Source organism: Pyrus communis, chromosome 13, assembly GCF_963583255.1.
Source record: "Pyrus communis chromosome 13, drPyrComm1.1, whole genome shotgun sequence".
Taxonomy (NCBI): Eukaryota; Viridiplantae; Streptophyta; class Magnoliopsida; order Rosales; family Rosaceae; genus Pyrus; species Pyrus communis.
The window spans coordinates 20,625,336-20,766,180 of NC_084815.1; the positions used below are offsets into that span (position 1 = coordinate 20,625,336).

The 140,845-nt window shown below is 37.1% G+C and overlaps 16 protein-coding genes, 2 long non-coding RNA genes and 1 pseudogene across 29 annotated transcripts in view; 12 read left to right on the forward strand and 7 right to left on the reverse strand.

Moving 5' to 3' along the window:
* Positions 1-10,916: 10,916 nt before the first annotated feature.
* LOC137712451 (GRAS family protein RAD1-like) lies at positions 10,917-12,515 on the forward strand. Its single transcript, XM_068451521.1, has one exon. It carries the CDS (start codon positions 10,917-10,919, stop codon positions 12,513-12,515), a length of 1,599 nt encoding a protein of 532 aa, XP_068307622.1.
* A 2,668-nt stretch (positions 12,516-15,183) lies between these two features.
* Positions 15,184-17,229, forward strand: LOC137712091 (nucleoside diphosphate kinase 2, chloroplastic). Its single transcript, XM_068451236.1, has 7 exons — positions 15,184-15,438; positions 15,559-15,615; positions 15,889-15,975; positions 16,318-16,398; positions 16,522-16,634; positions 16,772-16,821; positions 16,922-17,229. The coding sequence occupies exons 1-7, from the start codon at positions 15,202-15,204 to the stop codon at positions 16,987-16,989; spliced, it is 693 nt and encodes a 230-aa protein (XP_068307337.1). The 5' UTR covers positions 15,184-15,201; the 3' UTR covers positions 16,990-17,229.
* A 1,607-nt stretch (positions 17,230-18,836) lies between these two features.
* Positions 18,837-31,245, reverse strand: LOC137712092 (uncharacterized). 10 transcript variants are annotated; one of them, XR_011065199.1, is made up of 12 exons: positions 30,825-31,245; positions 30,180-30,273; positions 29,716-29,869; positions 29,226-29,613; positions 28,868-29,055; positions 28,619-28,781; positions 27,489-28,479; positions 26,516-26,647; positions 25,557-25,723; positions 24,597-25,022; positions 24,155-24,217; positions 18,837-20,038 (listed from the first exon to the last, which is right to left on the reverse strand). It is a non-coding gene; the product is annotated as an uncharacterized lncRNA (long non-coding RNA). The 10 variants fall into 10 exon arrangements; XR_011065197.1 differs by lacking the exon at positions 18,837-20,038 and adding an exon at positions 21,919-23,598; XR_011065194.1 differs by lacking the exon at positions 18,837-20,038 and adding an exon at positions 23,617-23,938 and having other exon boundaries at positions 24,014-24,217.
* A 10,786-nt stretch (positions 31,246-42,031) lies between these two features.
* Positions 42,032-46,722, reverse strand: LOC137712332 (uncharacterized). The gene is made up of 6 exons (XM_068451430.1): positions 46,495-46,722; positions 44,020-44,043; positions 43,906-43,915; positions 42,924-43,303; positions 42,595-42,675; positions 42,032-42,481 (listed from the first exon to the last, which is right to left on the reverse strand). The coding sequence occupies exons 1-6, from the start codon at positions 46,720-46,722 to the stop codon at positions 42,032-42,034; spliced, it is 1,173 nt and encodes a 390-aa protein (XP_068307531.1).
* Positions 46,723-49,462: 2,740 nt separating this feature from the next.
* LOC137712795 (26S proteasome non-ATPase regulatory subunit 6 homolog) lies at positions 49,463-52,444 on the reverse strand. Its single transcript, XM_068451957.1, has 8 exons — positions 52,199-52,444; positions 51,977-52,091; positions 51,227-51,317; positions 50,971-51,116; positions 50,658-50,877; positions 50,428-50,536; positions 50,044-50,212; positions 49,463-49,899 (listed from the first exon to the last, which is right to left on the reverse strand). Exons 1-8 carry the CDS (start codon positions 52,332-52,334, stop codon positions 49,725-49,727), a joined length of 1,161 nt encoding a protein of 386 aa, XP_068308058.1. The 5' UTR covers positions 52,335-52,444; the 3' UTR covers positions 49,463-49,724.
* Positions 52,445-60,958: 8,514 nt separating this feature from the next.
* Positions 60,959-63,434, forward strand: LOC137713835 (probable ubiquitin-like-specific protease 2A). Its single transcript, XM_068453191.1, has 7 exons — positions 60,959-61,294; positions 61,817-62,102; positions 62,181-62,372; positions 62,466-62,597; positions 62,697-62,778; positions 62,855-62,965; positions 63,059-63,434. The coding sequence occupies exons 1-7, from the start codon at positions 61,159-61,161 to the stop codon at positions 63,128-63,130; spliced, it is 1,011 nt and encodes a 336-aa protein (XP_068309292.1). The 5' UTR covers positions 60,959-61,158; the 3' UTR covers positions 63,131-63,434.
* Positions 63,435-65,422: 1,988 nt separating this feature from the next.
* LOC137712333 (cytochrome P450 CYP82D47-like) lies at positions 65,423-67,164 on the forward strand. The gene is made up of 2 exons (XM_068451431.1): positions 65,423-66,397; positions 66,547-67,164. Exons 1-2 carry the CDS (start codon positions 65,423-65,425, stop codon positions 67,162-67,164), a joined length of 1,593 nt encoding a protein of 530 aa, XP_068307532.1.
* Positions 67,165-69,008: 1,844 nt separating this feature from the next.
* Positions 69,009-74,999, forward strand: LOC137712888 (uncharacterized). Its single transcript, XM_068452071.1, has 13 exons — positions 69,009-69,311; positions 69,494-69,522; positions 69,627-69,729; positions 70,086-70,257; positions 70,412-70,597; positions 70,808-70,962; positions 71,125-71,401; positions 71,750-71,964; positions 72,184-72,282; positions 72,366-72,895; positions 73,027-73,793; positions 74,039-74,237; positions 74,679-74,999. The coding sequence occupies exons 1-13, from the start codon at positions 69,143-69,145 to the stop codon at positions 74,841-74,843; spliced, it is 3,066 nt and encodes a 1,021-aa protein (XP_068308172.1). The 5' UTR covers positions 69,009-69,142; the 3' UTR covers positions 74,844-74,999.
* Positions 75,000-75,917: 918 nt separating this feature from the next.
* LOC137713129 (elongator complex protein 3) lies at positions 75,918-79,290 on the forward strand. The gene is made up of 9 exons (XM_068452389.1): positions 75,918-76,465; positions 76,693-76,762; positions 76,875-77,047; positions 77,192-77,366; positions 77,721-77,887; positions 78,057-78,276; positions 78,391-78,495; positions 78,720-78,872; positions 79,013-79,290. Exons 1-9 carry the CDS (start codon positions 75,993-75,995, stop codon positions 79,169-79,171), a joined length of 1,695 nt encoding a protein of 564 aa, XP_068308490.1. The 5' UTR covers positions 75,918-75,992; the 3' UTR covers positions 79,172-79,290.
* Positions 79,291-79,884: 594 nt separating this feature from the next.
* On the forward strand, positions 79,885-82,004 carry LOC137713274 (uncharacterized). The gene is made up of 2 exons (XM_068452562.1): positions 79,885-80,745; positions 80,830-82,004. The coding sequence occupies exons 1-2, from the start codon at positions 79,955-79,957 to the stop codon at positions 81,452-81,454; spliced, it is 1,416 nt and encodes a 471-aa protein (XP_068308663.1). The 5' UTR covers positions 79,885-79,954; the 3' UTR covers positions 81,455-82,004.
* LOC137713275 (uncharacterized) lies at positions 81,881-85,448 on the reverse strand. Of its 2 annotated transcripts, none has more exons than XM_068452564.1 (10): positions 85,234-85,448; positions 84,589-84,614; positions 84,339-84,417; positions 84,039-84,248; positions 83,219-83,341; positions 83,069-83,126; positions 82,846-82,919; positions 82,568-82,656; positions 82,416-82,491; positions 81,881-82,299 (listed from the first exon to the last, which is right to left on the reverse strand). In XM_068452564.1, the coding sequence occupies exons 1-9, from the start codon at positions 85,321-85,323 to the stop codon at positions 82,422-82,424; spliced, it is 819 nt and encodes a 272-aa protein (XP_068308665.1). In that variant the 5' UTR covers positions 85,324-85,448; the 3' UTR covers positions 81,881-82,299; positions 82,416-82,421. The 2 variants fall into 2 exon arrangements, with proteins under 2 accessions (XP_068308665.1, XP_068308666.1); XM_068452565.1 differs by having other exon boundaries at positions 82,386-82,491.
* A 1,609-nt stretch (positions 85,449-87,057) lies between these two features.
* LOC137713340 (uncharacterized) lies at positions 87,058-93,282 on the reverse strand (annotated as a pseudogene).
* Positions 93,283-93,369: 87 nt separating this feature from the next.
* LOC137713341 (uncharacterized) lies at positions 93,370-95,503 on the forward strand. Its single transcript, XR_011065297.1, has 2 exons — positions 93,370-93,506; positions 94,751-95,503. It is a non-coding gene; the product is annotated as an uncharacterized lncRNA (long non-coding RNA).
* Positions 95,504-106,137: 10,634 nt separating this feature from the next.
* LOC137712039 (adenine/guanine permease AZG2-like) lies at positions 106,138-107,959 on the forward strand. Of its 2 annotated transcripts, XM_068451187.1 has the most exons (2): positions 106,138-106,153; positions 106,193-107,959. In XM_068451187.1, the coding sequence occupies exons 1-2, from the start codon at positions 106,138-106,140 to the stop codon at positions 107,773-107,775; spliced, it is 1,599 nt and encodes a 532-aa protein (XP_068307288.1). In that variant the 3' UTR covers positions 107,776-107,959. The 2 variants fall into 2 exon arrangements, with proteins under 2 accessions (XP_068307288.1, XP_068307287.1); XM_068451186.1 differs by having other exon boundaries at positions 106,138-107,959.
* Positions 107,960-115,658: 7,699 nt separating this feature from the next.
* LOC137712334 (uncharacterized) lies at positions 115,659-116,391 on the forward strand. Its single transcript, XM_068451432.1, has 2 exons — positions 115,659-116,159; positions 116,281-116,391. Exons 1-2 carry the CDS (start codon positions 115,659-115,661, stop codon positions 116,389-116,391), a joined length of 612 nt encoding a protein of 203 aa, XP_068307533.1.
* A 1,114-nt stretch (positions 116,392-117,505) lies between these two features.
* On the forward strand, positions 117,506-120,087 carry LOC137713019 (E3 ubiquitin-protein ligase AIRP2-like). Its single transcript, XM_068452247.1, has 5 exons — positions 117,506-117,854; positions 118,656-118,818; positions 118,939-119,005; positions 119,320-119,548; positions 119,698-120,087. Exons 1-5 carry the CDS (start codon positions 117,763-117,765, stop codon positions 119,906-119,908), a joined length of 762 nt encoding a protein of 253 aa, XP_068308348.1. The 5' UTR covers positions 117,506-117,762; the 3' UTR covers positions 119,909-120,087.
* A 45-nt stretch (positions 120,088-120,132) lies between these two features.
* LOC137713018 (GDSL esterase/lipase At3g48460-like) lies at positions 120,133-122,412 on the reverse strand. Its single transcript, XM_068452246.1, has 2 exons — positions 121,738-122,412; positions 120,133-120,828 (listed from the first exon to the last, which is right to left on the reverse strand). Exons 1-2 carry the CDS (start codon positions 122,389-122,391, stop codon positions 120,322-120,324), a joined length of 1,161 nt encoding a protein of 386 aa, XP_068308347.1. The 5' UTR covers positions 122,392-122,412; the 3' UTR covers positions 120,133-120,321.
* Positions 122,413-126,786: 4,374 nt separating this feature from the next.
* Positions 126,787-129,513, reverse strand: LOC137713404 (probable phosphopantothenoylcysteine decarboxylase). Its single transcript, XM_068452697.1, has 3 exons — positions 129,339-129,513; positions 127,661-128,005; positions 126,787-127,441 (listed from the first exon to the last, which is right to left on the reverse strand). Exons 2-3 carry the CDS (start codon positions 128,000-128,002, stop codon positions 127,139-127,141), a joined length of 645 nt encoding a protein of 214 aa, XP_068308798.1. The 5' UTR covers positions 128,003-128,005; positions 129,339-129,513; the 3' UTR covers positions 126,787-127,138.
* Positions 129,514-140,431: 10,918 nt separating this feature from the next.
* LOC137712596 (callose synthase 10-like) overlaps positions 140,432-140,845 on the forward strand; it is a 23,535-nt gene continuing 23,121 nt past the window's right edge. Inside the window, exon 1 of the mRNA XM_068451694.1 lies at positions 140,432-140,845. This exon is cut by the window's right edge and continues 46 nt beyond it. Within this exon, the coding sequence (XP_068307795.1) occupies positions 140,699-140,845 (147 nt within the window). The 5' untranslated portion in view covers positions 140,432-140,698.

A 140,845-nucleotide genomic window follows, 5' to 3' on the forward strand; every position in this document is an offset into this window, starting at 1 on the left:
CGCCAAAAATATTATGCCACCTCATGCGGCCACCTCATGCGGTACCGAGGCTACATAAGGATGGGATAGTCTGTTATGAAAAACAAATCAAAAAGAGATTACTTAGCGTAGAGTTGGAGTAAACGAAATTTAAATTTCAAACAAGACAGGTAGACAAGCATTTTAAAGATAATTTCCCCTAGTTTTACTACTTGGACTCAAGATTGCCAATTCATGGTGATCAAAGAAAAAAAATTGCGTCTAAGTGGTTATCACTTTAGCTTATGAGTATGTGCTTCAAATCTGAATCCAGAATGGGTTTCTGTTACGTGAAGCGACTGGGGAGTAGTCATTAGTCATCATGTACGTACCATAAATGGAAAATAAAAAAATTACATTATACAACGGGAGCAAACTTATTCAACTGACGCAAGAGGCTTGTAACTCAAAGTTGTTAAGAACATTTGCTCTTACGATGTTCTATGTTCAATTTCGTTTTCATGACCCAGGACCACAAGGGGTGTAGCAACAAAGCAGTTTTAGTCCTTTAGATGATTGATCAGCACATGTTCTCCATGTAGTGCAGAACGCATGGGGCAGCTCTATCCCAAATTCTTTATTGATATAATATCAAATAACAAATAACGCATCTAGTGTTTACACATAAAAAAAATAAAATGTTTTTTATTTTTAATTAGTGTAGTAATATCGCTTGTACTAAAAAATTTATAAATTTAAGTTGCGTTTATTAGATAGAATTGATTCAGAGAGAATAACGTGCCATATTAAAAAAAATATTAAAAAAAGAAATAGATAACAACCTCTAATTTTGTCAAAGTAAAAGGTAGATAAATCACAGGAGGAAAATGTTATTCATTTAATTCTCACAAAAATAGTTGGATCATAAAGGCCAACTTTCCTTCGGAATTACTACATGCTTTACCTTCAACTTAGACAAAAGGTCATTTCCTCATTTCTCTTCTCTTTCCCAAATCTCTCTCCCACCATTTTGCATGCAACTTCGATGGCATTGCGCCTCCTACCCAGCAGGCCCGGCCCATGCTCAGCGTGGGCAGGACGATCGTTCGGGGCTCACAAAAAATTAGAGGCACCAAAATTATTAAGGTTATATATATTTTTATAAGAGTATAAATTTATAAAATTTGGTTTAGTGATAAAGAAATTTAATTAGAACTGGTGGTTTTGTTGTTTAAATGAATAAAGAGGTCTTAGGTTCAAAACACAGTGTGTGCTTATTTACATTCCAATTTTACAAATTTCTTTTCATAACAATATAAATTTATAAAATTTGGCTAAATGATCAAGAAGTTTAATTAGAAGCAATGGTTTTTGTTGTTTAAAATTAGCAAGAGGTCATAAGTTCGAAATGCTATGTGCATGTTTATTGTTTTCAATTTTTACAAATTTTTGTTTGGTTGTTAATTTATTTACTAGCTAGTAGCTATGTGGGTTGCTATTTTTAAATATATGTTCCAATTCAAGTCTAATCTTCAGAAAAAAAAATAATGCGTAGACTAAATTTTTAGACCAAATTTGCAAATAATATTACGTGTCATCAAAAGGTTTAATTTAGTGTTCATTCATTACTTATACATATCCTTAAAGACTCAAAAACATTAATATTTTTTTAGTCTTATATTGACGAGGTTAGTAAATAAGAAAAAATAACTCACAATTTATACAAAAACACTTTAAAAGTTCAGATGGAAAACAAACTCATATTCTATCTACTGAAGGCCTGAAGTTTTTTAGTTTCCTTCTCTTGATACAAAATAAATTAATTATTATGTATTTCTAAATTATTGAGTTTGAAGTGTTTTTTTTTTAAATATAATTTTATCGATATTTTACGTGTGAAAAAAAATATTTTTTTTATATGAAATGAGGGCACATTCTTTAACGTCGTCCCGGGCCTCAAAAATCTCTAAACCAGTCCTGCTACCCAGATCAAGGTCATATGCCCTTCAAGGTCTCTTCCTTGATTTGAGGCTGGATTCGGAGTTTGGGTTTGGATTCGGGGCTGTTGGTGGGTTGGACCCACCTGCTCTATTCCGTGGTGGAGATACTATCCCACTACTCGTATGATCCTGCCACCTTGTGAGGTCTGACGACGGCATTGCCTTGGCTGAGCAAATCTGGCGGCTGAACAACTGTACAAACTGCAAAACTTACAATAAATCATCAAGTTTCACACATATTTAGATGCAAACATAAAACAAAGATAGAAAACTTGATATATGGACTATCTCAACTACAATCACACAACTAGCACGAAACAAAACAATGAAAGTAGAAATAAAGGCAATCTTTAAAAAATTGATTGAAAATAATATAAAACCTACTGGATAAAACCAGAATAATGTTAAACAAAGTGACATCACAATTTTCATTATAACTTTAATATTTTTAGTTGTGCTAAAAACTTAATGGGCTAGTTTCATTAAAAAAAAAAAAATTTTTCTTACATTTTTTTTGTCTATTATATTAGATTCTACACTATACATACTGTTACAAACCCTTCCTAAGCTACAGCCCACCGTAACCCTTGATGTGGCTCCGCCAATGCTCATGAGGCAATCATATTTGACGTTTGCTCCACCACACGTGCCTTTCAAATATGGAGAGACCCTACCGCCTCCCTTAATGGTAGATATTGTGGATCCAACTAGAGTGGCAACATTGCAGATTGATTTGGCCAGAGTGTCATCCATTGGAATGAGCCGACCAGTGGTTCCCTTCTCAGATAGTGTTGTTTTGTCGTCTCGTCTAGCGAGTGTCGTGGTCACGTTTCTACAATGGCTAGACGTGGTCTCATTTTTCAATGATAATTTTGCGTGCTCTCTTTAAAATTGCCATGCATTTATTAATTACTCTACCCATGCTAATCATCTCTAATATAATTAGGGTGTGGTTGTTTCACCTTCTTAAGTGGGACTGGATTAGCTAGGATTATTGTCCCATATTTGGTATGCTTGGGGACTAACTTAAATGAGACTAGACCGGACTTGTGTGGACTCCAGACCTCTTTAGATTGTCCAAAATAGTCTCGTGCTGAACCATGGGATCCCGTGCTGAACCATGGGATTCCCAAGGACTACGATATGCCTTCTTCACTTTCCTCACTCGATGCCTCCTTCTTCGTCTTTCCTCATCTATCTCTGTCTCTACCTCTCTCTCTGCTAGATCAAGCTCGTTGGGAAATTAATTGATGAGTTCCTCTTGGCGGTTGCCTTGGGTGCGAATCTCAAACTGGATCGATTCTATAGTCTTGCGATTTCTTTGCTTGATCAAGCTCGGCTCTTCGATAACGGCCTTTAGCCGTCGATGTCTATCTTCAGCTGCATATTGATAAGTCTGGTTGTTCCCGTAGCTATAGGACTCAACCATTTAGTTTGTTTTAGTTTTAAATAAGTTCCTATTATCTAGGAAGACTTGTTCTACGTAGAACATTTCCCATGCACGTCACCTTCCGAGTAGTGTGGATCGTGAACTGGTTTTTAGGGTTTCTTGTTATTTCTGTAAAGGCTATATATTAGCCAAACCCTTTTTTTTAATGAGATAAGTCATTCCTCCAGATTGTTTGAGTTATTTGCAGCATTACTTTGAGTCTTTACAGTGTTGCTCTTGTATATTTTGTTTCTTGGTCTCAACAAACTGGTATCAGAGCCCCTCACTGGGGCCTGAGAACCGAAAAGCTGCAGCTTTTGAGTGACTTCCAAACACAAGAGAGAAAGAGAGGAAAATGAGTTCTGAAGGAAACTATGTGCAGGCGTCCATTCCACGTTTCGATGGTCATTATGATCATTGGAGCATGCTTATGGAAAATTTCCTTCGAAGCAAGGAGTATTGGAGTTTGATTGAAACTGGTTATGAAGAACCAGCAAAGGGGACACAACCCCTATCAGAAGCACGACAAAAAGAGTTTGATGCAATGAAACTCAAGGATCTCAAAGCCAAAAACTATCTTTTCCAAGCAATTGATAGAAGTATCCTAGAGACGATGTTGGAAAAGGACACATCCAAGAAAATCTGGGATTCCATGAAAACGAAATATGAAGGAAATGCACGAGTGAAGCGCTCAACTCTTCAAGCGCTACGAAGAGACTTTGAGACTCTTGAGATGAAGGTTGGTGAAACAATCACTAATTACTTTGCTAGAGTAATGACCGTAGCAAACAAAATGAGAGTCTATGGGGAGACTATGACTGATGTCACGATCTGTGAGAAAATCCTGCGATCTCTCACGGACAAATTCAATTATATAGTTTGTTCGATTGAGGAATCTAGGGATTTGGATGCAATCACCATTGATGAACTTCAAAGCTCGCTCACTGTACATGAGCAAAAATTTCACAGAAGCAGCAGTGTGGAGCAAGTTCTGAAAGTAACCACTGATGTCAGAACTGAGGGGAGTAGCAGCATTTATAGAGGACGAGGACGTGGAAGAAGCAATTATAGAGGACGAGGACGTGGAAGGGGAGGCCATGTGTTTAACAAAGACACTGTGGAATGCTACAAGTGTCATAATCTTGGACACTTCCAGTATGAATGTCCAAAGTGGGAAAAGGAGGCTAATTATGCAGATGTAACTGAAGAAGATGATATGTTGTTGATGGCATTTGTTGAGTTGCCTGAACAGACTGATGCTTGGTTCCTTGATTCAGGATGTTCCAATCATATGTGTGGCAGTCAAGGTATGTTCACGAATCTAGATGAAACTTTTGTCCATTCAGTCAAATTGGGAAACAATAGTAGAATGAATGTGGTTGGCAAAGGAAGTGTCAAGCTGTTTTTAAATGGAATTACACATATAGTCCATGAAGTGTACTATGTTCCAGAGCTCAAAAACAATCTCTTGAGCATAGGACAACTTCAAGAAAGAGGCCTGACTATATTGATTAAAGAGGGAGTTTGCAAAATATATCATCCAACTAAGGGTCTAATTATTCAGACTGAGATGAGTAGGAACAGGATGTTTATACTACGAGCTCAGACGCTAGTCTCTACAAATGTTCAACCAGCAAGATGTCTTCACACAAGCACACATGATCTTCCTTATCTTTGGCATCGAAGATACGGTCACCTAAGTCATAAAGGTTTGAGAATTCTACAACAAAAGAAGATGGTTCGTGGACTTCCCCAATTTCAAACCTCAAATACCACATGCACAGACTGCATTCAAGGCAAACAACATCGAACTGAGATGCCAACAAAAAGTACGTGGAGAGCAAGTCAACCTTTGGAGCTTATTCATGCAGACATATGTGGACCCATTTCTCCTACATCAAACAGTGGGAAAAGGTATACCTTATGCTTTATTGATGATTTTAGTCGTAAAACATGGGTGTACCTGTTAACAGCAAAGAGTGAGGCACTGCACTGCTTCCAGGATTTAAAGAAAATGGTGGAAAAGGAGAAAGGGTTGAGTATCAAGTGTCTACGAACAGATAGAGGAGGCGAATTCACCTCAACTGAGTTCGCTGATTTCTGCAAAGAGAATGGGATCAAGAGGCAGTTAACCACTGCCTACACGCCACAACAAAACGGGGTGGCTGAAAGAAAGAATCGAACCGTTATGAATATGGTTCGATCTATGCTGTCTGAGAAAAAACTTCCAAAAACACTATGGCCAGAGGCAGTGAACTGGGCTATCTATGTTCTGAATAGGTGTCCCACACTGGCAGTGAAGGATATCACTCCACAAGAGGCGTGGAGTGACATAAAACCCTCAGTTGAGCATCTTCGCGTTTTTGGAAGCTTAGCACATGTCCATGTTCCAGATGTCAAGCGAGGTAAACTAGATGATAAGAGTTTTCCTTGTATTTTATTGGGAGTTAGTGAGGAGTCCAAGGGATATAGATTATTTGATCCAATGGCTAAGAAAATTATTGTGAGCAGGGATGTTATCTTTGAGGAAGAAAAACAGTGGGATTGGGATGTGAGTTATGAGGGACAGATTATGATAGGTTTGGAATAGGGAGAAAATGAAGAAAATGGTGAGGGAGAAGAAGGGGTGAGAGAAAATGAAAATGGCAGTGAGGCTAGAGAAGAAAGAAATGTGGGTGAGAGCAGTGTAGGTGAGAGAAGTGAGAGCAGTGAAGAAACACAAGATGAACTTGGTGAGGATGAAGGGAGGGTTTATGAAGGAAGAGTAAGACGCCCTCCTTCTTACTTAAGTGACTATGTCACTGGAGAAGGGCTAAGTGAGGACGAAGCACACATGGTTCAAGTCGTGCCAACCGAAGATCCTATCCGCTTTGAAGAAGCAGTGAAAGAAGAGAAATGGAGACAAGCTATGGACAGTGAAATCAGCTCAATTGAGAAGAATAAAACATGGGCTTTAAGTGAATTGCCTACTGGAGCCAAACGGATTGGGGTCAAGTGGGTCTATAAGACCAAGTATAACGAACATGGAGAAATCAACAAGCACAAGGCACGTCTAGTAGCCAAAGGCTACTCACAGAAGCACGGCATAGACTACACAGAGGTATTTGCACCAGTGGCAAGGATGGACACGGTGAGAATGATCATTGCATTGGCAGCACAAAATGGTTGGAGGATTTTCCAGTTAGATGTCAAGTCAGCGTTTCTTCATGGAGAACTGAGTGAAGAGGTTTACGTTGAGCAACCAAGGGGTTACGAGAAGGAAGGTAAGGAGCACTTGGTCTATAGACTACACAAAGCTTTGTATGGTTTGAAACAGGCTCCACGAGCTTGGTTCAGTCGAATCGAGGCACACTTTATCAATGAGGGTTTTCAGAGGTGTGACAGTGAGCAAACCTTGTTCACAAAGAAGAATGGAGCAGGAAAGATCATCATTGTAAGTATTTACGTTGATGATTTAATTTTTACTGGTAATGATAAAGATATGATGGAGGAGTTCAAGAAGTCCATGATGAGAGAGTTTGACATGACTGATATGGGAAGCATGAGGTTCTTTCTCGGCATTGAAGTACTTCAAAGAACTGATGGTATTTTCATACATCAAAAAAAATATGCCCTGGAGGTTCTAAAGAGGTTTAGAATGTTGGAGAGTAATGAAGTGAGCAGCCCAATTGTCCCAGGTGTCAAGATCAGTAAGGATGAAAGTGGGATTGCTGTGGATGAGACATATTTTAAGCAAGTGGTGGGAAGCCTGATGTACCTCACTGCCACAAGACCAGACATGATGTTTGTCACCAGTCTTTTAAGCAGATTTATGGCAAAACCAACCGAGCTTCACATGCAAGCTGCAAAGAGAGCATTTCGATACTTAAAAGGGACAATGAATTATGGTATTCATTATAAGAAAAGTGGAGATGGTGGATTGCTTGCTTTTACAGATAGTGACTATGCAGGAGATGTGGAGGATAGGAAGAGCACAAGTGGTTATGTGTTCTTACTGAGCTCGGGTGCTGTGACATGGAGTTCAAAAAAACAACCTATTGTTACACTGTCCACTACAGAAGCTGAGTTTGTAGCAGCTGCAGTGTGTGCGTGTCAAGCAATATGGATGAAGAGAGTACTGAAAGAGCTTGATTACAGTAATGAGAAGTGTACTTTAATCAGATGTGATAACAGTTCAACCATTAAGTTGTCAAAGAATCCTGTGATGCACGGTCGTAGTAAGCACATTGATGTAAGATATCATTTCTTAAGGAATCTCACAAAGGAAGGGTCGATTGCTTTGATTCATTGTGGGAGCGAAGATCAGGTGGCAGACATAATGACCAAACCATTGAAGGTTGATGTTTTCCAGAGACTTAGAAGTATGCTAGGAGTCTGCGAGATTGCTGGTATAAACTAACTGTTTGATAACAGTAAGTTTAAGGGAGGGATTGATAAGTCTGGTTGTTCCCGTAGCTATAGGACTCAACCATTTAGTTTGTTTTAGTTTTAAATAAGTTCCTATTATCTAGGAAGACTTGTTCTACGTAGAACATTTCCCATGCACGTCACCTTCCGAGTAGTGTGGATCGTGAACTGGTTTTTAGGGTTTCTTGTTATTTCTGTAAAGGCTATATATTAGCCAAACCCTTTTTTTTAATGAGATAAGTCATTCCTCCAGATTGTTTGAGTTATTTGCAGCATTACTTTGAGTCTTTACAGTGTTGCTCTTGTATATTTTGTTTCTTGGTCTCAACACATATATGGCCATGGGTATAGGAATCTGAGGGCAAGAAGGATGGGGATTGGGTATGTTTAGGGTTCTGGGTACTTTTTATTTGTAATAATCAAAATATTTGAAAATTTGGAAATTGGGTCTTTAGCAGCGGAGGTCTATCTTCAGGATCAGGGTTAAGCCTTTTGTTATTGGAAATTTTGTAACTTCCAAATTGCTTATCTTCATGATCAGGGTTAAGCCTTTTGTTATTGGAAATTTTGTAACTTCCAAGTTGCTGAGGAACACCAGCAATTTGACGAAGGAGATATCCTCTTTCTTTAATCTATTAATTTTGTTATTCTTAATAGGAAAAAAAAATTAGAATATAATAATAATTTATTGTTAGTCCAGCTTTTTAGTCTGACACTGCAACAAACGTTTCACTGAGTTAGTCTAGCTTAATCTAATCTAAGCCAATCCAGGTTAGTCCCTGAGCTTAGTCCAGTCCGAGATAGTCCGGTGCAATAAACGCTCTCTTAACATTTTAACCCTTTCAATGTGACATTAAGCTAGGACAGGGAACAATGAAAAATGAAACTCCCAAGTCAATTTTCAATTAGATGGGTCAAAATCAAATGAACCAATAGAAATATATCCAGGCCTGATGATCAAAACACTGCCTCCCTGGAACCGCGTCATTCCCAGCTAGCCAAGAAATACACACACACAATTTTAACTTAATACATCGCTCTTAGTAAGAAACTGAACACCCAGAACCAACAAATTCAAATGAAGAGGGAAATTGATGTTTCTGCTCTATTACTTCTTTTGGGTCAATTTATGTTTGTAGTGTATTTATTTATAGATACAAACAAAGAAAATTACCATTGTCCAAATCGATATCATTTCTATTTCTATACAATTTATATTTTTATAAAGGTACTTAGTGGGTCTTTTTCATTGTTAATATATATATATATATAAGTATATAAACATATACATATTGAATAAGTTCATTGTTCGTATTTATTTGTAGTGAATCGATCCAAAGCAAATTTCTTTTGGTATGATTATTTTCTAGCATATTTAATTATATAAAAAAATATCTCATAAGTAATAATTTTATTGTGTTGTTGCTTAATCTTCAACAACAACAACCATCAAGCCTTATTCCCCTAATGTGATCGGTTGTATAAATTCTAGAACGCTACTACGCTGGGTTTTGCTCAAGTCTTCTGTCAGCTCCAAGTACTCTAAATCTTTTCATAAATTCTCTTTCCAAGTCTTCATAGGTCTTCACCTACCATTTTGCCCTAAGCCTCTGTCTTATGGTCGCATCTTCTAACCAGAGCATTTGTAAGTCTTCGGTTCACGTGTCCAAACCACCTTAATTGATTTTTTTCTCATTTTATCTTCAATTGCGACCACTCGTACTTTATCTCGAATATCCTCTCATTCTTATATAACCTTCCTGCTACATTTGCACAAAAGCTTGATCTATACAGCAGCTTCCCCTTATTCTAAATAACTTGACCAGGCAACATACGTACGTGCTAGCTGTTTTCAGTTTCTTGTTGCAAAATATGAAGCCCTTAGAATATGCTACACTGATCGCATCGATCGATGACGCAAGTTGTTATTATAAAAATGAAGAAAAATCCACAAATTATTTGTTTTATAATCGGAACATAATACAAGGATGCAACATATAGAAACGTAGAGGGCTCTATTGCGTCGCAATGCACCTCCATTTTTACATGCATCTGCTTGTTTCTTTCTCTTTGTGTTCATGAAAGCCGGCAAAAGAATAATTTAAAGAAAAATGCATGGGGGGAAGGCAGCTGGTCTGGTCTGCATGCTACAAAGTTCCACAATCCTCATTGAATTGTTCATAAATCGGCCTACAATTTGCCCTCACACATGCTTAAATTGTTCGTAATTGAGTACGTAAATACGTGGGGAAACGGAAATTCGAATCGGTGAATCGAAGACGATGAGAGTTGGAATGTACAATCGATGACAATAAAACTTAGAAAAAATCAGCACTCTAGGAATCATCAAAACCTAAGTACTGAAAAGGGCAGTAAGAAACAACCTTGTTTTCCGCAATAAAGAAACCTTAATTTACCCAAAAACATTGGAGAGGTGTAAAGCCGATTGGAGCACTTCCTCACCGACATGGAATCTAGATTGATGTATTTGAAATGACTCACAAAACAACTTGTTAAAGGATGTCTCGCATCGGAAACGTGAGGAACATCCCTCTTATATTGAATGATTACACTAATTGCATCAAGGCTTTTTATATAAAACCCAGCCCGCACTTATTGAATTACACAGGTGGTCAAGTTAGGGTCATTATTGATGTGCTTAGTATTGGACTGTTGGATGTCTCTTTAACTTTAAGACAGCTTATCTTTTGAGGAGTAAGAAAGATTAAAAGAGGTTCAATGGGCAGGATGCCCTATAGAATAAGACAATGCAAAAAATGACATAAACCCTAATAGGTGATTCGATTATGGATAAAGTACCTCCTAGGAGATGACAAATGTAAAATTCAAGATTATTCTAATGTGACATAGGCAAGCCTTGTCCTTGGAGAGGTCTATGAAAGTTTATTGATGATGTTTCTCATGATGTTTTGTGCAGGTACACACCATCTGTCCAAACTCTTCCCTTCTTTCGAGTTTTGTAATAATCTCCCTTGTTATCTCCAAATAACAAGGAAAGCTGGCTATTTAAGTCCTTGCTGCTTGGGATTAGGGTCTTTCAGAGCTTTGTTGAATATATTTTGAGAAAAAAAGGAGGGAGAAAAGAAGGGTACGTTCGAGAAATGGCACCGAGCCGAAACTTACTGCCTGAGGAGTACATGATCAATCATGAAAGGACTAATAAAATGAGTGTCCTTGATCTCAGTACTCACTCAGCTGCCTCAGCCATGACTTGCTATCCTTATCCACACACGCCCTTGCTGGAGGAGGGCGGTACAGCTTCTACCCCCCCTTACTCGGATGAAAGCGGAAACCATAAGAGGCTGAAATGGACTACAAGTATCTCCGACTCTATGTCAAGTCATAACAGTCTTTATAGTGGTGTAGGAAGCGGAGATAGTTGCATTACTGACATCAGCCTCAGTCGCCGAAGCAGCACGAATAGCTTGAATACCTTGCCAAGGCTTCATTTCCGGGACCATATTTGGACTTACACACAAAGGTACCTTGCAGCTGAAGCTGTTGAGGAGGCAGCGACAGTGATGTCCAATGCTGAGGGAAATGGAGAGGAGGAGGACGGAACTGCTGATGGGATGAGGCTTGTTCAGCTCCTAATTGCTTGTGCTGAAGCTGTTGCTTGTCGTGACAAGTCACATGCCTCTGCATTACTATATGAGCTTCGGGCCAATGCCTTGGTCTTTGGCTCTTCATTCCAGCGTGTGGCATCATGTTTTGTCCAAGGCCTTGCCAACCGCCTCGCTCTGGTTCAACCACTCGGGGCAGTAAGGTTCATTGGGTCCGCGATGAGCACAAAAGACTTTGCCTTGGACAAGAAGGAAGAGGCATTGCGCCTTGTTTATGAGATATGCCCCCACATTCAGTTTGGTCACTTTGTGGCCAATTCATCAATATTGGAAGCCTTTGAGGGAGAGAGTTTTGTTCATGTAGTAGACCTTGGGATGACCCTTGGTCTACCACATGGAGACCAGTGGCGAGGCTTGATCGAGAGCCTTGCCACACGCACAGACCAGCCGCCTACACGCCTTAGAATAACCGGTGTTGGCCTTTACGGTGACAGATTGCAAATCATTGGAGAAGAGCTCGAGGCCTATGCCGACAGCTTGGGAATAAATCTGGAGTTTTCTGTGGTGGAAAGCAACTTGGAAAACCTGCGTCCGGAGGACATTAAAATGTATGATGGTGAAGTCCTTGTTGTCAATAGCATTCTTCAGTTGCATTGTGTGGTGAAAGAAAGCAGAGGAGCTCTCAATTCTGTCCTGCAGATGGTCCATGAACTTTCGCCGAAAATCTTGGTTCTTGTGGAGCAAGACTCAAGCCACAATGGACCTTTTTTTTTGGGGAGGTTTATGGAGGCACTGCATTATTACTCTGCAATCTTTGACTCCCTAGATGCCATGCTGCCAAAATATGACACGAGGCGCGCGAAGATGGAGCAGTTCTACTTTGCTGAGGAGATTAAGAACATAATCAGCTGCGAGGGGCCGGCAAGGGTGGAGAGGCACGAGAGGGTTGATCAGTGGCGCCGGAGGATGAGCCGTGCAGGGTTTCAGGCTACGCCGTTTAAGATGCTGGCACAGGCAAAGCAGTGGCTTGGGAAGATCAAGGTCTGTGAGGGCTACACTATTCTGGAAGAGAAGGGTTGCTTGGTTCTTGGTTGGAAATCTAAGCCCATTGTTGCTGCCTCCTGCTGGAAATGCTAATCAAACATTTTTCGGGTCCGAAATCCCAGCTCAAAATTCAGTTAAAAAACCAGAAAAAAAAAATAAAAAAATCCCAACTCACATTTCACACCGATTCCAATAAAACAATTCCAGGGATCTTGGAAAGCAGATTTGGGTGACTACTTTGTCTTCTGTGTCATTGGCTGCAAAACTGTGTTGGAACAGTTAGAAAATAAGTGGGTTTGGCCTTGAATTTTGAGCTATTTTGGGTGATTAAATGATGGAATAAAGAGGAAATGGCCTCCTTGGTGTGCATATTTTAGGCTGAAATTAACATTATTTCAATTGTACCTAATAACAATTTCTTTCATTCTTTTTAATTAATGATCAAAGGTGACAATCTTAGTGATGGAAATTATGAAAGTTCCACACTGTCTCTCACAAAAAAGAGTCTAAAGCCAATCTCAACTTTCCACTGTAAAGAGTTAAGATTTTGTAGAACAATTCGCTTGATTATTAATTATGCATTGTCATTATGTTGAAGAACATACAATTTGCTGGTGCTCCACATAACTGTCTTCCTCATTTTGCAGAACTGTTTTTTTAGTACATCGATATTTTTACACTAAAAAAAGAGGGAGTTTGGCTTAGCCATACAATGTGTAACCTAATTTGATATCGAATAAGACCTTCCACTTTCAAGTGAAGAGAAACAGAAATCTGTACAAATAGAATCAATTACAAATAGAGACATCATACATACAGCAAAGTACGTTAAAACTTCAGTTGAATATACAAGTTAGAGTACTGTTCGGAATACCAAATTGTACTCAAAATGACGTAGCAATGTTTGATTAATTCCAATATGGTTCCAGGTTAAAAACCTTATGTATTACTAACAAATAAACTATTAACACAAATTCATAGATTATTTGGTGAACAAATTTGGTGACTGTAACATTATTGATACAACGTATTATTTAATTAAAAATGAAAATTCAAAGGTGTATGAGTTTCACAAAGGCTTCGCATTATTTGAAAGTAGGGGTGGGTTCAGTTTTATCTACTTTAGTTTTTTGTTTAAACCGGAAACTAAATCAAAACTACTATTTGGTTTGGTTCGGTTCATTTTTCTATTCGGTTTGATTTTTATTCAATTTTTTCGGTTCAATTTGGTTTCGACTTTGTTTTTTCTTCCTTTTAAAACACTAAGGTGCGTACAGAGGAGAGGCCATGAGGGAAGGTGAGGATTGAGGAGGAGCACAAAGTGAGAGAGTGCATGATGCATGAAAAAACCGAGGGTCTCTAAGAGGCAAGAGACAAGGATAGAACTTGGGGATCGCTCAAACAAGGGCAACGAAGTTTTCTCGACGTTAGTAATTGTGGATTCGCTTGATATGATCAAGTCTAACACTTAATTTAGAAAGGAGAAACAAATAACTTCGATTGCACTAAGCAAATATATTTTAATTCATTCAAGTCTCCCAAAATGTTTGTATTACATTATAATTTAAAGAGAGTAAAGATAAGGAAAAAATAGATGTTACAACTTCCAAAAAGACTCTCATCATAACCTAAATGGACTTAACAAATTTCCATGTAATTCAATGCACACAGCCATTATTATTCCAATTCCAATGCATATGAGCAATTTCCAAGTTGTATGCTTGCTCCCGCAGCAGTGCAAATGATTGAAAGTGGGGGAGGTGTCGCGGAGGAGAGTGAGGCATGGGAGGAAAACTTTGAACCACATTGTTTATTCATAGGATAAAGTAAAATGATAACGTTTAGATGTGTGTAGGTAAAACAATTTCGTTTTAAGGATTGTTTGGTTCAGTTTCCGAACTATTGAAACCGAAACAACAGATTTCAATTCGATTGGGGTATTCTAATTCAGTTTGGCTTTTTTCGATTTTTAAGCTTTGATTCAGTGTCCAGTTTGGATTTTTAAATTTCGGTTTTTTAAACCCATCCCTATTTGAAAGGCATATCCACAAGAGAAATTCTTTGGAGTAAATATAGTTTTTCCTTTGTTAAGACCATCTTCAACCATTGGGTTAAAACCTAAAATTTTAAATCCAAAAAATTTAGGTTTTAACTTAGAAGCATGTTTTCTACTCCAACCCTTCTGAGTTAAATTTTTAGTTTGAGATCATTAAAAAATAAATTTTGGATTTTTAAAGTAATTTTTTTAAAAAAGAATTATGTAGATTATCGTAATTTAATTTTATGAATATTTTAACATAAAAATATTTAGATTTCGATAAATATTGAAAAATCACTAAACTGATACCATGAAACTTATGAAACACTATGAAAGAATATGAAACACATACAACAATTTTTTTTTTAATTACTTTAGCCGTTGGATTTAAATTTGGATCATTAGATCTTTTTTTCTTTTACCATTGAATTTGATCATATTAAATTTTAATCGTTGAATTCAATGAATTTATAAATATAAAACTAAAAATATACACATACAGGATGGGCTAACCCACTAACCTAAGGGGAATTATAGTCTAAATTTATCGCAGAAATGAGTTCAGCTTAAAACTAATATTTACCCTGAAATAAGTTGAGATAGATTTGGAATCTAACCATTAACAAAAATAAATAGAGAAAGAAATTTAAAAAGTAAATTCCTCGTGCAAAAAAAATGCACTGTATAAACACGTGGAGAGAGAGAGGGAGGGACAGGGAAAGAGAGAAGCAGAGGGACAGAATGGAAACCGTGGCAGTGTTTGGCGGAGCAAGTCCAAGCTTTTCCTCATCCCTACAACGCAGAAGTACCTGCAGCAGCTTATCCTCTGCCGACCGCAACTCTAACCTACGCACCCGCCACCACCAACTATCCGCATTCCCTTCGAACCTCCATCTTTTCTCATATTTCGCAGCTCGTCCCCATGCCAAAACCCTCGCCAAACCTCGCATCTTTCTTCCCCACTTGGTTGCTTCACTGGTTTGCCTCCTACCCTCTTCGTATTTTTCAAAATTGTTGAAAACCCATTGTTTAATTTTCCATTTAGTAAAAACCCAATTGGAATTTTTGGGATTTTAATGGCGGCTTTGTGTTTTTCAGGAACAAGTTGATGAGACGTACATAATGGTGAAGCCTGATGGAGTTCAACGTGGCCTTGTAAGCTAATTTAATTCTCTAATCTTGTATTTTAGTTTGTTCAATTTTAAGGGTGATTGGTAGCTGGAAAACTTGGGGCAGTTATGAAATTATGAAATTTTCGAAGTTTTGATTGTGTTCTGAAATCTTCGCGTCTGGGATTTTGAAAAAACAAAAGCTTGAACTTTAATTTATTTCCATTAATTGACTGGGGAGGAGGAAGATCTCGGGTTTTCGATTTTAGCTTGGTGTTCTTAGTGTTAATATGTGCGATATGGGGTTGAATTGTTTTAGGTTGGAGAGATAATCTCAAGGTTTGAAAAGAAGGGATTTAAGCTGACTGGCTTGAAGCTCTTCCAGTGCCCCCAAGACTTGGCAGAGGTTCGTCTCTTTTCATTTTTGCCTTATAAAAAACCCGAAATAAGCTTTCAGACGGACATTGTGATATTCTAATAGTTCTGTGTGGTGACTTTTTAATGCACCTACTTGATGAATTAAGCAAGAGGGGAATTTCATAATAAGCAGCTTGGAACCGAAAAAGCTTTGAGTTGTTTAGCTCAAGGCATAGAGGGTTATGTAGTATGATTTATGCATTCTTTGCAATCATTCTTCAGATACACACAATTGTATCTCGTTTACAATGTTCAAGAGCATTATGTACTCATGGAAAAGTTGGTATAATTAGATTGTGTGCCCTTATGTGCGTGTGTTTTGTTGTTTCAGGAACATTATAAGGATCTCAAGGGAAAGTCGTTCTTCCCTAAATTGATCGAGTACATTGTATCTGGCCCTGTTGTGTGCATGGTATGAACAAGTAATCCTAATTCTCCTCTATTCTGTCTATGTCGCATGGAAATCAATGAATACGAGCTGTATTTTAGCTGTATTCTCGTACAACAATACTGACCATGACCTTGTGCTAGCAAGGCATGGGAGGGTGTTGGCGTTGTGGCAGCAGCACGTAAGTTGATTGGGGCTACAAATCCTCTACAAGCTGAACCTGGAACTATAAGAGGGGATCTTGCTGTTCAAACAGGAAGGTTGGGCTCTTTAACGTTTTGGTAGTTGAGTACTGATGTGTGCATTAAGCTGCATCAGGTTACAAGTAATTCTTTTATTTTCACCTGATGGCATGTGGATTCTAACTGGGCGAGATCATGTATGAAAATCTTGGCAGGAACGTGGTTCATGGGAGCGACAGCCCTGAAAACGGCAAGCGTGAAATAGGTAGGCTTGCTCTTCTTGCATCATTTACTCTTTGTGATGGATATTTCTCGTCTTGAACCCCTCCCGCTTTTCTTCCTCGTTCGCTATTTGAACTATGCAGCTCTCTGGTTCAAAGAAGGTGAATTATGTCAATGGACACCAGCTCAAGCACCATGGTTGAGGGAGTGATTTTCACCGAAATGATCAGTTCTGGCAACGGACGCAATTTTGAAAGAGTCTGCTGAACCGCTATATCTCTGTGTCGGTTATGTATGTGATCTTAGACGATTCAATAACCCGTCATAAATTATCATGTTAATCTGTGACTTTGAATCTTGAAGAATTTTTTTGTATTCCTTTGGCCGGTGTTGTACCTTAACATTCTTTCAAACTAAATGATGAATTACAATATGATTCCACATACATAAACATTATTCATCCCTCAATTGGGTATATAAAGTTACAACAATAAATCGGCTTCCAGGATCATACTTTCCGTTCTTCAACAAACAATATAGATAAAGACCACAACGGATCGCCGGTGCAAAATGAAGCAAGACATGAAATCCATCTATACGTGTCCATATCGTAAAATCCAACTCAGAGCATACATATTTGATTAGCAGGTAAAGAGTTCACACATTCCTGTTCCGATTGTTCTGTGCTGTTAAAAGATTGGCATCCACTAGAAGTCGGTGAAATAGTTGCATTCTCTGTCATCATCGCATCGCCAGAGAACGAGCAGCTAACCTCTTGAGCTCTCTTAAATTTCGAAAAAAGGTAGAGAACTGAAATGTTGGTGCCTTGTTGCTGTTTCGAGGTTCCTACAGAGTGACAATCACTGAAACTCGTCGAACTTCTTGGTGAGGAATTTTCCGTGTCTAGTGTCATAAACTCCTCCTGTGGATAGCTGGCGGCTTCAATACAACCCCGTGAAGTGCCAGCGGAAGAAGCACAATTTGCCTCTATCTTCATTGGCTCAGAATCGGGAGAGCGTGAAGTAGAACCGGTGGTATCTGTCTCCCCTACCTCATCAGAGCATGGACTTAAATTGCATTTAGAACCTAATTTGAGCTTCATGAGTGTAGCCTCTGCATCAATGAAAAGGGAAATTAATGACAACAATCGTGTTCGTGGCCTAGCAGATAGTTCCCCAAGTGAAATTTTGTTCCAAACAATACAGTAAGCATTCTTGCTTGCCCGAAAATGAGTGAACTTTACTGGACAAACTCCGAACCATTGATGAACTTGCTCCCCCGAAAAAGAAAATAAATCGAACTGAATCGCTGATGGGGGTGCGATTCACTGGGTTCCGCATACCCATCAGCGGATCTCAGACCAGTCACCCCAAAGATGTAAGTGAAGCAAATTATCAAACAGTTGGCAGGCCAAAATAAACGGTGCCCACAAGCAAGCACGACGGAAAATCCGTCGCCAAAACATTCAAATCCGGAGTTTTTTAGTGAAAATCAAAGCCCCAAGCCAAAACCCAAAAAAAAAAAAATTAAAAAAAAAAAATCATAAAAAGAAAGAGTAATAGAAGGATAAACAGTGATGTGTTACCGTAGATGGAGAGAGAATCGTCTTTGAGGATCTTGGAAGGCGGTCTCTCCAAGCTTTCCGCCGGACAGGAAGACGCTCTTATCTTCCCAAACATATCTCTCTCTCTCTCTCTCTCTCTCTGGATCGGGGTCTTTCACTTTGAGGAGAGACACAGGAAAGGGAAGGGCGCGGCAAAAACTGAGTTATGGAGGGAAGCGTTCTTTGAACTCTTTCATTTTGTGGCGGGCCTATTAGTGGCCTGCATTGACTGGGCCTGACCTTTGCATTTTTTTATTATTTTAAAACAAGAACATTGGCAGGTGGGAATCCGACATGACTTAAGATTTCTTATTTACAAGTAAATTATTTGCTTGTATTAGGTAGAGATGATGAATTTTTTTTTTTGTTTTAGAAGAAGATAAATCAAAGTAGAACTGTTTTTTTATAGTTTTATGATTTAGGTTAACTACGGTAGTGGTCCTTAAACTTATACTCGTGTTACATTTTGGTGTTTCAATTCAGTTTGTAAAGTACATAGCCTTTCCAATATTTGAGAGCTAATATGATCAAAATAGACAGAAGTGGGACATAATGACTCAACTGGGACACGTGACGCAATTGGAGGTCCAAAGACTTTACACAATTTCCTTTGATTCAATATGAGTATGAGAATCTATGTTGTAGCCGACTATTTGGATTCAAATTGGTGCAAAGAAGTTTAATAGAAAGAGGTTTTGAATTGTTCCAGATGTTTTAGGATTGAAACACGGTTTCCATTATAGTTTTTGCACTCATTGTTGGACAAGGATTTCTTGTCATTGTTCCACTTAGATTCTAATAGGAGAGACAAGCAGATTGAACGTATATATATAGTAAGCCTCTGCTCTCACAAAACACACACTCTATATTGAAACCAAAGACCTATTATTGATTTGGGCATTACGGTTTTGTCAGGGAGGAGCAGCTTTGCTTTAGAAGATGGGTAACTTCATCATCTTCGATTTCTACGGGAAAAATATTGCATTATTTTGAGGTCTTCTATAACTTCTTCTTAACTGCTTTTCCAGGTCAGTTTGGCTCTTATATTCATCGAGTTGTAGTTTTGATACTTGCTAGTATGATTTGTGGTTCATGAGCTTAATTTGTTGACTTATGTTTTTTGGTAAGTTTAGTCTTACACTTCACTTTTATCACCTCTCAATCTTGCTCGGTAAAGCACATCAGGTAAAATAATGTAAGATTCTACGGTGGGACTTGTGGCAAACCAGAAATTCCTCAAGAGTAGAAATACCTGTGCAATTGAGGCAGAGCCGAGAGGATCCACATCGAGTCTTCCAAACACTTCACCAACATTTCGAACCAAGTCCATCTCCAACATAAGTTGAACAGCATCAAATGGGGCTGCTGGAGGGTGTCACACAATGTACAAGCCTTTTCACACACGTTGCAACTAAGCTTAGGAAGTTTAGAAGCCTACAAAAGGGACTGCCGTAGAGGCAGCAAGGGTTCTTCTCTCCCAAATTCTCTGTAACAAGGCTCTTATGCCTCCCCAATGTAATATGTCTATGCATACTCAAATACACCACAATATACTACAATAGATGTAGTCCGATTATGGGTGAACTACTATAGTTCTGTGTGTAAAAAGCTTAGATTGCTCTCCGACTTAGACCCACTCGAAGTCCTTGTTTGCCGTCTAAAAAAGAACGTCAACAAGAAGTCAATAAAGCATGACATAAAAGAATGTGTAGATATCGAAATTTCAGTGAAATAAATGCTCATCAACACATTAAATTTCGACATGTCAAGGCTTACATAGCATGCAACATGTGTCTCACAAATTGTACACATGGCATGTGACTCATCAAAACTGAATGAGTCACTAAGGGTGTCATGTGACAACATTTGGCAAAAAATAATTAAAGAATTATCTTTATTAGTTCTTTAATTAATTTTAATTTAAATCAAACAAAATAATTAATGAAGTCAAATCACGAAACAAGTCTCAAATCAAGTCTTGGTTCCTTCATCAATTAATCAAGTCTACAATCAAGGCCGAATCCATCCGTAGGCAAAGCTTGGAAAGTCTATAACAATAAGGCTCTAAGACAAAGAAAATGGTCTAGAAAATTATTCCAACACCCAGACGCTGAAGCTCTCAAATTCCCAAACACTCAGAAAACTCTTTGCGTTCTTCGTCAAACCTTTGAAGAACCATCAAGCACCACCACACATGTTGATTCTTCCATCGCCACAAGCCAAAACCTTGCGACATCCGTTCATCCAAGATTAAATCATCTCGACCATTGGATTAACAATCCTATACACACACTTTTCAACTCCGGAGATCAAATCAAAGAATTCAAACATTCTAAATAGAGATTGTAAACCCTAATCTTTCATTAATACAATACAATTACTTTGTACACGTGTTCTTTGGTTTGTTGTAATAATTTCGTGTTTACAGGGTGAAAATCGAAAAATTAAAATAAAAGATTTAAATTCATATGCCTACTGCCCAGTCAAGAATCAGAGAACAAGAATTACATAAGAAGTAAACCCAAGCCTTAGGAACACAATATGATAAAATCCACCCCTCTTTTATATATCTTGCCTTCATTTCCACCACAAAAAATTAGGGAGTTTAACGAAAAGCCCATGGTACTGTTCACTTTAACGAAAAACCATATTTTTACACTAAAAAGTCAAACATGATACTATTCACTTTACCCTTTATTTTGTCCTTATCGTTAAAACTCAAAGTTTTCAAATCCTTTTTCATTAGTTTTCCTAAAAAATTAAGGGTAAATTGATGGTTTGATTAGGTAAATATGTGAGATTAAAATATTTATTGTACAAGTTACAATTACACTCAAATTTAAGGGGTACAAATGTATTTCCCCAAAAAATTAAACAAGTTCTTAGAAATTGAAAATGATTTTTTTTTTTTGAACTTTTTAGCCAAAATGATATCTGATATTTGTCTAACTCCTCATTTTATACCTGAGATTTGAAATCAATAGAAATGATTCTGAAAAATTGTCCACCATCAATCATTTTGATCCTTCAGTGAAAAATTATGTTAAATAAGGTTCAAAATAACAAAATTACCTTCAATTTGATAAACAGTGGGCCAAAATGATTTGACAAAAATCGAAAATATTTTTATCATTTTATCTTTATTTTATGGAGATTTTTCACGGAATGACCAAAATGATTAATTGTGGACAAACTCAGGGACCAATTATATCGATTTCAAATCTCAGGAATCATTTTGGCCAAAAATCCTTCTTTTGAAAAAAAAAAATTCTATTTAAGTTAAATAGAGGAACAGAGTGACCTAGTGGTAAGGATGTGGATTGCAGCTCCCCAATAAACAAAAAAATGTGAGAAGTCCTAGATTTGATGCTTTGAGCTGGTGAGTTTGCTTGACTGTGACCATAGGTACAGTGAAATTTCACATAACCTCTCCGGGGCCAGAAGGGGAGAACAAACGTGGCTTGACACCAGTTGTCTCCCTTTTAAAAGGAATAAAAATAAAAAACAAAAAAAGAAAACAAAAAAAAGAGTAAAGTTAACTGGAAGATCAATGGAAGGGAGGGGGCAACAGTACAAAACCACCTCTCAGGCCAAAAACTAATCAGTCTTCCAAGGCAATCTCTGGATAACAATGGCTTATCTAAACACACCGATGAAGACACACACAGAGCACACGGATATGCCAAGTCAGCCCATTTGCCCTGATAAGGAAGGGTTTCGGCACAAGCATCAAGAGTGCATGAAAGAACACATGGCTGATAATGTTCATTCTCATCAGCATACTCTCTTTCTGAAGGAATTTAGAGGAGACACCGGTATTATATTTTTTTAAATAGATGGGTTTTTTGTTATTGATGATTTTCCGGGCATTAACTTATCAGATCTCATCTTTTGTTCAGATCCTTCCAAGAAGCTTCCATCTCCACGCACGCCTTCGCGTAGCGAACCTGAGGTGAGCTTTGGATTTCATTTCCAAGAAAAATTCTTTTATGCAGTTATTTTGTCGGTATGGATTTTGGTAACAAATTCTTTTTATTTTTTGTTTTCAGCCCGAGAGTCCCAAGATTTTGGAAGAGATACGTGGGGATCCAAACCCCTGGTCTCCACCACCTTGCAGGACTCCAAAGTCGCCAAATGGCTATGCTGATTCCCCCACGTATTGGGAGGTTTCTGACAATGCTGATTCCCCCAAGAATTGGGAGGATTATGACTTCAAGATGAAGAACACACCTTAATTTCCACCGGATTGATACCCCTTCACTCTCCCAGACTGATGGGGTTTCTTGGTTTGTTGTTGCTTACTACTTACCTTTATGTTGATCTAAGACTCAATTCTGAAAAAATAGACAGATCTCCATATTCTGTATGATTCTTGGTTTGTTGTTCAGAAAATAAAAAAGACAAATCTCTAAATTCTGTATGTTTCTTGGTTTGTTGTTGATTATTACTTTGAAAGCCTTTTAGCAGATCCAAGACTCAATTCTGAAAAAGAGAAGACAAATCTCTAAATTCTGTAATAACCGATGCCCACAGAGATGACCATAACTGAACTTTATCCCAAAGGTCCTCCCTTCTGACTTCATAGTCCTAAAAAATCAGCATGTTTCTTTCCTTCCAAAAGATAGCTGAAAATATACAGCCCCATAAGACCTTGGTTTTCTTCCCCTTTCCTGGTAATTTATGTTTCCCTACCATAAAAGAACAACAATCCCCCAACTGATACCATACTCCATAAAAAGAACAACTTCAACCATAGATTTGAAGCCACCGGACAGTGAGGAAACAAATGATCAACATACTCTGATCTTTTCTGGCATAAAATGCACCAATCAGGTTGTACACATGAATTAGGTCTCCCTTTTTGGAGCATGCCACTAGTGTCAACTTCCCCTTCCCATAAACCTGAAAAACCCTATCTGCACCATTTTTGAGTAGGAAATGGCAAACAGATTTAACAGAGAAGCTTCCTCAAATGGCAGTTTGAGAGTCAGCTAAATGAGATCAGATTGATTCTTTTGGATTATTCAGGGTTGTGGATGAACTATAGGATCAAACTAATTTTTTGTCACCCCCAGCTGCCTCAGTCACTGCAGATATCAGGGAGTCTTCCTTGTCAGATTTTCTGTTGGACTAGAACTCTGATCTTTTAACCTATGAAATTTAGGCAGCTTATAGAGTTTTGTTGTTCATGTATTGAATCCCCAGCTGCCTCAGTCACTGCAGATATCAGGGAGTCTTCCTTGTCAGATTTTCTGTTGGACTAGAACTCTGATCTTTTAACCTATGAAATTTAGGCAGCTTATAGAGTTTTGTTGTTCATGTATTGAATCTGGATCCTTGTCCTTGTAACAACTTAATATTTTGATTTACTAACCAAAAAATATAAAACTACAATACAAAACTGATTCTCTGAGCACCCAGAAACCCATTGTTTGCAACAATCAGCAACCATAAAACATCATCACTACTTGGGGATAGTTACTTTTTCATTATAAATCAAAATCAAAATGGTCGAGAGATTGAGTTAGAGTTCTTAAGTATCTAATCATTTGATGAACTCCACCAACTTCACATAAAATACATTAAAGTACCCATAAGATATCTTAGAGCAAAATTTTTTAGCATGTATGACCTCCACATACTTCACATAAAATATATTAAAGTACCCATAAGATATCTTACAGCAATTTCTGCATGTGAAAGATAAAACATAATCTTGCTAGTACCTTCAAAGGACTTATTATATTCAAAATGGACAACAGAGCATGCTTACCGTCAATTCCGGAGAAAGGATATCATTTTGAGGACACACCCCCAATTCCTTCCGAATCTCATCCTATACATTCAAATTAAACACAAAATATCAAACAAACATTGAACTGTTCCCAAAATTAACAAAGGTAAGCAGAAAGTAAACGGATAAGAAAGATATAAAAGAATGCCTTTGTTATAACATAGACATGTATACAGGAAGATACTTCAAAGTGGACTAAACTGTCCAGTTTTTATATCCCACTAAAGGATCATCCTTGCAAATGATTAGCTAGACTGGAAACTACTTAATCAATTATTGGACCAAATAAAATAAAGAACGGTCCTTCCAACTGTGAAATGATTATGGCAATAATCAAATAGTTAAAAAGATTTCAAGTTTGGCTTGTCCTTCTAAGGGGATTGTTGTCAAGGACTTGAAAATGGATGGTCACATCATTTACCATATTGCAGGGTAGGCCCTGTCAATGCCGTCCTCTTTTTCAAAATAAAAAGTGGACGTCCAGAGTCCTCCAAAGTGGACATTTAATGTGCCAACACTTCAAAGCTCAACAGCCTCCTTCTGGCCTGAACCCTACAATTTGTTGGCTAATGATTGGCCAGCTTCTCATGTCATATTCTTGTCACAGAGACAGTAATGTTCGTCAATCATGTTGTATGAGAGTCAGTCAGGGTTGAGTAAGAATGAGGACACACCCAAACTTTATTACCTTATTTTAGCACCGCTTAATGCTTGAGTGATGCTTGTAAAAGAGATATTACCATTTCTATGACAATATTCTTCCCAAAAACCAAAGCATCACCTGAAGTAGGGCGAAGGCGGCCAACAAGCATTGATATCGTTGTGCTTTTACCAGCTCCATTGTGTCCTTTCAGTTACAAAATCAGAAATCAATACAAACAAAATGATGCATCAAGTACAATAAAACTCCATTTATCTGTTTTCATTTTCTATTCAATGACAGTTATGAAATGACTATTTATAAGTTTCATTTGATATGTTCCACAGCTTCAGCTTAGAACTAGAACTGTTGCCTGCGCGTTGCCGCGGGGATGTCAAATAGATTATAAACACACTGCGTTGATGGATGCCCACTCGATCCTTTGAAAGCAAATTGGTTTTACAACACTAAAAATCTTGAACTCTAGCATTTTGTTCCAAAATTATTTGCGCACTCTAGAGATTCACTGAAGTTCTGGGTGTGAGGGTATTTGAATAAATATCGACTTCTTGATGTCCAAAACAACAAATTAATTATCCCATTTCATAAACTGAAATTTTTTTAAAACATGAGGAATAAAGAATTTGTATTGTTTATATGAAAATAGAAATACAAAGAACATTATTAACTACCCATTTTATTAGATAGTTTCCTCCAACTGCAATTGTTTAGATTTCTTACCAAAAACTTGCTTACTTCCATGCCGAAATCAGATCAAATCCCCACATGCAGCCTAACTGATTCTTCTCATACCTCACAGAGCATTTCTGGGACTTCTATGCCACATCTAAGAGATGAATTTATAGTTTCAACAGCCTTTGTTCGTCTGAAATATATCATTGGTCTGGCTGCAAGAAACCCCAACAAACAAAAAAACAAAAAAAATTAACAAACATATGTTGAATAATACTTCAAAACTTCAAAAGATAACAAAATGTTTCTAAAATCTTGGCAAAAATTGACTAAAGAACCAAGCAGAGGGCACCAACATATAAACCTCAGTAATCGAGCAACAAAATCACAAACCAAGGGATACATCTATTATAAGACACTCAACTATCTTTGAAGGAAAAGACTACATAACGTACTACCCCAAGCCTATAATTTTATATCACCTATAGTTACACATAAGAATCAGAATAAGCACCATAATCCAAAAAAACATGATTTCATCACGCTAGACATGCCAATGAAAACCCCTTTGCATCTACAAAATGCAAAAATTAACCTCTTTTGAGAAATGAAGGAAGAAAGACTATGGCTTACGCCAAGGAATACAATCATGTTTAACTCTAAATATTTGACATTAATGACACAAATCTAATCCCATATAACCAGACAGAAGCTAAACCCTACAGACTGAAGAGGGGGAAGATAAATCAACCATGCCCAAATGATTATATCATCTCCAGACTGAGAGTGAATTCAAAGCATGAAAGGGAAGTGAGTTCTTTGGTTCCCACATAGATCAAAGACAATTATGCACTTGATCATCACAAATGGGATCAAAAGGTCAAAATTCACCCCTCAAAATTTCAATGAACAAAACTAAGCAATGATGCAGGAAAATGATCAGAAGCTTGAGATATATAAAAAAAAAAATTAAATTAATTGACGATATCCCCTGATTTTACAGATACCTTGCATGTTGGGGAGCTCGAAGAGAGCATTTGAACCAAATTCTTTATAAGTTACAACTCCTTTTAAGTCTTCAAACTCTTTTCCTTAAGTTGCAAATTAGCCAAGGCTGCTTCCATCAATGTTCTAGTCTCCTGTAGAAGCAACACATGAGTTTTTCTAACTTCAAAAATAGAACCAACAGAGACAAACGTCTTGATAAGCATTCTGAGAAGAAACCATTATAGTATCTGTGTGTAGTATATGTATTTGTGGGTGTTTATCTCAGTCCACCATTTGTTTGTGCTATATGAGTATTTAGGAGTGTGAGTGCGTGTGTGTAGTTGCCAAAAAATTATGATTTTACTTTCAATGGATCGAATAAAAATTCATTCAAATATAACACCACTTGGTTTTGAGACTCCTAATATTGGCAAATAAAAACTGAAAAATAAAAATAAAACTAAAAAAAAAGACTTCTAGTATTCTCCCAATGTTAAGATTTAACATTCATTTTTGCTCGGCTTAATGATATTTTCTATCAATTGATCATTGGTCTAACGAATCTCCACATTCATTGCAACCCCTAAGGCAAACAACCCCTCCTGGCAAATACCAACACCCTAATAAACATGGCTTTAAATATTAATCTCATCTATGATATATTTGCCACTGTCATTGATAGAGAGATTAATAAAAGACCTCTCACAATGTTATTGTGTCATAGTAATAATTTTTATTACTTCTTTTATTGTAACCAAACTTTAAACCTTTTGGATTAGAAGGAACACAGGCAAATGAAAAAATAAGTTAATGCAAAATCTTTAACACATCAACTTGCAAAATATTTACAAAATACTAAGATCTATAACAAACAAAACAACGTCGAAACCAAAGCTACTAACTCCCAAAAAAATCAAAACTACATATAAGAAAAGGGAATTCAAGCTTAAAAAAATTAAATTAGGAAAAAGAGTTGGAGAAGCAACAACTGACATTATTTTCCAAGGCTTTTCAAGTTTGGCAATATAATGCATATGCTTCCCAGGAGCTTCAACTAAAGCTTGATAAATTGATGAAATGGATTGGAGCAAAAGTAATTTGAGTGCCTTCTTCTTCGTTCTGACTAGCAAAAAACAAATATACATATTTTAAGATTAGATATTACAAACTGATGTACAGATAATAATAGAATCAGTGTCAATTTCTCCATGTTATAGCAATAACTCATAACAAATCGTCAACAAATGAAATCAGTTTTAGTTTTTTTTGAATTAAAAAAGCCAAAGCACATTTTCAGAGAGTCCATTAGCCAGACAAAATCACAATAGCCAATAGCAGACATCCAGAAAAAGATGAAAACAAATAGAATCATTCAAATTTTGTATACTGTTAGTTTCTCAAGTAGCCTTTACATATTCACTCAGATTATGCATGTATTAGGGCGCTTTAAGCAGAATGGTAGTGTAGTATTCCAAATTTATTTTCAAACGATCACAAATGAATCTCCCACTATTCTACTTAAAACATCATTATTCTACTCAAAACTAAGTGAAAAATAGTTGTTTTTATAAAACATTGAAAAACATACGAACTCATGCCCAACTTTGATTAATCCAACATTAATGGCTGACTATTTCAACATTAAGAGTTGATAAGAGAACACTGGAAAACATATGAGCATGCCCACCTATTATCATATTTGAAATTGCAGCTGATTAATCTCACATAAATTCACATCAAAAGAACCCAGAAATTTAATGAAGAATTCTCCAAAACCCACAATTTAAACTAAAACCCACAAATTTAAATAAAAAACTCTATAAAATCATGAAAAATTTAATAAAATCCAAGTACATTAATCCCAAATTCAATCATACAAATCTTCACATCCAATAAGTCTAGAAGGCACCTAGCTTCCTTGCAAAATTGTATCTCTACAGGCCAAGGCTCAAATTTCCTTGCAGCCGCCTTAATTTGATAAGTCCTGATTCAAGCAGTCACACACACACACACACATATAAGTTGATGCGTTCACTGAGCATGAAACTACCAGAAATTATGATACCGATTGAACACGTTCGAGTAATGTCCGCGATTAAATAGTGAGCATGAAAATGACTAACCGGGTAACACAAACTGCTCAAATTTGGGGGGGAGGGGGGCTTGAATTTGAAGTACCAAGATGGAATCCGGCTTTCATACACGGTGAGCTCTAATGAGTAAACAGCACAGCATTTCCCCTTTTTACCGGCATAAACCTTATGCAGATTTCTTATTTGGATGCATCTACAAGTAGACAAAAATCGTAATGAAAAGAATAAATGAACTTGTTAAAAGAGAAATTCACAAACATTCAAATTAAACAGACCTACCTACGGTCAAGCTCTTGTTGTTTCATGTCATAGGTTACCGCTGCCACAGATGCTCTGGCATTATCTATCCCAGAAAACTTGCCTTCTTGCAATCCTTGTCATGGCTAAACTTCTGGACCAGAATTGCGAACGTGATGTTCCTTAATGAAGTTCCATGGATAACTAATTCCATTCTCCCTTGGAAGGACCTGATCACATAAGAAAAGTTTGAATTCAAACGGATTCTACACTACATTCAATCCTTTTTCTTTACCATCTAAAACATAGTCGAACATAATAGGTTGAAAATTAACAACTAATGGACTCAAATGCGACTCAAATTTGAGAAAAGAGAAATTAAGCAAATGGGACTTCTTACCAGTCTGGCCCCTTTCTCTTGATGGAATATAAACCTGAGCTCCAGCTTTGCTTGCGTTCTTCACCAGCGCTTGCCAGATGTATAACTCATTCCGCTCCAAAGGTAACGAGTCTTCTGTGTTTTAGAATCATTACGGGAATGAATTGAATATGTTGGTTGAGAATTGCTCGGGAATTCATTGATAGTTATTTTGCCAAGTTCTAGGATTGGGCTACTTTTCCTTTTTGTCGATCAAGCCGCTTTCCCTCATTCCACTTGTCCAACCTTCTTCACGAACTTGTACAATCAATGCCACAATGATAGCCAACTATATTATTGAAGAAATAAGGAAACGGGCAACTGTTTGACACCAGATATCCGGGGGTGTAGGAAGAGCAGCTGTGAGAAGCTGGAAAACCATCAAAAAAGGACGATTGTTCATAAAGGTTTCCACAGAAAGACCCCTTAGTTCTGGCAAGCGGATCAAAATTACAGGTACTTGGGAGCATACCGATGGAATGAACGAAATACAAACAGTTAACATAATATGGTTAACTTGATGAGCGAATTTGTTGATGTTGCACCCACGACGTATGGAACCATGAGAGATGGAATATCCCATCTTGCAGACCCATCATATAAAGACCTTCTATTATCTTCTGTTCCTGAAACATTACAAAGAAAAAGGGGTTGCAGTCCAAAAGATTTTGATCCAAAACATACAAATAAACATAAAGGATGAAGAATGACACTTTGGCCCAAAACATTAACAAAGATAAAATACATAAGTAAACGGAAACAATATGGTGACTAATGTAGATATACAAAACTTAAGGTATACATAAAATACACCCATCACAGTTTTTATGGTGGACGGGAACTCATCGTCAGTGTATTCATGACTTGGAAATGGAACTATTCAAATGTTTGATGGGCCGCAAAGCATCCATGGAAAGCTGAGAAAGGAAGGTTCACCAGAGGACAGCGATGCCGATGAAGGAAGTTCTAAATCTTTGGTGTCAGATTGTTGGGCCGCAAAAATAATAAAGGAATCCAGTACTTGCCAGAGCTGCAGTTGTACGAAAGCATTAGAAAAATAGACGTGTGAGCTCTAATGAGTTAACAGCATAGCATTTCCCCTTTTTACTGGCATAAACCTTATGCAGATTTCTTATTTGGATGATCAACAAGGAGACGAAAATCGTAATGAAAAGAATAAATTTGTAAAAGAGAAATTAACAAACATTCAAATAAAAACCTGCAGTGATAATAGTACTCTAAATTAGAACACATTGATAGAGGTTAAAATATCTTTGGTAGGGAATGGCCCAAATACAGAGCATTCAGCTAGACCTGGTTAAGTCTTGTATAACTTAGCAACAATACCTCTCACAAATAAGAGATTCTATAAAAACATCCATCTGGGTTTTTAATTTCTTTTTTTTCCCTTATTTCCCTTGAACATATGAAGTATTGCGAGAATATTGCTCAACATAAAACATCCCCTAAAATATACCTAGTACCACACATAGCTGCATCCAACACGCACTACATGCAAGCGTGGACACTATTCAAACATAAGCGCAATACAAGAATTAGCCAGAGTTTGTCAACACTTACGGCGGCGCTGGATGAATCTGCGGATCAACGTGCATCCTCACAGCTATTTAGAAATTCACTCATAACAGAAGCTAGAGGACAGTATTCGTGGACGGATGAGCGATTGGACCGCCTAGCGTCCTCACAGCTATTAACAACAACACTACCACCTTGGTTGCACGGCCAACGCACGGTCAAGACGCGAATTTGGACACCCCGGAGTCCGGACACGGTCGACGAAATTTCGCTAGGGTTTTCAGGCGGGAGGCAGATCCAGATTCGCTAGGCTCTTTCAAAAGTCATCATAAATCAGATCCACGATGACCTGTTCCGCCTACTCTAGCAAAGAGAAGCCGTCGGCGTCCTCTCAGATGAAGATGGGGAGGAGACGAGATGACGCGGGGCACACAAGGTTTCAAGAGGGGGACATTTGAAGAGCTTTTTCAATCCGCGGGGGGGTGGGGCGGGGGCGGGGGCGGGGGCGGGAGCGGGGGCGGGGTGTTCGATTGTAGGGACCATTTTTCCGAAAGTAAAGATGGGGAATTTTTAGAGGTTGAGTTGCTGGGGATAGGGACCATTTTTCCGAAAGTAAAGATGGGGAATTTTTAGAGGTTGAGTTGCTGGGGATAGGGACCATTTTTCCGAAAGTAAAGATGGGGAATTTTTAGAGGTTTGAGTTGCTGGGGGTGGGATTTTTAGAGGTTTGAGTTGCTGGGGGGATTTTTAAAGGTTTGAGTTGCTGGGGGTGGGATTTTTAAAGGTTTGAGTTGCTGGGGGTGGGATTTTTAAAGGTTTGAGTTGCTGGGGGTGGGGACCATTTTTCCGAAAGTAAAGATGGGGGATTTTTAGAGGTTTGAGTTGCTGGGGGTGGGATTTTTAAAGGTTTGAGTTGCTGGGGGGATTTTTAAAGGTTTGAGTTGCTCGGGGTGGGATTTTTAAAGGTTTGAGTTGCTGGGGGTGGGGACCATTTTTCCGAAAGTAAAGATGGGGGATTTTTAGAGGTTTGAGTTGCTGGGGGTGGGATTTTTAAAGGTTTGAGTTGCTGGGGGGATTTTTAAAGGTTTGAGTTGCTCGGGGTGGGATTTTTAAAGGTTTGAGTTGCTCGGGGTGGGATTTTTAAAGGTTTGAGTTGCTCGGGGTGGGATTTTTAAAGGTTTGAGTTGCTGGGGGTGGGGACCATTTTTCCGAAAGTAAAGATGGGGGATTTTTAGAGGTTTGAGTTGCTGGGGGTGGGATTTTTAAAGGTTTGAGTTGCTGGGGGCTGGCGGTGGGGACCATTTTTCCCAAAGTAAAGATGGGGGATTTAGAGGTTCAGTAGGTGGGGGTGGGACCATTCGCAAAGCAAAGATGGGGGAATTAGACCAACTCCAGGCTAAAAGCTAAATTACCTTTCAAAATTCTCCTCCAAACGCATTCTAATCCAAGAGAAAATTTTGAGCTAAATGCTAAACCAATGTCAAATTCTTTCCGAAATTTAGCCCAAAAATGGGGTGGACTCTACCCAATATTTATCAGAATTTAAATTTTTTTAGATTAAAATGTTCATAAAATTAATTTATGATAGTCTACATATTTATTTTTTTTTAAATTAATTTAACAAAAAAAAGCCTATATTCATTCTTTAATAATTCCGGAGTAAAATTTTAGGATAGAATAATTGGAGTAGAAAAACTATTTTTGGGCTAAAAACTAAATTTTTCGGACTAAGCATTAGAGATGGTCTTAGAGAGAGGGAATTATAGTGTGTGGGGTTCGGTTGCTGGGGGTGGGGACCATTCGCAAAGTCAAGATGGGGGTGAGGGACCATTTGCAGAGTAAAAAAAGTGGGGGGGGGGGGGGGGGGGGGGTGTGATAAAAAAATAAAAAATAAAAAGGAGTGGGGGAGGTCGTCTCTTTCTTGCTCCCCTCCCACTAAAACTCGGATACCCAGCAACAATCTTTGCAAGCTTGTCATCGCGACCAAATTATCCTCAGCAGAAGTTTGGGGATGAAGGAAAAGGCTTAGCGCGGACCTCGGACCTCGTAACCCTTCCCGTCTTCGACTCGCTGCCACCGACGATGATGGTGGACGAAGATCGGATCGGGCTCGAAGGAAAAGTGAAGCGGGCCCTATGATATGCCTATTGAAACGATTTGCTTCTTCCTCCTTATCCGTCTTCAAATTCTTCATCCATAGAGTTTGTCGAGTTTGTCCTTGAAATTTTTCCTAGATTCATTTTCGTCTTTTTTTTTTCTTTTCTATTCTTGGTTGTAAGCACCGCAAACAATAAAGATTATATTTTTGGTTTTCTGAAAATTTGATGGATTAATACTTCGGTACATGAGAAATATTTGCTTTTCTGGGTAATTTGATGGGATGTTGGCTTTTGGAGTTGCAGAAGAAGGAAAGTAATTGTGGGTGTACAATTCTGGGAATAGGTTGGGAGAAGAAGAGACTATGTGGCATTGCCTAATGGTGGTATTTACTAATCAAATACTGACGCGTGGAAATTTACTAATCAAATACTGACATGTGGATGAGTTACATGGAAACTCAAATGAAAGCAGTACTGTATTATATCTCCGAGAAAAAAAGAACGACAAGGAACCGAATTAAAATAAGGTGAGGAAGAGACAGAAAGTTTAATTTAATCTATCTATATATATAAAGTCGGAGGCGTCATGAACAGTGCAGCACAGAGATTTTTTGGACAAATTACCAATTTACTTTTGCATAATTTGAAATATGATTTTGGGTAGGTTTTGAATTTTTGTCAAAGTGGTGACATCAAAATTTTTGTCTCATGTGTAAAGAATAAAAAAAACATGAAAGGGAAGAGAGAAAATAATAAAATAATAAACAAATGACAAAGTTGATGGTGCCCACGTGATATAAAAAATGTCTTTCACATACGGATAATAATGTGATTAATAAACTGTCAAATGATTGTTTTTTTTTTTATGTAACAAACTATATTATCTACACTAAGGAGTGAGGGTGGGCTTAGCCTCACAACGGGTTAGAAATAATGTGATTTGATCAATTGTTTATTAAATATTATTTTCTCTATTTTTAAACACGTTCAAAACATCGTAAGAAACGTGTAATGCTAGTTATAAAAAAGATCTTTCGCACATGGATAATAATGTGATTAAATTAATTGTCAAATGATTTTTTTTAAACAAACGATATTATCTATACTAAGGGGAAGGGGTGAGCTTGGCCTCACAATGGTTAGCAATAATATTATTCAATCAATTGTTTATTAAATATTATTTTCTCTATTCTTAATGTAAATTCTATAGAGATTGATTTTATTATGTGAATTTAGCTGTTTTAATTGGTTTATAAGAGGTTACTTCTAACATGATCTAAAATGATTCATTTAATTCAAATATTTGACTTTCCTTTTGTCAATTTACACATATAAATACATTTAAAATATGTAAGTCGCGCATAGCACGCCATGATTCAAAAAATGCATTATGCATGCGCTGGCTAGTTTTGGCCTAATTAGATTAATAAGATTAAGGGCTGGTTTGGTATTGTTGTGCTTTGAAAAAAAGCTACTTCTGCTGTGCTGTGAGAATAAACAGCTGTGAAATAAAGTAGCAGAGTGTTTGGTAAACTTTTTTGTAAAAGTGCTTTTGAAAAGAAAAAAAGCAGTATTATAGTGTTTAGTAAACTTTTATGTAAAACAGATGTGAAAAAAAACCGGTTTTTCAAAGTTGGGTTTTGCAGCTTCTTATTTTTTGCTTTTTTTCACCCAAAATTGTGAAAAAAAACTGAAGCTGAATGTTTACCAAACACAAAAACAGCTCTCAGCTTTTTTCAGAATCACCTCAATACCAAACCAGGCCTAATAGTTGTCGTGGTGACAGGATAGTTGGAAGATAGTCCATGTGATAAAAAAAAAAATTAGAATTTAAGCCCTTATGGGGAAGTTTGTTAGGATTTTACCTAAAATCGAAAATTCCGTCAACTTTCTATTAATTATTAGCACGTGAGTCATACATATTACGCTAAAACGGAACTCTCCGTACACATATTGGACTAAAACGAAACTCTCTGTTAATTGTTAGCACGTGGGGCTGGCTCACGTGCTAATAATTAACTGAAAGTTTACATAATTTTTAATTTTGGGCATAAATTCTAACAAACTTTACCACATGAGCTTAAATCTTAATTTTTTTACCACATAGACTATCTTTCAACTACTCTGTCAATATAGGAACTATTAATCCAATTAAGCTTTTAATTTTTTTATTTCAACTTCCTCTTACTCTATTTTTTTCATTGTTTTTCTTAGAGGAAAACTGATGAAAATGACTTGAAAAGTTTTTGTTTTAATAAAAAACTATGTTATAAGTTTTGTTTAATGGATAGTATAAGGCCCATATTAAAATAATCCAACAAAAAATGGCCCAACTATAATAAATTATGATTTGTCGATTTTACCCCTAACGTTTTTAGGTTAAGTTCCAAATTTTTGTCGTTAATGGAGTTCATCGTTGTTTTGCAGACCTTCTTCTTTTTTTTTTGAAACAAAAATATAAATCCTCATTTTATTTAATATATATTTTGTATTATTTCGTTGAAATGTGATTGTCGTTATTATTCATAGTGTATTCGAGGTACTTTTTTTCAATTTTTCATCGTAAGTGGAGTTCATCTTTTGTTTCACCAGAAAATAAATTTGAGATCTGCATGTTATTCAATAATAACAACGGGTCACTATTTATGGACTGTAAAAATAAACTGTTTCTGAAATCTAAGTCACTGTTTCTAGAATCTTAGTCATTGTTTATGGATCCAAATGTAAGCTAGAAAAGAAATAGTGAAATTCACTGTATTTGGATTCAAAGTAAAATAAGCCTCATGTTTCTTAAATATAATCAACTGATACATTAAAGAAAATAAACAATCAAAGGTTAAAACATAGACTGTTTCTGGAACTAAGTCACTATTTCTAGAATCTAAGTCACTTTTTCTGGAATTTGAGTCACTGTTTCTGGAATTTAAGTCACTGTTTCTAGATTTTGATTATTTCTTTCCAGATACAGTGTTTCTTTGTGCACAGACAAAACAAACATTATATCTGATTTTTTTTTCCTTCTAAAAACAGTGTTATGTTTTGGGTTATCCAGAAATAGTTTTATGTTTTTGGTTTTTTTTTTTTTAGACACTTTTTCTTTGGTTTCTGCCATTAAACTTCTTTGAACTTGTTTCGGCGGCTTTGTTTCAATGAATGCTTCTTTTTTCAAATTTGATTTGAATTTTGATTTGGTTGTTTTTGAAATGAGGGAATTCAATTTGATAGGAAGATAAGGAATTATTATGGCGGTTTCGTGCTAATTCGTACGTGTTTAGCGAGTCCCCCATGTCATTTCTCTAACACAAAACTTTATTCATGTCTTTTTCTGAGGACAAGGATCGTGAGAACACTATTTTTCTTTACTATTTTTTTTAACCCTCACAAACTGCTAAGCAATAGTGGGCAATTTAAAAACACAAATATATATATATATATATATCTCTCTTTACCATATATGTAAAAAAGAAGTATAAAAGAAGGTTACAATACAAAGAAAATACAAATAAATAAATAAATAAACAAAATCCAAAAAGTATTGGAAAAGAAAACGGAAAATTGAAAAAAAATAAGCAAAACAAGTAGACGTGCTTAAGCCTCTCAAACTACTAAGCGGTAGTGGGCAATTTTCTCCCCCATAGATTAACACGATCTGAGTTAGGAGGTTCAACACTAACCACATGCATACCACTAGTATTTAGAGATGAATAATCAGAAGGAGGCTAATTTTGGTTTTCAAAAGTTCACTGTGTGGTTTCAGTTCATTCCAAACAGAAAAAGATCGACAAACTTAGTGATAGAAATTAGTAAAACATTGGAGCTTTCGGAAGAAATTCTAAAGATTTGTTCATCGGGTTAGTCAAAGTTCATTGGTGTGAACATAAATTAGTTAAAGATTTGTTCATCGGGTTAGTGATTTATCTATTCAGTTTTCGTTCTCTTCAACTTTTGTAAATTCGATCAAAGTTATTTATTCATCGAATTGGGTTTTCTGGAAATGTTCAATCTCTTTGTTTATAAAGGATATGATTTTGGCTGCAGTTTAAGTTCTTAGATGGATTTGACATTTCAAATCAACTTCTAACCTATTAACCTTGATGGAGGGGAGGGGCAGAGGATGAAGAAAATTTCGGGCAATGAACTTCGACTCTCTGATTCACTGCGGCAACAACATACCACCATCCTCCTTTGATTCCCATGTCACCAAAAGCATAAAACAAAATCGGTGTTTTGAAATTTTGATTAATTTTGTTGGATTAATGAATAATTTTGATTACTGTTTTTTGTGATTCACATGTTCTTTTTTTCGTTGTCTTCAAATTTTCATAAATCCAACTAAAGTTTTTAAAACACATCAATTCATGTTACTAAAAAAAAATTCTTGGTTTTTAATGGTTGTATAGATTCACTAGTTGTTGACCCATTCGTCGGGGCTCGAAGAAAAAGAGAGTTGTGAAAGTCTATTCTTGCCGTAAAAGTCCTGTTGGCAATGAGCCTTGAAGAAAAGGAAAAGTGAGAATAGCGGAATAGGTGGCTTTTGGCTTTTGGCACAGAGTTATTTCCAAAAATTTCCCCTAACCTTAGCATTGCCTCTTTGTGAATGTGTTTGCATTTTATGATATAAATTCCTATGTTATACATGCAAATAGTTATAAGACCATTTTTTCTATCTTAGTGTTTTTCAAAATCACTCATAATTATTTTGGTCCCAATTCTAAAACAGAAAAATGGCAAGAAAAGGGCTTTTTGCAAAAGCATAAGTACATACCAATTCGGTAGTGAATTCTCGTGATTCCTCCTGAGACCTTGATGAGATTATTGCTGGTGATCTAAAGATAGAAAGCTTAAATTAAGATGGACACAGCCTAACTAAAAATCCCACGGATCAAAAGTTTAACCCAAAAGTAATAACATAAATGTTTAGTAATAACAGAAATGTCACATGGCACTATTTGAGTAGTGGAGTTTATTAGTATAGTTAGAAGGGTATTATTGTAATTAGGATATATGAATATATAAGGGATTGTATAACTATTATTTCATCAAGTTCAGTTGTATACATTTTGTCTAATCAATCAATACAGTCTCTCTTGTTTCTCTCTACCAATTCTTTCTCTTTCTCTATACCAATTCTTCATTTTTTACAATGTAGTTAATATGGTATTAGAGCCACCAAGGCTCATGCCATGGATCTTGGTGGTCGATTCCTCTTCTATCCTTCTTCATTACTTTCTTTTGTTTCTGCGTATTTGATCGTTTATGCTTCCGTATTCATAGTTCTTATTTTTTGGTCTTTGGATTTTTCTTCCGAGGGTTTTGTGTTTAGTTTTGGGATTTTTCTGCTGTGAAAAGATCCAAGCATTTCCATGGAGAACAGGAATCAAGAACCTCAAATTTTCATATGGGTTTCACCGCAAATTTTGACTGGGGCTTCGAGCTTGAGCAAATTAAGCTGCTGGAGAAAGATTTCCCTAGAAGCGACATAGAGCTGCTTGATCTACGACTTCGATAGCTGAACCTGCTTCCCCAGCTTGGCCAGTCAGACCTCCGTGAGCCGCTTGATTATGTCTTCGAGCATGGCATCGTCTATCGCTCCCTGCTCTTGTGATGCCATTCGATTGGGTTCTCAGATCCTTCCTCGAATGGCCCGAATTTATCCTCGAAAGAAACCCTAGAAATCCCAACTGCGAAAAAGGGTTGGTCTAAGCTGCTATGGAGGGTCTCTTTGAATCAACCACTGCTGGATCTCAAAGCATCATGTTATGGCGGCTTCACCGATTCCAATCCTATATGTAATTGTATGTTGATGACCACTTTCATTGGCAAGATCGCAGATTTTGGTATGGTTCTCTGTTTCTTCCTTTCATAATGTTTCACTGAACTTGCACTGGATTTGGGTATGATTCTTGAAGTTCTTGGATTGGTGGTTGCTGTTCTTGGATTGGTGCTCTTGCTGTAATATTTGCTCGCTGTTGGAATCAGGTTGTTGCACGTAAGGTGTCTGTAATTTTGGGCCAATGAAATTTTATGCAGTGTTGGTGTGTTTGGGGTTTTCAGTATATGATTAAGGCTAATTGCAAGAAATGTTGAAAGTTGAAGAAATTTATGAAGATAAAGTTGGAATGTTGGTGATTCTTTCTGCTGTTCGTCTGGAAATTTATGGAGCTGCGAATTTCTGCAATTCTGTATCTGTGATCTGGAGAGGTTTGGTGATTGAAGAAGGAGTTGTTTTTGGGTATATTGTTTCTGGGTCTCAGGAGTGTCAATCTCCTTGGTTAATTTTTGGTGTTAGTCTTTGGAAAGATTAAGGAAGATCTCAGGAGTGTCATTCTCCTTGGTTAATTTTGGTGTTAGTAATTGGGAAGATTTAGGAAGTTATCAGGAGTGTCAATCTCCTTGGTTGATTTGGTTTCTTGGAGTGTCATTCTCCTTGGTTAATTTGGTTTCTTGGAGTGTCATTCTCCTTGGTTGATTTGGTGCCAATCTCTGTAAAGTTTTTTTTTTTTTTTTTTTTAGTTAGTTCAAGATATTTTTTGCTCCAACTCCTCTGGAGATGACAAAGACTTCAACATATTAGGATTAGAAACTGTATTGTGTAAAGCATTTTCAGTAGTAATATAAATTTCAGCAAGCCTCATGGATTGATCAATTGAGCTCTCAGAAATTCCTAGTGAAGAGTTAGGATTATATAAGGGTGTGGAGGGAAGAAGAGATTTCTTGTGGCGCAATTTTCGAGGGGAGATGCAGTTTTTGGCACCCGATGGGATTCATTTGTTTGGGGTTTTCTGCAATGTTCTTGAAGCATTGTAGACATCTTGGTCTTGCAGTTCTAGATCAATTTCAGAGCTCTAACTAGTTCAAACTTCACTTGGCTACACCAAATTCAGTTTGAGGGGGGGAGTAATAACATAAATGTTTAGTAATAACAGAAATATCACATGACACTATTTCAGTAGTGGAGTTTATTAATTTAGTTAGAAGGGTATTATTGTAATTAGGATATATGGATATATAAGGGATTGTATAGCTATTATTTCATCAAGTTCAGTTGTATACATTTTGTCTAATCAATCAATACAATTTCTCTTGTTTCTCGCTACCAATTCTTTTTCTTTCTGTATACCAATTCTTCATCTTTTACAATGTAGTTAATAAAAAGAACCCCCCATCTCTCTTATCAAATGAAACTTCGAAAGCAATTCAATGGTGGATAACAACCCATTTAAAATTGAACCCAAATTTTTTTACAGCTTCTGACATTTAAAAATGAACAAAACACAATCCATACATTATAACAAAAACTGACCAAGACCCACAAAATCAGCCAAAAGATACAAAATAGGGTAAAAAAGCTAAATCTGGAAAAGAAAAAAAAAAGGAGGGCTGCAAATAAAGTCGCAGGATTGATTTCCAGCAAGAAAACGGGTGTTAATAATGCAGAATCGCAAATAAAATTCTAGAGAGTTAGATGTTCTATTTGGCCAAGAATTTGGAGCTTCGGAGAGAAAGATATGCAAGGAAGTTAAAGTAGATGGAGTTCACGAAGGGTAGCTAAATCGGAGTTGGACGATAACTTCAAATGGAGAACGAAGGGTTTTTGGGAGAGAGAACAACAGAGAAGAAGGGAGAGAGAGCAAACGAAACCAAAACCATAGAGAACCCAAAACAAACGGAAGTCAAATTAGAGGAAAAGAAGGGAAAAGCAATAGAAGGAAAAACAGTGAACGAAGGGGAAGATGCCAGAACACGCTGCGATAGCCGATAGCTGGAGAGGAAGGGCCAAAACGCTTTTTCACTGTAGATAATTCAAAACAGAAAGCGGCCAGGACAACATTGTAAGGGCATCTTCGCTATTTTACTGCTCTAGAACAATACCAGATCAATTTGGGTTTTAGTGTATATAAATCTCTGCATATTAGACATTTTATAATATATTTTTTTCTTCTTAGAAATGGCAGGTGTCAGAAGTGCCCCCACCTCCACTAGTGAGCTTCTTGGGTATCAGATTGGGAGAAGAATTTTGCTTATTCTTTTATTGAGCAAACTGCAAATCCGTTGACTTCCTTTTCCTTTTCATGTGACTTCCTTATCTTTATGTAGTTGCTGCAGTTTGATTATTTTTATTAACGCGATAACGAAAAATCAATTTCAATTAAAATAAAGTTGAATTTTAAATCAAACAAATTTTGAAAAAGAATACCTTTGTTTTAATTTTCTCTCCAAAGTTTTATTATTTTATTTTAACTTATGCGAAAATAAATTGTTACAAAAACTAAGATTTGAATTTGTAAAATAAATAATTCAAGATTTGGATTTTGTAAATGAAAATTTATCAAGAACACTTACAATTTGACTAGTCTCTCAGCACGTGCTCATGCACATGCGAGAGGCATTTTTCGTCATGGGTGCTATGCACGACATGCAAGCGTGGACACTATTCAAACATCCCTTAAAATATACCTAGTACCATACATAACTGCATCCAACACGCGCACGACATGCAAGCGTGGACACTATTCAAACATAAACACAATACAAAAAATAGCCAGGGTTTGTCAACACTTACGGTGGCGCTGGATGAATTTGTGTATCAACACGCATCATCATAGCCAGCGGCAAAGCCAGGAATTTAAAACAATGGGGTCAAAAAATAGCTTTCAAAAATCGATATACTTTCATTTATAATTGTCAACGACATGTTCTCATATTTTGGAAATGTCGTATTACAACTTCATTATTAATAGAATCATATACCTCTTTCTCAATGTACACAACCAAACTATCATTCAACCATTGATCACCCATCCTATTACAATGTGGATTCTTCACCATTTTCATCACCGAAAAAGCTCTTTCAACTAAAGCAGTCGCAACATGTAAAATCAATACTAATTTCACTAGCAAGTACACCAAGGGATACTGTCTATCCCTCTTTGTCTCCACCAACTTTTGTGCAATGCTATTAATTCCTTTCAACGTAGAAAATTCATTATGCAAACGCTTATCAAAAATATAATTCTTCAGTTCATCTTCAAGAAGTGTGAGCTCCATATCAGAAAAATCTTTTGGATAAAATTGAGCAAGTCGAACTAACTTTTCAATGTCAAAAGCTGAGAATGAGTCATCTGGGCTTAAGTAGGCTACACAAAGAAGCAACTATGTACTTGTCTCATTAAAACGACTGTTCAACTCTTGAAGTTGCTTATCAATAACATCAATAAAGAGATCAACATGGTAGTGATGAAGGTTTGTCAAATTTTCAACTCTATGCCATGACCTCCCTTGAGCTACAAAGATATCATTCATATCAGGAATATCAATATCATGCTTGCCACAAAAAGAAGAAACTTTATCAAGACAAGCATCCCATCCATTATCCCTCATTGCTTGTAGTTGTTGCTTGCATGCTTTGACTAAAGCCATAGCACTCACTATATCGAGATCTTTCTTTTGCAATGCATGTGACAACACATTTGTGATTCCCAATATTTCTTTCATCAGAAAAAGACTAGAGACAAAATCAAAAGATTGCAAAAGATTCAACAAAATATCTGCTTCACCTCTTTGATCAAGACTTACACCATCATCTATAATCATCTCAAGCACCTTAATTACACAAGAGAACATATTAATCAAGCTTACCAAGATACCATAGTGTGAGCCCCAACATGTATCACTTGCACGTTTAAGACTAGTTTCTTGGTTCAAGCCTTGCCCACTTGGAAGCTCATAATTTTGAATAGCTTCCATAACTTTGGCTTATTGTCCTTTTCTAACCATGTCTTGACGTTTACATGATGCTCCGACAATAGTAACAACATTATTAACCAAGCAGAAAAAAGAGCCAATTTGAATATGATTTTTTGCCACGACTACAAGAGCAAGTTGAAGTTGATGTGCAAAGCAATGAATATAAAATGCATTTTCATTTTCTTTCAAAAGAAGTGTCTTAAGGCCATTAAACTCACCTTGCATATTGCTAGCCCCATCATAACTTTGTCCATCTAGATATGCTTAATCCATTTATAGAGAAGAACTGATCAATTGCCTCTTTAAGTGAAAAAGCGGTGGTATTAGGAACATGCTTTGTGCCCACAAATCTTTCAACTACTTGTTCGTTGGTATTCACATAGCGAAGTACAACTGCCATGTGCTCCTTGACTGATATATCACGCGATTCATCAACCAAAACAGAAAAGAAAGCATCATCACCAATATCAAACATGATAGCATTGGTGGTTTCACATGTTGCTGCATACACAAGATATTTTTGAATTTCAGGTGATGTTAACTTGAGATTTTCAGGAGCATTTTTAAACACCACATCTTTAATACCCTCATTATGATCTGCAAGAAACTTCAAAAGCTCAAGAAAATTACCCTTATTGCTTGAATCTTCACTTTCATCATGACCGCGAAAAGCAAGACCTTGTCGCAATAAAAAGCGAATGCAATCAAGTGATGCATTCAAACGAGTGCGATAATCAATACGTGCTTGATCCGACTACTTGTAGACAATTGTTTTAATATGTTGATTCTGAATCATTAAAGCTTCACAATGAAGCAAAGCTTGGTTGTGAGCACTATTAGGACCTCCAACATGAACTCGAAGTCGATATTTTTTATTCCAATTATGAAACCATTTGCTAGTAAAATTGTCATTACCTGCTTGCTCCGGAATTTCTAGCTTGAAGACATAACAGCTTCGACAAAAAACAGTATTTTTGGATATGCTATACTCCAACCAAGTAGGAAAGTCATCAAACCATTTCGGATTGAAACGGTGTTGTACTCTTGCAAATGACGTAAATGGAAATCAATGGGTTTGAGGTTGAATCAATTCCCTTTGCAAATAAGCTCTTCGGACTTGATCTCTAATATTTGGATCATATTCTAATATCCGGAGTCGAAGCCTAGGATCTCCTGGAAGATTTGCCAGTATACTTTCTATGTTATTTTCATTTGAACTTTCAGGAATATTCGTTGTAGAGAGTGAGAGGTTATCTTTGGTTGATTTTCTCTTAAAATACCTCTCCATAACTGTTTTAAATAATACCAAAAAGAGTTAACAACATAATATAAATTTGATCAAATTAACAGAAGCAGAGTTCACATAATCACAGACCAATACAAACCCTACAAACCTTAAGATAAACCCCACAATTAATCTGCAGAATCAGTTTGCAGTATCAATGTGCAGCATCAGTTTGTAGCATCACTCTACAACATCACTCTACAACGTCATTCTGCATAATCAGTTTCCTATATGCCATGTTGACTTCAAGTACTATATCAATTGAGCATAATTTATGGATTCTTTCAAGTTAGTGTTTTTAGTTGTTTATAAAATATATTAAGTCTAATACCCAGACCTCCTCATTCCCCAATCCATTCTATTATGCAATTCAGATTTCATTTTACATGTGATTGAATTTGTCTTATTCCTTTATTTTCCATTTGATTGCCTTATCTTTTTCCTGCTACAACTTCATCGTATGTTAAAATATTATATTATTATCATTCATTTTGGTTTAAAATTACAATACAGGAATTAACATGACTGAATTGATTCAATTTTTCTTATGATGGTTTCAAATTTCCCACCCCTCTTTCAATCAGATTCTCCCCTTTCCAAATTTAAAAACTCAAACAAATAAATAATGAAATTTCAAATTAGAGAAACTTACTAGAGGAAGGACGTCGAGCCGGAAGAATGCAACCTGGAGAACAAGAGAGATCGCTGGGCTGGAAGAACGCACCTAGAAAACAAGAGAGATCGCTGGGTTCTGGTGTGCGCTGGGTTCTGGTGTGGACTGGGTTCTGGGAAAAGTTACTTTTCTGATAGCGTGAGAAATGGGTTCTGGGAAAAGTCACTTTTCTGATAGAAGAAGGCAGGACTGGAAAATTGAAAGTTTATTAAAAGGGTCAAATATTTTTTTATTAAAGGCGTCAAATATTTTTTTAAAGGGATAACTTATAAATCTATTGGGGTCAAGGGAGCCCAATGCCCCCGCATTGGCTCCGCCATTGCTCACAATTATTAACAACAACATTACCACCTTGATTGCATGGTCAACGCACAGCTAAGACACCGGTTTGGACACCCCCGTGTAAACCTTTATATGTGGAACTGAAGTTAATAAACTAAATAATTGGACTACATGCTAATATGATGGATTAGTATTATAAACTGATAAGAACACATAACATTTACCTGCTGAGTTTGCCATAATGATCAAAAAGCAAGCAACGATAATGCTGATAAAACTAGGGTTTATAGTAGAAAGTTTACTGCATAAACTTATGGGGAATGTAGGTTGTGTTCTTCTTTTCCCGAGGACTCGAATAAGTTCTACATGCGATGGGGGAAGTATATATTGAACTGGTGTCCGAGAAGAGAGACCATGCAGCAATTTTGATTGCATAAAATCATAACTGCTCCACCCATCGTGGTAGTAGTTATATCACGATAGAAAGAGTTTGTAACCAACTCATTCTCCTGATTTTGTGTGGTAGTGATTTCCCTTAAGTTGTTTTATCATGATTAAAACACATATTGTAAGTCCATTAATAATACAAGTCCATTAGGTTTTCACAACATATACAATAATATGGTTTTGTTACAACTCACATATTGAAAAAACCTTACATTCTCCCACATGAGTGTAATTAAACCATATGCAAATTATGTTAAGAAAAAAAAGTGATCACTGACTTATATATACGAATTTCATAATCACTTTTTCACCCAAGTACCAACTTATTAGTTGAACTCAAGAAAACAGTATACAATCATTGTATAAGTACTCTAGAATCACAAACTAATCGAAGTTAGCACTGATGAAGTAAATCAGGGAACTTTAGTAGGGAGCTTCGATGGTACCAGCTATCCTCCCACATATGATTGTTCTCCTTTAATACATTTATGTACCCTTTAGCAGCTTTGCATTACCAAATATTTCATGAGTATCATGAAACAACAAAATATGCATTCTATAACTGATTTTTGTAGCTACTTCATAATTATGAATTCATTGTTATGAGTAAAAATACTATACCTTACTCCCACATTTAAACGTGATCAAGACATGCTTGTAGACCCATGCTCGTGACATGTCCTTGAAAGGATGTAGCTTGTAGAGCCTTCGTTAAAGGGTCTGCAATCATGCAGTAAGTGCTACGATGCTCTATCTTGATCACTTTCTCCTTTACTTTATCTTGTACCTTCAAATATTTGATATCCATTAACCTTGAAGCCTTTGATCTCATGTTATTCTTGCCAAAGAAGACTGCTACTGCATTGGCACAATATATCTTCAAAGGTCTTTCAATGCTTTTCACAACTTGCATTTCATAAGTTAAGTTTCTCAACCAATTACCTTGTTTCATTGTTTCAAAACAACCAATGTATTCTGATTCCATTGTTGAGACAGCTCGTGTACTCCTCTATGAGATTGCACTTCCACACATGATGAAAATGTAACCACTAGTTAACATTTTATCATCCACACAACCTCCCAAGTCAGCATTAGTGTAACATACAACTTCCAAATCCCCTACATGATGAAACCCTAACACATACTCTCGGGTTTTCTTCAAATACCTTAGTACTTTCTTACTTGCATTCCACTGTACCACACCAGGATTCGATTGAAACCTACCAAGTAACTCAATGCAAAAGCCAAGTCTGGCCTGGTGCAAACCTGTGGATATATTACACTGCTTACAAGCGAAGCAGAAGGTTTGTTCTTCATGTCTTCCATTTCAAAGTCTGTCACTGGACACTGAGCCAAAGAAAGCTTATCCCCTTTAGCTATAAGGACATCTCCACCACTACAATTGGACATGTTGAACCTCTTGATTACCTTGTCAATGTAGTTCTTTTGTGAAAGAACTATGGTGCCTTTGGATCGATCTCTCACAATTTCAATCCCTAAAACAAAGTGTGCCTCACCTTAATCCTTCATGTCAAAGCTGGTTGAAAGCATAGTTTTGGTTTCTGTGAGCAGTTGAACATTAGAACTTGCTAAGAGTATATCATCAACATATAACACCATGAAAATGAAACCTGATCTTGTTGTCTTCAAATAAAAGCAGTTGTTGATTTTATTCTCACTGAAACCACATGAAGTCACCACCTGATCAAACTTCTTGTACCACTACCTAGAAGCTTGCTTAAGTAAATATATAGACTTGTTAAGCTTACATACAAAACCTTCCTTCCCCATTTCAATGAATCCTTGTGGTTGTTTCATATAGATTGTTTCATCAAGACTGCCATTCAAGAAGGCAGTCTTAACATCCATCTGATGCAGCTCAAGGTTAAATTAAGTTGCAAGAGCAATAATGATCCTAAAAGAATCCTTGGTTGAAACTGTGGAAAAAGTCTTTGTGTAATCCAAGCCTTCCTTTTGTGTAAACCCCTTAGCTACTAATCGAGTCATGTGTCATTTAATGTTGCCCTTGGAATCTCTTTTAGTTTTGAAAACCCATTTGTTCCCTATTGGCTTCACATTATCAGTGCTTTCAACTAAGGTTCAAACTCCATTGTATGGCATCGAATTCAACTCTTTTTCCACAACAGCATACCAAAGTAAGGTATGTTAACTTTTCATTGCTTTTGTAAGGGTAGCAGGATCATCAACATCATCACCAAAATCATAATTAACTTCATTGAGATAAGTTACATAATCATTGGACAATGCATACTTTCTCATTTTGTGTGACTTTCTCAATTAAGTTGTTAGAAGGACACTTGTTGCAGGATTAGATGGTCCTACATTATGTTGGATTGTTGTTTCTTGCTGCACTAGAGGAGAACTAGTGACAAGAACAAAAATATTATCTTGTAAGGGAATTGGTGAATCACTTTGCTGAGTAATAGCTAGTTGAGGTTGTGAAAAAGAAGAGTTGGAGACAATCATTGTTGGCAAAGTCATCACAGCTGCTTCACTAATTGTTGATGATGGCTCTTGGTCCATTTCTTCAAATTCATAATTGTTTCTTGAGTGTGAATGAAGTGTGCTACAATCTTCCACAAACTTAGCATTGTTGCTTTCAAACCGAATTGAAACTAAGAACAATTTACAACAACTGAGCAATGAAAAGTATAGGGGTAACCTAACACTCCAAGCTCTTTGAAACTCTATATGTTGCCCCAAAGTTTCTTGTATCAACTAAACTTGTACAAATGCCCCCTACACCATGGGAATGGTGCACTAGGCAAACAACAACCGGATAAGCCGCGAAGCTCGTGTGAGTAACAATAATGCGACGTATGTGATAATATTAAAAACCAACCATCGATTTGGTTTATAAACATCAAATATAAGGTCATATTTTATGAAATCATAATCAAGTCATTGAAAATCCCGAATGAGTCACCCAGATATCCAACAGCTCGTTTGAAACAAACCACAAAAGCACACAACCATAAACTCATACAATGCAATGAAAAGTAGGGCTAAAGCGACACAGTTCGGCCGAAGCCTACATCTCTGAAGCTATCTCAATCCAAACTCAATCCAAAGAATCAACAACGCAATTAATCGGGTTCTGGACCACTCAACGAAACCATAATACCAAACAAGATTCCAGACCACTCAACGGAATCACGGAGTAGAAGGGATTCCGGACCTCTTAACGAAATTCGAGTAGATACGATTCCGGACCTCTCAACGGAATCGTTAAGTACAATGGATATCAGACCACCAAACGAAATCCAAGCTGGATACGATTCCGGACCACAAAACGAAATCGCGGAGCATGAGAGATTCTTCTCAACGGAATCCAAACAGAGCAGGGAACCAGACCACTCAACGGAACTACATACTAAAATTTCAAAACGATCCAACCATCGCAGCGTCGTTTGATAGAATATTCAAGTGGCACATTGTGTTACATTTGTTGAGATATTTGTGATTTCCCTGTACCCTCAGTATAACTACTGTTATATTATTATCCTTAACTTTTCATACTTATTTGTAGTATGATTTTAGAAACTATACGGTTTTACAGTGATGAGTTATTATGTTACAAAAAACAAAGATTTTAGTACATCTTTATTTTGCCCGCGCACACCTTCTATTTTGCGCTCGTCCAGAATTTAGTAGCTGGATTATTTGGCGAGCAATGAAGACTGGTCTAACATCCGCTTCAGTTAATGTTAGAAAATTATTTCCTGTTAGTTGTATGGATATCCATCCTAACAAGGATGGAAATATTCTTTTATTTACTGTACTTTTATCTAGGCTCAGACACTGCATGCATTGTTCGTAATAAGGATTCATCCAACAATGCACACTCTCACTCTTAATTTAATTTAGTTCTAGACTTTGGTTTTAATTTACTCGTACTTTTTACGCATCACTTGCTGTATTCTAGTAAATGACTATAATTTGCTATGGATTGTATTGGATTCGGTTACTTCTGTTGTATTGCATCTCTATTCTTGTATTGGTTCGGACTAGAATATATGTAATGTTGTTATATGCTATCATATGCTTGTGCATCTTTTATCGAATCCAACGACGCTTCAAACATTGAGAAATTAGGGGAAAAAAGCAATTAAACAAAGCAGGCAGCCGGTGTTCTAAGTTCTGGCACCGAGCCAGTTCAATAATTCCGCAGCAAGAGTCAAGAACGCCACGATTTTGCATCCACACTCAAAAAACTACGATGAATAACAATTAGAAGAGAAAAGGGGAAACTCGATACAGAGTACTTGAGTTCTACATAAATTTGGAGAAAAGGAGAAACACAACTTAGTTTCATCGAATGAGAAGTAAAAGACACGAGTTGCTATGCTCTGAAGTTCTTTGTGACCACGTTCCAAACGCAGAAAGCCTATCTACAGGTCAATGACACGAGATAGCTTCTGGATGCGGTTCAATAAGAAGTCCCCTTGTTTGATGGTTGCTTGGTACAGTGAATTCTTGGCATCCGGACGGTTAGTTTCTAGTACACCAGCAACTTTGTCAATCTTGCAATGAAGCTTCCCTGCCGCAATGAAACGAGACAACTCCCTGTATATAGTAGATATGTTTATGCAGAAAGCGAGTATACGTAAAATACTGGACGACAGCTTCATCACAAAATCAAGGACCAGAACTTATAAAACAATATATAATAAACCTGACACGAGGTAACTATAAGACTCAATCACTTACAGATCAATGAAATCCACTGTGACGCCAAATGCTTTAGCCATTGCTTCAATAGTGACACTCTTGTAGGATTCCAAGAACTGGGAATAAACAACAGTTCGGATCTCCCTCATGTAATACCGGAAGTGTGGGTGCAAATAACGGTCCAACTTTATCTGCTCTGTCAGGCCAGCTGAAAAACAAAAAAGAAAAGAAAGAAATTACAACTACGAAATGTTGGTTTGGTTGAAATACAACTGGACCGATTAAAGTTCCGGTAGCTCAGGAAAATGCAAAACTGAAGCACATTATATGGTAGAACCAAAGGTCTAATATCATGCAGCCATATCATGTCAGACAATAATCACTGCATAGATCTCTTATGATTTAAGTTAGTTGTCTACTTACCAAATGCTTTGAAAAATGATTTGTATTGGCAATCATAAAGAGAGTTCAAAAACTCTGTAAGGTACGGAATCTTCCCAATCACTGTCAATATCTCTGGAGCATCCACGACCTGCAACATATTGTTCAAAATTATTAATTTCTTGTAAGAACACGCATTATTTAACATAATGGGAGAAACATATAAAACAGGAAAGTGAAATCACAAAGCATGCAGTAAGAAATCAGTTTACCTTTTGTTTTAAAGAAACTCTGTCCAACGATATAATGCTCGTAAGGACAGTATAAAATATGAAGATGTCATACGGAAATATTTCGTAAGTGGTGAAGGTAGAAATCGAATCCAAGAACAAATCAGCAGCCTTCTTAAAATTCCGAGTGGACATGCAGTACAAGCCTTCATACACCTTCAAACGATTCTTCCTTTCCCAATCACCTCCCTCTTCAAATAAGCTGCCATCATGATACAATGGTTACAAACAAAGCTCAGCTACCAAATTTAGAACCAAAAGCTGCAGCTCATAAATCCATGTCACTACTACTTACTTCTTCGCTTTGTCAATACTCTTAGAAATGAGGTCAAAATCCATGTAAAAGAAACCGAGTTGCAGTGTATGGAAGACCAAGTCCATCTTTTGCCCAACTGCAACTGTCTTGCTTTCCGTTACCTTGAGTTGTTCCAATGCTTTCTCCTAGGTTCATAAGGGAAGAATTTTTAAAGTCAAACTGAGGCATACCACTAAATGGGGAAAAATAAAAAGCAGATATGACTCGTATAACAAATAAGTTACCACTTATCTACCTTGTCGCCAATACGAATGAAAAACAGGGACTTGGCCAAGTGAGCTTCTCGAACCTCACTTTCCCCTAAGTTCTCTTCCGCATCAGCAATCCTAAACAAAGGCAACCAGATAAGCTACTTGGTAAAGGTAACCACTTTATCACAATTGCTGTAATAATAGCACAATTAACAAAGTTCTTCAAACTAGAAAATTCAAACACATCTTGTCATTCCACTTAACCCACTGTGAAAAAAAACCAACGGTTGGCCAACAAAGAACTCATACTCCATTAGCATCCAATCCCACAAAACTATATCACCTGCGTAAAGCCTAATTCAACAAGTTATCTAAGTTCTTTTCCGCCTAGCAATCCTAAACAAAGCCGACCATATAACTTACTTGGTAACAGAAATTATTTCATTGCAATGGCTATAAAAATAGTACAAACAACAATATTTTTCACCCTATACAATTCACACAAATCTTGTCATCTGACTTAATTTACAATAAAACTCCAATGGATTACGAATATGTCAACGAAGAATTCATGCCCCATCAGCATCCGATCTCACAAAACTATATCACTTGTGCAAGCCTAGTTGAACAAGTTACCTAAGTAACAGCAAATTTCCGTAGCTTCGTATCTCACAGTGAAGCGTCCAAAGCATAAATTTCAATCCCTAGTTCTCTTTCCGCATAATTCTCAGTAACCAAACACAATCTGGACCAAAATCAAAATTTAAAACGAGAAAAAACAATAAAGAACTCACTTTTCGTCAAGCTTCTTGAGCTCCTCCTGGTTCTTTGCCCTCATCGAGTCCATAACGCCCTGGTCCAGCTCAAGCACCGATTCGGAGACTAGGGTTTCGTACAACGGCGCCATATCTACAAAACTTCAAACCGAAACTCAATCCGCGATACGCAAAAACCGAAATTGAAAACACAGGCAATGCAAAAATGGGTTCAATTTAGTTAAACATCGGCGATCTTACCGTCGGCTTTGACGGAGGCGAAAACCTCGTCCCTGAGTTGGACCTTTTCGATGTCCGGGACATCGGAATGGGAAAGGAGGAAGAGCTTGTTTGCGAGCACAAGGTGCGGCTGCTGCGTCCCCTCTTGGGCCTCCATTTGGAATCGGTGGTGGTGGTGGTGGTGACTCGGGTGAGTTAGGTCTCCGAGTTGGGAATTATTTGTGCTTTGCTTGAAGGAGGAGGAAGTGAAACGACTGTGTGTTTTGGCCCAGTGAGTATCTTTATTCTCTCGCTTGGTAATTAAGGGTTAACTCCTTTGGGAAATTGAGGAAAATAACTAAAATTTGAACAATATATAGAATTATAGTCATGTTATTAAATTTATGATATGTATAATAAAAAATTGATATAAAAGTATTAATATATTTTTAATGATTAAATTTTTTAACAAAACAAATTCAAAGCCTCACCTCAGCAACCTAACAATTCCAGCCCTCTCAAAAAACTCAACCAATTTCTAATTATCAACGTCAAAAGCTAAATTTCCAACAAATATCTTGGCCACCTCATGTGGCTCGACTTTTGAATCGTCCTCTCTCTCTCTCTCTCTCTCGCTCCCCCCCCCCCCCCCCCCAAAGATCCATTTTCCTTGTCGTCGTCGCTCCGTCAATGGTGAGCATGTTGTCCTCTCCACCCCAGTCCAAGGTTTTGGGCTACGAAGGCGATGGAGGACAAGCAGGTTTTGCTCCTGAGGGACAGCTAAATTTCACTTATTTGTTTTCCACACTCTAAAGTTTACTCATTTTTCTTCTTGAGAGATTATATTCACACAATCCAAATTACTTGCCTCACACTCTTTTATTTTTTAAATATTTTTTAGATATTCTACGCACCACTGACACTTGATAAAAAAATATTAAAAAGTTAAAGAGTATGAGAGAAGTAATTTGGAATGTATTAATATAATCTATATCCTTCTTTCCCTTTTGTAGACCAGAAAATCACTCAAATCATAAGCTTCTTCCAAACTTGGCAACCAAGATTCAAATTAGTCAAATAAGGAAACCTTTAGTCAATTGAATCACATTCGCTTCATCCAAGAACCCACATTTATCCAACTCTTTCCTTCTATTTTTTGGACTAAATTTTGTGCTGAAAAACAAGAACAATCAAGTGTGAAGGAAAACTTTGAAGATTGGGAAGTGTAGAGCTGCAAAATCACTTGGGTTTTGAGAGTCTTTGGATTTGTTTTGTTAAAAGTTATAGTTATTAAGGGTATATTGGTGCTTTCATATCAACTTTTGGTTATCATTATTATAAATTTTAAAAGTTGGCTATAATTGTATATGGAGTTCAAATTTTGGTTATTTTTCCAAGTTTTTGAGGGGTATAGTTAAATTAAGATTTGATAGGACTTGATAGTATTTTATAGACTTTAAAATTCAGGAGTAGTTAATTAGATTTTAAAAGATAATTTTAAAAGATTTTGAAATCATAGTGTAGTCAAATTAGAATTTTAAAGGATTTTAAAAAATACATCGAAATCTATGGGTAGTCGATTAAAATTTTAAAAAGTCCACAAAAGTCTAGGCGTAGTGCAAAAATCAAGGATTTGCTAAGATTTTAATGGGTGAAGGATTTTGATGGATTTGAGAGTAAAGTATAAATAACAAATGTCATAAACAATCCAACCTTCACCCTAGGATTTCATTTCTAGAACAAAGGATTCTATCTGTAGAAGAGGAATAGTCTTCCTCATTTTTTGCCCTGACTGAGAACCCGGTGAGCAGCTCACCATCTATACATAACAGGTTTCCAAATCCTCATTTCTCTAACTTGCTTTCACCACCCATCATCCCTCCCCGTGAGTCACTTTCTGCCATATTGGATGAACAATCCCACCCACGCACTGCCAAAATGGGTTTGGTTTTCGTGCTTTGCCTTTATTGGATGAACAATCCCATGTCGTTGCAAGTAAGGTTGCGATTAAAGCTTTTGAGTGTTTGTTGTTGCTCGAATCCAATACAAATCATGGACGGCATTGAATAAAGATGGACAAGTGAGTCACTCTTTGATTACTATGTATGCAAGGTGTGGTGAATGAGTTTTTGCACGGAAAGTGTTTGATGAAATTATTGAGAGGGATTTGGTTTAGTGTAATTCCATGATTTCTGGGTATTGCGCAATATGAGGTGTGTTGGAGATGCGGTGGGGGTTGTTATGGGAAATGAGAGGTGATGGATTTGAGCCTAATGAAACAACTTTGGCGACGGTTCTTGAGCGTGCGGGGACATGGAGATTTGAGTTTGGGTACGTGGCTGGAGTGTTTTGTAGTTGAGGAGAAATTGGAGATGAATTTATATGTAGGCTTTGTGTTGATTGGCATGATAAAAGTCCTAAGAAATCCATGGAAAAAATTCATACAAATCCATAGAAATCTATAAGTGAAATCTATATAAATCTGTCAAAATCCATATAAGATTGTATAATCTATTAAAATGCTCTACAATCTGTCACTTAAAAAAGTTTATTAAAATATTCTGAAATCCAAGTTGACTATACCCCTCTTGACACACCCCGACCCAGAAAGTCCACTTGGACTCTGAATCGAGCTGTGTTGGCCGACACTTGGAAGGTATCGAAGCCATAAAATGTGATAGTGTATAAAAAGTGAATAAATTTGAATCTAAAAGTGTCTAAGTACCAGAGTGCGCTACGAGTGGGAGTGAATTCATTTCACACGCGATATCAGAGCATAAGGTACATTAGTGTGGGTAAGAATCATACCCTTAAAAGTAGCCATCAATACTAAGATTAGCTATATATCCTCGTCGATACGAACTCAGCAGTTAAAACCTGAAGGGGTACAAAACAGAAAGTGTGAGTAAGCAGTAAAACCAAGCTTCCCAAAACTATTACCTTTCTAACAGTAATAACCCCTCACTGTAATTCCCTTATCGTTTTCTATAGGACAGTACAACATATATACATATATCCAAATCATACTCAGAAATGACCAAAACCACGGTTTGCCATCAACTCCACCATACATTAATATGTAGGCCAAATGAACTTAATCAATACAAAGTGATATATCAGTCAGAGTGATCTAAAATGACATGTACAACTTATCCATATCTCATCAATCATGGCTAGCATATAAGTCGGAGTCACCTATAGTGACCTGTACGACTTATCCATATCTCATCAATCCTGGCTAGCATATAAGTCGGAGTCACCTATAGTGACCTATACGACTTATCCATATCTCATCAATCCTGGCTAGCATATAAGTCAGAGTCACCTATAGTGACCTGTACGACTTATCCATATCTCATCAATCATGGCTAGCCAATAGCTCAATAAGTATACCTGCACACGAGTCAGAACCACCTAAAATGGTCTGTACGACAGGACTGGGTGTAAATAAATACGCTCAAATGCTACGATCACGTGAAGATTGTGCGAATAATCGCGGGTCACCTACGAGTCGGAACCACCTAAAGTGGTCTGTACGACAGGATTGTGCACCTACCTTGGATCCAAGGTGAGCGTAAGGTGCGGGAGGTGAACATCACGTGAAGGATTGTGCCCTGGCCACGGGCGGGAGCACTAACACCGGGGTGCAGGTTTATGAGCTCTCAATGCATCTCAATATAACATGTGCAACTCATGGCAACCAGTACGACAATATCGAAGTTGCCTAACACATAACTGTAGTCATGCTATAACGCAATCGATTCAACTAATACCATAAACTCACCTGAACTTACCTGGGTGTCCTGAGTTCACCTTTGCACTTGAAAGCATTCCCAATAATTATATGCAAGTAATATACATATGGATATACCATAATGCAATCTAATACTCAACCATGTTGTAGCATTTTCAATTATAAACAATACGGTGTGAAGTGTACAATCAATAACACCCTATTCTAGAACTATTTATTTTCAGGGATAATTATCCATGACAACCCAATTAACACTAATTTAACTAACTAATTCACAAAACTAAAACTTGCCTTTACCAATTTCCTTTGCATTACTCAATTTCCCAAGCAAGGCTTTTGTCTCAAATATTTTATGGCTGCATCTAACGTCTCGTTAGACTGCCTACGTACCCTAAACAGGGATCAAGCCATTCGTAGTTCATATAGGTACTTCAAGCATTCACAATAATTATATGAAGGTAATATACCTAATCAATTTAAAAGTGTCGATAGAACTCTCAATAATATGTACGATAAAAAGGAAAAGATCCACTCACCTAGAGTCCATGCTATGATTCTCTAGCGCACGCATCGAGGTGTCCTGAATGATCGGTCCCTGTGACCAATTATCAAATCACATCTCAGAACTCTTATCCGTAGAATACGTAATTCACATAAAACACAACCTCAACGACATTCTAAAATAGTTTGAGACCCATTGACCACAAGTCAACAGTCGATCAAAGATCGACGGTAGGGTTTACAACCTTGTATAACTTGACCCGGAAGATCCACAAATCAGATTTCCAATCCGCAACTCCCAACGATCCACAATATGTTTCTAGAATAACATATTAAAATTTCATTACGATCCAACGGTCAGATATCCGCCAATTGCCTAAAACAAGTGGCCGTGAACATTTATTTTACTAACTTACAAATCCAATTCAGGAAGATTCGTAAGTCGGATTCCTGATCCATAAATTCCTATGATCTTTAAATATTACGTATTATAATGTATCCAATTTTGGTGATGATCCAACGGTCGGATCATCGATTCACATTTTTATCAAGTAACGTATCGTAACGAATTTAGGTTCCAACGATCAACCTACATCATTCAAATGACAAAACTGAATTCAAGACATTCGACATAGCCTAAAAATAGCATTGGCGGCTCACTGGCCACGCGTCGCCGCACGCGCCACCGCGGGTGGCGATCGGCCGCCCCGACTCGCCGAAAAATCCAACTATTTCCAAAAATTCTCAAACTTCACAGAAATGAATATCTCAGTGAGTGGAGCAACTTTCATACCTGCCACGAAGTCCAAAAGTGGACGGAAGATGGTCAATTTTTCCCACAAAGCCGGCCGATGCCTAAAACTTCCCGACGTCGATTCGTCGTCTACGGTGGTCCAACGGGGTCAAGGTTGGTTGGGTTTTGCTCCTGGGATGATGGGCTACAAAGCCCAAGTGGTGGCATTAGCCATCACTTTGCCGATTTGCCGGAAAATCGAAAAGGGTGGCCGGAGCACTATTGATTTTCATCAACTTTCGTGGCCTCAAACCGCCACATACCATGGTTAATCAAGGTGGTTCTTGGGTGGGTTTTGTAGAGGGGAATGAGAGCTTCAAGATGGTGGTGGTGGCATCGAAAAACTCCACCTGAGTTGGCCGGAATCGGCCTTGGAAAATGGGAACTCGTGGTGGGTGCGGTGGACGGGAAGCCACTTCCTTTTCCCTTTTTTTTTTTTTTTTTTTTTTTTTCGGCTTCACCCCACAAAGTGGGGATTTAATTTAAATAAACACTAAACCTTGAATAACCAATTTTGAACGTCCGTAACTATATCGTTATAATCCGGACTCGCAAACGGCTTTCGCCTATACGTTCGTACCAATGAGTACTACGAGGATATGCTAAAAGAATAAGTCTCACATCTCTCAAGTCGATGGTCAACGGAAGTCAAAGTCCTTGCCTCTAGGGCAATTTTGTAAATTCACGCTTTTAAAATAAAATAAAAACGTAAAATTTGGAACGGGTTGTCACACCTCTAAATCAAGGGAAGGAAAAAGTAAAAAAGGGTAATTGAAGTGTGTTGTGGTCTATTTTATTGAGGGGAGAAAGTGAGAGATGGTGCGTCAAAGAAAAATAAGAGAGTTGAGAAATTTATGTGATGTGCATTTCTCATTATCGTGCCTTTATTTATAGTATTACAAAATATAATCTACTACTGATTTACAGAATCATACTTGCGCTAGAATTTGTGTCACAACATAGTCCTTATTGTGTGTGTGTGTGTGTGTGTTTTTTTTTTTTTTTTTTTTTTTGTGTTCAAAGATATTATTAAATACGGATTGAAACGTTTACATTTGTGGCCAATATTTTAGACAATCATCCCAAGAACGAGAAATTTTTAGTTATGACGGAAACATAAGTGGTACATCACTTGTTTTAATAGGAGTGGTGGAAAATTTTATTTTTTTAAGTTATTAACTTTTTAGCACACATATCCCACTATTTATATAATGACACGTGGTGTACCACACCGTGTACCGATCACACTGAAAAATCTCTCCCAAGATCATCATACCCAATCTATAGTGCCTCTATTCCTCATTATAAATGAAGCCGCTAAGTGAGCCGCTCCATTGCATTTTCGAGAAGCAAAAGAAAACTCAATCAACTCCAATTGTTAGCTAATTGTTGAATGTCAAAGGTGAACCGGACTAGACCAAACCAATAAATGTTAAAATTTTGATTTTCACTTGGACTTGCATTTTGGTATATGAGGTTGTCTTCGATTTAGAATACAAACGTTAAAAATCATATTTGACTCCAAATGTGGCGATGCAAGTGATTAAAACTCCAATACCGAGTCAATTTTGAATTTAACTTTTTAATCTTATGTATTAGAGAGAGATTAAGTCCAATTTAGAGTTAAATATAATTGTGCAATGCACTTTTACCTAAAGTCAGATTCAAAGTCAAATATGATTTCACATCATATATGAGATTGTCACTGAAGAATGATACCATAGATTGTCGTCGACCACTTCTGCACTTCAATCAGAGATCAGCGACAACAGATCTGAGGGTTGAAATTGTCATCAATCATCCTCATGCTCTATAACAAGGTAAGAATGGGAAAGGAGAAAGTGAAGAGTAGGAAACGAGAGAATTAATGGGGTGTTTTCAATGTTAACCCTTTTGTTTTTCACGCTAGGATTTCACTCTTCTGTCGCTCATCTATCTCAATTTTTTCACAAATGACATAGTTGGTGTTATTTTAGATGCGGAAGAGTGAAAGAAGGAAACGCCATTTAATTAAGAAAAACGATTGGAGAACTTGTAATTCAGGGGTTAAAATATTATTTGTTGCCACCATATCCAAAAGTGGATGTTTCAAACTTTCTAGGTTGTCCAGATGAATGCTACTTTCATTTGGCGTAACTTTCTCTCGCTAAGCCATAACGCGTTCGTAGAAGAGGTGTTCATTTCTCCCACAAAAGTGGCTAGCCAGAAATCTGTTAAAGCAATTCTCTCACAAAAGTGGTTTGAACCATCTTTCGTAGAAATCCGTCAAAACTGCAAGTTACTAATAAGTGAGGTTTTTTATTGGTTGTCTTTTGGGGTTTCAAGGGTTTTATTTCTTTATTGTTGGCCTTTTGGGATTTCAAGGGCTTTATTGCTTATCTTTTTAATTTTCTTGAGCAAGCTTTATAGTCTATTCCTAGGCTTGAGCAACCTTTTCATTCAATAAAATTCAAAAACAAGAGTTTCTATCACAACTTTTGGTATTTCAAAGTTCTAGCCAAGGATGATCATTCGTGATTCGTGATCCCTATATCCGTAACATTATTCGCTATGTCATTTTCTCCCAAAAATTCTTTTCAATTCCTCTTGAAATTTTATAGCTCATCCCTAAATCTAATTTGGATTGAGTAAAGCAAAATCCACCCCATCTGATTGACTAATTAAGATAGCCTTTTTAGTCAAAATGGTCTTTGAAATTTACATAACTCCTTACTTTGGTCCTTGATATTTGAAATCAATAGAAGTGGTTCTTGAGTTTGTCCAGCATCAATTATTTTGTTTATTCCTTGAAAAATCTCCATTAAATAAAGATAAAATAACAAAAACATCCTCAATTTTTGTCAAATCATTTTGGCCCATTATTTATTAAATTGAGGGTATTTTTGTCATTTGATTAATTTTTCAAGGAATGACCAAAATTATTGATGATGGACAAATTCAATGACCATTTTTATTGATTTCAAATCTCAAGGATCAAAATGATAAGTTATGCAAATCTCAGTGACCATCTTGGCTAAAAAGCCATTAAGATATTAGGTATCTCGTATATGTAGCGGATTATCGTTCATGTTATGATTGATTATATCTTTTGGGTGCATTGCTTGATTCTATTTTATTTTTTAGTTGATTAAAAAGTTGTAAAATGATAGTTTTGTTACTCGAAGATGTTGATTCTAATTGATGATGAATTTCTATTGAAATTTACCTTTTAGTTTTAGTGTATGATAAAAAAAATTCCTAGTATTTATATGCAAGGGCCGCATTTAATTTCTCGCTCTGAGCCTACAAATTTTCAGAACCGGCCTGATAGTAATACTTTTAACCGCAAGAGTTTCAAAAGATAAACACTTATTCTTAGGACCAACCATGATAGTAATACTCTAATTCACAAGAGTTTCAAAAGATAAACACTAATTCTTAAGACCAACCATGATAGCAAGAGTTTCAAAAGATAAACACTAATTCTTAGGACCGACCATGATAGTAATACTCTAATTCGCAAGAGTTTCAAAAAGATAAACACTAATTCTTAGGACCAACCATGATAGTAATACTCTAATTCGCAAGAGTTTCAAAAGATAAACACTTATCAATTACTCGGTGTAGTTACCTAAACCAAACCCTTCTAAAATGTCGATTTTCCTACAATACCTAAGATTATCAATAGCTATGTAAATTGGCCATGATCAATATATTAAGCACATTGAACAACTAATATTTTATTCAACTTTCATTAGTTGATTTAAAACACGTTTGGATAAAGTTTATGATTTGATCACAATTCGCGAGGTGAAGAACCAAAAGCCCCAATGGTCCAGAGAATCGCGAGCGTCGTTGGAGAACAAAATCGACGGTCCATATTTTCCCCCGCAAATGCAATGATCCGAGAGAAAGCCTCTGGGAAAAGCTCTTTCACTCTGTTGCAAGCCAGCTCTGTGGTACTTCTGTTTCAAAATGTCACGGACGAGAAAGTCCAACAGAAATAAAAAACCCACCACCGTCGAAATCGTCCTCGACTCCTCCGACACGGACACCGTCACCGACTCCGACTCCGACTCCGACTCCTCCGACCTACACTCTCCAATCTCAGGTATGTTCTCCTTCGCCTTCCAGACCAACTCATCTCTCTCTTTTACTCTTCTTCTGTCGCTGCCACTTTTCTTGCTTTCCTGCGTTTACCTACTGAACGTACAGATAGTTATTGTTCAAAGTTTCCAACTTTATATAATTTTTCTTCAGATTTTTAGGCAACAGGTGAAGTTTTCGTTTTTAATTCAAGAGAAAAATGGTGGGATGAGATGAAATTTTTTAAATAAAACGTAAAAAATGGAAATTAGATGAAAAATTCAATCTTTTTGAGATTTTTCGGATGCCAGTGTGCCCGCATAGAGCATTTTGGGTTAGAATATGAACTCCTGGAACCTTTCCCTTGCAAGCCGGTTTCTGCAAGGGTTTATGGTTTGGTGATGGAATTTAGATTAAAATCTGAACCGTTTCGGTTGAAGGATTTTTTTTAATTTTTTTTATTTTTATGATTTGTTTTGTTATTGTTCTGGTTGTAAGTTCAATGCTGGTGAATGGTTGATGGGTTTTAGTGTTTGTACTCCAACAGAGCTTTTCAGACACAATGTGTCGAAACATCGCTCGTGCTGGAGGCATGTTTTTTCGTCTTCGATTGTTCAAAAGAAGAGAATAACTCTAGGGGATATTAAAGAGGTAAAGAAGAGTTCCATGTGCCTTTTGGAATGCCCTCCCCGCTTCACTCGCCGCGAGAGGTCAAAGAGATTTGGGAAAAAAGAAGAGGTGAAAGAGCTGATGAGGCCTCACAAGGTTGCTGAGCGTGCAGTTTCACGAAAAAGGGAAAAGCTAGACTCTGGAGCTTTCATGCGTTACTTTGAGTAAGTCTTTCAAATTATCGTTCGTAAGTACCCTTTAATTTATCGAATCGGATTTAAAAATTTGTTTGGAATGTGTAGGAACTTGTGGAACAGCTTTTCAGAAGACAAGAGGACCTCTTTCGCTTACCTTGACTGTTTATGGTTTAGCTTGTACTTGCAACAAAACATTCACAAAGAACTTAAACGAGACATTAAGACCAAGGTGCTGAAGTGGATTAAGAATAAGTGCATCTTCTCAAAGAAATATGTCATTGTTCCTATCGTTTGCTGGTAGCTTTCTTCCATTACCCTGAGCTAAATTCGTTCCATTCTCTGAATGCGTGGAGTTCCAACATTTTCTTTTCTGAAACGTTTCCTTTTCAGGAGCCACTGGAACCTCCTGATTCTATGCCATTTTGGTGAGAGTCTGCAGTCGGAAACCCAAAGACCATGTATGCTGTTGCTTGATTCTCTTCAAGGTGCTGATCCGGGGCGGTATGAAAAATATATAAGAAAGTATGGTTTTCTTTGGCAAGTTGTGTATCGCATTTGGTTTTTTTTTTACGCTACAGTTCCCTTATTAGGTGTTTGATGTGGGTTTTTCATCGTTTTCAGATTTGTACTGGACATTTTTATGGAAGAGGGAAGACCTGAGAAGAAAGATCTTATCTACCGAATTCCTTTGTTGATGCCTGAGGTGATCTTAACAGTCTCTTTGTTAATTTCAATGTTCACATTAAAAAACCTCTTCCTAAAAAAGAAAAAAATTTCAGGTGCCACAACAGAGAGATGATGTCGAGTGTGGTAACTTTGTTCTATACTACATTAACTTGTTCATGGAAGGTGCTCCCGAGAATTTCAGCACTGAGGGCTACCCCTACTTTGTAAGTTTTACCTTTTGTCATATGTTTTTACTTATGATGCAGAATTAAAAACAGTATCGATTATGGACTCTACCTTTCATTTGGTAATTGCAGATGAAGAAGGATTGGTTTTCCCCCAAGGGCTTGGATTATTTCTGCCAGAAACTGTACTCTTCTGCAACGTGATGTTCGTATGCTAACAGTGAAAGAGAGGTCCATAGGTTCTGGTTGACTTAATGCAATTGTTTCTGTAAAGTGATTAAGATATAATCAGGTGATTTAGGTGGATTAAAAGTTAGTCTTAGGATGACAAAGTAACGGCGGAAAAGTGTGTACTGAGAAACCTTTTGGTTAATGAGAAAGCGAAGCCCTTATGTTATGGATGTCGGCTCCTTCTCGACTGGCCTGTAATTTTCTTAGAGAGATGATTTCGCTAAACGCAATTTAGAGCTATTAATCAAAGTGTTAAGATTACCATCAAGTGTTGTGACATGATCAGCTTTTGTGATTAAGCAGGGATTGCTTCGTTCTACTTATTGCAAATTACAATGTAGTCTCGATGATATCAACAAGATGTGGTTTCATCTTCCTCTTTTCTTTCGGGATGTGGTATGTTGTGATGGTTCTTATCAAGAGGTTCAGGCAAAAAGAGAGTTTTCTCCGTTAAAAGTCAATCCAAGAAGAGTTTTCTCCTCCTTAAAATAAGCATTTGACTTGGTCGTGTGAATCATCCATCCCTTGTGTTCCCGAGACTCCTTGGCTCATCTTGCGTCAGATGCAGCCATAACGCGACTGAAATTTAGAGCTGTAATCAAAATGTTAAGATTACTATTTAGTTGAGCTTCTGTGATTAAGTAACTGAATGTAACAACCTAAAGCTTAACCACTAAGCTAGGACTTTGCTTTAATTATCTTGAATGAGTAAGAAGAAAATCCTCTTCTCACCAGAAATGGAAAAATTCTTGGATACGGTCTCACCCATAATTCTTTGAAGTAGAAACGATTTATATTGATGAAAAACTTCAATCACAAACGAGTCTTGGAACATGACACATCTCGTATAACCTCAAGTAGCTCCTCAAACCAAACTATAAAGGTATCTACTGAAAGACCACACTTAGCTAAGCGGTGAGCGACACTGTTACAAAGCCTAGGGATATGATTAAAAGTTATTTCCTCTACCTGAACAGCAAGTTGGTCTCACTCATAATTTAAATGTAGAGCGTGTGTAGATCCTTAATAATTGAAATGAATAAAAATTATAAAGTTTGGGGATTAGTAATTCCTTACATTAATCCAACAACAACAAAAATCCGCTTCCATTAAAACATTTTTCCCAAACATATAAATTTCAAATCTGTTGGTTTTAATGAATAAAATTTAGTTTTGGGGAATTAAATGAATAGAGTTGAAATTCACAGTTCTGAACAGATTTTGTTCGCTAGCGTCATGCTTCCCTCGTGACATTAATTCCTGATCAGAACATGCAGAAAAGGCAAAAAAGAGTCGACTGTGTTATTTATTCTCTTTCTTCTTGTAGTCTTGTTTAGATTGAAGGTCAATCTTCTGCTACTCTCCTTTCAGTTGCAGGTTAGACTTCCAACCTATCTTTCGTTTATGATTATGTTCTGATATGAAGGTTGTGATACGTTTGTTAAAGGATCTTTAATTACTTCGGATGAATTTTATGACTGAGATTGATTGTGGTTTCTTGAAGGTTTCTTTGTGAAATCGTCTTGGTGTTTTTGTAGGTCTCGTTCAGTTTTTTAGGATTTGATTGAAATAGATAACTCGCTAAATTCAAGATGAAACCGTTCCCTCTAGCTTGCTTTTCTCCTAAATACCTCACCTTCGTCTTCTCACTTTACATTTTTAAATATGCAATCCTACTTTGTCACTTCTTTTTCTCCAGTAGCTCGCTCTCTTAAGCTTCCTTTCATCTCCATATGAGCGGATTACGATTTCATGAACTCGCAAACCTCATTTTATACTCCGTAAATGTGGATTCGAAAGCAGCTGCTAGATTTTGCTACATTTTGTGGTAATTGCTGCTGCTGCTGCGTGTGTATATATATACAGTGAAAATAATCCCTCTGATTATATTATATATACACATTGGTTTCAACACAATTTTCTTTTCACTGTATCTTAGGGATTGAAAAAGGAGACCTTTTTTGCTCTTAATAGTTATCTTTGCATGTCGAACAAGAACTAAAAAAGCTAAGCTTTGTGTGCTCTTAATATTTTCTCATTGTGATTTGGTTTTACTCCATTGGTTTGTTAGTGTATTTGGTTCTACTCCATTGTTTTGCTAGTTGACATTGGTAACATGTTGTAACAAGCTTAAGAAGACACACATGATCTTCAACCAATCAAATTTGCAGTTGTCCGGTTTTAAATGATGGAGATTAATTTGGATCCCGTAGTTTCAGAATTCCTTTTAATTTGCAATTCCTTTATCCAAACGCAGGGACAACAATGGATCTCTCTTTCTTGTTCCTAAACACTTCCGTAGCTGGACTTTTTGCCATACTTGTGTTTTCCTTCTCTATGATCACAGTTTGGAGGCTTAGAACTGCTGCAGCAAATGCCAAACTTCCCGAACCACCAAAAGTAGCAGGCGGGTGGCCTCTAGTAGGTCACCTCTACCTATTCAGACGGCCCCAGCTTCCACCCCATATAACGTTGGGAGCATTGGCGGACAAGTATGGACCAGTCTTCAGCATCAGAATTGGCATCCACTCCGCCCTTGTGGTAAATACTTGGGAGGCTGCAAAGGAGTGCTTCACCACCAACGACTTGGTTGTTTCTCAACGTCCCAAAACTATAGCCGCTGAAATCTTGAGCTACAACCACGCCATGCTAGGGTTAAGCCCATACGGTGCATACTGGCGTGACTTGCGCAAAATTATAGTCCAAGAGCTACTCTCAAGCCACATGCTTGAGCAATTCAAACATGTTCGAGAATCTGAAGTAGTGATGGCCACAAAAGAGGTATACAATCTATGGACCAAAAGAAACGATTCAAAAGAAAATGGTTCCGGACAACTTTTGGTGGAGATGAAGCAGTGGTTCAACGATTTAACTCTAAAGGTGTTTTTTAGGATGGTTGCTGGAAATAGATATAATAATTTGGGTGACGAGAAAGAGGAAGTTCGGTGTCATAAGGCCGTGAGGGAGCTCTTTCATTTTATTGGATTGTTTGCCTTTGGGGATGCTGTTCCATGGCTTAGGTTTTTGGATATTGGAGGGCACGAAAAAGCTATGAAAAAAACTGCCAAAGAGCTCGATACCATAGTTATGTCCTGGTTGGAGGAGCACAAGCAGAGAAGAGCAAAAGATGGAGACAATAATCAAGATTTCATCGACCTGATGCTTTCAGTCCTCGACAGACAAAATGTTGCACAACATGAATCATTTGATGCTGATACCGTCATGAAAGCTACAGTTTTGGTACATAGTATGAATGTTCTTAATTAACTCGCATGCAGCACCAAACTTCTCTTTAAGCCTTCTGTAATCGGTATCCTTGTTCAATTAATCCTTGTTTTGTATTATAATTGGATATGTATTGATTGAGCAACTTGATTATGACTTTGCAGAATCTGATTGCTGGAGGAAGCGACCCAACCTCCGTGCTCATGGGCTGCGCAATCTCAATGTTGTTGGACAACCGCCATGCTTTGAAGAAAGTCTGTGAAGAACTAGACAACCATGTTGGCAAAGGAAGACTAGTGAATGAAATAGATATCAATAATCTCGTGTACCTGCAAGCCGTTATTAAAGAAGTGATGCGTTTATATGCAACATTCTCGGGCTACAGAGAATTCACCGAGGACTGCATTGTGGCAGGGTACCATGTCTCGAAAGGCACGTGGTTGATAGTGAACGCGTGGAAGATTCATACTGACCCACGGGTTTGGGATGACCCGATGGAGTTCAAGCCGGAAAGATTTCTCACAGGCCATAAGGATGTTGATGTCAAGGGTCGGCATTTTGAGTTAATGCCCTTTGGTAGCGGTCGAAGAGCGTGCCCTGGCATAAATTTGGGCCTTCACTTGACGCTTTTGATCCTGGCTAGTTTTCTGCATGCGTTTGAGATCTCTACTCCAACAAATGCAACCGTTGATATGTGCCAAGGATTTGGAGATTCCAACAAGAAATCTACCCTACTTAAAGTCCTCGTCGAACCTCGCCTGCCTCCAAATCTCTATGAGTAAATAATAAAGATTGGGGAAGCAACTCCAGAAATTTCTCATATATGAATAAACAAAGACTCGGCAATTTCTGTCGAAGTTTCTCCTATATGGATATTTAAACCCCCCAAAGAGGAGCTGTATCCTTTTTCTTATCTCTCTCAGATGGTCTTTGAAAAAAGATGGAAAGTTCTTCATTTTGCATGGATACATCCAGATCGTCAGTCCCAAAGAGAAACCAAGAAGATAGATGAATACTAACACAATACAATAGATGCATGCAAATAATTTGTCAAAAAAAAGTTTAACTAAATTTTACACTCTTCAGATTTCGAGTGATTTTTCTTGGGAAAAAGATGCATAAGACTTTCGTCCCAGTATTTTCTCACGCAGGAAAGGCCTAAAAAATGGAGGCTAACAGTGTTGTTGGAAGTTGGTGATTTTATAACGAGAAAAAGCCTCCTTCCCTCTTATCAATTTCTTTCATTCACCTTCAGTCCTCTCTTTTCCACTCGAAAAGTGCACCATCGTCAACAAATCAGGCATCATTTTCGGCTCATCAGATTAGAGGTGGGCAAATGGGCCTTGGGCCCGCGAGTCGGGACGGATCCAAAAATTCTAAATAGAAAACGGGACGGGACGGGACGGGCCCAAAATTTTGAAAAAATAGGCAACCAGCCCGGACTGTTTCCACCTTTGATTTAATATCACTCAAATCAACATTGTTGATTCCCAACCCTATCACAAGTCACAACACTTTATCTCTCTCTCTGAATCTCAATCTCAAATACTCAAACTTGTAGCGGCGCAACCAGTCAAGCTCATCCTTTGTCCCCATCTCTCTCGCTCATGTTTCCCAATCCCAACTCGATGTCTCTATCTCCCGTCTCCGGCAGTCGAAGATGGTGTCGACGATGACACCAGGCTCCCAATCAAGGATGCTCCGAGGGACCTGAGGGATAACAAAGATCGAAGATGGACAATGATGGTGCTATGACGATAGCGAACCTCGTCGATGACGATGGGCTCTAGATCGACGAAGATGGAGCGAGAGATGTGTTTTCCATCGATGGTATAACACTTTCTGCGAATCATCTTCTTCTGATTGTACTTGCGAAGCCATGAGAGAAGACTTCATAATCCCTTCACGAAGCGTTTGCAACCACAACCATTTTCAAGCCCAGATTCGGCAAAATCGAAACAAAATAGGAGAAAAATCTACAATCGTTCCATTTTCAAAACCAGATCCAACCCCAAAATTCGAACTAGAATAGTCCACTTTTCTCGAGGCCGAAAAAATTCATAAAGATATTTTAGCTTTTCTAGCCACCATTGTGTATGAGAAAATTTAATATTTCTCGTCTAAAGATAAGCAATATCTTAATGCATCAATTTGGCATACTTGTAACAAAGATGATTTATATACTCTTATTTTTATTTATTTTTAATCATTAAATTAAATACATTAAATATGAATTAAAATACATTATTAAAAAAGAGAAGTACATAAGAAAAAAATGATACTAGAGAAATCTTTTTCCAATTAATTCAATGCAGTTTTTGTTTATTTTTTCTTATTTAAATTGAGAAAAATTAAGCCGTTTTAAAAGATTAGAATGCTAGAAAATTAGGTTGGGAATGATATCGAAAGAAGGTACTAAAATCTAATTTAGGAGATTTGGTTTAACATTTCTCTAAAATCTAATTATTTTCAAGTGAAAAAGATAAAAGAAAATAAAAAATTCATTAGATGATCATTTTTACCAAACTTCCCCCCATTAAATTGCTAATATTAAAAGAAAAAAAAAAGTTTAAATAAAAATAAACAAAATAAAAACTAAAAAGATTAAAACAAAGTTAACAAACGCAGCCGTGCAAAGCCTCGAACCGTCTCTTCCGAAACTGATTATTTCTGCCGCCGAAAGGCAGACTCGCTGCGTATCGGCCAACAAAATTTCGGCCGCGAAAAGCTTCAGATTGTTGCAGAGAGCAACAAACAAACATGGAGAAGAAAGGTCCGAAAACACGAAGCGAAGTAGAAGACAAACTTCTTGAGAAAGTAGGAGAAGCAATCGCAACCGTGAAGAAGGCGAAGCACGTAGACCAAGTCATCTGCGCGCTTCACTCCCTCGCCGTTCTTCTCTTCCCTCTCGACGCCTCTCTTCTCTCAGGTAACTTTTCAGATTCTGCGTTTCACCCGAAAAGTCTCGATTTTCCGAGTTCCTGAACCGGCTGTTTGGTTTCCGAGAAAATTCCAAAACCGAAAGTTTGCAAATTTGTTCACTTCTTGTGTCGTTTGATTGAAAATGAAACAAAAGAATTGTTTTGCGAGCTGAATGTTTTGGAATTTCAGGTGCTATTGACGAGCAATGCAGAGAGCAGGTGAGCTATTGGCTGATGTGAAATTTCACGAATTTTTATTGAAATTTATTTGTTGCAGCGAGTTTTCTTAGAGATTTGAGCTTCTGTGGTTGTGTTGTGTGCAGATAATTAGTTCCGAGGCTCCTTCTGCTGCTGAGAGAAGAGAGTGGTGGCAGGCATTCTATGGAGGAGCTGCATTTTCGACATTTGCTCGGTTTCTGTTAATTGGTATTTTTCTTAGCTCTATTTTCTATTGCCATCATGTTTTCTTGAACTTTTGTGTGTGGAGTTCTCTTATATATCTCAGCTTTTATTCATTTGGCCGTAAGTTTCAAAAATTCGAGTTTTGGGAAGAGAAATATATGTAAGTCAGTCAAATCACCAACACTCTAGGCGTGTAGAGAATGGCGTTGAATCAAATGGAGGTTTATAAAACGTAAAGATTATAATTGATAGCTGATTTTCGTGGAGATTCTTGAGGAAAATTTGGCATCTCTTTCATTGGTTTTGGCTCACCCATTTTTTTTACTGTTGACGCTTTTGTGCATGCCTTTACATATGATTTGTTTTGGTGTTGTCTGCAGATCTTGCTTCCAACTGGCTAGCTTGTTTCCCCTTATCAGCACGTAAACATGTGTATGATGTTTTCTTTGTTCATGGACTTGCCACCGAGGTAGTTCAGACCTTGGTCCCTTGTTTGCAGAAGAGTGGAGGTGATGATCTTGATGTTAAGGCCATTCACTCTAATACTGAAAGGTACGGAATAAGGGCCTGTTACTGTCTGGTGGTTAGTTGAAAACAATAAGGGTTCAGTCATTCCACTATCTATCGTGTGGATTTAGGATAGATATCTGAAATATCATTCTTTACTAACACTTAACCTCTCGGACTTTTTTCTACCATTACACAGATTACTCATACTCTGCTTGCTTGAAAATAATGGGGTGCTCCAGGTGGCTAGAGAATTCGGTGGTTCTTGCCAATCTGAAGATTATATAAACGAAAATCTTAAGCCAGCTGTATCTAGAGTGGCACAGATTGTGGCATCCATACCTGACAAAGCACAATTGAGAGCTCCAACTTCTCTTTCTTCACAGTATCCTTTTATCTCTTGTGCTGGATAATTGTACCAAATACTTGTGTATACTTAGAAAAAGTGTATTCCATGATAATGGTTATAGTTTAAATTTTCTATTTTGATTATCTTAACATAGTGCAGTTAGAAATATGATAGCTCTACTTATTTGCAGATCAAAATTTTGCCGTTACTGCCAATTTTTTGTTTATCTTGACATAAGTACTATAGTTTGTTCTTCAAGCAAGTTACAGTTCAGCTTCTTTCTCTAGCAGAAGGGAGGAATACAAATCTATTAGATGGAGCGTTTCTTAAAAGTGACATGAATGGGACATTACTATTTGTTGGGGAAACATTTTCTCGTATATGTCGACGTGGATCTGTAGGTAACTATTATAATTTTAAGCATCACAGTGGAGAAACTGTTTGTGCAAGAATTGCATTTATTCTCTGGTCAGTAGAGCATGACAATTGATATGCAAGAGTATTCTGGTAAGATGTCGATGGATTTCTAATCAAAGTGTTTTTCTTTTTTGAGTTTTTCACAGATGTACTTTTAAGTGAGATAATCCCCCAGATTCTTGGTCACGTACGGAGCTTATTATCATCAAATATAGAGCCACTTGTCTCAGATGTTTTTGAATCAAACCCAGAATCCCAATTTTGGCTGAATGTGATACAAGCAATGAGCGATTCATATGCTGTAGAAAGAATGTCTGAGCAACTTTTGCATCAGCTTGCATCTGAACGTGTCAGTGATGTTGAAGCCTACTGGATTCTTTGGCTATTATTTCATCGGGTTTCTCAATACCAGATATCAGTGAGGTCAGTGAATATATTTCCTTTCCTTCAGCCTCTTCTCCCTGGTTTTATCTGAAGTTGAAATTGATTTAGCAGAATTGGTTTTTTTGCCATCAATCTTGAGTTTTTTTTTGGGTAGTAATTTCTGAAATATTGGATCCAAGCATGTGATTACTGTGATGTCTTTGATTACATCATCAGATAGGCATATAGTAGAAAAAGTTCATGTCAGTAAGGTTTCTGAGCGAATGAAACTCACTTTGTTGAAGCTCTATTACCCATGGGAAAGAATGCATTGTTTTGCTACTAGTTCATTTTGCAGTATTGTTTTGTGTTATACAAGGATTTAATTTCAGATTTCCTGTTTATTAGGTCAATGTTTTCTGACAAATTTTTACTCTGGAAAGTATTTCCTGTTTGCTGCCTGCGATGGATCCTTCAGTTTGCTATTCTTGAACGCCCACCTTATGGTAATTCACTCGCTAAAGGTCACAATACCCGAAATTTCTTGGACACATTGCAGCATCTGGTAGCAGTATGGTCAAAAAAGGAGTTTGTGCAATCAGCCCCAGTGGAGCAGCAAACTTGTATCCTTCGTGTTTTTATCCGGCATCTGATATTAGTCTGCAATAACTCCTGATGATTTTTACGTCTGGCCTTTACATTGGGAAACCTTGTAGACGCTACAAGCCTACAACATAAATATGAAATCCCTGCAACTTATACCTGTAACTTTTCTATAGAAACTACCATTGTTTTATTATACTTATTTTGGAATTTGTTGTCCCTTAATCTTGCAATATTAGATGTATCTGCAGCTGTAGGCCTTTCCCTGGAGAAGATGTCTAAAGAGGAACTAGACGAGACTAAGGATGTGATGCACTCGATTCTCAAAGGAGTGAGCTGTAAATTCTTCACCGTTGTCTCTATCAGTATACTGTCTTGCAATGTTAGTGATCTTTATATATCTTGTATTCTTTGCTGACAGGTAGGCTGGAAAGCCCAAACCATTTAGTTCGGAAAATGGCCAGCAGTGTTGCTCTAGTGTTCTCCAAGGTGATTGACCCCAAAAATCCTCTATACCTTGATGATAGCTGCACTGGGGACACTCTCGACTGGGAATTTGGGTTGTCTACCCCTGAGAAAGTGACTTCGGGAACCTCAAATTGCATACAACAGGGTATAGACAATCCTGAAGCATCTACTACCTCAGTGCTGGAAAAGGACTTAACCCGTAAAGCCAGTGATGGTATATCAAGTAATGGGAAGAGTAAAAATAGGAAATCATATGAACCGAAGTTGGTTGACCCAGACGAGATCATCGATCCAGTTACACTAAATTACGAGTCGGGCTCTGATGACAATGAAAATGACGATGCTAGTGAGAGTTCTGATGTTTCAAGTGAGTCATCTTTACAGCCATATGATTTGTCGGATGATGACACAGATTTGAAAAGAAAATTTTCACAGTTGGTTGATGTAGTTGCAGCACTTCGGAAATCTGATGATGCTGATGGGGTAAGTAAACCAAGTTCATTGGTTTAAAATTTAGTCAGATCATCTTCTTACAATAATCAGTAGTAAGTTACCCAAGCGGGATGAATATTATCCCTGGCTCCTTGATCATTAATTTTACTTTCATATTGCAGGTGGAGAATGCTCTTAATGTTGCTGAAAAACTTGTCCGAGCATCACCTGATGAGCTTAAGCACGTAGCGAGTGATCTTGTGAGAACTCTTGTACAGGTTCGTTGTTCTGACTTGGCTGTAGAAGGTGAGGAAGATTCAGCTGAAGACAAGAGACAAAGAGCGTTGGTTGCTTTGCTCGTGACATGTCCATTGGAATCTCTGGAGACATTAAACAAACTACTGTATTCTCCTAGTATAGATGTCAGTCAACGCATAATGATACTTGATGTCATGACGGAGGCTGCTCAGGAGCTTGCTCATACCAAAATTATAAAGCCTAAACAGGCTAAGGCGCTCATATCAACCACATCAGAGACCCAGGCTTGGTTCTTGCCTAGTGACATAGGGCCCGCTGGAGCTGGTCCCTGGAAAGAGATTTCAGAATCAAAATCTTTACTGAATTGGACAAATCGTTATGAGAGGGAACTTCCTTCAAAACCTGGTCAGATTAAGAGAGGAAAGACGCGCCAGAGGAGCCTAAAATCAGCAGATTGGCAAGAAGCACAAATAGAATGGTCCCATAATAAATTTCCAGTGTATGCAGCAGCGTTTATGCTCCCTGCCATGCAGGGCTTTGATAAGAAAAGGCAGGGTGTTGACTTGCTTGATAGAGACTTTCTCGTCCTGGGGAAGCTCATCTATATGCTTGGAGTTTGTATGAAATGTGCAGCCATGCATCCAGAAGCATCTGTACTCGCCGCCCCTTTTCTAGATATGCTAAGATCCAGGTACTGAACAGAGAACAAAACCAGCAAACAACATTTCAAAATGTTACCAGACCCTTTATATTGACCTTGAGGCGCATACCTTATGTCTCCAAACATATTTAAAACGGTCTTTTGACTTGGCTGCAAAAAAATTCTGAGAATAAAATGATGATTAGGTTATGGTTTTTTAACAGCACATTTCTCATTGAACTTATGCATTCAACTGTATTTTATGTCACCAAAACTGTGGTTTTAACTACATGCAGGGAGATATGTCATCACAAGGAAGCTTATGTTAGAAAAGCTGCCCTTTTTGCAGCTTCGTGCGTACTGCTATCACTTCATCCCTCTTATGTTGCAACCTCTTTAGTTGAAGGAAATGTTGAAATTTCTAGCGGGCTTGAATGGGTGCGCACATGGGCCCTTCATGTAGCTGAATCTGACAGTGATAGAGAGTGCTACACGGTAAGCAACTAATCCTTGAGCTCCCCAAGGGTTTGCAAATCATGCAGTCCTGTTATCTTCATCTCTGTTGGCATGTCATACTCCCTAATTTTGAACGTGCACACGACCATACATGCATTGGAGAAGGTTTGGGGGCAAGATTATAAGTTTTTGAATCCCTCCACTCCAAATTGGAGATGGTCTAAGGACACCGTGATTTTTATCAAAAACCATTTCTGGAACTTTATACTCTTACTTTGATCTAGGAGGGTGCATTTTCTGATGTCATATTTCTTAAATTGCATAAGTTTTGAAATGGAGCAACTGTATTCATCCCCGTGAAACCTTCCTCCATTCATTGCCAGCTCTTATCTTCGATGATTGTTTCTGATTGCCACAACGTCCATTGAATTTACCTGTGTTCCCATGACTTGTTTCTTACGTACTTTTTTCGTGTTGTAGATGGCTATGGCATGCGTACAACTCCACGCTGAGATGGCCCTCCAAGCTTCCCGAGCACTAGAGTCAGCGGAAAGTACATCCATGGCGAAGAAGAATATCGGGCTACCTTCCAGTCTATCCAAGGGGACAATTATCATCCCCCACTCCAATGTCATGAAATACTAAAGCTTATTGGTTTTATCAACCAAAAAGATCGAAATTATGTCAGCCTTCTGTTTGTACGGTTCACGCCGCTAGTTAATATCACTGTTTTTCTTCTCTTTCGAAATTGTCGATTTGTATTTTCTCCTCAGAAACTAGCAATGAAGATTTACTTCTCAAGTTTGAATCCCCTCTCTTTTGAGCATTTTTCTACTTTGAAAGAGGCAAATAAGAAAACCAAGATCAAACTTTGCAGCTTCACACAAACAACAGATTTTTTTATAATTTTTTACTATTATTAGGGGGAGGAGAGAGTTTGAAACTATTACAATAATTTAGGAGGATGACAAAGTTTTGAGCCTGGACGTATGTGTAGAAACCCAAAAATCTTATGCATTAAGATATTGGACCGCATGCGCACGAACAACATATTCTACAAAATGACATAACGAGTTAAAAGAAACACATTTATCAAATAAAATCTTAATACATATGTATATGTATGTGGTAGCCTTGCCCTGATGAATATGGTCTCCCGAGGTTAAAACCCTATGACTTAATCTAGCTTATAGAGCGTTTGTAATAAAAAGAAGGGCTAACTCCATTTTACACTTGGAAGTTTGGGTGTGTTCTTCAATTTACACCCTAAAGTTTTCATAAATTATTTTTAAAGTTTGAATTCGTGCACCTATAATTAATGAAGAGAAAAAGTTGCTTCCAAGTGATGAAATACAATATGTCATTGAGTCGTTCTCACGGATACTACGTTGTTTCATTCATTCTCTAATGCATTTAGGAAAACTAACTTGAATGCATGAGATAGAACGACAATATACACCGTTCCTATATTGAAGTTAGATGAATGTACAATCTTCTTCCTATCCTGCTTCCGAAATGGGTTTCCCATGACATTTCATTCTCTAATGCAGCGACTACCTTTCCGGACGAATTTTTACTTGGATTCTGTTTAAATGAAATTAAATGATTTAAGATGTGTTTGGATACATAATAAGATATTTACTTGGAGTCTGTTTAAATGACCAAAAAACCAAAAAGGTTTGATAAAAATAAAAAACCAAAAAGGTTTTAGTTAAACCTTAATAAACCGAGCTGAAGCGTAGAAACGGCGGTTCGAGTTTAACTTCTTTTCCTCGCTTCCCTCTTTTCTCTCCCATGGCGACTGCGGTGCTACCAGTATCCGAGAGAAAGCAACCCCGGCCGGGTCGGGGCGGATTCGAAGCGCATGGACTATCCGAAGAAGAGGCCCGGGTTCGAGCCATAGCCGAAATCGTCAGCTCCATGGTCGACCTCTCCCGGAAAGGCCAAAACGTCGACCTAAACGCGCTCAAGACCACCGCGTGCCGCAAGTACGGCCTCGCACGTGCACCGAAGCTGGTCGAAATGATCGCGGCTCTGCCCGAGTCCGACCGCGAGGCTCTTCTCCCCAAGCTCCGGGCCAAGCCGGTCCGAACCGCCTCGGGCATCGCCGTCGTGGCCGTGATGTCGAAGCCTCATCGGTGCCCCCACATCGCCACCACCGGGAATATTTGCGTGTACTGCCCCGGTGGTCCCGATTCGGACTTCGAGTACAGCACTCAGTCTTACACTGGATACGAGCCTACCAGCATGCGCGCAATTCGGGCCAGGTATGGCTTTCTTTAGTTCATTGACGCATTTTATCGAACAGTTGATAGGAAATTCAAGTTTTATGTTATTAATTGATTCGTTTCGAAGTTTAAAGTTTTCGGCTTGATTGATGTTTCACCATGAAAGTGAAAGCTTTGTAATTAAGAGATTATTTGAAGGAGTTGGTGTTTAAAATAGGATTAGTGAAGTTATTTTGGTTGTTAAACTTTTGGTTTTGTGTGTTTAGATACAACCCATATGTCCAGGCTAGAAGCAGGATCGATCAGCTGAAGAGATTGGGTCACAGTGTAGACAAGGTTCGGACTGTTTCTTAGAGCTTAAAGAATTTATTTTTCGGCTGCGCAGATTGCCGTGATAGAGAAATATGCATGTGTCGGGTTCTTACTCGTAATGGATTTGTGTTTTCAGGTTGAGTTCATCCTAATGGGTGGTACGTTCATGTCTTTGCCAGCGGATTACCGTGATTACTTTATTAGGAATCTGCATGACGCGTTATCAGGACACACTTCCGCCAATGTTGAAGAGGCGGTTGCCTACTCTGAGCATGGTGCTACTAAATGTATTGGAATGACCATTGAAACGTGAGTCTAATTATTGAAGCCGTTAATTTCTCATTCTTGTGTTTAACTTGGTTGACTGTAATTTGTTAACTTCCCATCTATTGATCAATTGATCGGGCCAGTTCAGAAAGTCAACAGAGGTGATTGTAACTTTTTGCGTTGCAGGAGGCCAGATTATTGCCTTGGACCTCACTTGAGACAAATGCTTTCTTATGGTTGTACAAGACTAGAGATTGGCGTCCAGAGTACGTATGAGGATGTGGCTCGTGACACCAATAGAGGTCATACAGTGGCTGCAGTGGCTGATTGTTTTTCCTTGGCAAAGGATGCTGGTTTCAAGGTCAGCCTAGTTCCCTATCTTAAAACTCACTCACCTTCATTGGGGGAAAAATTGCATTTTGTACTTCTCTGTACCGATAGAAGATTAAGCTGTCATTATACGTCAGCTTGGAGATATTTTTCAAATTATGTTGTGCTCTGAATATTTTATCCAAATCTAGTTGGTGTTTATGCTACCATTAATTCTCTCTAAGTTCAAGAAGAGTTATGTGTTTGTATGGCCATAGTTTTACGAATTGTAATATGTAAAGTCTTGAGGACTATCTATTTACAATATGCATTTATGCCGTGTATTCTAGTCATTCAGGTTGATTTACTTTTGTTTTCACACTATTAATTTTGTGCATTTCTCTAGGTGGTTGCACACATGATGCCTGATCTTCCAAATGTAGGAGTAGAGAGAGACATGGAGAGTTTTCGGGAGTTTTTCGAGAGCCCCTCGTTCCGAGCAGATGGGCTTAAAATTTATCCAACACTTGTAATCCGTGGAACTGGACTTTATGAGCTTTGGAAAACTGGCAGGTATGGTTTTATTATGAATTTTCTACATAACTGTATTACAAGGATTTCAAATATAAAGTGTTATGAAATCTACTGTGTGTCTTACGAAGCCATGCAACACTTATTGGAAAATTCTAATTACGTTTATGTTTGTTTGGGAAGTAAATGCAGTTTCCTTTCTTCTTTTCAGGTATAGAAATTACCCACCTGAGCAACTTGTGGACATTGTAGCAAGGATCCTAGCTATGGTGCCCCCTTGGACACGTGTTTATAGAGTTCAGCGAGACATTCCAATGCCTCTAGTTACTTCTGGGGTTGAGAAAGGAAATCTGCGGGAGTTAGCTTTGGCTCGGATGGAAGACTTGGGCTTGAAGTGCCGTGATGTTCGAACACGAGAGGCTGGAATTCAGGTATGCGGGTAGTCATTCTTGTTTGAATATGTTTTATACTAATGGGGCTTCAAATTTGACCTTCCACCCCTACCCCTAGAATGAAACTATACTGAACATTCTTGATGGTTCTAGGACATACATCACAAAATAAGGCCGGACCAAGTGGAGCTTGTTCGTCGTGATTATACGGCAAATGAAGGATGGGAAACATTTCTTTCATACGAAGATACTCGCCAGGTATTCCTTCTATAAATACCTGAAGATAATGATTGTAATATTGAGTAGAATATCTAATTTAATTTTCGCTTCAGCATATATGGATGGATCTCACTTTCCAAAACTTGTTTCTCGGGTTTGCATAGTGATTTGTGCACAGAATCTTATGGCTTGAGTTTTACCCGGTGGGCAGGTTGTCTATACTGACACTTAACATGATTTTGTTATATTTTTATTGTAAATAGGATATTCTTGTTGGGTTACTGCGTTTAAGAAAGTGTGGCCGCAATACTACTTGTCCCGAACTCATGGGGAAGTGCTCTATTGTTCGTGAACTCCATGTTTATGGGACTGCTGTTCCAGTTCACGGGCGGGATTCTGACAAGCTGCAACACCAGGTAATGTAGCTCGTACATCAACTGTTTATGTTACTGCATGTGTTGAGATGAATATATTGGGGTTAATCTGCCTCATCAAACTCCATAAATCATAGGAGTATTCTGTCTAACATGTTCCATGCCCTAATTGATTCAAACAGGGTTATGGTACCCTTTTGATGGAGGAGGCCGAGCGGATTGCTAGCAGGGAGCATAAGTCGAAAAAGATTGCTGTCATCTCTGGAGTAGGAACTCGTCATTACTATAGGAAATTAGGCTACGAACTCGAGGGACCTTACATGGTGAAACATCTTGTGTGACGAGATAAAAAAACTAGTTTTGTACGGTTTTGTAACTTGATCCTAAACGAGTTGTAACTTCCATTGCATAACCAGTTTGTGTGTTTTGAACTTCCAATACATAATTTGTTTGCTATTTACTCTCTCATTGTGGTCGACTCTTTAATTCCATTCTTTTCACTTTGGTCCTCCCAAATTTTGGATTGTTGTCAATTCATCCACTCACTCACCTGGGTGGCTCACGTCTTTTCGTACATTTTCTGTTTTGGTCGACTTTTGAGGACATGAGTAACCATTATGCAGCGTTTTGGTTTAATAGTATATGGGTGGGGATGTTGGCGATGATTTTATTCTATGTAAGTTGTTCTTCCATTTGAAACGCAAAATAATCAACTCAGATGTAAGATGGCCAAAATGGGCGGAGATATTCACAAAATGGGTAAAATGAGACCTTTTTTTGAAGTTGTGACTAAACTCTCTAAGTTGATATCTGATCGTTATATGTTTCAATCTTTAATCTATTATGTCACCAATATATTGTTGGTATTAAATTTTTTCAATTCGATATCTTATCGCTGCCTGTATCAATCTTTGATCATCAATGTATTAAATTTTTATCTGTTCATGCGATTTGATTTCTAATCATTTTACACAATGTCGCGATAATATTTTTTCACATCGATAAAACGTCGTCGTTCACGTGTTTCATATAGACCAGTAAAGCCATTGCCAATTTCGCAAAAACAGGCAGAAAGCTATTTGCACGCGCTCCTCGTTTTATTATCCCGTATAGGCGGCTCCATTATGCTTAAATCAAGCTTCGCTCCCATTTTCTCAACCTTTCCCGCCAAACGCCTATCGCCGCCGAAGCCACCGCCGGGCACTATCTTCACCTGCTTCGCACACACTGCGCCAACTGTTCGACAAAATGCCTCAACCAAAACCCCCGCCACCATTCTTCCGCTTCCCACTTCCGCCTACATCCACCTCCCTTTCTGCCGGAAGCGCTGCCACTACTGCGACTTCACAATCGTCGCCCTCGGCTCTGCTTCCACCCAAACGGACGACGACCCGCGAATGACAAACTACGTCGAGTTACTCTGCCGAGAAATCAACGCCACGAAAGTCGAAAATAAGACCAACACGCCTCTGGAGACGGTGTTTTTTGGCGGCGGCACGCCGTCTCTTGTGCCGCCAAAGCTCGTTAATTCCGTTTTAGAGACGTTGAGGTTGAAATTCGGGTTGAGTTCGGAGGCTGAGGTGTCGATGGAGATGGACCCGGGGACTTTCGATGCGAAGAAGATGAGGGGAATGATGGAGCTGGGTGTGAATAGGGTGTCATTGGGAGTTCAGGCGTTTCAGGAAGAGCTGTTGAAAGCTTGTGGGAGAGCTCATGGTCTTAGGGAAGTCTACGAGGCTATGGAGATTGTTGGGGAATGTGGGGTTGAGAACTGGAGCGTGGATCTTATCTCTTCGCTGCCTCACCAGACCCCGGAAATGTGGGAGGAGAGCTTGAGGCTGACGGTTGAAGCTCGTCCAACCCATGTTTCGGTTTATGATCTGCAAGTCGAACAAGGCACGAAATTCGGGTTGTTGTAAGTAATGGTGCAAGTGATGAATTCTGTGGTTTGAGTTTCGGAATGAAATTGGTTTTGAAGTTGGAGTCTTTTTGCTTGCAGGTACACACCCGGGGAGTTCCCGTTGCCTTCGGAAACACGGTCAGCTGAGTTTTACAAGATGGCGTCTAGGATGCTTTCGGATGCGGGTTACAACCACTACGAAATTAGCAGTTACTGCAAGAGCGGATATCACTGCAGACACAATCTCACTTATTGGAAGAACAAACCTTTCTATGCATTTGGCCTTGGCTCTGCTAGCTATGTCGATGGTGTGAGGTTTTCGAGACCAAAGAGGATGAAAGAGTATACGGGTTATGTGGAGAATTTGGAAAATGGATTGGTGGATCGCTGTGAAAATAATCTTACTGCACAGGATATGGCCACGGATGTTGTTATGCTCTCTCTTAGAACTTCAAGAGGTCTGGATTTGAAGTCTTTCGGAGAAGCATATGGCAGCTCTCTCGTTCTTTCTCTTTGCAAGGCCTATAAACCCTATGTTGAAAGTGGGCATGTGGTTTTCTTGGATGAACAGAGAAGGGCCATCGCTGCACATGAATTCGACGCCTTGCAAGTAAACAAGGAGGAGACTGAAAGAAGTCCTGCCTACATTCGGCTTAGTGATCCAGACGGTTTCCTTTTGTCGAATGAATTGATATCGCTTGCATTTGCAGTTGTAGCTCCATAAGTCAAGTGCAATTCCATGCACCTGCAGCATCTGGTGGTAGAGTGAAACACAAACACTCAAGTAGCAGTTTCATGGCATCGTCGGAAGCTGAATGTTTCGTATTTTCTATATAGCATAGCGTCGGAAGAGACAATTAAACTCTTGCACCTTTCGTTGTCATAGCCGAGGAGAAAATGGTACAGCAGAGAATCGTGGCCGGGACATGCGTCGTTCAAATGATAAGCGACCAGCTGAGCATATTCATCCACGCACTAATCATTTTCAGGGTGAAACAAGAAACTACGCATAAGTTCCCGGCATTGGGGAGGCATCGCGGAGCAGAATACGACGAGGTTGATTAAACATGAGTAGTAGAAGTTCATCACTCATCAAAGAGATGATTCTATAAGGAAGATTAGATCATTTAAAGGTGACTCGTCGTAACATTTGTAATAAAAGATCATTCGCAAAGAGAAGCGAAGTACTTGTTCTCTTATAAATTAAGAAAATCTTTGTTTGTTAGAAAATCAATGTTACACGGACCTTCGCACACAGAGGCCGAATGACAAGTTTGACGATGAATCACAACAAACTTTCGACGACAAATAACACAGGTTTATCGAAGAAATACATTGTTTGCACCTAATTCTACTTTCATCATCCACCAGAGCCTTTGATTAATGGAATGATACGTCGCGTCTGGAGCAAGTTCTAAGATGATGGTCTAGAATTTGACGTTCTTGCATCATTTGTGTGCAACATACTCCTCTGTGTGACGTACAGCATGCAGATCTATAAGCAAATATGTTGAATCACACGTTTGCGCCTGAAATCCTTGACCTGTTCATTGCAACAGCTTCAAGTGCCTGAATTTAAATATATGAAACATATAAAGTTAGAAATTGGAGTCGCATTTTGTGATTTACTTCACATTTTTCATGGTAGTACAAACCGTCTATAAATGAACTTGTATATAGAATACCAGCTACTACGAGGGTTTTGTTTTCTGCCCAACTCTCGAGATGCGCCTAAGCTCTTGGGTTCCTTTCCTCATCTCACTGCAAATTGCAAACAAATTAGGAAAATCTTGCAATGAATCCAAACGCGAATTCCAAGTGTCCGAAAAAATGATACCTTTGGTGCAAATAAACTATCAGATAGAAAATAGGGAGAAGCATCAAAGTCAGTATGGAGATAGCCATGTAGAATACACTTGAATGCTTCTGCAAAAACAAAACGATGTGACAACATATTTCTTCGTGATGCAAAAATCTTCAAAGAAAGAAAAATACGATATCAAAAATCAGACAATCATGGCAAAACTGCAATGGAGAATAAGCCTGGAGATTGAAACTACGGCACAATTCATCCTTTATAGTGAAATCTACTGCGATAAGAGACTGAAACCTTACCTTTCCTCCTCTAGGAAAAAGTTTCCGTTTCCCCAAGCAAGTATGAGCGTGACAAAATTGGTGCAAGAAAAACTCTACCAATATATCAAAATGTAAGCATAAGTAATAAACTATAACCTATCTGAATTAGTACTAACACGATCGACCCCAAGAAAAGAGGTAGGCAGTCGAATAACATTAGAGCAGAAGTGGTAGAGCTTTGGTTGAAAACAAAGAAAAATACCGTTAAGACGGCGTGCTGAAGGACTTTGATTGATTGGAAAACAGCTATTGGCAAGACCCTGCAATATAAAAGGGAAAAGGAAAAAAGGATTTAAACAAGGTAATGTATAAGATTGAAAGAATATGAACAATTATAGTGCATTAAAGCAACCTCACATAGGTGGTGATTCCTTGCAACAGCAGCAGGATTGCATTTGGTTTTGCTTGACTTGGTATTCATAACAGCATCACAATGCAAAGCTCCGCATAAATCAGCTAAGCACTTGCTTCCACTCTGCATTCATGAATTTTTTTTCAAAGTGAGAAAAACGAACCATCTAGAGGAAACAAAAACCATACATTTGATTGAAGATATAATAGAAAAGACAGAGATCGAATAAGTTTATAATCATGTCTTGATGTATCCTGCAAGTTATATAGACCACGTGGCAAGTTATGCTTGAAGCAGAGGCAGAATAGTTTTTCGGACTTTGAAACAACTACAGATGCTAACTACCCTTGCCAGGATTACCAAAGAACAAGATACAGACCTTAAGAAAGGAAAGATTATCACTTAGATGTTTCTTTATCGGTGTTAAACGATGCCATCTTGTAAAGCAGTTTAAGCCATGTAATTCTTCTTCATCAATTTTTAAGAAATAATTTCCTGATCTAATTCATTGCATCACACTACAAGCCTACAACTAAAATAACACCTTTAAAGACGCGTAATTATTTTTTGGACAGCAGGGGTTATGAAACCCCAGACCAACAGGAAACTGATAAACGTGGACTAGATGCAAATGCTTTTAAAAGAAAAGTTCTTTCATTTGCAGATAAAATTGATTAGAGATAATTTGGGTTTATAAATCAGAAGAACTAAATATAAATATGACAGAGAGGAGCAGCTGAAAATGAAATTCATCTTTCACTTATTGACCAAGTGTTCCTTAGTCCTAACATATTAAAGCACAGAAATACAGCCCACATACTATATTCAGAAGATTGTAGTGTCTGTTGTCAAAATGTTGATCAAGAAACATTTCAGCACGGAAGCTTTTCTTACAGTATCCACACTGCCATTCGTTTATATCCAACTGAACCTTGTGCACTTCCTGATCTCTAAATAGATCATTGTCGGGATGAAGTCGACAGTTACTTGGAATCTCATAGTGCTCTTGTTCCACAACTGGCATCAAATACTACAAAACACAAATCAGAACTGGCTTTTAGTACACTACTACGATATACGCATGGTAATTTTGTAAAAACACTCAATGTTTTGTCCATACCTTCTCGATAATTTGCCATGCTGCCCTACTTCTTTCTCTGGAACAATGTACTTCATGAGCATGCTCTTGTTCAAGAGTTCTAACATAAAGAAACACGTACTAAGCATATAACACCAACCCAAAGAAAGAAATACTATATTCCAAGTTGCATAATTGATCATACAACTTCGACCTAAAAACAATATAACCGATGGAGGCTGTCAAAACCCAAAACAATCTAAATGATTAAAGGAGCCGTCAACCATATTACCTTGAAGATTCGGATTTTTCAAAATCCTGGGTCAAAAAATGCAGAAAATAACATTAGCTAGGAAGGTCCACAGAGCAAAATACACTACTAAATTAACAGAAGAAGCAATTGAGCAACATGGTTTTCTGCACCATTTGTGATATGAGACAACTAAACTTGTGATGATTTTAATAACCACAAGACTGTGACATTTAATTTTCTTACAATACACTATTTTTAACTATTCTAATTCACGGTGGTGGGGATTCAAACTTAGTGCGGCCCCGGCACATGACCCTAACGAACTGGCTTAACTCACGTCTTCACGAGTGCATTCTAAAACTTGAATAAAAGGTAAATTGAAGTTAGGGTGAAGCTCTAAAACCTCTTTTGATCAAACCCTTTGCTTTGTTCTGTTGAATGGGGTTCACACTATGGAAATTTCGAACCTTTTTACATAAACAAAAACACAATTGATGTATTCTGCTACTTTCTGTAAAGTCCTCTCTATCAGAAACCAAAATTTGATCGGATAAAAATCATTACTTTATAAAAACCATAATCCAATATCGAAAATCGAAGATACCCAGCAAAACCCAACATCTAAACAGGTAAAAAACTGGATCATATGCATATATACATATATATATATATATATTGAAGTACCTGGTTTGCCTGCGTAAGGGAGGAGACTTGGAGTGTTTGTTGAAGGTATAACAAGAAGAGGATTGAAACAAACAGGTTGATTTTCTTCATCTCTTTCAGAAATGGACCAGTTTGATGAACTTTTCTGGGCAAAGCTATCAACTGGGAAAAGCTTCGGGGGCGCAGCTGAATGACAATATGGGTCTGTTTGTTTGTTGGAGGTCGAGGCTCCGGGTTTTCCTTATTCCGGTCAAGAATAACCTGCTATCCAAGGATATTGGGTCGCATATTTTGACGCATATTATAAGATTTTTTCTTTTTTAATTTCGGTTTTCTTTTTCTTGTAAGTTTTACATAAGTTCTTCTCTTTAAGTTGACTCGTTTTTTGATCAATAAGCTAAGAAATTTGAATTTGCAGTCTCTTATAATATTTAGAAAAAAAAATTACCGTAGACTAATTAGATAGTAGATTCTTTAATTTACTCTTTCATTATTTGCCGCTTAATTTTGATTCAGATAGTTGACCCAAAAAGCAAATAAAGCATAGAAAAAAAATGTTACAAGAGTTAAACTTAAAGAAAAAAAACTCAAGCAAAGCACATGATAACCCAGTCAGAGAGGACATTGAGGGGGAGCAAAATATGCAATCGCATAGAGCTCTAAATTTGAGGGGCCCCCAAAAATTTTTGCCATCTAAATTTATATATAATAATGCTAATATATTAAAAAAAATTGCCTTTATAAGCATAAAATCTCATTGTGCACTCCTTATAATTGTAAATTTTTTTTTCTTCTGAATATAGAAATTTGAAGTGCACAATGAGATATTTAAAGTGCCGATAACACCACCCTAAAAACGTTTTTTTATTTATTTATTTTTCAATTTATTATATAATAATGCTATATATTTAAGTGAAAACTTTGAAGTTAGAGTTTTCTAAGCTTTTTTTTCTTGTTTGGTTGTTTAAGGGCTCGTTTGGAAGTACTTTTAAAATGATTGAAAGCGATTTTGGTGAAACTGATTTTGGGTTCGAAAAGCACTTTAAATGTTTTTTGAAAGAAGCACCAGATATGTGCTTTTTACAGGAAACACCTAAAATGCATTTCCAAGATCCAGTTGGATTTGTACTAAGGATTGGTTGAAAAAACATTTTCACCAAAAACACTTTCAGTCATTTTAAAAGTACTTCCAAACGAGCTCTAAGATTGAAATGCTTTTGATTATTTAGTGAGAGTTATGCTTCTAGGTCTTTTTACTTATTATTTAATGATACTTTGAAAATTTACAATCAGTAAGTCCTAAAGTTTATTTGGAAAATTATCTTAAGGAATGACTCTTTTATAAACTTCGCACCAGACCTCCGAAATCTTAGAGATGGCCCTGGACCCATTTAGACTATGTTGGTTGACACCAATCGTCTTCGCTACACCATCATGTACCTCACCAATTAGCCGTTCAGGTCAGCCGATACGCTGTCAGCACCAGCAAAACACAAGGGCCGTAAAACAAAACCACAAATGCAGATTAGTCCTAATGGACACAATGTGTCTGACCATTTGCCATTTCAGATTCATAGCGTTTTTGCGTATTTGAAATATGGGTCATAAATTGGAGTAGTCGTGAATAAAGAATAACAACTCGTGTACTTCTTCCATGTGATACTTACAGAGCCTTGCATGCAAATTGCAATGCATTCAAGAATATTGAGAACAAGATCAAATGTGATTCCTTTTAACTTTTCTGCTGTTTGCTTTTTTCAGAGGCACTTTGAGCATGGTCATGAAATTGAAGGACATAAAATAAAAAAAATAATAAAAAAAAGCATAAAAGGAACTGAGGTGAAAAAACGAGGTAAAACCGCGAGCTTACATGAAATTTATGTGAAAAGAAAGTAATTACGGTAATTCTCTTGTTGATCAAAATTTTACAACTATCTCAAAATACACTCGATATAGCAGTACTGTGTGCACCATCGCGAACCGCTTATCTTTTCTTCTTGCCTTTTTTTTTGTTCAGCCTTCTGTTCTGCCTCTAATATGGCCAACTGCATTACACACAGAAGAATAAGAATATGAAACAAAAGAAGTGAACTTAATCCGTTCGGTTTCAGGAAGAAGCCTTGTATAAACCTTGGGACGCAAAACCAAAATGTTACCTCATCGAGAATTGGTTTAAGCTCTCTGTATCGTGCTTCAGCAAGATCAAAACCGTCCTTACGGAGCTCCTGCGATGCCATGGACACACCATGCACATAACATGCACAAGAAAACAAATATCAGAACAGCCGGAATAGGAAGTTTCTTCTCCTCCATATGCAGCCTATAGTTGCTTCCTTGTTTCGACGTTCACTATCTACTCATTTCGTCCTTGATAAATCTGTTAATTTAAGGGTTTTTCTCTCTTGAGGAAAAGGAAGAAATAGACCTTTCCAGTGTGTTGAGTATGTTCGTGTGCCGCCATTTGCCAGTACATATTTGTACGTTTGTAGAATTCTCTCAAAGTTTCACCAGGCTTCACACAAGACACATTACAATATTAGCCGAAGTGATGTGATGAAGAAAATGCACAAAACAACCGACTTAAGCTTTCACAGACAGTGTAAAGAATGGCTCAAAACTTTCAATAGCAATTAAAGAAAGAATAAAGTACCGTTGGGGTTCTTTGCGAATCTGAAAGGCCAAGACTGGCTCTGATCTGCTCAATTCTGGCCCGTTTCTCTTTCCTACGGAGACTCTTTCCCTCACCCTTGATTAAAGCAACAGCATCCCCCATCTGAATCGATCCATCTTTCCCACTCTGCACACACGAAAAAGCGAAGACTGAGCTCAATATTTTCCTTCTTAGAAAGCAACATTGCAACAATATTTGCAAAAATAGGAAAATTCAAGGCAGATGGCAAAAGAAATCCTTGTCACGAACCAGCTCAACCAAAAATATGTAAAGAATCAAAATAAAATCTTGTAATTGGACTCATAATTTTACTAGATTTTTAATAGTAATTAACAAGGATGTATGCAGCACTAAATTAAGAATTCTTCGCTTCAAAAATTGACTTAGCTGTAGAGAGAAGTAAAAAAAAAATAGCTGACTGAATAACAAAGGGAGATCATTCAAAACTTCGTGTAAAAGGTCACGAAATGGTATGGTTATTGTTATCTTAACCACAAAATCAGGATGCATTTAATTATTAAAAATGGAAAAACACATCTACACTATGGAGTACGTAAAGAACCTCTTCGTCATTATCATCATCGGTCTCATCACTGTTACTATCTTCATCACCTTCATCTTCACTATCATCATCGTCATCTTCATCCTCATCTTCGTCCTTGGAACCCTCCACCCATTCAGTTTCTGTTGCCTGGGTAAAGGGAAAAGCAGACTTCAGGCTTAAAGAAAAGATACCGAGCTGTTCCAGCTTATTTATAAAACAAAGCCTACAACAGTAATGGCTATGTCTAGTGATGTTAAGAGAACGGGATGATACAAGCAATTATCTGAAGAGATAATCGGTTACAAACCGGTATGATGCACTTCCACTCGTCAAGTTTGCTAAGATTTAGAGAATACAAATCATTGAGTGTAATTTCTCGATCTTTAACCTCCATCATTCCCCCGTAAACATATAATGTATCTCTTCCAACAACCATGCAAGAATTGATACGTCCACAGGGCTTCACTACCTAACAAATTAACCAAATCAAAGAATCAAATGGATGAATCTAAAATGTTTGAGAAAAGATAAACAAAAACATAAACATAAACATAAACATATTCAGCATAGAAAACCTCTGGCAAATCAGAATCTTGTGTATCCATATTAGCAGTAGATTCATGTATCTTTCCATCAGATTTGTCTTGTGTATCCATATTAGCAGTAGATTTATGTATCTTTCCATCATACTTGTCAGCTAACGGATCATTACCAACAGTAATGGTTTTAGCCATTTGATGCGATATACCGTCAACCTTGCGTTCGAAGTCATCTGCTGCTTCATCATTCTCAGAGTTCTCATTTTTTCATTCGTAGCACATTCCTCTGGTTCAATTGAGTTTATCTTATCATCATTTTTACGCTTTCGTCCAGAACTCTTTTTAGGCTGCAAAAATGAATACAAGGGAAGCTATATGTTACTAAAACAATGGGATCTAAAATGAATTGTTTCCATATTATTTATTAATAAAGTGTGAAAGTTCGATGAGCAAAAGCATCTATACAACATTGAAATCAGTACATATTCTAGTTATGAATGGTTATAACACCTTATCTTTTGTTGACTTCGCCTTCCGTAGCTCTAATGGGTACCTATACAAAAAAAATTGTACTTATCAAATGGGAAGGAACTATTGCACATTTAAAGTTCATTGCCTATAACACAACAAAACCTTGCTCATCAGAAAATTGGGAAAGAAAGAATAAATAAAATGGGTCAGGAGGAAAATACTATTTATCACACTAGAGTGCAGCAAAATGCTAATTGATCTTTCAAAATAAAAAAATAAAAACAAATTACTTGCAGCTGATTGTACAATAATCTCAAACTGTAAAATTGAAAAATAAAATTAAAAACTGAGGTGGAGCTTACCACTGATGGTTGTCTAATTGGAAGCCATACAGTTCGTCCAAGAACAAGCTCATCATTCCATCACCTGCTTGCATCCGGAAATTAAAAAGGAAAATAAATCCACCTACCCTCCAAGGGCCAGTTGTAGCTTCAAGCCAGGACTGTATTGCCTAGCGAAATAAGATAGGTAGAACACAAAAAGCTAACCTCCAACTTCCATGTCCACCACACCTCCAAAGAGCATAGCTCGCTTCTTATGAACACACATAGAAAACCCAGCACGAGGTCCAGGAGGCATCCCATTTTTCTTCACCTACAATATGTGTTTCAGTTATTAAAAAGATCTCAAACCACAAGCTGATAAATGTAAGTTGCTACTCATCATCAAATATGCATGAAACGAAAATATAAATACAGTGATCAGTATACAAAAAGCTTCAGAATGATAACACAACCACGGCATAGCATCTACGATGTAGTAAAACCTGCATACCTGTTAATCTATTCAAAAGTAGTATAACAGGTCCATTTTGCACAGAAAAATATTCAATATCTGAGTATAGAAGGGGAAGTAAAACTTGAGGTTGGACAATCATGTCTTGTTCAATTTATTGATAAATACACAGTAATAAAAGAAAACAGTGGTGTGAAGTAAGAACCTTGTTCCATTCCCAAGTCCTAGGATCAAGGGACCACAAGTCTGAATGAACAATTCCTTTCTCGGAGCCAGTTTTATCAGATGAAACTTCTTTGGAATAGCCACCATATAAGAAAATCTGTCATGTCAAAAAGGGACCACAAGGTCAAATTTTTGAGCAAGTCAAGACATGATATACATGAAACCATTCTAAATCACTCACTTCATCTTGGTACACAAAAAACTGAAAACCACTTCGGGCACTTGGCCACAAGGAACCAGGCCTAGGAGTTATTTCTTGCCACTGAAATGCAATATTGCAAAAGCATTAGTTAAACATATATGTACATATATAAACGCGCACAAATTTATAATAGTAGATTAACACAACAGAGACAAGATCTCTACCTTGAACTGATCCAGGTCAAATACAAAGAGATCATTGTGATACCTGCACAACAAATTGTTATGTTCAGCTCCACATTAGCACCACACTCCGATTGTCAGCAACAATAAATCTGGTTTGGATAGTTAATATGTAAAGAAAACTTCAGAAAGAACAGAGATGCAATAAAACCAACTTGGCAACTAAATTCCATATAGTGATTTGCATCTGAGCTCGCCATAGAAAATCAACACAAAATAATGAGCTAAATAACTATGAAACTTTCAAAATGTTTATAAAATTCCATTAACAACCTCACTTCTCAGTACCTGTATCATGACCAAAAGTATAGATGTTTATAAAAAAATCTCTTTAAAAATATTCAAAAAATTGTATATGAAAGTTAGATTGGACTAATCTTTTCTTGTTAGTGTCTCAGTGCGGGCACACGCACACACATAAAGGTACATGGAAATTAGACAGTTAAACTCCGTAGCCCATTCTAATTAATTAATGAGAACACCAATCTAAAGTAACCTGAATTTACCATCCGATGACCCGAGCGTGGACTTGGACTCCCTTTTAGATTTAGCTGTTCCCATTGATTTGTTTTGAGGTCCAACATCCAAAAGTCCTATAGCAGGGGAAAAAAAAAAGGGTAACATTATGATAACATAAACTAGGATGATAGGTAGTTTAAACAGTGAAAGCCGATTTTACAAAACTATATTTTAAACAGGTTTCACCTTGTAGTGATGGAACCTCTCTTGGTTTGGGGAAGTAAACTCACCACCTAATGACAAACAAATGCAATCATGTTCATGATGCAAAAGAATTAGAAGTGCAAGTGCTATGTTTGTACATATGAATGGAAGTGTTGTCAGTATACCAAAGATGTAGAGATAGCTCTTCCAAGTGACCGCCTGGTGGGCACTACAAGGAGGTGGACTATTGGGGCTCGAAATTAACTTCCAGTCCTGCTTTTCAACATCATAGCGGTAAAGATCACCATACACAAATGTCTGCAGCAAAAAAAATTAACAAAAATCAGGTGAAATACTAGGGAAAGAAAAAATCCATTTAGTTCAAAACTTCAAATAAAGCACATAGATTTCTTGAAAAAGATCAAAATCTAACCTTATTACCATTGTAGAATTCACCCCCATAAAGGATCAACTCTGTCTCTTTCAAGGGATTGATGCTCAGCTACACAATCATCAAGCACAAAAATTTGAGATTAACAAAGGGTAATGCACACATACCTTCCCAAACAAAACTAAGACTAACCCACTCAACAGAAATTTCTAACAAACACAAGCACGGGTCATACCGTGCAGTTGGACCGCGGAGAGGGAGCTGGGGCATTTTCCTCTTCATGAACTTCCTTCTTCTTAGCTTCTTCCTTTTGTTTACTTGACTGTAAAAAAATGCATATTAAATGACTTAAAATTGAATCTTTTCTCCACGTCCATGTAAAAAGTAAAACTTAGTCTGATTAACATCAATGTATGAACTCCAGAAACAATAAAACACTTTCCATACAAAATATTTCTGTCAAAATCAAAACACCATTTTGTTTCTGCACAAAAAACACTCCATAAATGGCTGAACTGATGTCCCACAAAATATAATCTCACACCCTCATCTATCCAAACTTTCCCAGAAAAACCAAATTCGAAATTTAACTATAAATATCGAAAACCCAATAACCCAATTAGTCTAAAACTCCCAGAAGCTATTTCAGGCTTTTCAGCTGTTCTCAAATGATCCATAACACTAAGTAACAAGCACCACACACACACACACACACACATATACACATATACATTTTTAACTGAAAACCCGAATTCAAAAACTTCAGCTCCGAATATCAAAAACCCAATAACTTAATCGGCTTTAAAGTCCCCCAGAAGCTATTTCAGGCCTTTCAGCTGTTCTCAAATGATCCATAACACTAAGTAACAAGCACCAAACACACACACACACACACATATACATTTTTAACTGAAAACCCGAATTCAAAAACTTCAGCTCCGTATATCAAAAACCCAATAACTTAATCGGCTTTAAACTCCCAGAAACTATTTCAGCTGTTCTCAGATGTTCCATAACTCCAAATAACAAGCACCCAATACACATATATACACACACATCTACATATATGGAGAGAACGAGATTACCAAAATGGCATCGATGTCGTCCTCGGGAGAGAGCTTCTTGGTCTCTCTGCGAGCTCTCTTCTCCTCAGCTTTCGCTGTTTTCTTCTCCGTCTTCTCTTTGCCCTTTCCCGGCTTCTTCGTCTTCTTCCCCATTTCTCGGACCGCAGCCAAAGAGGCGGAAAGTAGCTCTCAGTGTTTCAGGCAACTCACTAACCACTACAACAAAGCAGGCTCGGAACCAGGGAGAAGACGAAGGAAAGAGGCTTCGTGAACTACACCATACCCTCGTTTGGCACACCAGCACCGTATAGTACTAATAACGAAATACGGTGTTTGCTGTCCATTTGTATTAAATAGCCCGGATTAAAATAATCCGGGTCCACCTACCTACTTTATACGGTAAAGATCTGCTTGCTTATTCCCTCCAAAACCACGGTACAATTTAGTCAGTGAAATCTCTTGCTCTCTCGTTCCTCTCCAGACGCACTCTCAGTCCTCTACAGCCGCTCTCTCTGCCTCTCGCGCGCTTGCTCTCTCGTGAATCCCAGTTAGTCTTCTCAAACGCCTTCTTCTTCGTTTGAATCCCAGTTCATCTTCTCATTTTTCTTCTTCTTCCCACTCTTTTCTTCCCCCTACTTCTATTTTTCTTGCAATTTTTTTCAATTGATTGAATCTAGTTATTGTTTTCTCTCTAATTATGCAATTGATTATGTAATTTTGTGTTTTAATTAGAATTTTCGAATTTTAGGGTTAGCTGTTGGGGTCGAATTTTAGATTTGTTGTTGGTGTTGAACTTTCATCCATATCAGTATTTTGTTTAGTACTTGGGATTGGGTGTGGAATTTTAGATTCTTCATGAACACCAGCAGTATTCGTTGTAGCTTTCGGTTCCTATCACACTTAGCTCCATAAAAATATGATCTTTTCGCTGCTTCTTCTTCCTCCAAGTTTTTTCACATAAAAATTTGAGCTTGGAACACATTTCATTTTCTTTCTATGATTTCAAATGTGAAAGTCGGTGGAATATGTGATTCTGTAATCTGGGTATATTTTGGTTTGAGTTTTGAGGGTCTGTTTGGTTGCTGAGAAAATCGATGGGGGGAAACTCTGGACCTAAGCTATACATTTTCCTGTGCTTACTGTTTTTGAAGCATTAAACTTTCTTTTTGTATCACATTAAAATAAAAAACTTTCCCTTTTTCTACTTTGTTCATCTGATTGCTCTGCAGCCAAAAGAGCATGATTGGGACTGCTTAGTCAGTGCAGCAATGGTTTCATCTTTTTGCTTGATGGGTTTGTTTAATTCCATGCAGAATTCTGTCTGTGGGTTTTTGGGGATTTATAGATATGTTTGATTAATTGATGCTATTGCTTTGATTGTTATTGATGTTATTTGCTTGCATTTCCCATTTCTTATGATTTAGTTTCACTTTGATGAATAAAGAGAAACTCATTTTGAAGTATGAAATGTGCATCCTGGTTTTGGTTGATGAGTTCTCATGCTATTCCGTTTTTAGTGTTAATTATGCATTTTTGCTTTAATTAGCGGGAAATGTTATTGGCAGTCCAAAAATCTCATTCTACACTCCTCACAATTGTATTTTTCTTTCCAAAGATAGTACGTTTGGAGTGTAAAATGAGATTTTTGAAGTGCCAATAACAATTTCCTAATTAGCCATTAATCATATCTTCTTGTATCCTTCTTATGTCCTTACTTACATGTATAATGTCACGCTTCAGTTACTTAATTATTTGTCACTATCTAATAATGTTATTTTATATTTTCACTAGGCATGGATGAAAGAAAGATTGTGGCATGCTTCATTGTTAAGTTGTGGTACTTGAATATTGTGACTTGGTTGATGATGTGGTTCACGATGAATCATAATTTAGCTAGAAGGCGGAATCAGCAACTTGCACTTAGAAATTCAAGTACCAAGAAAAGGAAGAGGTCAGCTGCTAATGATAATGATATTGCTGTGACATTTAAAGAAATACTTTCTGAATCAATTGAGAAGTTGGGTGAAGTTTTACAAGCTGCTTTTGGAAAAGGAGTGGATCCAAAACCTGAAATTGCTTCAGAATTGTCAAAGATGGATTTGTCTATTGAGGATCAAATCAAGGCACTGAATATCCTTTTCGAAAAGCCACAGAATGAGAGGACATTCTTGTCGTTGGATGGTACAATGAAAAAATCATTCGTACTCATGTTACTTGAACAAAGTAACCACAATTGACATTGGAAAACAACAACAATATATTTTGTTAAAAGCAGCATGCATATCTTTTGTTAAAAGCTGCAACATGTATATATTTTGGGTACTTGGACAAATTGCTTCTTACTGAAAGCAAAGCAGCAGCATACATATAATTTGGCTATTTGGACAAACTGTTTCTCACTGAAACCAACTTGCATTTGTATATTTTGTGAACTTGGATGTGTGGTTGGATAAATCTATATAACGTAACGACTGTAGTTGTGTTTTGTGAACATTCTTTTATGTTATTGGAAAATATTTTGAATTTGATGTATAGAATTTACTATTTTTCTTTGTTATTTGAAAATTTGTGTGGTTTTCAATAGGTATAAATATGAGAAAAGTTCAACAAACAAAGATTTGTCAATTTTTTTTTTCTTCCCTTTTCTTATCTGGTTCAGTACCAAACATAGTGTAAATAATACGATCATTAGTTTGATATTGCACCAAACACCAAACTAATTTAGTCAGTACTACCCAGTGGCTAATTATCTTATCCGATAAAAATAGTAAATACAGTCCGAGCTATCAGAGCCCTATCAGTGACTCTTGATTTCGGCGCAATATCGTTTACTTGCAGCTGGGTCGCTGGGTTGGTTGTCGTTTTTCAAAGCTGTGAGGCCCAGCCCAAATGTGAGGATTGGTAAGACTGGGCCTTGTTTCGGCCCAAATAATTAATACGGACTCGAGATTTTTTTTTTTTTTTTTTTTGTGTGTGTGAGTATATTGATATTTTTATACTAAAAGAATGGCGAGTTCAGCTAAGTCACACAATGGGCATCCTAATTTGGTATCGAATTCGTCATCCACGAAATTCGAACCTAAAACGACTCGAGAATGTTAGGTCACACTATAACATCTTCCCTTTTTTTTCTTTTTCTCAGCTGCCAAACAGGATTTACTGACACGCCGTATCTGGTAAGTATTTTGCCCTTTTACTCACATATTTTCACTGTTTAACTATAATATTATATATTTTTTGGATTGTTTGGATACCACGAAAACCCTGATTTACTAAAACCTTAAATTCAACGAGGCTGGTTGTTTGTTGTTGAATTAGAACTAATCCAACTAGTAATTAGGTTTTATTGTAGGTTAGGAGATTAGGAGACTTCTTACTGAATTTCAAGTGTATATTTTACCCCCATATATATAATGTATAATTTTCTATGGATACTTAAACCCTCATAAAATGCTTGTTAATCGTCAAAATTACATGGTTTTTGAACTTTTATCGGTAACACGTGTTTCTCGGAAACCACATCGTATAAATTGCAAATGGGTTCGAAATCAAAGTCAAAGCGCCGCAAAGCATGCACTAGAGATAGGATCAGTGATTTACTGGATGATATTCTCTTGGCCACATTCTTTCCTACAAGATATGTTGTAAGGACCTGTGTTTTATCACACAGATGGAAACATACGTCGACTTCTGGTCCGAATTTAGCCCTACTTGTGTTTCACAGGATATGATAAGGGTGGTACCACTGGATTTGTAGATCAAGTACTTCTCTTCCTTGGTTGTCAAACATGCATAAAGTTCATCATTGTCGCAGAATAGAGGATTATTTTGATCGTATTGATGCTTGGATTTGCACTGCCACTGGGGGTAATGTTGTTGAACTCGACCTTCAACTTCATGTTTCCGTTGCTGCAGTCCTACAGTCCTACCTCAAATTGTTTCCCGAGGCTCAAGTACCTCCATGTTACAATACCTTACCTTCTTGACTAATTTTTTGACCCAATCAAGAAGCGCTTTTCATGTCGCCCTGCGCTTGAAGATTTGATTATAGATGGACATTTTGCTATATATGCCTAAGGATGGTTCAACCGTAAACATAATTGTCAATGCACCTGAACTGAAAAGACTACAAATAAGTTTGGACGATGTTCGTATGGAAGTAGAGGATGTGGAGAAGCTTTGTATTGTTGCTGATGTCTCAAATCTTGAGAAGTTGGATCTGAAGAGAACTTTATGGTTGCTATTCCTTGAAGAAACTGAAGGCCCCTTTGGCAGATAGGGTTTTGCCTGTGTTAATGTTGATCAAAAACATAGGATTTTGACAGAAATCTTCGATGTCAAGTATTTGTTCCTTTCAGCTTCGTTTTTAGGGGATTCTCATATCAAATATCAATGTACTTTGCCTACACGTCTTTCAGTATGCCACGCTTGGAAATCACTGACAAACGCGCTCAAGGTATCGCCCAAACTGAAATATCTTGAATATCGATGTTCCTTTGCCTACATTTAATAATTTGAACTGCTTGGAGCTACGTCTTTCAGTATGCTACGCTTGGAAATCACTAACAAACATGCTCAATGCCCCTGTGAGCATCATCCTAAGTTGATACTAGATGCCTCAGGACTATTTGCATACAAGGATTCAAGATAAGTTGGAGGCGGCCGAGTACTCGTTGAATCATGGCAAGGTTTTGAATAAGTTGACAATTGATACTTATGATCTTAATGAAAAATTAAAGATGAAGTCGAGCGCAAATTTTCAAGGTTGTATATGGGTTCAAAGACTTGTAAAATTGAGTGAATCCCTTGAAATTTGTGAATGTACTTTTATCTATCCGATAGAACATGAATTTTATCTGCAGTTGTAGCGCAACCTATGAAATCTGTTGTACTTCTTAACCAGCCTTGTAAGTTTGCTAGACAAGGTTAGTTTTGCTATGTTCTAGAATTTAGAACAACTACTCCATTACATTAATAAAATGATTTATTCTTATAGTTGATGAAAATTCTTCATCATTTAATATACCAAGCATATAATGTATTGGAAAACGAAAAAGGGGGCAATTTGGGGGTGGCTATGGATACGGTACTTTTATCTTCATGATCATATTCAAAATTGTGTCGGATAGTTTTTGTTTCTTCATATACGTCTCTATACTATAAATAACCACATCCAAATTGTCCTCAAATGACTGGGTAACCGTGCAAAACAAATTTAACGAGTACAGTTTTCATCCCTAACTAGGTGAGCCTTCTAGTCAGGGAATGGAGTTGGCTAAGGGTGAGCTTGTGCCTGGATCAGCATCAAAGACACTCTATATAAGGCATATCACAACACTAATATATATCCAGAAAATCCTTGCATCATCCCACTATATAACAAGTCGTATTTTAAGTTCCTACTTCCTAAGACTTTGAGGACAAAAACACCAAAAAAGGCAATGACTTTTGACTTTTTTTCTATTAAGTGAGTACTAGGTAAATGAATTAGCAAATTGGTATCAATTAGTATTAAAAAAAATAGTCATCACGTTCTCTGTTTCGAATGTGTGTAACCTTCTCACTTGAGCTCTTTCGTTCTACTTTTGTGAATCTCCTTTTCATTTTGAAGTTTGATGACCGCAACCGTATACTTTCTAAATCACCCTCTAAAGATCAACTCTGCAAAAAAGATAACCAAATAAAAAATCTTTTAACCTTGCAATTAACATTGGAAATTTTAGTGTTTAAGTGAATCAATTCATCTATTTATTGAATAACTATTTCGAGTTTTTTGACAAAAAAACACGATTCGGGTTTAGTTTAATTTTTGCTTATACGATCTCTAAAGGGCAATCTAAAAAGTAAACGATTTCGATCATCAAGCAACAATGTAATAATGAGGAGAGCCGAAAATGTAAAAGGCAAATGTCCAAATAAGAAGGTTGCTAATTCTCTTCCTCTTTTTAATGTGTAATATATAAAAAAAATGTATGATAATTTTTAGCATGTCAATAACAATTCTAAATTAAACTATCAACTTAGCGATGATTAGAAATTTAAGCAAGTGCATCTTTTCAATTTGTGAGAGATACCCTCTTAAAAGTAGTGCTTCTTCCACCTACGCTGCTGGCGTTGCTTTTGCTTCTTCCCTAAGTTCCCTTCCCTATATACTTGGGTTTTGGTCCTTACCTTTTTTTAAGTAATGCCAAACCCTAACACTAATTTCTCAGTGTTTCTCCTTTTTATAGTGTCAAAAAATTAATATTTTCTCTTCTTTCTTGTCTCTTAAAAGGAGAACCCACTGTTGTTTAAAGCTTCACATGTACAATATATAAAATTTCCAATTCTGCGCATGCGATTGGTAAAAAGTAGAACTTGTATAAATGTAATTAGGGTTCGTGGTTTTGAAGTTATAGCTCCTCCAAAAGGGTTTCGAAGTGATCCACCAAAAAAAACCCCCTCCCACGAATATGTTCTTTAGAACTTCCATATGTATACTCGTTTCTAATAATAGATGAGTGAAAAGTTGAAACCATCTAACGCATGAATAGGATCGCATTTGCACCGAAATCCCAACGAGTCTTCTCACGTGATTAGCCACACATGAGAATAGAGGTAGAGATAGCTAGAGAAAAATGAAAACCCACTCATATATCTAAGTTTTCTTACAATAATGTGTATATTTCCCTTAGTATTTGATTAATTACGCAATGAAAATATAAACACAGAACTGGTCATATACAACTAGTTACGAGATCCTTTTTTTCCTCTAAAATATTAATGCTAATTAATTTAAGATAAAGTGTAATTTAGCTGCTAAATTTGAGTGCAGCGTTTAAATTAATGATGGCCACCTAGATTCTTTTAACTAGTGGACAACAAGTGACAATGGTTTGGCACCTTTAAATAATATACTATTGTTTTCATTTATTTAATTGCATGCGTTACTCACATCTTAATGTATTCATATACTTCAGCTTTTCTTATTTATATTATTGTCTTTTTGATGGTTATTGCCCACTATTTACTTCAATTTTTCTTTTGTTGCTAATGCACGTCACAAATTCGAAGCCGTACACTACATTTTAAGGATACAAAACCAAAATTAAGTACAAATTTTAGCTTAAGAGTTAGGAAAACCCCAACACTCTTAAAGGTCCACAAGAGATACGATGCTTCCTTGATCTTAAAATTATAAATATAAAAACATTTTTAGATCCTAAAAGATTTTGATTTTGGAATTCTCAATCTAATATCAATAAATAAGTGAATAATTAAGCAAAAACTAACTCAAAAATCATATATATTTTCTTGTTGGGGCCCGAGTTAGTGTAAAGATAAGAGATTTAGGTGCAAGGTTAGATTAATCTGGACCGTTCCCTCATCGTTTAGTCGTCAAGGAGTCAAACCTCTTCAAAACCCTAAAAAATTTTGAGCACGAAACCAGATCATATCAAATTTAAAGGAGATTTGATAGACATTTTATTATGTATTTCCTGCATGATTGCATGTCATGTGCAATGTTATTAAGTATATAATTAGGTGGGCACAAAAACGACGTGATTAAGATCAAGTTTTGTTATCATATGTATCCGAGTTACAAATATACTTTATTACATGAGGAAATTAATGATTAAAATTAACACGTGAATTAGTATATTCCGCTACTTCAACAGAACACAATAATTAATTTCTCAAGTTATTGATATCAAACTCGCATGAGTGATTATAATGCATGACTTTAGTATATTTAGTTGCAATATATCCGTTTATATTGATACCAAACTTCAATGAATTTGGGTTATTGATACCAACCTTCAATGAGTTTGGGTTTATTTAAGAATAATACATTTTGTCAACCATTTTTGTTTTACAAATTTCCCACATTATACCTCTATAGACATTGACTTTAAAAAAAATCCAATATAAATAGTAAACAATTATTTTTAAAAAAAGTCAATCTAATTGTTCTTCTCTTCCTCCAGCAAAAATTGTCATCCCACATACAGAGCATGTTTAGGTTGTCGAATATCTACGTTCAAGTTGTTCAGAATTTAAGATTTCCAAAACCCTAGCGAGTCGCCACAAAATACTGGATCATCACATGCATAATGTAAGAGGACAGCCATCACAAAACTGCCTTCTTTTGTTGGCTGGAATATTAGGAGAGTGAACTGTCAAAACCTATTGCACATCTTTCACAATTTAAGGATTCATTTGTGTGTTTTTCAAATGACTAAAAACACTTTTAAAAAGAAAAAAAATATTTTTTCATCCTAAAAGCACTTGAAGTGCAAGTGTTTTTCAGGATTCACTTGTGTTTTTACTAAGGATTAGATCAAAAAATATTTCACTAAAAAAAATTTCAATCAGTTTAAAAATACTTCCAAATGAGCCATTAAACTATGATTATTGCATCTTTCATTTCATCAATAAAAAATATGCAACTCACATATGGTTTTTTTTTTTTTGTGAAACAAAAAATATTATCTACACTAAAGGGGAGGGGGTGGGCTTAGCCTCACAATAAATTAGCAATAATGTGGTTTAAATTCACCATTAGTAAGAATCGAACCTAAAACATCTCACTTATAAATACAACGTGGCGTAAGTATGGTATTTACTTGCCTTTTTAATCCAAAACCAGAGAGGTTGCTTGCTTGCCATAATATATAGTTATTCTTTGTATCGCTATTTAATTTCAAGTTGCCGTAGTTATTATTAGAATCTCCCTCCAATAAACCAAACCGGAATAGGATCCTCTATGGATCCTCTTTGTAGGGATCTGAATGATCAATCAATCGTGTCTATTTATCGTATATCATACGGTTAAAAATTAATTTAAAATTGAATATAAATAGTATCTAACGAAAACTGACCGTACGATGTACGATAAATAAACATGATTGATTGATTTCCGAATTCCCACAAAAAAGATCCGGAGAGAATCTTGTCCAACCAAACCAGCCATTTTTCTGAGCAAATGTGATTGTCACATCACCATAAGGTATATCATTTTATTAGTATTTTAATACATGAATATATATTAATATAGGTTATACATGAATCTATATTAATGCTATGCCTTGTTAATCTAATCACAATTAGGGATGACAATTCTAACCGTTAACCCGTTAACCGTGGATAATCGCCCGAATGGATTGGATTTGGATATGAAAATTCGGGTATGGTTTGGATATGGGGAAAAACCGTTAACTTTATTCGGTTATGGTTTTGGATATGGTTATAGGGGTACCCAATCCATATCCGTACCCGAATATTATATATATATATATATATATATTTGATATATATTATATTTTATTCAATTATACCTTTTGAAGTCTTGGAATCATGCCCACAATGTATTCAATTATTCATATCCCTATAGTATTAATTCATTATGCATGCATCAAACCATATACTATCTTTATTATGCACCAAACATCATACATGGGGCATACCAACAACCTCATAAATTCAACACTCTTATTGTTATACTCAACCAAATTAATTCATTGAATCATTTTACATATCAATTATTAAATGTTCCAAGTTTATCAGATTCATCTCTCTTCAAGAGTCTCACTATCAAGAAATTGGTGCATGTTGTAAACTCAATAGGTAATCTTTCATTCTTTTTCATGTTATTTGATTCATGCAAATTATCAATTAGCATCAATTTTTCAGTATGTTATGAGCCCATAGAATTATGCAAAATTAAATCAATAATTGTCTTCTTGTTTGTTGTCATATATTTAGTTTACATGTTTTATCTTCCTTTCGTATTTGTTTTTGTCCTTTTTTCTTTTTTATTGGACCAATTTATCATATTGGCTTATCATGAACTTCAAATATATATTATTATGTTTTTTGTAATTGGATGTGGCTATTTAATGGCAAAATTAGTATCTATTAAAATTTATAGTGTGTCAATTAGAAGAATACAATTTTTTTTTTTTTTGATGAAGATGGATATAACCGATAACCAATTGAAAATCCGTTACCCGGTGGATATGGTTATGGATAATCCCCGATGGTTATTTTGCGGTTATGGGTATGGTTAATTTTCTTGGTTATGGGGATGGATATAACATTTCCATCCCCAAACCGAACCATTGCCATCCCTAATCATAATAGGAAACAAATTATATTTAGTATTTATAACTAATTACAGTAACTCAAGTCAGCATGACACTTAAGTTTAAGGGATTTTTGATATAGACACCTTAGTTTTGAATTTTGCAGATCAAACATCAATGCCTTTTAGTGATTTGATTAAACTTTTTTTTTGTCATAATTTTGGTGCTATATGCACATTATATTGTAACAAATTTCCTATAATCTAACCTTTTAATCAATTTTAAAAAAGGCACAAATGTTTAATCTAAATGATATAGAAAAACTGTAGGGGATTCTATTTTTCTCTAAGTTTAATTAATTAGGTTGCCATCCATATTATAATATGTGAATTAATAATACCATGTATCAATGTAATGATTGAAAAAATATTAAACCAGTTTCCATCCTAAAAGTTGTGACACCATGTGATGAAACTGGAATGCCCTACTACTTCCTTCAGATCCCGAGTGTCCACATTTAGCATTAGTCATTTGAACGCATGTATAATCTTAACCATTTGATTAATCTAAAGGTCTTGAATTATTATATGCCAACCTTGTAATACCCAACTAAAACACCATAACACTCACCCTTTAATTTCTTCTCGATCGATCTCCCTATGGATTTTTCCCTTCGATCATTTGCATCATAACTAGTCTCTTGACACACACTCACGCATATGACAATTGCTTTTGTATGCTAAGTTTGAAAAAAAATTATGGTTTTTTACTACAAAAAATAGTAAATTTATGGAAGAATATCTAGCAGCGGAATACATCATCCTCCCCCTCCAAATAGAGAGTGCTTTGTTGATGTAGGAAGTGAACCATGTAAGAGTGCTGAAAGGAAATATGAGAACACAGAAGGAAATTTTAAGTTTAAAGAAAAAAAAAAAGGGAAGGATTTGATCGGAATTACCTTAACTCGTTTTAATTCAATTGTAATTTTCGAAACTCTTGAGGACAATTTTATGGTATGTTAAATGTTTCACCGTTTTGGAGTGCCATCATAAAACTATCTTCTTCTCTTTTGGCTAGAATACGAGGAGAGTCAAAACCTATTGCACATCTTTCACAATTTTAAACTATGAAATTATGATTGTTGCATCTTTCATTTCATCAATAAATAACTCACGTATAGTATTGACTTGCCATAATGTATAGTTATTCTTTATACTATTAAATTTCAATTTGCCCTAATTATTATTAGAATCTCCCTCAAAAAACCAAACCAGCCATCTTTCTGAGAAAGTGTGATTGTCACAGGGTTCAAAATCTGCTGCTGATGTGGAAGTTAGACTTGTGGTTAAGAGGAGGCTAAAATGCCTCTATGAGTCTTCTCAGCTCCTGGAAGGGATAGATAATCGTGGCTTGCCACCAGTTGTCCCTCCTTTAAAAATAAAAAAATAAAAATCATAAGGCATATCATTTTACTAATATTTTTATACATGCATGAATCTATATTAATATGGGTAATATTATGAGTAACGTCAGGAAGACCAACTTTTTAAATCAAATTTTACAAATTATATGACGTGTTTGTTGATAATTGAATTATTATTCAAGTATTGAATTAATGTGCACATCATATAATTTGTAAATTTAATTTAACAAGTTGATCTATCTAGCATTACTCTAATATTACACCATGTTAGGTTATACATGAATCTATATTAATACTATACAATGTTAATCTAATCACAATAGGAAACAAATCATATTTAGTATTTATAACTAATTATAATAACTCAGACCAGCATCAGCATATCATAAGTTTAATTAGGTGGTCCGTCCATATTATAATATGTGATAAGTAACACATGTACCATTGTAATGCTTGAAAAAATATCCTCCGATTTTCATCTTAGAAATTGGTGAATTGGTGACACCATGTGATTAAACGCTTGGGATGCCCTACTACTTTCTTCAGATCCCGAGTGTCCATATTTAGCATTCGTACATTTACACATATTTAGAATAAGATTAATCCGATGGCATTTAATTATTCTACGCCAGCCTTGTAATATCCAACTAAAACACCGTAGCACTCACCCTTTTCTTCTCGATCGATCCCCCTTTCGATCACTTTCATCATAATTATACTCAAAATTTGGAACTATAAACTGATATACAATTTGCACAAATTAAGATAAGTCATTTACTCCATCTTTCGTTTGTATCAGATAACTCTGAGCAATTGATCGATATGAAATCTAATCGAGTTTGCTTTTGGGTCAGATTAATCTCTCATCCTCTTTTTACAAAAAAATTAAAAGCAATAAACCCTAAAAAGCTTTCGAACTCCAGATTATTTCTCAATTTGCATGTTTGTGTCAGACTGGTTCCCACAAATTTTTTCTACTGATTTAGAAATATATATATATATATATATATATATATATATATTTAATCAGAACGTATTGGAAAATTATATTGTGATTAGAAAAGGTGAATTATAGATTTGAAGAGAAAATGACGAATGTCTGAAAAAAGAAAAAAAGAGTGAAAGACGGGAAAAATGGCGTAAATTCTTTAATTAGTAGCGAAAGGCGATGAGATTTGAAAAATGGGATAGAGAAAATTAAAAAACAAATTAGGTATGTTGTCTACTGCAACTATTATCATGTGGATAGGTAAAATTCATTAGATCAATCAAACGGTTAAGATAATTTTAAATGCGTGTAAATGCACCGATGCTAAATGAGAAGATTTGATATCCACTTCCTAAATTTCAGGTTTTCACACTTTTTGCCCTGCATGATGCCCATTTGTCCTTATAATATAAGGAAAATTAACGAAAAGTCCAAAAAAATTTAGTTTTAATGAAAAATGACAAATAAAGGTGTAGTGAATAGTACTAAGGAAATGTAAAATATGATTTTTCGTTAAAAGTGAATAATATCAAGAGTGTTTTGTTAAAACTCCCTATAATATATCCAAGAAGATTCTCTTCTTGGCCACCTCAAGCATCTTGCTACAAAAATATATATAACTCTAACCACCACCCTAGCATAAGACATTCACACCAAAGAGAGAGAGAGAGAGAGAGAGAGAGAGAGAGAGAGAGAGAAAGAGATGGGGAGAGAGTTATGTGCAGCAATGGGAAATGGTGGAGTTTTCAAAAAAATAGGCAAGTCATGGAGCAAACTAGAGAAACGCTTAAACGATGGAGTTTCAAAGAGCAAAGTTGGCAACTTCTTCAAGTTAGAAGCAAGAAATAGTTGCTTCACCAAGGAGCTACGTGCTGGTCTAGCCACGTTCCTCACCATGGCCTACATAATCTCCGTCAACGCCACCATCCTCGCGGACTCAGGCGGCACTTGCTCCATTGCCGACTGCTCCACCACGGCGAACCAAACCGTCACCCCGGGTTGCATGATCCTTCCCAACGAAGGATACCAGAACTGCCTTGCAAAGACCAAGAGTGACCTCATTGTTGGCACAATTTTATCAGCCATGATCGGGTCGATTGCTATGGGCATTTTGGCTAATCTACCCCTGGGGTTAGCCCCAGGAATGGGGCCAAACGCTTATCTGGCCTACAATTTGGTGGGTTTTCATGGAAGTGGGAAGTTGTCTTACCAAACTGCCCTAGCTGTGGTGTTACTTGAGGGAATTGCTTTTCTTGCAATTGCTGCTTTTGGGCTAAGAGAAAAGCTGGCCAGGCTCATCCCTCATCCAGTTAGGCTTGCTTGTGCAGCAGGAATTGGGCTTTTCATTGCTTTTTTGGGCCTACAAATCCACCAGGGAGTAGGCCTGGTGGGCCCAGACCCATCCACATTGGTGACAATCACAGCTTGTTCTAATACAAACCCAGCAACTGGTGAGTGCCTTGGGGGGAAAATGCACAGCCCAAAGTTCTGGCTGGGTGCAGCTGGGTTTATAATCACATGTTATGGCCTAATGAAGGAGATTAAAGGCAGCATGATATACGGCATCGTTTTTGTCACATTTATATCATGGTTTCGGGGCACAAGTGTGACAGTGTTTCCCAACACACAAATTGGTGACACGGATTTCCATTATTTCAAAAAGGTGGTAGATTTTCACAAAATTCAATCCACAGCTGGGGCTATAAGCTTCACCAATTTCAATAGGTCTGAGGTTTGGGTGGCTCTGGTAACCTTGCTCTATGTCGATGTTCTTGCCACCACAGGCACATTGTACACCATGGCCGAAATGGGCGGTTTCGTGAACGACGAAGGCGGGTTCGAAGGCGAGTACTCGGCGTACTTGGTTGACGCGGGGTCAACAGTCGTGGGAGCTGCACTTGGGGTGACCCCCATCGCAACGTACATAGAATCTTCAGCGGGTTTGAGAGAAGGCGGGCGGACAGGATTGACTGCAGTGACCATCGGTCTGTGTTTTTTCTTGTCGTTGTTTTTCGTTCCTCTTTTGTCTAGTGTGCCCCCATGGGCTATAGGGCCTTCACTTGTGGTGGTTGGGGTGATGATGATGAAGGTTGTGAAGGACATAAACTGGGGGAAGATGAAAGAAGCTGCGCCTGCTTTCATGACCATGGTTCTAATGCCTCTCACTTATTCCATAGCAAATGGGATTATTGGTGGCATTGGGCTCTACATTGCTCTCAATCTGTATGATTATTTGGTAATTATGATTAAGTGGTTGATTAAGATGAAAACAATGGTGGGAAGAGAACAAAATCAAGTGTCTGCCACAGCTCCTGCAGACTCAGCAATTGAAGTTATTTGAAGCCACTTTTTGATTAAATTGTTGTTTTTGGGTGATTTTAGGAGGACCCTTCTGTAATCAGTGGTTTTTATTTTTGAATTTTTTTTTTCCCTTATATTTATTATACAAGTGATATTGTGAAAGGAGGGACTCGAATGCAGGACTTCGGGTGCATGGGTAATTTGTCAATTTTTTATTTCTTTAATATTTCAAGATCAACATCCTTTTTGCTGTAATTTATGCAATCTGTGATTAAAGACCAGCATTTTTTTCTACTTAAGACAATTACATATCATGGACAAAGATATGTTCGAGAATTACTGCAAAAGTATGTTTTAACAGACAAAACCCAAGAGTCAGAATCCATCAAGGGTTCCTTGCTCACGATAGAACTAAAACTAGGTCAAACTTTGTTAGACTACAACCTAATACGTGATTCCTGCATGCTGGTTTTGCAGCTCTACATAAAAAGAGTGTAACCATTTCCACCTATTGAATAAGAAGAGTATCCAAGATAACTCTAATGATCCCAAGAAGAAGAAAATAGAGCACACTCTTAAAGAAAGCTCACAAAACAAACTAATTAGCAAAGCTTTTCTTATTTAGCTCTAGGCTTTGTTTTTCCTTGGATGATATACAATGCTTGGGGACTTGGGTATTTATAGCAAACCAAATGAAAGCTACACCACACACTTAATTAAACTAAGATTTCCAACTACCACACAAAACACATTAATTGCACCTAATTATGTTGTTTTCCACACAACCTTACCTAACTTTGCAATTGTAAGCAATTACATCATCAAACTAGATATGGACTTGGGCTTTAGATTGGGCTGTGGATTACTTATTGTTTTGGGTTGACATTGATTCTCAACACCACCATCTGAACTAACCATCTTGCGTAAGACTTCTCCAGTAGAGGTAAAACTCGCACTTGTGGACCTCACATCTGTTAGAGTTTGATACGTAAGGTCGTCTGTTGAGATGGTACAAAATAGCAATAATCACACGGTACATATAAATCACAAAAAAGTGTCATATATATGCGTTCAGAATCTTCAGATGCATCTTCGATACTAATGTTGTTTAGCTTGCTGAAAGCTTCCCGATCAATAGACAAAATTTTGAAGGAAAAAACTATCAATGTAGAGGAATGGCCACAATCTTATTGTTGTGTTTTGAAGGAAAATTACCCTCCGATCTGGTGTATGCCTTCCTCTGATAGTCATGCGTATTGGCCTTCCTCTGATAGTCATGCGTATTGGCAAGCGCAATGGGAGCTCCTGCATAACAGTCGAAGGGAGGAAACTTAACTCAAGCAAAACCTAAAGAATGCTTGGTATCCAGTAAAAAATGATCACACATGCAAGGCGAACGCAGGGTTAGGACCTCGATCAAACAGGGCGCATCCATTATAACAATCCGCTTGCTCATGAACATCTCCAAAATTAGAAGTTTGTAACTATCAGATGCACCATTCTGTGAAAACGAAAACACTTGTGTATGTGTATTCTGTACATAACGATAATTAAGCGTTCAAGTTTCCACATTGATTATTTTTTTTCCAATGTCCATATATTGATAGAACGTAAAACTTCAATGATCTACTGATTGACTTTACAAGATTGTGTCAAACTAACAGAACACTGAATAGATAATATGTCAGCATATTGGGACAGCAAATTGCATGACAAGATTGAGGTAGCACTGCAAACAGGAGAACGATGAGCTTGGAAAGGTTTCAACTTGATCGACAGGTTCAGATTTTTCCAGACACAGGAAACGCAATGTCCTATTCTCAATGTCCTTTTCTCTTTTAATCATATTAGAAATCTGACTACGCTGCATCGACAAGCTCGAATGTTACCCCTGCATTTAGCTGTACTGTAGTTAACGGAATACCAAATGACTCTGGAGTTCCAGTAAAGTTCTCGTTCGTTCTTTGAAAACTGTCATCAATCAAATCATATTCCTTTTTGGATGCTGCCACCTTATTGCCTGCCAATGACATTGAGAGTATATAACAAACAAAATTAAGATACTGAACACAAAGAAAACTATGTATACTACAGACATTATACACTCAGGAAACCACAATAAAACAGGTAGGAGCATGGAATTTAATTGCGTCTTGCCTGATCTTCATTAGGATTCACAGCAGCTGTTGGGAAGAGATGGCGACAAGCTTCTTGTTGGTTCTTGAATCTTCATCAGAAGGTGATGCGTTTTTTACGTTGGTTTCAGAGTTATTTTTCTCATGTCCCATCAAACTTAGATGCATCCGAAGCTAAGGAATTGCTGTAGTCACCACTTCTCTAGCCAGTGGAGCTTTATAAACTAAGCTGGTCTCACTTCTCAATCTTAGTATGAATCGTCATGATGTGAGCGTGTTTCATCCATCAGAATCACTACTTACTCTCGATACAAACAACGTCTACTGAATGAGTGAAAAAATGCGAAAAATATTTGTAGTTTGAAGGGGTTGCCTCACTGTAATTAAGTGTAAACCTAAATGTTGACTTTAAAAACTACCAAGCCTAGGTGGCACGCAGGTCGAGTAACTAATAAGCTAATTATGTCCTTCAATTGTATGCGGGGCGTGCCAACTCGTCAGCCGAGCTCGGCCAAGGAGTAAAATTTGTTGATGTTGCGTTGCGCTTGCTGACTACTTGATCTTGCGACTGCGGCCGAGGAAGGAAGACGTCTCGGCCTTCGGGTTCTAGAGCCTGAAGACAAGACTGCTAGTTATGCGAAATTCAATATCAAATTAGGCTTTCAATGTGCCAAATGTAGTAACTTGTAACACCTCACTTTGTCGAGAAGGCTAATGAGGTGACCTCTGCCAATAAGGATTCGGAAACCCTTCTCGACCGAGACTTGGACAAGTAACCAGTCGGCCTCGACGCAATGCTGTTTATCCAAATTGAAGGTGCTCCTTGGTCGGCTGATTCTACGGCAACAGTGTTGTTTATTCAAACTAAAGGTGTTCACCGGTTGCCTTCACAATGTTATTTATCCAAACTGAAGATGTGTTGGCGGAAAAAGAAAATAAAAAATCTTAAGATGTTTAAGAGGTTTGCGCAGGACAGTTGTGTGTTAAATTGGAGAGCTTTTCATGTTGCACGACCTCTTGCATTTATAGTGACTGTGTGTTTAGTAGCCAACCCGTGTAGTTCCAGTCAAAAGCAAAACACTTTTCTTGAGATAATTATCACAATATCCCTCGCCATTATCTCGATATCTGGAAAGGATTGGCAATTGTACTTTCCTTCTATTCAGACTAGATACACTAGTCACTTGATAAGGCTCGTATTTAGAGTTGTTGTTAACTTCAAATTTCCATGTACCATGTACCACGTGCCATATCCTATCACCAACTCACCAGATCATCATCATGATAATTCCAACTTAAACAGGAATATGCCATTGCTAGCAAACTGAAGAGTGCGGCATCTCCTTTATTTTTGCTCAGAAGCATCCATGCATGCAACGCAACTTGCAATTTAATTGCATCAATATTTGCTTTTTTTATCCCATCTTTCTTTCCAATTAAATGCAAATTGTGCATTATCAAAAAATTCAACCTGATCATATCTCCCATTTCCGCATGCTGTCTTATCTTTAGATTCTGATAAGTAGCACTTTTCTGTGTTGATCATGATGTGAACCAACCAAGCTGCACAATGCGTAGCCACACATAGTCCTTGTACAATTGTTACTTCTTTCATATATTTGACTCTCACATCGCAATTGTAAGATAATTCCCATTTTAATAAATTCCTAATAAAATGGTAATATCAATTATGACCTCATTCATCCAACGACTTAAAGTATTCGGGGCGAGTGCGTACAAAATCACGGCCTCTTAATATTCAAAGTCATCCGACAGTCCAGAATTTTGCTCATTCAACGACCTCGATTACTCGGGTTGATAGTATAAAATCGGATCCAAACAATAACACATCATTCCATAATTTTACGAAGGGCTTGAACCCGAGTCATGTACAAATACGAGTTCCTTCTCTAACCCGAGGCATGTACAATGTGTGACGCTAAATCGAAGGCTAGTTATTGCCCACAAGCACCCGAAAATCAGACGTAGTGCGACATTCTTTTGCAAGGGTAACTTAAAGTTAAACAATGTACTTTAAGCTTCACGATTATGACTTACACAGACACCCATCAGACCCGAACAAACAAAACAATAAGCTTCCTTTCGCTGGAAAAAAAGAAGAGACGTTTTCGCTAAACAATCATGATTCTAACAGAAAGGCTAAAAACTATTTATTCTAGCTCGGTACAGTTTACAATGTCAGGAATTATCGTTTTAGATGGATACGATTCCACCGTGGTTATTGCAGTGTATTCATAAGGAGTCTGTAACAGTGAATTAGTCGTGCCTTGCATGTGTGGCCTCAAGCTTTCTTTAGGGGGCTTTTTTCCATTGAGTTTTACTCGGTTAAAACATTTTTAGAGGCCGTTCTTTGTTACATGCCGTTTAATATTATGACTTTGGTTGATGTCTTTGAATGAAATCCATTTGATCTTTAAAAAAATGGAGAAAAGAATACATAAATTTTAAAAAAAAAAGGAAAAAAAAAAAGAAGAAGAAGAAATTAAACAATGTACCATAAACTCTTCACGATCAAGACCAAACAAACACCCATGAGTGCAGAAATTGAAAAAAAGAATCTATCTTTCGCTTAAAGGTGAGAGCTTTTCCCTTAAACATACACGACCCCAACATAAATAAATTAATTTTTTTTTTTTTAAAAAAAAAAAAACCTTCATTCTATCGTGAAAAAAAAAACAACATAAAGTCACTGAATAAAAATTTACAAGAACAAAATAAGCTAAATTGTGAAGGAAGACTTCCTACCAGTGAGTGAGCTTTTGGGTTGCAAAAATCTCTGAAAACTTTTGTCTTTGAAGAGGAAGAGAGAGCATAAGCTTAAAGGGTAAATTTTGGTAGTGCCCTTGAACTTAGTTCAATTGGTTATGCAGAAATCAAATATTCTTATAAGCGCTTCTGTTAGAAATATTTTTATTAGAAATACTTTGAATTTTTATTCAAAATATCAATACTTTGTTGAAATTGAAGAAGTATTTGAAGATGTCTTTTTTTAAATATAGTTAAAAACCTTTTTTTATTTATTGTAGAGAGCACTTTTGGGCTTTTTGTAAACAATCTCTAGCAGACTCCTAATACGATTTTTTGGTTCACCACATGAACTTTCAATTTGGTTTTATTCTTTAAAAGGTGCCAATTTGTTCATATTCACCAACCTTATCATACTTTTTGTTAATTTTCTTGGCTTGAATGGGCAAAAACAACCTTTCAAAATGACGAAACATTTGGCAGATGTCAGTGACACAATAGAGAAGGCGAATTGGTATGTTTTCGCAGATGACGTTTTATCATAACGGTAGAAAGCAAAAATGTCTATACATCATGCTGAGATTCGATTCCCATGATCTTCATCCCCTTAACATTTAACAAATTAACTCAATAACGCTATCGTTTGTCAAAAAAATAAAAGAATTGGCACGTTCTCAGAATCACGAGAGTCAAAACGAAATTATATTGATGGTGCAGGGGACAAATCATAATAAGATGCTAAATTAAGGTGCCAAATTTTTTTTTTTTTTTAAATCCTCATGAAAAAAAAAATTGTTATTCCCATCCCAATGTCTTATCTTCTTATGAATTTTTTAATTACAAATTTGTCCATTTGTAAAATGACTAATAAGGACCTTAGTTACCCCCTTTTGCGTTACTTTTTTTTTTTTTTTTTTTAAAAAAGAAAAAAGAAAAGTTTGGGTGTGATAACTCTCACGCTGTGTTTAGACGATTTGTCTCCCTTAAACACTAACTCACCCTTCCCATCTCCTTTCATTTAGAGAAAGCAAAATCATTCAGAGAAAGCAAAAGGAATGAACTTAGAAGATAACGTTTCTATGGAAGAAGTAGATGATTATGTTTCCGTCGAATAGGTAAAAGATAATTTTATATGGGTCATCTTGATTTGTCGACATCGTACAGTTGAACCATAGCTCTATGACTTTTTATTTGAATTTGCATTAGGTTAGGGTGCAATTTGTTTCACGTTTTCCTATGAGAATTCCTGAAATTCGTTTTCATTAGGTTAGGGTAATAATTCAAGTAAGGCATGTTTGTCGCAACTGACATTGATAATCGTGCAACTTGATGTGTTGTCTCCGAAACCTACACACAAATCCCTTTCTTAATTAGCACTATTTTCAACTTGATGTAATGCCCATTTATTTACGTATGGTGGAATTCGTTTGCAGCATGTACATCAATCTGGTAATAATTTAGGATGTACACATATGGTGGACTACTAGTGAATTTACCACAACTAAGGTAATATTTGCTTGACTATGCAATTGATTTACTTATACTCTTGTATGTTTATTCATAATGTGCAATTTTGGTACATAGTTATTCAAGAGTAGAGAATAATTAATACAATGGCTTCGAGAAGTTGGGAAGGTCAATGGTTTTTTTATTGTGACGTTACTATCCGATCAAGGTGGAAAAGATAACAGGAGCCCTAGACTTGCATTGGGTTGTGAAATAAATGGACAATATGTAAGTCAAATTCACAAAAAAAAACATAAAGGATGAGGATAGAAGGAATTCTGTAATGAAAAAATGTGGATGCCCATTTCAATTAAAAGGTAAAAAGGTAGCAATTGATGATGATTGGATATTGGCGGTAGTTATTGGAGTGCATAATCACATAGCAGCAGGCCATTTGGAGGGTCATTCATTTGCTGGTAGATTATCGTCTGAAAAGACTTCGTTATTGACCGATCTGCCTAAAATTTTGCTGCAACCAAAGGAGATTTTGACTACACTAAAATGAAGAGACAAGCGAAATGTATCTACACTGAGGACAACTTATAATGCACCTCAACGTTTGAGGCTTTTGGAGAAAGGTGGGAGGTCCCAAATGCAACAATTGATGAGTAAGTTATCCAAGCATAGGTACACTGAGTGGCATAGGAGTTGCCTAAAGACTAATACTATTTTGGACTTGTTTTGGACACACCCGACTTGTTTGGAATTGTTACATGCATTTCCACATATTTTGATTATGGATTGTACATACAAGACCAATAGGTATCATATGCCATTGTTAGAAATTGTTGGAGTTACATCAACTGATATGACATTTTCTGTTGGTTTTGTTATCTTTCTGCATAACGAGAAGATAATTACGTTTAGGCCTTGAGTATATTGCGAGGACTCATGGATGGTATTGTTACGCCTGATGTTATTGTGACAGATAGAGAAATGACTTTGATGAGGGCCATTAGACTTATATTTGGCACAAGTAAGCATTTATTATGTAGATGGCACATCAATAATAAAGTGTTAGCCAAGTTCAAAAAATTATAGAAGTCCAAGGAAGATTGCGATAGATTTTTGGAGAAATGGAATACAATGGTTGCATCTTCTACTAAAGCCGATTTCATAAGGCAGACAAAACAACTATGCAATGAGTTTAGTATGTATTAAGAGATGCTTCAATATGTGATAGATACTTGGTTGAATCCATAGAAAGAAAGGTTTGTTGTAGCATGGATCGATAAATTTATGCACTTTGGGAATACAACCTCAAATAGGTAAGCATTTATCACTTGTTACTTTATTTTCATTTTCATTTTCTAGTGAGATTGCTAAACCCTTGTTACTTTAACAGGCTGAGTCTTCACATGTTAAATTAAAAAGACATCTTGGAAGTAGCCAAGGAACATTTGAGACATCATGGGAAAGGAAAAGGACGGATAAATCTACTCGTTGTGATCCGTCATTGTTTGAGATTATGGAATCGGAGTAAGGAAGTTATTCACTAGGTGATCTTTGTCTTGAAATGAGTTCAAAACAAAAAAGGCGACCAAAGGAGAAGGTGCATCACGCTCGTTCAATTAAGCCAATTGAGTTAACTAATGCATTTCCAGTAGCATTGAGGCCATACATTATTCTTGTAAAAGATGTGGCAGCTGATGGACATTGTGATTTCAGGGCAATTGCATCATTATTGGGTTATAATGAGGATAGATGGGTACAAGTGAGAAAAGATTTATTACAAGAGTTAGAGACTTACTCAAATTGCTACTCCAAGCTATATGGGTCTGAAATTAGGGTCCATGAGTTGAAGTATGCATTGAGATATTTTGAAACTTGTGAAAACATTGATCGGTGGATGACTATGCCTGATATGGGCCATATTATTGCATCATGTTATGGTGTGGTACTTATCCACCTATTGGATGTACAATTTCCTACATTTTCACCTCTTAGAACAACACCTATACCACTAGCAGCATGTAAGGAGATTGCCATTGAATTCTCCAATCATCATTTTGTGCAGGTATAGATATAAGGATTCATTGTTGGAAATTTTTGCAGGTGATCTTATAAGGATTGCATGCATTTACTTTAAGTTATAAATTTCTTGTAGTCTAGTTTAATTAAGTTGTACTTTTATGCAGGTGTTCTTGAAATCAGGTCATCCAATTCCTCCTAAAGCGACAAATTGGGAAAGATACTGTGAACTATGGTGTTTAGAATGGGCTGCTTCGTACATTGCTCGTACACAATAATTCAAATTCATTGTAGGGTCCACTATTATAACTAGAGAGATCGTGAAGCTTGACGAAAATTGAAGCTGGTAAGCAGTGCCACCATGCTTATGCGTCAGGCAATTCCATATTCTGCTCATGGTATTTTTTTTTTCTAGTAAACTCCCGCGTTTCGATGCTTTTCTATATTTTTCTAACTAAATTGTTCTTGGTTTGTTCCTCAAGGAATATGAGTTGGGATTTTTCTGTCTTATTTTGCTTTAGAATCCGTGCTCTTCTTTTAAATCCACGTCTTAATGTTTTATTTTTATATATTTTTTTGGAATAGTTACTAAAATATTTTTATCCCTAGGATTTTGGTTGCCCAAATTAGAACCCACCTCTCTACAACTCCTATTTGCCTTCCCTTAATGAAATTTCAGATAACATTCTCCATCATCATCTAGCATAACCTCACATACATGCGTTTCTTGCAACAAAAAAACCCCCAGGGGTTCGGGCTTGAGAGATGGTTTACTTGAGTAAGCTTCTCCATTTTCAATCACGACCAAACGTGTACATCAGATTGAAGAATAGAAGACCTCGGTTTTTTTTTTTTTTTTTTGGCTTTTATAAGAGAGTAATATTATTTGTTTATATTCTTTTTTTAAGAGAAAAGTTTATCTCTAATTATATATATATATATTAAGGGTTATTTTAGGAATAATAGTGGGTGAGAAAATAATATTTTAATTTTTTAACTTTTTATAGTGAATGTAAATATAACGTGATTAGAGAAATAAGACAATGAGGTGAGTCTAACAACTCTTAAAAAAAAAAAACAAAAAAAAAGTGGTGCTGTTGCTTCCGCCTGCAATGTACCCTTCCAAGACTTCTGACCAAAATAGATGGTTCTAATCGGAAGCAGAGGAAACCTACTCAATTTACTCATAACCCCTCAACCAAGCAAAATTAAAGCATTCAAACACAGACTTCTAAGAAAGTCAACAAAATGCAAACTTCAATTTTAAGCGGATAATCAAAACAAACAATCACCAAATCAAATTTCAAAAACACAAGGAAGAAAGACCAAGTCTCTCTCTCTCTCTCTCTCTCTCTCTCTCTCTCTCTCTCTCTATATATATATATATATTATATAGTGTTTGATGCAAGATTAGGTTGTTTTGATGATCACAGAGGGTTTTGGTCCCCACTGGCCTCTCTCACAACTGCTTCCAGTCTCCAAAAGACCAGTATTAGGCAAAGACCCAAGCTTTTTCTTTGGGTTTTGTGTAATAATTTGACCACCATAATTTTGGGTTTTCTTCGTTCCCTACTTTTTGATCATCTCTCTCTTCCAAATTTCCATTTTTTGCTTCAAAGTTTGAAACTTTGAGTGGAAAGGAGTGAGAGATGTTGGATTACTATGAGCAGCTTGCTTCCAGGCCTTCTTACCATGATTCTCTCAAGGTTCTTGAGGCAGATATTCAGCATGCCAATATGCTGTAAGTACAACACTACGACCTTTTTTTAAATTTATTCATTTGGGTTTTGTTTATGTTTAATTTTGAAATTGGGTTTGTGAAATGTGGAATACAGTTGTGGGTTTCTTAATTTTTAGTGGTTTTATATGTTCTGCATTTACTGTTCTGAGGTTGAAAATTGAAACTGTACTCCTCACTATCCAAAAGGGCCACCAGAGAGTGATGTCTTAGGCTTGGATTTCCACATGAAGTTTGGTTTTGGTTATATGATGGATTGTTTCAAAGAGAGAGAGAGAGAGAGAGAGAGAGAGAGAGAGTTGAGTTGATTTTTTGTTTCAGCAGTTTTTTTGGAACTAATATCCATTTGTGTTGTCATTGGATGTATATCTAATGCCCGTTGTTTCTGGTTTCATTGTTATGTTATCTGAATTTCGTTATGTTGTCGTATTGACCCCATTTCGCAAGCTTCAATCTTTATGTGAAGTATAATCTTGGTTTTGAGAACAAATTTCAGTTTTTTCTGTATATAATCTTGGATATGCTGCTGAATTCCGCCTATTATTCTTCATTAGATCCCGGTTTCTTGTTCAAATCGAACTAATTTTTGGGGTTTGTGGAATCTGTGAAATTTGAAAACCATAGTGAGGTTCAGCCCATAACCTATCATAGTTTTAAGAGCATCGGCTTATGTCCTTGCGTACCTTATTTTTTAATTTGGGTTGCTGACCATTAGAATGTTTCACCGAGTTAATAGACGAAGATATTTCATTTTTGTGGTTGATCAAGTGGAGTGACTTTTGATGTTACTTGAATAAAATGCAGGGCAGCTTCCATCCCCCGAAGCAAGGGTGGTACGGTTCTTCAAATGAAATTGGTTTACAGTGATTTGGCACACATTTTCCTGTTTTTGCTTCAGTGGATTGATTGCTCGTCTTCGTGTTTATTTTCAAGTTACTTAAATCTTTTCCACATAATTGTATATAAGGTTGGTTTCTGCCTTGCCTGTTCTTATGTTTATAATGTAAATTTACAGCTTAATTTTGCCCCTTTCGTAATGGAATTCTAGTTCTTGAATGTTTGCGTGTTTGTTGGTTTTGTATTTCAGGTACGCTCAGATGGGAGATCAAATATCTCTTCATGTGGAAGGAAAGCTACCATCAGCGAATTTTACAGTATGTAAACTTTCTTCTAACTCTGGTAGTTGATTTAATGTCTGTATAAGATGCAAGTTGAACCTTATATAGAGGATGGGTGTTTGCGTATGTTTTATGGAAAACTTAAAAATGAGCCCGTCTGGTGCATAACATAACTTCACTTCAGGATTTCGAAAATTGATGACTAATTCTTTTAATGGATCTCGTTCCTACTGTAATTTCAATTTTACGGAAGCGTACATTTTGGTCTGCTTTTAAACTTCAAAGCGCATGAAGCAGCGTTGTTTTTGCAATTCATCATTATTCATGTCTTTCCCAACATAAAACTGCAGATGTTATATTGCCGTCCCTTCAGTGTCTCCATGGTGATTCATTGGAGATGCATATCACCCAAGAGGAAGCTCTAGAGATGGCTGCGAGGAAACCATATGGGGATAAGATAAAGCTTTCGGATGTGGACTTGGAGAGAGAAGATGAATGTGGCATCTGCTTAGTAACTTGCACCAAAATGGTTTTGCCAAACTGTTGCCATGCAATGTGCATTAACTGCTACCACGACTGGTATGAATAACGTAGTTCTTCCCTAATCTCCGAAATAATTTGTTCTTCCTTTGCTCGCTTTAGTTTCATCCAGTGTTAGGCAGTTACCATATGATGATTTGGCTCATTATTTTTAACTGTTCACATATTTGCCTCTTTATATATCACAGGAACACAAGATCAGAATCTTGCCCATTTTGCCGGGGAAGTATAAAAAGAGTGAACTCAGGGGACTTGTGGGTTCTGACCTGCGGTAGTGATGTGGTTGACACTCAAACCGTGTTGAAGGAAGATATGTTGCGGTTCTATCTTTTTATCAACAGACTGCCCAAAGATCTCCCGGATGCGTTGTTCTTAACGTATTATGAGTACTTAATTTGATCAAACATACTAGAAATGGTGTATAGAGAAAGGCGATTGCCAACCATCACGAGTACATAGTCCGTTTAGGTTTTAACATCGTAAATTTCTTTTCCACTTCATGCCAAGCAAAATAATGTATATGGTTTGTGTAAGAGACAGAAATATATATCAGACGAGTCACCTCTTTTCTTATGCAATTTTGGTTTTGTGATGGAAGGCAATCAGAAAAAGTTATGATTCGAAGAAATCTGGTTCGAATTCGTGATCAGATTTAAAAAGTGTCATCTTTCACACAGGTTTACATTATACATAGTAAATAGTCCAAGAATCTCTCGAGCATACTTCAAATACAGAAATATATACTCTCAAGAGATCACAAGCAACACAGAAAAGTACTAAAAGATGAATCTGATCATCCGAAGGCAGGCCATTCACCCGTTATGCAGTTTCATGTCCAACAAGGAACTGAAAGGAGGGTGAGTGGCGTTGCCTTTTAGGAACATATCAGAAAGCACCTTGTACATGGCTTCAGTGAGATGAACTCCATCCCAATTGATGTACTGGGACGGGCTTTTACAGGCGGTGGCAGAAGGCGTGCCGCAAGTGGCAAACACGTCGAAGTTGTAGGGGTCATCGCTCTTCCCACAGCAGGCCTTGAAGCTCTCCGTGAAACCGTACTGGCTCGGATTCTTCATGACTGCGAGATGGGCATTCCAGTAGTCAGCATAGGTTATGACAGCATGGGGAAACTGTTTCCTGAGTTCTTGCAACTTTGCTTGGAGCACAAGGTTATGGCTGTAGGTTTGGTTGTTGACACTCTTGACACATTCGATGCTGTCTCTGTCGTCTTCCGGAGCTAACGTCATCGCCAACGGCAAGCAGCCTGAAAGTGGCAGACCTTGGACAACAACATATTTGGCACCCTTCTTTAACAGTGCCTGCAAAGCATTGAAAGCATTTCTCCAATCAGCCCAAGTCCAAAACGTATCATGTACTACGGTTTTTTTTTAAATTTATTATTAAGCTTAATTTCTAGCTTTAGTATTTATCTTCGAAAGAATAAGGACCAAATTCAATGCAATTGAATTCATGAGAGTAATGCAATGGAGACCATATTTTTTTACACCACATGGTGTGTCAAATGATTCACATAGCCAACGTGATGGGTATAAAATTACACTTTCGTTCATGTGTCTCCAACTACGTCGAATTCGAATTTGTCATGTAGTTTGCAAATTAATCCAAATTCGTTGTCGTTTTTGGAATCGAAAATAGAGGATGAAAGTGGAACTTTATTAAATTAAAGAGATTGAAAATGTGATTTAGCAGAAATAGGAATCCGCCCAAAAAAGGAGAGAAATATATAGGACTTTATACTCATAACCAAAACAACTTGAAGAACATTTTTTTTTTTTTAAATAATTATTATTAAGGGAAGGAAGAAGGTTCGAAACTATTATATTATTTAAGGAATGGAAAAGTTTCAAACCTGAGATGCAATAGTAGAAACCCAAAACTCTATCCACAAGGATATTAGACTACAACTTGAAGATTTATTATGCCTGTTGACTTTAGGCATTTGAGTTTGTGTTAGACAAATAATTCTAGTTAGGTGAAAAAAGAAAGAAAATGATTTCCGTACACTACGTTATACGTTTCTCCTTCTGCAGACTCATATGCATTTTGTTCCTTAATTCTCTCTATTCCGAAAACCAAACATGAAAAATGGGCGTGTAATGAAAAAAATACGATGGGTTAAAATCACTTCCCAAAACTAAATTAAAAACATACAATTTTTCAGACCATTTATTCTACCCATAAAAATCTAACAAAATTAAAAATCATACCTGCAGAAAGCTAGTAACCCTACTGACCCCAAGCTTCTGAATTGTATCACCTGGCACAGCAGATCCAATTGTGTAAGCATAATCATTGACTCCGATTTCTCCAACCCAAAAAAGTGCATCATCAAATTTGCATTCCGGTCCTCCAACTTTGTCCAAGAACTTGTTGAACCAAAGCAGCTGAGACAGGATAGACTGAGGAGTGATGGCAAGGCTGAGGTTGTTCTTCACAAAGAACTCGTGCTCTATGGCAGTGGAACCCGCGACGGCGAAGTTAACTCCGTGAGTTGAGTCTGCTGAGGCATTGCTCGAAACGACACGGTAGGGTGGCAAGTAGGGCAAGGAGAGTGACTCGGTGACGAAGTCAATGACTAGGCGGCCGTCGGAGTAGCGGTTGGTGGGGCGGTGAAAGAAGGTGATGCCGTAGGGAGAGTTTGAGACGTGGCCGAAGCCGCTAGGGCCTGTGATGGATCTTGTGTTGCCTGTGTCTGTGAATGAGTCACCAAAGGCGTAGATTTTCTTGAAGGGCGATGTAGGGTTTTGTTTTGTTGCTACAGCGGAGGCGGGGAAGGAGGAGGAGGAGAGGAAGGAGATGGTGGTGAGGGTAATGAGGGTAATCTGCCAAGATGTGAAGAGTGGAGAAGAGGAAGAAGCCATGTCTAAGCTCTCTTACTACTAGCTAGCTACCTTATTACTTTGCATATGTATAGTTCTTATATACTTTTTTAACTTCTGCAAAAGGGCAAATATGTCTTTTAACTTAAGCAGTGTATGCTATTGGAAACAAATTTAAGACTACTTGTGCAAATTATTGTCACGAGAGCAGTGTTCGATTTACAAAATTTCGTGTTTATGATTAGATCCATTTATATTTTAAAAGATCATTTGTATAAAAAAATCAATTAAAATTAAGGTCGTTTAGTCACTTAATGGTAGCAAATAGCTATACGGATCATAATGTTTTTACCAAATCCGTCCATTTGTTTTTGTATAGTTTGTTGACTAAATGATCTCATATTATATTGAGTTTATATAGAAATGATCTTGATAAAGTGATTTATGATATTAACATTTCAAATTATACGTTTAAGTTTTGTAAATCAATCACCAAATAAAATGAGGAAGAACTCCTCCTCAAGAAGCCAAGTTAATTCCTATTGTTGTATGCCATTAGCATCAACATCCAATTGATGGATCCATTGATTTGGAAGTAAAAAAAACAATGAAAAGGTTCTCATAATTTTCATTGATTTTGCAAAGATTGTAAAACATTTTAGCATTGTAAAACGACAAGAAGTTTGGCAAAATATTCGAACTTCGGATGTCTTTCAATTTTTTTCTTCCCATATTTATGCATTTCATTGTCAGAATACAAATAAAATTATTGTGTTATTTTAGTTCTTCTGTAATAACTTGTTAGTTTTGTGACCTAATTAAAAATCAGCATAAATTATGAGTTTGATTGACACTGAAATAGGTCGGCATACCATAATTACGAACAAACATCAAACAATCAAAGTTCGAACTTGAAAGTTACTATATACTAACTTAAGGGTGGCGGTGACTCGTGTGGGAGCTATTAATTTAGATCTAAAAAGATCTTTGAAGTGGTTGAATGAAAAAGAGAGGCCTTAAATGATCATGTGTCACAACTCCCAACCGGTTTCCTGCTGCTATTTTGGAAAAAAACAGAGAAATTTCAAAAGTCAAAAAAAAAAAAAAAGAATTCTTTTGCTTTTTGTTTCTTTCGATTTAAACTTGTTTGAAAATATATTTAAAATAATTAAAAATATTTTTTGTAAAAATATTTGGAGTCAATTCTTAATAAAAATGTAAATAAATCGTAATAAAACACTTAGAATTACAGTGTAGAAGAAGCACATGTTACAATAAGGATTTAAGTACATTTAAAATTTAAAAATACTTTTTCAAAAAACGCTTAGAATTATTTTAAAAACAGTTACAAACAAGCCTTAATAAATTTGAAAGTTTGGTGGAACTAAAAGCTTTTGGTTTGGACGGTGCTTTTGACGTGCATGCTTATATTTTGCACCCACCTCTGTGACCGTACAGATACAACCAAATCTATAAGGACGTCATTTAAGAAAAGGATTCGGCTTGTGACTGTTCATCGTAGATCGTGCGATTAGTTGTCATTGAGTATTATTTATATTTAATTTTTAATTTTGAAATGATTTCTAATCGCACGATGTCACATCCTGACCCGGGGCGGATCACTTTCCCCGCCCGCTCAAACACCGTAGTACGATATTGTCCACTTTGGGCTTACTATTCCCTCACGATTTTGTTTTTGGGAACTCACAAGCAACTTCTCAAGGTCACCCGTTATGGGATTGCTCTAGCCCCCTTCTCGCTTAACTTCGGAGTTCTGACGGAACCCAAAGCCAGTGAGCTCCCAAAAGGCCTCGTGCTAGGTAGGGATGAGAATATACATATAAGGATCACTCCCCTGGACGATGTAGGATGTCACACACGATGTACAATGAATGGTCATAATCACAAAATTCCTAGAATCCTAAAAAAAATGATCAGGCAAGAATCATTTTCCCATCATTTATTAGGCCTCCTTTTCAGATGGCTTGCGTTAAATGACGTGCGTATAAATAAATATATGCATGGATGCAACCGAAGCAAAAACTATAGGACACTCACGTGATGTGAGTCCTTTGCATAAATTATGTTCGAATTTATAGCGCAAGAAATGTAGGTACGAAAGAGGCAATCATATTGCTTGTTTGAGATGCTTGTCTAAGAACTAAAAACTAATTTTTAGTAAAAATTTAAGTGAATTCTGAAAAGCAGTTGAACAAATATTTGATGTTTTTCTAAAAAGGATTCAAAGTAATTTCATTAAAAACGTTTTCAGTTATTTTCAAAGCACATTCGGACGAGCCTTTATATTCATAATCATATGACCCCATTTTAAATTATTTATGCTCATAATCGCTTTCACTATAAGATCTATTATTAGAAGGACGTGATGTTTATGTCCTCTCACCTGTTTTATTTTCTCACCCACTAAAAATAGGGGCTATTAGACCTAGGTCCAATTACATAGATGGTTTTTAGGAGTGAGTCCAGTCATCCAATTACATGTTTTTATTTCTTTTATACTCATTTTATATTTTTTTAAAAATATTAAAAATCAATTAAATTTCTTCTAATATTATGCATTTTTCAACTCCAAAAAATCTATTTAATATCTTACAACAACAAAAACTAATATACTAACATAAATTATCCACAAAACATTCTACCTTAACTCAAGTAACAAATATATGAATATATATTATACCTGTAAGCGAGATATGAAACCTAACTAAAAGGTAAGAAAAATCATAATATACCTACATGCAAGACACATTAATTTATGACACGTTGATTATAAAAAAGAATCTATCATATAGATACATAAAAATAAATAACCTGTGATATAGGTTGATTATAAAAATTAAAAATAAAATATATAAATGGGGCTTAAAGCAGGAGGAAGAACAAGAAATAATAAAAAATAAAAAGAAAAAGAAATAATCAAGGAGATAATTAGGAAGAAATTTGATTTTTATAATAAATCTTATCATTGAATAGATAATTATTGATAATTAAATAATTAAATTTAAGGAATTGGACTTATTTTAATAAATTGGACTATTCCTACTATTGGCTAAAAAAATTGGACTTATATTAAGTTCTCCCTAAAATGAATTAAAAATAAATTTGACATTGATGTCAAATTTGACTTCAAAGCACAAAGCCTTCAAATCCAATCAGCAAATAACACTTCGGTTAACTAAAAGGTAGGAAAAATCATAATATACCTACATGCAAGACACATTAATTTGTGACACGTTGATTATAAAAAAGAATCTATCATATAGATACATAAAAATAATTAACCTGTGATATAGATTGATTATAAAAAATTAAAATAAAATATATAAATGGGGTTAACTAAATGGTAGGAAAAATCATAATATACCTACATGCAAGACACATTAATTTGTGACACGTTGATTATAAAAAAGAATCTATCATATAGATACATAAAAATAATTAACCTGTGATATAGGTTGATTATAAAAATTTAAAATAAAATATATAAATGGGGTTTAGAGCAGGAGGAAGAACAAGAAATAATAATAATAATAAAAAAAGAAATAATCAAGGAGATAATTAGGAAGAAATTTGATTTTTATAATAAATCTTATCATTGAATAGATAATTATTGATAATTAAATAATTAAATTTAAGGAATTGAACTTATTTTAATAAATTAGACTATTCCTACTATTGGTTAAAAAAATTAGATTTATATCAAGTTTTCCTGTAAAAATAACTAAAAAATAGATGACAAATCAATATAATATATAGATCAGTAAGTAGTGGGTTACCTAGGCGGTTGTGGTCTTCCTTGTCAACCCTCTCTCTCGAATCATTTCTCTCATTGTAGATCGTAAATTAGTATAGCATATTAGTTGTGACAATAAAATAATAACATTGGTGAGAAAATAAGATGGGTGAATGGGCATGGTATCACTTGTTTTTTTTTGTTAGAAATCGAAGATGCACTTGGAAGGGCAGGCTGGTTTGGTATTGCTGTGCTTTGAAAAAAAAATTGCTAAAAAAATTACTTCTGCTATGCTGTGAGAATAAGCAGCTGTGAAATAAAGTAGCAGAGTGTTTGATAAACTTTTTTGTAAAAGTGCTTTTGAAAAAAAAAAACAGTATTATAGTGTTTGATAAACTTTATGTAAAACAAATGTGAAAAAAACTGATTTTTCAAAGTTGGGCTTTGCAGCTTTGTGTTTTTGGTTTTTTCACCAAAAACTGTGAAAAAAAGCTAAAGCTGAATGTTTACCAAACAAAAAAAATCTCTCAACTTTTTTTGATAGCCACTTTTTTCAAAATCACCTCAGTACCAAATTAGGACGAAGTAACTTGCTTATCCAAAAAGCACTTTTTAAGTTTTTCAAACCAAACACCGTCAAAAGAGCTTTTGATTCTTCGTAAAGCAATTTTGGCAGAATTCCAAAAGCAATCCCACACTTAAAAAGATTCCAATTGCAGAAAATGTAATTTTCAAAAGAAGTTATTCATAGATAAATTACAAGCTAGAACCAAATCCATTCAGACATAGATTCTTCTAATGTAGTACCAAATCATGAACCAAATCAGAGAGTGAAAAGCTGAAACGAAGTCGACTACTACGGATTCTAGATGTATAATTAGCCCGGTTCACATACGAAAACACAAAATGCGCCTAATGCGAGATCAAAGAACCCGGAACAACAACTCTACCATGTTATGGATGCCAAAGCCAGATTCTGTCATCGGGCCTCAAGTCAAATTTCTGTTGTCGAATCTCAAGATCGCAGGTTTACAATTATACTGGTTGCTGAACGTTATTGCCGCCTTGTTGAACTCGTGACTCGAAAAAGAGTCTTACAGTGGAATAAATCAAAGAAGGTTCGGCCATTGCTCCATTCCCGTAATCTCCACAAGCCAGCCTCTTTGTGACTGGTGGGATGAGCGAAACTCCAAGTTCATCAATCAACATGATATGTCGCTCTGTGAAGGGGTTCTTCCACATCAAGGTATTCATGGCTGGTGCGACGAAGAAAGGCTTGCTGTAGTCCCATGCTCGTACGATGCATGTCAGTAGATTGTCACACAATCCCCCGGCAATCTACAAGAAGAACACGGGACATTAGTTCCATCTCTCATTCTTCCCACGAAACAGAAACAGAAGGGATAAAAAATAAAATTGAAAGTTTCACATATGATAATAGTTTGAGTAACATGCTGATAAGACGTGCAGTTTCTAGTAAAACAAATTCTCAACTATCTCATCTCGTAGCAAAAACAACTTCATAAATTCACAAGACTTCCAGATCGTGAATATTACCTTGCCTAGTGTGTTTGCTGACAATGGGGCGATAACCAAGATATCCGCCCAACGGCGGAGCTCAATGTGAAGCACACTATCACCCATTTTGTTCCAAGTAGACCATTCATCCTCGTCGGTGTACAGGATTACATCCTTGGGAAGTGATGCTCTATCAATGAAATGCAAAGATGCTCTTGTGGCAACTGCTTTTACTTCTGCCCATTCTGAAAAACTATGGCAAAGGTTGCCAAACTTTATGGCAGCTACACTTCCACTAGCAGCAAGTAGAATCCGAGGCCTCCTTGGGGCAGGATTGGCTTGTGGCTCAATCTCTGGACTCGCAGGTTCAGAGCTTGACATACCCTATTCAAAAGATATCAACGTGTTCATAAACATCCTTGATTCCCAAAGAATCAAAACAATTTAAAACAAAAGAAATATCAGGCTTTGCATAAAATCTTCAACCTAATATTTGGAAAGTGCCTACATACTGCCTCAATTTATTCAAAAAAGAAAAGAAGTGACAAATCCGCAATGAATTTGAACCCCTGATCCCCATGCCCAAAACACCAAAGGGAAAAGGGAGCCATTACACAACCGATGATCTAGGTACCACACAAATTGTTCATCAAACTTTGCTCACTGCACCACAAAAACTCGATCAAGAAAAACATATCCACTTATGTTCTATCACTCATCCCATTTGAGTACACAGCGGACCAATTCAAGCTAACACTAAAAAAGATTCAAAATTTCTAGCTAACACTTAAAAGAATTAAATTTCAACCTACAAACGACAACTTTTTACTTTTCCCAATACAAGATACAATTCAATGAGAAAAAGTGGGGAAATTTTATCCATACAAGAACAGCAATTTTCCCCTATGATTAAACCCAAATACAAAGCATCCGAGAAGTACCCACATATGTTACATTACACCACCGCAAAGTGATCTCGGATTGAATGAATAAAAATGGGTTCCTTCCAAACAAATCCCATATAACCAATACAAGAAATCTACTGAAATCGATAGTTTGATAAATCCAGAACATGACAATCAACATATATGAACATTTTCAAAAGAAACTTGTAAGACAATCCAAAGATGTCAATAGAAGAATTAAAGCTCCCAAACAAAACGAACATACCCAAAAGCATCCTCCGGACTGACGAAGGTGATCATTCATGATCCCGATCAAAACTCAAAAAAAGATGATCTTGAACGATCACAACAAAAATAATAAAAATGGAATTTTCTTGCAGCAGGGAAAACCTCTGAAGAAAATTAATTATAACTTTACTTTCTTTCTCAGAGGTTTAAAACCAAACACCTTTACTGCATTTATAAAATAATGCTCTCTCCCTTTTCCCGCTCAATCCCAATAACAAACTAACAGAAGACTAACCGTTGCAAACCCACACTCCTAAAAAGATTCTAAATTTCGAAACAGTGTGCGAAAGGCTCGTAGCTCAGTAAGTTAAGAGCATTCTCCGTTGCATCCGAGGTTCGATTCCCCACAATGTGATGAAAATTACAGCTACAAAAGGAATATATTTTCCCTAATTGTCTACTCAGACGAGCAGATTAAGCAATAAACAAAATTAGCATCAATTAAAGCGTAATTGGAATCTAATCGCATGTGATTTAGTACTAAAACGAAATAGAATTCCAGCAATTGAGTGAGAAATTGTTACTGAATTGGAATGGTGAGTTCCCTCCGCGTGTGGTTTGAGGCGATTTAGGGTTTTTGAGCTGAAATCTCAGCGAGGCGGGTGTGTTCAGGGACCGAAACGCAGCGTATTGGACTTTGAATGAGGCGAACCGGTCTCGTACTGCCTCTCTCCAGAGGTGTTCCGAAGTCCGAAACGATGATGTGTTTATGTTCTTTTACTTTTCGTTTAAGTATTTTCATCTTTATCGGGCGGGTACGTGTACCCGATATTGTAAAGTGTAAACACGTGTTTCGATACTATTGGTTCGATTCCATAGCTCGAAAAGGAGTTTTGGCACCATTTGCCCGCTTTATTTCCTTCGTGTTTTAAGCTTAAATCTAAAAGGGCAATTACGTAATTTCGACACCATCTTCCTCACATTTCCACGGTCTCTCTTCGCACGCACTTCCCTCGTCGTATACATTAATTTCCCTCGTTAATTTAAACCTCTCGCTGCTCTCACCGAGTCGGACCATTCAACTCGGACCGAGTCAATTCCTTGATGGCTAGTGTTTGCGACAATTGGGAACGGCTGGTGCGAGCCACGGTGAAGAGGGAGCAGCTCAGAAGCTCCGGCCAGGGTGCGGTCCCGCTGTCGCTGGGGAGGACCACCACAAGCTCCGGCCAGGGTTCGGTCCCGTCGTCGCTGGGGAAGACCAGTACTACCACCATCAGTGTCAATGCGATCTTGCAAGCTGCCGATGCGATTCAAGATGAGGACCCCAAGGCATCAAAAATTTGTAAGGACTTTTCATGATCTTCTTTTTCTTGACTTTTTCAAATTAATGCTTTTTTTTTCAGCGATCAATTCAGTTTTCCTGTTGGAGATGATAAACCTAGTTTGGATAAATCTCTACACCCTAACGAAAGGTCCACGTCAGCACCACCAATTCAACCACAACCTTCCCGCTGCAATCTGCAACCGAAAGGATCATAACAACACAGTCCATTACCTGCACAACTCTCTCAACTATCTGCTGTACAACCTGGACTCAACTATCTGCTGTACAACCTGGACAACAGAAGGAATAATCCCAGCCAAACAATCACATGGCTTCTGCCACCTTTATTGTTGTTTATCTGCCACCTTTAATGTTGTTTATTGCATGCGTGTATATGCAAACTGTATATAAACCATGCTGCCATTGCAGCATTGTATAATGAGAAAGATAAGTGATCAAAGCAATATTCTTTAGGAGATAGTGTCCCACATCGAAAATAAATATAACAAAATAATATATTGTACACGAGAAAATTGTTTTCGGACTTTTTTTTTTTTCTTCCTCAGCTGGAATATGATGCTTGTTTCGATGTTAGTGCAGCAGGCGCATAGTATGGCGCAAAATCTGGACCCGAAAAGTGATGGCATCGGTGTTCTGCAGTTTAAGGTTGGACTGATGACTGTAATCAAGGTATCACTTATGGCTGTGTTGATGGCATAAATGTTCTTTTGTTTCTTTTCCTTTTTATGGTTAAAATTTTAAGATATGAGTATCTGGAACCTCGTTTCAGCAAAGACTTGCAAAAAAAGTTGGGGGTCAAATAGATCAGCGTCGTGATATTGAGCACCTATGGGAATTTTACCAGCGCTACACGCGACTACATCGAGTTGGTGATATCCAGAGACAGGAACTAACATGGCGGGAATCTGAAACTTTTGGTGCTGACTTTGGCAAGTATGGCCACCGTTATTTACTTTAGTAGAATACATGTTTTTCTAACAGAAAACATTGTTGGTTTTCTGTCCAAATTTTTGTGTGTTATGTTCTACATTGATGAGATGCGATGCATACTTACGGAGATTGGAAAACGCATGTTGAAATTAATGAATGTGAATCACTTTGGTAAAATGTATATCATATCTTTTGTTTGATGAACAAGAATCTCATATAATATGTTATTTATTACTCCTTTTGTTGTTTCATATTGGAGCTCAGTTGTTTAGAAATTAAAGAGACAATGGCTACCTGGAGGACTGTAGTTGAGGTGATGAAGGCACTTAGCAAAGATGCCGATCCTAATGGAGTCGGAAAACTTATTACAGAGGAGGTATTTGTCCTCAAATTTCGTCTTATATTGACTTATTCGAGTTGATTTTGGGTGATCAAGAGTAACGATGAAAAAATCAATTCCTTACGAATTTCTGTCTCCAAGTATTTTCAGCATTGTTGTTTTAACTTCAGTGTGCGTGATTGACTTTTTTCAATTATCTGTCGGTTTCCAGTTGCGAAGAGTTGAAACACCGATGCAACATTATCTGAGGAGCTAACAGCCTACAAAGATGTCCTTCCAGAAGCACCACGATTAATCAACTCAATTGGAGCTTTCCCAGAAGTAGGTTTCATCTGAATTATATTTGTCTCGCCATCTGTTCTTCATTCCCTTCAAGAGTTCTGTTACTTTCACTCTGTATCTTATCTGCCATACCATTGAAGTTACTGTTGATTGTTGGCTCAAACCAAATGTAGTCTAAAACCAACAAATGATGTTGGCTACTTTTGTGGTCAAAATTGATGGTTGGCATGCTACATGTGGGAAATAAAATGGATGGTCTTATGCCTAATTTGTTGTCAAAGAATGGATGCATTTATGCCTAATTCTTTTGACTTGATGAGAGGCCTTTGGCCTATAAAAGGAGGTGTAGGCATAACTCAAATACAACATCAAGGAGAAAGGAAGAGAGAAAAATAGCAAGAAGCCATTTGGCATAGAGAAGAATTTTCTCAAATTGTCTTGCTTTGTATTTTTGGTTTTCTCTTCCTATTGTAAGTGTGTGAGCTTGGGGTTATTCGGGTCTTTGGGAAATTGAGTGATAAACACTATTGTATGTTCTCATTGATTATAGTGGAATACTCCGTCGTCTCCAAACTGGATGTAGGCATTGCCGAACCAGTATAAATCTTGGTGTTCTTGTTGGTATTGTTCCATTTATCTTTTGTCAGTTATTGTGGTTTATTTTTCACTCACACTTGGTTGACGCTTCCGCACAACAAGTGGTATCAGAGCCTAGTGTTTCGACTAGGCGTTCTCGTGGGAGTGAAAAATTTGTTGGCGCTACAGTCCCGTGAATAGTGCCGAGTAGATGGCTGGAGATAAAGATGAATCTGTGAAGGGGAAGGAGTCGACATCGTCTTCGTCGGCGTCTACATCCAATAGACATCAAATTGCTACTACAAGGTTAGAGGTTGATAAATTCAATGGCTCTAATAATTTTGGTATGTGGCAATGTGAAGTTATGGATGTGTTGTATCAACAAGAGTTGGATATGGTTCTGGAAGATAAACCAGAAGATATTGATGGCAAGCAGTGGACACGAATTAATCTTCATGCTTGTGCTGCTATTCGATCATTCCTTGATAAGGAGTTGAAATACCCGTATATGAAGGAAACTTCTGCTAAGGAGTTATGGACAAAATTGGAGGAGAAGTATATGACCAAGAGCGCAGAAAATCGGCTCTTCTTGAAGAAGCGACTCTTCCGTTTTCAGTATAGTCCAGGTATTTCTATGCATGAACACCTCAATGATTATAATAAAATACTTGCTGATTTAGCAAACCTTGATGTGAAAATTCCTGACGAGGATAAGGCACTATGTTTGTTAAATTCATTGCCTGATGATTATGATCATTTGACAACTACTTTGTTGTATGGAAAAACCGAGGTGAAACTTGATGAGGTGTCTGCGGCATTGGTGAATCATGAGTGTCGAAAGAAGGAACTAAAGACTCACAATTCACAAACCGAGGCACTTGTTGCAAGGGGTCGAACAGTGGAAAGAAAATATGTGAAGCGGGGAAAATCTCGTTCAAAGTCACGAGGGAAGTTTCCTGCTAAAGATGAATGTGCCTTTTGCCGCCAAAAGGGTCATTGGAAGAGAGACTGCCCCAAATTGAAGAACAAAGAGAAGGAGAAAGCGGGTTCTGAAGCAAATATTGCAAAATCTGGAGATGATGATTTCGAGTTTGTTTTGGCTAGTTCATCTGCTGATGGTCACTCCAAGGAGTGGATTTTGGATTCAGGTTGCACCTATCATATGTGTCCCATTCGAGAATGGTTTTCTAGCTTCGAGGAGCTGGATGGTGGAGTTGTTTTGATGGGTAATGATAATGCCTGCAAAACACAAGGGATAGGCAAAATCTGTTTGAAGATGCATGATGGAACAGTCAGAGAATTAAGTGATGTTCGGTATGTACCGGATATGAAGAAAAATCTTATCTCACTGGGTGCATTGGAATCCAAGGGTCTCAAGATCACCATGAAGGGTGGAGTTCTTAAAGCTGTTTACGGGGCACTGGTGGTGATGAAAGGTACAAGACGAAATAACTTGTATTTCTTGAAGGGGAGTACAGTTATTGGTGAAGCAGCTGTCACCGAAGCTGCTGACGCAGATAGCACAGACACCACGAGGTTATGGCATATGCGTCTTGGGCATGCTGGTGAAAAAGCGTTGCAAGGATTGGTGAAGCAAGGCTTATTGAAAGGTGCAAAGGCATGCAAATTGGAATTCTGTGAGCATTGTGTGTTGGGTAAGCAAACTAGAGTAAAATTTGGCACTGCTATTCACCACACTAAAGGCATTCTTGATTATGTTCACACTGATGTTTGGGGACCTTCCAAGAATGCATCTTGGGGAGGTAGCCATTATTTTGTCTCCTTTGTTGATGACTTCTCTAGAAGAATATGGGTGTACACCATGAAGCGTAAAGATGAAGTCTTGAAGATATTCCTGAAGTGGAAAAAGATGATTGAAACGCAAAGCGGTCGAAAGATCAAGACTCTCAGATCAGACAATGGGGGTGAATATAAGTCTGATCCTTTCTTGAAATTTTGTCAAGATGAGGGTATTGTGAGGCACTTCACGGTTAGGGAGACACCGCAACAGAATGGGGTGGCGGAGCGCATGAACCGTACTTTGCTTGAGAAAGTTCGGTGTATGTTGTCTAATGCTGGATTAGGCAAGGCGTTTTGGGCTGAGGCAATTACTTATGCAAGCCATCTCATTAATCGATTGCCAGCTGTTGCGAATGAGGGCAAAACGCCCATGGAGGTATGGTCTGGTAAACCTTGTACTGATTACAAGTTCTTACACATATTTGGTTGTCCTGCTTACTATCATGTCAGAGAAAGCAAGTTGGATCCAAGAGCAAAGAAAGCTCTATTTATGGGCTTTAGCACTGGCGTGAAGGGATACCGACTCTGGTGTCCAGATGAGAAGAAATTTGTTGTAAGCAGAGATGTGACCTTTGATGAGGCTGCTATGGTTAATCAGAACAAGCATGAAGGTGAAATTGAAACAACCGAGACCATGAGTAGCTCAAAGCAGGTGGAGTTACTGAAGACTCCAGTTGTTCCAGTAAGGTCTGATGTTACAGACACTAGTCCTACAGTTAATCATGATGATGAGGACGAGGATGATGAAGAGGAGGCACCTACCCAAGAGCCTCCACAGCAACAAGACTATATTGCAACCAGAAGATCGAGAAGGGAAATTCGAAAGCCTGCTCGATTTACTGATATTGTGGCATATGCACTTCCCGTTATTGAAGATGATATTCCATCCACCTACAAAGAAGCTGTCATGAGCTCAGAGTACGAGTTGTGGAAGAAATCTATGGATGAGGAGATGAAATCTCTTCATAAAAATAAGACTTGGAAGCTGGTTCAGTTACCAAATGGGAAGAAAGAAATTGGTTGTAAATGGGTGTATGCCAAAAAGATGGAATCTTTGGGAAAAGACAATGTAAGATTCAAAGCCAGATTGGTAGCTAAAGGCTATGCTCAGAAAGAAGGCATTGACTACAATGAGGTATTTTCTCCTGTAGTAAAACATACTTCTATTCGTATTCTGTTGGCTTTGGTTGTGCAGTTTGATCTTGAGTTGGCCCAACTTGATGTCAAGACTGCGTTCTTACATGGTGATTTGGAGGAAGAGATTTATATGTCTCAGCCAGAAGGTTTTAAGGTTGCTGGAAAGGAAAATTGGGTTTGCAAATTGGAAAAATCATTGTATGGCTTGAAGCAGTCTCCAAGACAATGGTACAAGCGATTTGATCGATTTACGATCGGGCTTAAGTTGCTCAAGTTTAAGCACTGCTTAGACTTGATTGGCATTTGTAAAATTTGTTGATTGCCCCATGGGGGAGTGGGAGACGACTATTGGAGTTCTACTTAGAGGGTTTGCGCCAAGGTGGAGATTGTTGATTGTTGGCTCAAACCAAATGTAGTCTAAAACCAACAAATGATGTTGGCTACTTTTGTGGTCAAAATTGATGGTTGGCATGCTACATGTGGGAAATAAAATGGATGGTCTTATGTCTAATTTGTTGTCAAAGAATGGATGCATTTATGCCTAATTCTTTTGACTTGATGAGAGGCCTTTGGCCTATAAAAGGAGGTGTAGGCATAACTCAAATACAACATCAAGGAGAAAGGAAGAGAGAAAAATAGCAAGAAGCCATTTGGCATAGAGAAGAATTTTCTCAAATTGTCTTGCTTTGTATTTTTGGTTTTCTCTTCCTATTGTAAGTGTGTGAGCTTGGGGTTATTCGGGTCTTTGGGAAATTGAGTGATAAACACTATTGTATGTTCTCATTGATTATAGTGGAATACTCCGTCGTCTCCAAACTGGATGTAGGCATTGCCGAACCAGTATAAATCTTGGTGTTCTTGTTGGTATTGTTCCATTTATCTTTTGTCAGTTATTGTGGTTTATTTTTCACTCACACTTGGTTGACGCTTCCGCACAACAGTTACTCGTGACGAAATTTTTTGAATGTTTGGTTAATCTACCCAGGTTAGAGGAGCAATATCTGCATTTAGGTATACCAATCAATTCCCCAGACTTCCGGCTAATTTTGAGATATCCAGACAACGAGATGCTGACATGTTTGATCTTCTAGAATGTGTGTTTGGTTTTCAGGTTTGAGTTTCCCTATATTTTCCCTAAGTGTAATATATCCGTTATTAAATGTGGTATGGTAAATATGACACTGCCTATAGCTTCAGTTTCAATTGTTGTTCTTATGGATTTTAAATGTGGTACTGGTTAATTTTTTTCAGAAAGACAATGTGAGGAACCAGTGAGTGAATGTTGTTCTTACATTTGCAAATGCACAATCTCGGCTTGGTAACCCTATTAAGGTCAGATCCAGTGAGTACTTCAGATCGTTTAACTCAGCATCCTTCCTGTGCTCATGTCATGTCATGTTACTGAAGTTTTGTGTAAATTCACTGCTGCATTTACATCCTATCAGCTTTGTGAAGCAAGTAGTTCAAATCATTAAATTTGAAGCATTTGTTCAATTCCTGAACGACGTGCTTGTGTTGATATTTGTAAAATTTAAGTCGTGATTTCTAGAAATTTGATAAAAAAAAAAATTGAAAGAAATATTTACATGAGAAGCTTAGGTCACTTCATTTGGTTGCTACTTGTTTTAAATAATGGAAACAAACCCTGTTGTAAGCTAGGGAAAGGCTGTGTACGTACACCTAATCCTACCCAATGCTTCGTTTGATGATGTATTGGACGTATGGGCATGGAAATAGTCTTCTGGATGTGAATTTTATTGATATATTTATGTTTTTTGTGTGCAGAGAATAGACGAGAAGGCAATGAATGAGGTATTTCTTAAAGTTCTGGATTCTTATATTGAATGGTGCAGACACCTGCGGATAAGCACTTTATGGAATAGGTAATCTCAAATCTAATGCTTTCTTGAATACTTGATTCTTATGTTCATTGTCCTTTGAAAGTTCTTTTGTACACTGCTGATTGCATATATACTTTTTCACAGTTTCGAAGCACTTGGTCGTGACCGGAAACTTATTCTGGTTTCCTTGTACTTTCTGATATGGGGCAACGCTGCAAATTTCCGCTTTCTTCCCAAATGTGTATGCTATATATTTCACCATGTAAGCCTGAAAACGTTATGCAGCTTGCAGATTACTCTTCTCAGTTCATCTAGATAAGATTCACTGATTTGTTTTTATTTTTATTATTGTTTAATTAGTATGTCATGTTTTAATTGTGTTATGGAGGTTGAATTTGCAAACTGCTAATCTTGGTTTCTATACTGTACTACAACTTGATATCTGGAAACATATAGATTCATCGCTCTTCTCACATTCTTCGGATCTATTTGCAACTTTAAAAAATTGAATTTTAAAACTCAGTTTTTTTATGAACTGTATCAAAGTTCAAGCGAAGCATATAGTGTTGGCCCTTCTGATGGGAGATGACATCATCTTACGGTTCTACAGATGGCTAGAGAGTTAGATGCCATGTTAGATCATGGAGAAGCTTATCCTGCTGCCAGCTGCAGAACAGAGAGCGGGTCAGTGTCGTTCCTTGAGCAAATCGGTCTTCCAATATATGAAGCATTGGATGCGGTCAGTTGATCTCTATTTTCAGATTTCATAGTTGTATATTCAATGTTTCTCACTTTGTCTTGTTTGTTGATATTGGAATTTGATCTGTTGTTATCAAAATACATAATTGTGCAGCAGGTTATATAAAACAATAGCACTTAAACCCTTTTCACTAAATCTACACTAGCACTATGTTTTACCAATTCTGTCAGATGGCTTCTCGATAACCTTTGAAAGTTAAGGTGTATTCCTTTTAATCTGAATCTAGATCGCACCTCTTTCAACGGCGTTCCAATAGCTTGCCCGAGTTTTGCTTTATTTGTTTATCCTAAGGGCAAATATTATAGATCACTGTATTCACCTTGGGAGAAAGTCGGATCAGATTGTTCTAGTATGTTGTCATCGGAAGAGGAAAAGGAGGGGGGGGGGGGGGGTGGTTTGATACTACATTTCTTTGTTTGGTGGTATGGAGACGCTGGTTTCATAGTGGGCGTTACTAATATGTTGGTTTCTTCCTAATGTTACTTCTTCCCTTTTTTTTTTTTGAATGCAGAAAGCTGCCAGAAACAATAACAGGAAAGCTGAGCATTCAGCACAGCGGAGTTATGATGACTTTGATGAATACTTTTGGTTTGTTTCTTTGTTGATTATATTTCGGATGACTGATGTGATTCTTTCTGTACTGCAATTGTGACGTTTCTTTTTCAATTTGTAGGTCGCTTGCTTGTTTTGAGTTGAGCTGGCCTATGAGGAGGAATGCACAAATTTTGTTGAAGCCTAAAAAGGGAATATTCGCTAGTTGTATCGGTACTCTGTGGCGAAATTGATACACGCTTTTGTATGCTCAGCCCTTCTGAATGTTTGAAAGTTTCCGATGGAGCTGGTTATGCGACGCTTTGGGATAAAATTCAGTATCAGGTAGCCCTTTGGTCTTCAGTTTCAAATGATTTCGCTGGTATATCGCTTTCCTCCCTTTACTTAGATTGGAAGGCTAGCATGGTTTATGTTTGTTTTAGGCTAATGTTTTCTGTTTCTTGTTTCGGCTGTGGTGTTTTGGGCCCGTCTGCTTGACCACCTTCACTTGTTTACTCCTCTTATTTCTCTTAATAACGTCGTCTCTTTAACGTAAACGGCTTTCTTCTCGAGTAATCATAAACGTACTAAGCATACATAAAGTACCTGTATATGTTTACACTAACACAAAGTGAACTCAGGACTTAAAGAACAAAAATGCGTTCGACATGTTTTAGTAGGCATCTGATGGACCGATGAAGGCAATCGTTCATACCTGTAGGCATCCGCTGGAATTGTGAATGTGATCGTTCATGATCCCGAATCGCAACGAGGCTATGAAGAAGAAGATCTTAAATGATCACAGCAGAAAAATAAACAGAATTTCAAACTTGACAGCAACTTTATTTTCTTTCTCTGTGACTTGAAGCCAGACACCTTAGCTTCGTTTCTGCCTTTCCCTTAGCTTCATTAACTAAACGACGTCGTAGTGAGATTGACTTTGTTGGGCTTCATTAACTAAACGACGTCGTAGTGAGGTTGAGTTTGTTGGGCTTGGAGCCTTGGATGGTTCATCAAAATAAATAAATTTGTGCTCATATCAATCGCGGAGAGACACAATGTGTTAAGAGAAAAACTTATCCGCGCGAGCAATCTACCAAATCACAAAAAGTTTTATATTATGAGTTTGTGTTTGAGTAATATTAGAAAATATAAAAATAACACAAAATTTTTAATAACAATATACGAGATTAATATAAATAACTAAAGAGAAAATTAGAAATACTAACAAATGAGGCTTGCATAAATGTAATGTCCCAAGGACAGAATTTCGCCTTTATTTTTGTGCTAGTTCGGTAGGTGTTCATCTCCTACGATTCAACAATCTATAAACCGAAGTCAAAGCACTTTAATCTTTGAACTCTGATGAATTTTATATATTTCATACTCTCAAGACGCGATTCGGAATTTGAATAAACGAAGAATGAAAGTAATAGAGTGGAAAAACTCTATTTCTCAATAATAAAAATTAACTCTAATTTTCTATTTAGTTATTTTTTAATGATCGGAGTGCTTGAATTTATATAAAACTCAATACACCTTCTGAAAACTTATGTGTCTATTGGCTTTAAGCCATATGACGCCTAACACTTATTCAAAACAACCAAATCATCGTTTTGACTAATTGACGTCTAATAACAACAACTTTTCATTCAATATTTTAGAAATTATAATATCATATAATAATATAATTTCCAACAGTTTATTCTTCATTTTCATGCAGCTTGTTTATTTTATGACAAAGATTTATTTTTTTATTTTTTTTTTGCAAATGACATTTTATTGCAGTGACGGAAATTAACCATATCTTTACCGATTTAATTTCCACCAATTTTCTTTCTCTTAACAATTAACTATCTAACTCACTAAAGCAATCACTCTACCAAAAAATTATTACTTTTCACCTTATTTTTATTGGGATTGATTTTCAGGTTTGTCTTTGTTTGTTCAACTTACAAAGTAATTCGACTTTTACGACATCACCATTTTATTTTTTAAAGTTAATCTCCAACCTTAATTTTAATTTCAAACTATTGAACAAAAATGGTAAACCCGCACTAGGATGATTCTCGAAGACACGCTCCAACTTCCGATACGCGCTTCGCAGACTCATAGACTCTCTCTCCTTCTTGGTTTAAATCTAAAAGGGCAGTTCCGTAATTCCATCTCCATCTTCCCCGTCTCCCCCTTTCCTCTCCCCGCACTTTCCCTCCTCCTTAAACCTCTTTCAATCGGATCCAAACCCCCCTTTCACATTTCAAAAACAGTCAACCCGTCCGACGCGACTCAGTCTCCCCCGAGTCGGACCGTTCAACTCGGACCCAGTCAACACAGTTCGAAAGGGCGCGCAACCAATTTGCACTGATATCTACAAGCTCTCATCTGAGCCAGGCTTGTAGGCCATGGCTAGGATTTACAACAATTGGGAGCGGCTGGTGCGGGCCGCGCTCAGGAGCTCGGGCCCGGGCCACGAGAGGGTTCCTAGTGGAATCGCCGGCGCCGTCCCGCCGTCGCTCGGGAAGACCACCAATATCGATGCGATCTTACAA

Bases quoted from the DNA above. Each gene is read 5' to 3' on its own strand.
- LOC137712332 (XM_068451430.1), bottom strand. From the start codon at position 46,722: ATGTCCAATTGTAGTGGTGGAGATGTCCTTATAGCTAAAGGGGATAAG. The intron at 44,044-46,494 runs GTAAGAAAGTAC...CTGATTCTGCAG, and splicing joins TGTGGTACAGTGGAATGCAA to ATTAATTGTGGGGTTTATCT. The intron at 42,482-42,594 runs GTGGGCAAGGCT...TGTGTAATTAAG, and splicing joins TCAAAATTATGAGCTTCCAA to GTGCTTGAGATGATTATAGA.
- LOC137712091 (XM_068451236.1), top strand. From the start codon at position 15,202: ATGGAAACCGTGGCAGTGTTTGGCGGAGCAAGTCCAAGCTTTTCCTCA. The intron at 15,439-15,558 runs GTTTGCCTCCTA...TGTGTTTTTCAG, and splicing joins CCCACTTGGTTGCTTCACTG to GAACAAGTTGATGAGACGTA. The intron at 15,616-15,888 runs GTAAGCTAATTT...GAATTGTTTTAG, and splicing joins ATGGAGTTCAACGTGGCCTT to GTTGGAGAGATAATCTCAAG.
- LOC137713274 (XM_068452562.1), top strand. From the start codon at position 79,955: ATGCTTAAATCAAGCTTCGCTCCCATTTTCTCAACCTTTCCCGCCAAA. The intron at 80,746-80,829 runs GTAAGTAATGGT...TTTTGCTTGCAG, and splicing joins GGCACGAAATTCGGGTTGTT to GTACACACCCGGGGAGTTCC.
- LOC137713018 (XM_068452246.1), bottom strand. From the start codon at position 122,391: ATGGCTTCTTCCTCTTCTCCACTCTTCACATCTTGGCAGATTACCCTC. The intron at 120,829-121,737 runs GTATGATTTTTA...AATGCTTTGCAG, and splicing joins GGGTTACTAGCTTTCTGCAG to GCACTGTTAAAGAAGGGTGC.
- LOC137713404 (XM_068452697.1), bottom strand. From the start codon at position 128,002: ATGTCAAGCTCTGAACCTGCGAGTCCAGAGATTGAGCCACAAGCCAAT. The intron at 127,442-127,660 runs GTAATATTCACG...TTCTTCTTGTAG, and splicing joins CAGCAAACACACTAGGCAAG to ATTGCCGGGGGATTGTGTGA.
- LOC137712334 (XM_068451432.1), top strand. From the start codon at position 115,659: ATGAGTTCAAAACAAAAAAGGCGACCAAAGGAGAAGGTGCATCACGCT. The intron at 116,160-116,280 runs GTATAGATATAA...ACTTTTATGCAG, and splicing joins CCAATCATCATTTTGTGCAG to GTGTTCTTGAAATCAGGTCA.
- LOC137713019 (XM_068452247.1), top strand. From the start codon at position 117,763: ATGTTGGATTACTATGAGCAGCTTGCTTCCAGGCCTTCTTACCATGAT. The intron at 117,855-118,655 runs GTAAGTACAACA...AATAAAATGCAG, and splicing joins ATTCAGCATGCCAATATGCT to GGCAGCTTCCATCCCCCGAA. The intron at 119,549-119,697 runs GTATGAATAACG...TATATATCACAG, and splicing joins ATTAACTGCTACCACGACTG to GAACACAAGATCAGAATCTT.
- LOC137712333 (XM_068451431.1), top strand. From the start codon at position 65,423: ATGGATCTCTCTTTCTTGTTCCTAAACACTTCCGTAGCTGGACTTTTT. The intron at 66,398-66,546 runs GTACATAGTATG...ATGACTTTGCAG, and splicing joins TCATGAAAGCTACAGTTTTG to AATCTGATTGCTGGAGGAAG.
- LOC137713835 (XM_068453191.1), top strand. From the start codon at position 61,159: ATGTCACGGACGAGAAAGTCCAACAGAAATAAAAAACCCACCACCGTC. The intron at 61,295-61,816 runs GTATGTTCTCCT...GTACTCCAACAG, and splicing joins CCTACACTCTCCAATCTCAG to AGCTTTTCAGACACAATGTG. The intron at 62,373-62,465 runs GTAGCTTTCTTC...TTTCCTTTTCAG, and splicing joins ATTGTTCCTATCGTTTGCTG to GAGCCACTGGAACCTCCTGA.
- LOC137712795 (XM_068451957.1), bottom strand. From the start codon at position 52,334: ATGGAGGCCCAAGAGGGGACGCAGCAGCCGCACCTTGTGCTCGCAAAC. The intron at 50,213-50,427 runs GTAAGTAGACAA...TTTGTTTTTCAG, and splicing joins ATCATTTTTCAAAGCATTTG to CTGGCCTGACAGAGCAGATA. The intron at 49,900-50,043 runs GTAAGTGATTGA...TACTATATACAG, and splicing joins ACAGTGGATTTCATTGATCT to GGAGTTGTCTCGTTTCATTG.
- LOC137713129 (XM_068452389.1), top strand. From the start codon at position 75,993: ATGGCGACTGCGGTGCTACCAGTATCCGAGAGAAAGCAACCCCGGCCG. The intron at 76,466-76,692 runs GTATGGCTTTCT...TTGTGTGTTTAG, and splicing joins ATGCGCGCAATTCGGGCCAG to ATACAACCCATATGTCCAGG. The intron at 77,367-77,720 runs GTCAGCCTAGTT...GCATTTCTCTAG, and splicing joins CAAAGGATGCTGGTTTCAAG to GTGGTTGCACACATGATGCC.
- LOC137712888 (XM_068452071.1), top strand. From the start codon at position 69,143: ATGGAGAAGAAAGGTCCGAAAACACGAAGCGAAGTAGAAGACAAACTT. The intron at 72,283-72,365 runs GTAAATTCTTCA...CTTTGCTGACAG, and splicing joins GATTCTCAAAGGAGTGAGCT to GTAGGCTGGAAAGCCCAAAC. The intron at 72,896-73,026 runs GTAAGTAAACCA...TTCATATTGCAG, and splicing joins AATCTGATGATGCTGATGGG to GTGGAGAATGCTCTTAATGT.
- LOC137712451 (XM_068451521.1), top strand. From the start codon at position 10,917: ATGGCACCGAGCCGAAACTTACTGCCTGAGGAGTACATGATCAATCAT.
- LOC137712039 (XM_068451186.1), top strand. From the start codon at position 106,138: ATGGGGAGAGAGTTATGTGCAGCAATGGGAAATGGTGGAGTTTTCAAA.
- LOC137713275 (XM_068452564.1), bottom strand. From the start codon at position 85,323: ATGAAGAAAATCAACCTGTTTGTTTCAATCCTCTTCTTGTTATACCTT. The intron at 84,615-85,233 runs GTACTTCAATAT...TTTTTGACCCAG, and splicing joins CCCTTACGCAGGCAAACCAG to GATTTTGAAAAATCCGAATC. The intron at 83,342-84,038 runs GTATGTGGGCTG...TCATGAATGCAG, and splicing joins ACTACAATCTTCTGAATATA to AGTGGAAGCAAGTGCTTAGC.